At 40.8% G+C, this 144,179-nt stretch overlaps 2 protein-coding genes across 8 annotated transcripts; one reads left to right on the top strand and one right to left on the bottom strand.

Annotated features, from left to right (window-relative positions):
* The first annotated feature begins 15,670 nt into the window (after positions 1–15,670).
* LOC127654645 (Krueppel-like factor 5) lies at positions 15,671–19,855 on the top strand. 2 transcript variants are annotated; one of them, XM_052141878.1, is made up of 4 exons: positions 15,671–15,878; positions 16,609–17,392; positions 17,984–18,043; positions 18,281–19,854. In XM_052141878.1, exons 1-4 carry the CDS (start codon positions 15,753–15,755, stop codon positions 18,457–18,459), a joined length of 1,149 nt encoding a protein of 382 aa, XP_051997838.1. In that variant the 5' UTR covers positions 15,671–15,752; the 3' UTR covers positions 18,460–19,854. The 2 variants fall into 2 exon arrangements, with proteins under 2 accessions (XP_051997838.1, XP_051997839.1); XM_052141879.1 differs by having other exon boundaries at positions 15,790–15,878; positions 16,150–17,392; positions 18,281–19,855.
* A 30,269-nt stretch (positions 19,856–50,124) lies between these two features.
* Positions 50,125–100,482, bottom strand: LOC127654646 (Krueppel-like factor 12). Of its 6 annotated transcripts, XM_052141882.1 has the most exons (8): positions 100,197–100,372; positions 90,726–90,819; positions 88,167–88,242; positions 75,202–75,284; positions 69,886–70,375; positions 64,086–64,221; positions 54,198–54,355; positions 50,125–53,970 (listed from the first exon to the last, which is right to left on the bottom strand). In XM_052141882.1, the coding sequence occupies exons 4-8, from the start codon at positions 75,265–75,267 to the stop codon at positions 53,789–53,791; spliced, it is 1,032 nt and encodes a 343-aa protein (XP_051997842.1). In that variant the 5' UTR covers positions 75,268–75,284; positions 88,167–88,242; positions 90,726–90,819; positions 100,197–100,372; the 3' UTR covers positions 50,125–53,788. The 6 variants fall into 6 exon arrangements, with proteins under 6 accessions (XP_051997842.1, XP_051997843.1, XP_051997844.1 ...); XM_052141883.1 differs by lacking the exon at positions 90,726–90,819; XM_052141884.1 differs by lacking the exons at positions 88,167–88,242; positions 90,726–90,819; positions 100,197–100,372 and adding an exon at positions 100,429–100,482.
* Positions 100,483–144,179: the final 43,697 nt, after the last annotated feature.

Here is a 144,179-nt window from a genome sequence, read left to right as displayed (position 1 = left end):
TTTATGTTTGTGATATATTGCTAACACTTTTCCTTAAAGATTATTTTTGAGAAAGAAGCTTTTAAAAACACAAAAGAGCATCTATAATAAGCAGTACAACTACAGTCGATGGACATAAATAAAATGCATGATGGTAAGATGAGAATTACTAAACACTCTTACCCCTTTCTGATCACTGTAAATGGAGCTGCTTGATCATTCGCAAATTAATGAGCCATATTCATCCTCACCATCTTCATCCTACAGCGAGAACAAAGTTGTTTCTTTTCACAGCTTTCAACCAAACATATGTAAAGTTTAATGTGGATTTTATGTTGTAAAAAATGATGAACTGATAAAACGCTGTCGGTCTCACTAATGTTTGTCATTTTGCGCCTATGACAAATGAAGGGTCAGTGAAGTGAAGGGTCAATCTCTTATTCGATGGAGCAAGGGATTGTGGTCAATATTAGCCAAAAAATTGTTCACGGATCCACACTCCGAAAATCTACCAGAAACAGTAGACCATCCGGCAAAAATTGGGACTCTGATTTCAACATACTATGATTTGGGACACCCTAATTCTAATCTTTGATAACATTTAGGATGGATAGGGTGCAGAATGGGACACAGAGTGTCTTCATCAACTAAAAGTGACCTTGACACCAGCTAGTTAAATGCAGTATTGCGTGTAATTGGATTACAAAGTAATTATTTACTATAATCTAATTTCTTTTAGGCACAAAAAGTAGTATAACACATTACTTTTCTAATTCTTTTAATCAGATTACAGTTACTGACTTTCAATGAAAGTAATTACTTTTAAAGGAATAGTTGACCCAAAAATTTATTCTCAGATTTTTCACTTACTCTGATGCCATCCCAGATGTGTAGGATTGCCTTTCTTCAGCAGAACACAAATTAAGACTTTTAGAAGTGCCAACACTTTGACAGTACAAAAGTCACATTTAGACAGCATAAAAGTAATCCATGCAACTCCAGTCGAACAATGAATGTCTTCTGAAGTCCATAATTAAGCGCAACTTCTGAATTCTCGCATGAACTCACTGGCACGCTTACGTCACGCTTCGCGTCAGCTGCTGGCAGGAAGCACTTTTTAAAAGTTAATAACGTTTTAATTATCAATAAAGATTTTACACAAATGTAACGATTTGCTTCAGAAGACATTTATTGCTCGACTTGAGTCACGTGGATTACTTTTATGCTTCTTCTAAAAACCTTAATTTGTGTTCTGCTGAAGAAAGACAGTCATACACATCTGAGATGGCAGCAGAGTAAGTGAATGAAAGAATTTTCATTTTTGAGTACATCACTTGAGTTACAAAAATTATAAAAAAAATTATTTATGTGTAATACAATTAAAATGTGAATTCATGTGTACATACAATATGTATGTCTGTTTGCGTTTCTGTGACAGCTAAAGTGTATGTAACAACTATCAAGGAGAAAACAGACATTATTTTGAACTTGTTGAGCCGGGGAAAAAAAACAAGTGAGACAAGTGTTATAGAAAGTAATTTAAAATAAATTATTAATGTGATTACTTTTCATTGAATTAATCAGTAAAGTAATTTGATAATAAATTTAGAGAAGTAGTTAGTCATTGTAGTTACCCAACACTGGTAAGTTAATTGTAAGTAGGTAACTGTAATTGCAAAAATGGCCTGTAATGAAGGACCTGAGACTCTGTGGGGTTATGAATTAGGTTTGGAGCAGCATAAATTGCTAAATAAATAGCTAAATTTATGATAAGCAAAAATGCTATTTCTTGTCCTTACATGTACGTTACCAGCCACGATTAAAAAAATTATTTATTTATCAAGAAAATCCACATTTGATCATATATTTAAGTTTTTCTCTCTAGCAAGACCTTTGATATTAGGGCAAAGATATACTGCAAAACAAATATATTCTTGATGACATTTTAAAATTGACATTTAAAAAAAACTAAAAACAACAACAACAACAAAAAAAAGATCAATGTAATTTGCATAAGATATTTAGGCTTTAAATAAATGCATTTTGAATGACTGTACTTACTGTTTTTTCCACTGGTTATTAACTTGTTTATAGTCAAAACAAGTGAAAAAGAAATCTGCCAGTGCTAATGAAGTAAACCAAATTATTCAGATTGCGTTACTGACCTTGATTGATCTAATGAAATATGTTACAAATTAACATTAAATTTTACAGCATAATAATAATCATTAATATTTTTTTTTACATTTATATAGCAATTTTCTAGACACTCAAAGTGCTTTACATATTATATGAAAACAAAAATAATGACTGTGGCTTACATGTCCAAATCTTGTAATCACTAAAAACTATTTCAACACATAGCAATTGTTAAGTAGAGCACTTTTATTCGGCTGCTACTTAAAACTGGCAACTCCTTCCTCCATTCTCACAATTGAATAGAGACATAATGATTTGAGCCATCAGTGAATATTCCAGCATCAGTGTTGTTCCTTTGATTCAGCAAATGGACAGATGTTCTCTCACTTTGTGCGATTCCTGTTTGTGATCAATTAAAAGCTCATAAAAAATGCTGATTACAAAACGTCCTCTATAAGGCTTACAAATATTTGCCCATGTAGCAGCGTGAAACTTGTTAAGCTGGCATAGATAAGCTGTGTATGTTCGAGCAAAGCATTGCTGTGCAATTCCTTAATTGTTTTAAGTATACAAACCGATCAAAGGTGTGGAAACATTGTTTTGAAACAATGAGTTTCACAAATGTCGCTCAATGTTTCAACACTCAAATTAGGAATAGTGAAAGTTCTTTATTTCTTGAATTAGAATCTGTGAAGATTGATCATTATATACCAATTTAATAACTTTAACTGAACAAAAACAGATGCTTCTTTTGTGTTAACTTGACGAAGTGACAATGTGCGGCCTTCTTATTTTTTACCTATATTTTTAGTTACCACTGCTGTAAAATATCCCCTGTATGAGCCTGATCAGGAGTTTTGTAAAACAAAGTGAGCAATTATGTTTATCTATTTGATGTCAAAGAAATGTGTGAAACTTTCACAACCAGACTAGAATTTGGATATCATTTTGTTAATTCCAGTGTTCAACAAAAAAGCTGTTTCTGCTATCAGAAGAATCCTTTCAGATTCTTCTCTCCCATTCTTTCTAAAACAAGGGCAGGGTTGTCTGCCCATGAGAACACCTGTAAGACACAAAGAAGCTTACCTGAGCCAACCATCCCGACCAAGTCAATATGCAATTATTTCAACTGAAGATCCACCACTGTCCACATCAAACGCTCAACATTCTTTGGGGAGATTAGCCGAAATTATCTTTTATTATTTTGGCTTGCATGGACAAATTGTACTTTATCTGGTCCACATTGCGATGAAATTTGAGACAGCTTGAATGGCAGTGGTATGTTTGGAGTTTGGATAATACTTACCTTTTATTAAAGGGCCAACGGCGGTGGGAGATTAATAACTGAACACTGAGTGCCTTTCACTGATACTATCCCTCTGGTCTTTTGGTAAAAGTCTGTTGAGAGGTTAAATTAAATTGCTGTAATAAATGTTTGGTTTCAGAAATGCTGTATCGTTGAAAATCAAACAAACACAGACAGGCTTTTGTGTGATGAGGATCAGAGATGGAAAATGAATAGGCGGCGAGGGGCAGGGGAGCATGTAGGCAAATATTATGTACATTTGAAACTGACTTGTTTTCACTTCAACATTAATCAAATTGGAGCTAAAGGAACAATTATATTGATGAATGTTGGATTGGAGCTACTGTAATTAAATTAATCCATGTAATTAACAAATTATATTGAACTTCCCCAGAGAGCAACATTAGACACATGTTCTCTCTTAAAAATAAGGAAATATAATGTTGTGGAAATGATCACAAAGATCATAAGGAAATAAAACTGTGTCAGATAAAAGGCAAAGACAAACAGATGGAGTGTGTATTATCATATGTTAAATATGAAAAAATAATTGTTTGAAAGCCATTTAATATCTTAATGGGCTGCTCTGGAGAGGTCTGTTCCCTGATTTGCAAATTAAATTTGATAGCACTGTTACTAAGATGTTGACAACACATTTTGTCCAACAAATGTATTTATATGTTAAATTATTAAAACAACTAACATTATGCAAAAAAAAAAAAAAAAAGCAGTTCAAATTAATCTAAGGGCTGACATTTAAAAATGAAGTTCATACTTATTCAAAATAACCACTTCAGCAAATTATGTGGCAATTCTGTTTGTAATTTCAATTATCTATATTACTTTTACCATTTTATTACAAGTACATTATTAGAACTTTTGTATTATTTTGCTTGTAGAACAGTGCGATGTATATCTTGGAGCTCAGAACTGAATAAATACATTTCCATTGTTAACGAAGCAGTCAATGTGTTCACTTTGCACACCCTTAACAAAAAATACATCCCCTTCCAATTATGGAAAACAATTTGTTGCAAAACATGTATAGCTGCATCTTCCTCCTCGCCAACCTAACAGGGTTAGCATTATTGGCCACAGTGGGGGGATTGATTTATTACTAATTTATTACTAAGTCTTTTGACTCAACATAAATGTGTGTGTGTGTGTGTGTGTGTGTGTGTGTGTGTGTGTGTGTGTGTGTGTGTGTGTGTGTGTGTGTGTGTGTGTGTGTGTGTGGGCAGGTTTAAATGGTTTGCGAGGACATTTTCTTTAGGTAACAAACTGGTAATTACAAGGGTAGTATGCTATAAATGTGGTTTATGAGGGAATTTCTAGTGTCCCATACTTCAAATTGCTTAAAAAACATACTAAACTATGTTTTTTGAAAATGTAAAAATGCAGAAAGTTTTTTTGTGAGGGTTAGGTTAAAGGGATAAAATCTATATTTCTTACAGTATAAAAATCATTATGTCTATAGGGAGTCCTCATAACAATAGCTGCACCAACATGTGTGTGCGTGCGTGCGTGCGTGTGGCTACTGAGAAAACTATTTAAATACAATAATTTTAGTTTTTCACATTAGCTTCATAAACCCTATTAACAATAGGCAAGACAATGCAAGTTTATTTGTATAGCACATTTCATACACAATGTGCTTTACATAAAGGTGATTAAAATACTAATATAAAAACTATACATACTATATAATATATAATAATATATAATACAAACTATTCATGTCTCAACATCTTTACATTGTTACAGAATACAGACAGATGTAAAGACTGGACTCATTGAGCCCTTACATCCATATGTCAATGATGACTAAACAGTGCCATCTGGAGGGAAACTAGGATTTACGCACTCTGGAGATACCTGTCATCCCCATTGACATCAAATCTTCTGTTTTTCAAGTAAAGAAAAACACTGGCAGGCCAAACCCCACATGGCGTTATGTAAACCGACACTATAGGCTATCAAACGAAGATCTTACAAACGTCATAATAACAAAAGTGTCAAAGCAAACATTACAAGAAAATATAGTTCCAACAACAAAATAGTAGGCAAACTCACCACAAGTGGATCTTTCTTATTAAAGCTGAAGAATGCGTCGCTTTCGGGAGTCTTCTCAATACATTTGACTGACAACGGCTGTATGGAAGGATGCGTCCTCCGGAGGTCGCATTTGTCGGCCGCATACTTCATCGAGACCGTCTCGTTTCAGAAAAGCGAGTTGGACACCGAGAATGCAGCCTTCTTTCAAGGGAATTCTGAGGATGCATGAGTGTATCCTTACTTGGCACTCACAACCACTGATATATATATATATATATATATATATATATATATATATATATATATATATATATATATATATATATATATATATATCAGTGGTTGTGAGTGCCAAGTAAGGATACACTCATGCTATATATATATATATATATATATATATATATATATATATATATATATATATATATATATATATATATATATATCAGTGATCACAACCCACAATTCTTTGCTTCAACGGAAATGTCTAAAAAAAATGACGCCAATTTGCCCGTAAATATGATGTTCAAACGCAAGTAATGTTAATTCACATATTGAAGTACCTCAGTAGATGGGTGCAGACTATATAGTATGTATAATTAAATTAATATATAATTAAAATAAAGTATTAACTAGAAGTGCGCCTCCTAAAATGTACCTTACATTCCCTTCTAAAGGGACTTGTCTCCCTTCTCATTCAAAGCGCTCACGCTAGTTAAAGAGTGGCGTGCTGTCATAGCAACCATGTTACTTTCCGTTTCCGTTTGACCTACGAAGGCCGTCTCGTTTAAATGAGGCTTGTTTAAAGGAGGACACTCGGTAAACTGCACCCTTCAAAGGACGCGCCCTTCCCACTGATACATATAGGCCTATTCTAGCTAGCATGCAGTCTTCCAAACGAGACACAGCCACAATCTGTTTCGAACGTTTGAAAGGAAATATAACTAAAGTGTAAAAATGATGACTATACCAAAGAGTAATTGATATATTTTTATTATTATTGTAAAAAAGTAAAAAAATAAAATTTATATTAATATTCAATACCTGTTTGGGGGATATCTGAGGCTCCGCCCACACCAACGATTGCGTCAACTTCTTAAATAAAATCACGCATAATGTCACTGAAATATGAAGTGTGGCTCTACTGTAACATTTTTTTATTATTTTGAATTCCTGAGAAACATTACATTATTTTGGCCATACATTCATAGTGAAGTCTAGCTATTTGGGAGGCTTTGGGAATGAAATCTGGGTTAGGACCAGACAAAATTTAGGCTTGATACAGTGGTATAAATTTTCTTCAAAGTCCAAAGGTTTTCAGACATCCATATCATTATAGAATTCCAGATATTCTAATAAAAAGCATATGGGCTTGTGTAAACAGTTTGTCTGATTTCACCAAGGGCTGATTTTGGAAATTCCCACAAATTGCTTAATTTTCTTTTTACTTTCAAATGATCATAATTAAGTTTAAACTACTTGACAGTAGTTTTTTTTTTTTTGTTTGTTTGTTTTTTTGTTTGTTTGTTTGTTTTTTAGCCACACAATTAAGGCAGCAACACTGATACATGAATTAGGTAAAATTTACTACAGTATTTATATGTGCCTTTCCCCAATCCATGTCAGGGTTGGGAGGGTTGAAATGTATTCCACAACAGATTACAGAATACATGCTATAAATGTAATTTTTATTAGAGAGATTACTCAAGGTCAGTAATGTATTCTAAATACTTTGGATTATTTATTCAGCATTGGTAGATTTTTTTCACTTGTTTTGACTCTAAAAACTCTGCCAGTACAGTAAGACTAAATACATGTGCTAAAAATACATTCTCTGAAAAACCTTAATATCTTATGGAGTGTTGTTTCTAAAACAAGATAAATCAAATTGATCTTGTTTTAAGGATTTTTAGATATATTTACAGGAAAACAATACAAAAATTACTATCAAGAATACAATTTTTGTCCTAATATCAAAGGTCTTAGAAGAAAAAATAAATTATGATCCAATGTGAATTTTCTTAATAACAAAATATGATTGTGTTGTAACGTGCATGTAAAATGGCTAGAAATTGCATTTTAGCTTAGCATAAATCTGACAATTTACACAAGGTTCATTTCTATTTCTCGTGCTCGAAACTTACTTCTCTGTCTGCTCATATAAATGTAACACATCATAAGAAAGTGTTTCACCACTGCTCAATGATTTATGTGTATAAATGTTCTCCATCTGAAAGGACTAAATATTAAATGAAACAAATGACAATAAAATGCTAATTAATCCCTTCAGTAATCAAAATACTTTTTGAATGTAACTGTATTCTAAATACCAATGATTTAAATTTTAACTGTAGTGGAATACATTTACTTATATTTTGTTCCCATTACATGTATTTCGTTACTCCCCAATACTGTATACTGTAGGTGAAGCTTACTTCGATGCTCCTTCGATGGCAGTTTTTTGAGTTGCATGTTCTTTCTGGTCTGACATATCACCAAACAGAATGATGATGCTTGCCAGCTAACTTGTTAAAAATAAAATAGTGTTGGTTTAAATTTTCACAAATGAGAGAGTAGTATCTACTTGACAAGCAACTATGGGTGGTTGTTATTGTTTAGACTTGACAAAAGTCTCCTCATCAAAAGCATATGGTCTCAGTTAATTTACTCTTGTTAACACATAACCAACTTTTTGCGTGAAATGTAAGCGCAGCGTAGTTCTAGCGGGAAGACTAGCAGCTGGGTAATTCCCAGCCAATCACATGTAAGACATTGCTTTATAAGTCTGCTCACAATCTATCACATTGCTGTTTCAGTGTGCTAACACGGCACAGTATTTTTGTAGAGGCATTTTAAAGGGTTTAAATTTATCACAAACACAACAAATGTTCCCCTTCTGTCACTCACTCGACGTTGTGTCGAATGAAGTGACACAAGGGGTCTTCCTGGGATGCCAAACGTACCTCTGAACCTGAGAAAAGGCCAATGTCAAGTTGGCAGACAGGATTTGCATGCCCTGCCCCGGACATACGGGTATAAAGGAAGCGGGGCAGCGAGTGCCAGTCAGAATTTTTCTTTGGAGCCGAACGGTTGTGCAACAGCAAGCTGAGTTCACCACTTTTTCACACACCTCTACTGGCGATAAGCACTGCTGTTGGATCTACGGCACATTTCCAGCTGGCGTTCTCTCTCTCTGCAAGCTGAGCAGTCCACGCCCCTGGGCGCTTCGACAGTGCTTTCATTGCCTGAAAGCGTGTTTCTCCTCCTAAAAAGAGTTTATTTCCTCTAAAAGAGTTTGAGTTCCCACTCATAAAAGAGCAATACACAGCAGGCATTGAACGTCCTTTTCAGGATGCATCTTTTTAAAGATGTCTTTCCGCCTCTGGAAAGACATCTTTAAACAGTCATAAAAGCTTGCTCACGTGCCTGGGCTGTGATCACACACAGACAGCGTTTTATGAATGGTTCATGTTCTCAGTGCGAGAACATAGCCATGGCAACATTGTGGTCATGGCTTTCTTTTCTCACGAGAGAAAGCCACTTCAGCCGCCCCCCCGTGTCGTTCCTTCTTCCCACGGGATTGAGGATGACAATGCTGGCGATGAAAGCGATTTGGGGATGATGACGGGCTCGGTTTCGCTGGGTAAATACCCACGAACCAGCCGCCTCCCAGCACGCTTGCTTGCTTCTGTCCGAGCTCGGGATGAGTGCGGCTTGCCTCACGGCCAGCCGGCATTATCCCCTGAGCCCCGGAATTGGATGACGATATCGCCACTGCATCGGAGAGCCTCACAGCGGCGTCTGATGCTGATGACTCGTCTGGGCTGCCACCTTCGGGTCTGCTCGCCCAGTCTGAGGCTGAGGCGCAGATATCCGCTATGCTTTCTCAGGCCGCCATGAGCGCGAGGCTGGACTGGAAACCTCCGTCCCCCCTCATGGCTATTAGATCGGTTCCTCGGGTCAGGGTGCCGCTCATTGCCACACCCTGCCACGCGGTAGCTCCGCCTCTGGAGTGCGGAGCAAGGTAAGTGCTTTGAGTCTTTTCTCAGCATCCAAGCCTCGGGACGCTCTTCTGCCTCCCGATGCTCTATTACCTGCTCCCCCCGCCGCGAAGCCCCGCCCGGTATGTCAAAAGCGATCGTCCCGTTAGTGCCCCTCGCGCAAAGTTTGGATGCGTGGCTTTCACTTCCCAATCTGTTGCGCTTGCTGAACAGGACCATCCGACTCATCTACACGATTCAGTTCGCCCGGCTCCTGCCTCGTTGCAGCGGTGTTCACTCCACTTTCATGCATGGCGAAAAGCCAGTACCTTACGAGCAGAGATCATAACTCTGCTCCTCAACAATGTGATAGAGCCCATCCCTCCAGCCGAGATGGAGAAGGGTTTCTACAACCCTTCATCGTACCCAAAAAAAGCGGCGGGTTGTGACCAATATTTTACCTGAGAGTTCTCATCCGGGCCTTACAAAGACTCCCGTTCAAAATGCTCACACAGAAGCAGATTCTTACCTGCGTTCGACAGCTAGATTGGTTCGCTGCTGTAGACCTGAAGGATGCGTACTTAGTACATTCTGCCTCGACACTGACCCTTCATACGGTTCGTATTCGACGGCCAGGCGTATCAGTACACGAAGATCGCAGGGGCAGCTCTTGCCCCGCTAAGGGAAGTGGGCATCCGCATACTCAACTACCTCGATGACTGGCTCATCCTGGCTCACTCTCGAGAGTTACTGTGTGCTCTCAGGGACCAGGTGCTCAAGCAAGAGCAAGCTCATCCCGGTTCAGAGTATCTCTATTCTCGGCATGGAGTTAGACTCAGTCTCAATGACCGTGCGTCTCACCAACGAGCGCGCTCAGTCAGTGCTCAGGTGCCTCGCTCTCTTCGAGCCTGGCACAGCGATTCCTCTAAAACAATTCCAGAGGCTCCTGGGGCATATGGCAACCTCAGCCACGGCTGTGTCTCACGGGTTGATGCATATGATACCACTTCAGCACTGGCTACAGACTCGAGTCCTGAGATGGGCATGGCGCCACGGCAAATACTGTGTGACAATCACCCCTTCTTGCCGTCAGACTTTCAACCCTTGGACAGACCTCTGCTTTCTGCGGACCAGAGTCCCCTTGCATCAGGTGTCCAGACATGTCGTGGTGACCACAGACACCCCTTGACAGGTTTGGGTGTCGTGTGCAACGGGCACGCTGCCGCTGGCCTCTGGACAGGACCTCAACTGCCTAGAATTTTTGGCTGTATCTCTTGCCCTATGGAGGTTTTCCCACTAATACGGGGCAAGCACGTCTTGATCTGTTAAGACAGCACCGCAACGGTAGCGTACATAAATTTCCAAGGCGTCGTGCACTCTCGTCATATGTCACAACTCGCCTGCCATCTCCTCCAGAGGCCTCCACCTTGAAGGTGTTTGTAGCTGCTATCGCAGCCCACCATGACGCAGTAGATGGCAAGTCCTTTGGAGTCAGCCGCGACTCAGGTCGCTGCGTGCCACTCACATCCCTGGCAACCGCAACACGACGGCTGCGCAAGTACGCATTTCCCCCAGTGAGCCTTCTTGCACAGATGCTGTGCAAGAGCAGGGAGGAAGAGGAACAGGTCATCTTGGTGGCCCCTTACTGGCCCATCTGGGCCTGGTTCTCGAATCTTACGCTCCTTGTGACAGCACCTCCCTGGAAAATTCCCCTGAGGAAGGACATTCTTTCTCTGGCACCCGCACCCAGACCTCTGGAACCTCCACGTCTGGCCCCTAGACAGGATGCGGAAGATCTAGTGGATCTACCACCTGCAGTTGTAGACACGATCAACAAAGCCAGAGCTCCCTCCACCAGGCAACTTTACGCCCTAAAGTGGCGCTTGTTCGCAAATTGGTGTTCTTCTTGAGCCGAAGACCCACAGAGGTGCTCAGTTCCGTCAGTGCTTCCATTCCTGCAGGAGAGGCTGGAGGGGAGGCTGTCCCCTCCACCTTGAAGGTGTATGTAGCTGCTATCGCAGCCCACCATGACGCAGTAGATGGCAAGTCCCTAGGTAAGCACGACTTGATTATCAGGTTCCTGAAAGGCACCCGGAAACTGAACCCTCCCCTTCCTAGAATGTTCCCCTCCTGGGATCTCTCTGTGGTCCTCTCGGGCCTTCAGATACCCCCCCTTCGAGCTGCTTGATTCAGTTGAGCTCAAGGCCCTATCCCTGAAGGCGGCCCTCCTGATCGCGTTAGCCTCCATGAAGAGGGTTGGGGACCTGCATGTGTTCTCTATCATCGACACCTGCCTGGAGTTCGGTCCGGCACATTCTCACATTATCTTGAGGCTGCGACCGGGCTACGTGCCCATGTTTCCTACGACCCCCTTTAGGTACCAGGACGTGAGCCTGCAAGCAAGCTGCCCTGGGAGGAGGCAGACCCAGCCTTGTCATTGTTGTGTCCTGTACGTGCTTTGCATATCTATTTGGACCACACGCAGAGCTCTAGATGTTCTGAGCAGCTCTTTGTCTACTTCGGCGGACGGAGGAAAGGGAACGCCGTCACCAAACAGTGGTTAGCTCACTGGGTCGTTGATGCTATTTCCTTAGCTTATCACACAAAGGCCGGGTTTGAGCACACTCTACGAGAAGTGTGGCATCCTCGTGGACAGACATCTGCAGAGCAGCGGGCTGGGCAACACCCAATACCATTGCCAGATTTTACAATCTCAGGGTTGAGTCGGTCTTGTCCCGTGTTTTGTCAGTTCTGAGCCGGTAGAACTCTGGGTGTTTCCGCTTGCACACAGCGCCCTTCACCAAGTTGATCCAGTGCACCTTCTATCCCAGGTTAGCCACTTAGCGTCGCTCCCTGGATGTTCTCCTCCCTAGCATTCTGGCCCACTACGAGTCACAGGTGCTCTGTACTGGAGTCGGGCTCCACGGGCTTAGTTCTCTTTTCAGGCAAACTCCCCGTGATGTATTTTCTGCGGTACGGTCCCCCTGTTGGCGTTTCCCTTGGGCAGCCCCGCCGACCTGGTTGCTGTGCTTGTAGAGTCCCCCCTCATTAGACTGGACCGAGTCATTTCTCACGTACGGCTATTTGCCACATGTTACCTCCCCCTAGACTGGACAGGATGTGTCCTCCACAGGGTCTTTTCCCCCTGAAAGAATAACTACTTTGTGCTTCTACAGTTTTCCAGTATCAGAGGTCCTAAAATCTCCCAAGTGTACTAATGTCTCTTAAACCAAAAGTAATTCACATTATCTTATTTCATCTATTTTTACTCTCTCTGTTTTGTTAAAAGGCCACATAAATACACAAACTCACTTGAATAAAATAGTCTTATTCAGTGCCATCAAGCATTAAATGTCATCTTAAATAGCTCCTTTATTAAGCCTACCTGTAATCCCACAGACATTTTAAGTTTCTCACACGCCACACCCTCTAAAACTACAACTTTACGATACTGACATAACAACCTACTTTTTAAATACTGGAGAGTACAGTACATACATTGTGCAATCACTGACCAGCACAATCCTTTTGAGAAAACCGAATAAATGAGAAACATTAAATAAATGTCTTTTTATTTGGTTTTCAGGATCACACACACATATGAATTTGGCTATGCACTCTTAATAGTTTGCATAAAATATCATATTTCAATATTTATTTAAATTATTTTTTTATATTAAATTATTGAATGTAAATTAATACATATGCTTTCATAACATGAAAGACCTATTCAATGATTTTATACCGTTATGAGTATAAGTCTTAAATAGAATGCATTTGCACTAAATATGGATAATATATAGTTGTTGTTTTTTTTGCAAACTATTGTATCCTTCCATATTGTAACCTTATTTATTCATGTTCACTCGCTGTGAACTGTCTCCAAATAGATGTTTTGCATTCTCTAAAATCTGCCATGCAGTTGTTGGAAATATTCTGAGTTTTTAATGATGTGCGACATGAATTACTTGCATTCATATGATGCTGTCTATGTGCCAACATCAACAGATGCTCCATGGCTGCTATGATCCTTAAATTCTATAATGAGCAACAGAAAATGCTTGTATTTGATGCACATTCAGTGCATAACTAGATTCAGCACAGTGGGTCTTGATTTAACATTTGGCAATGATGCATGGGGTGTGACAATTTATTGATAGAACAAAATGTGTACATACATCTTTATTAATAAATAATGTCACAAAACCAATAGACCGAATGTGGATAATAAATGCAACGATTGTATGACAAATCAGTTTTATGCTTATTTGTTTATGCTACTCATAAATATCACTAAACAGTATTTTAAAGTTTAGTTCACCCAAAAAATTAAAATGATCTTTTTATTTACTCAACTCATGCCATCCCAGATATGTATGGCTTTCTTTCTTTTGCTGAACATAATTGAAGATTTTAGAAGAATATGTAGTTCCTGTAGGTCCATACAATTCAACTGAATGGTGACCAAAAATCCAAAATCTCCCAAAGGGAAACAAAGTCAGGATAAATGTAATCCAACAGATTCCACTGGTGCTATCTAGTGCTCTGCGTATGCGTAGAGACTGCAATGACAAGATGTAAAGTGTAAAATTATTTATATTTGGATCTGTTCTTAGCCAAAACCAACTGGATCACTTCAGAAGACATTCATTAAACCACTGGAGTCTGATGGATTAATTTTATGCTGACTTTATCTCTTTTTTGGAGCTTTTGGAATTCTGGTCACCATTCTCTTGCATTTTATGGACCTACAGAGATATTCTTCCTATAATCTTTGTGTATGTTCAGCAGAAGAAAGGAAGTCAATCACATCTGTAATGGCATAAAGGTGAATTTTCATTTTGGAGTGAACTATACCTTTAAATGAAAACTTATTCTGCTTGACAACTAAATCTTTAAAATGAAAGTATTTTTAGAGCAATCTTTTCTGCATGATTCTGCCAGTGTGAACCAAGAAAAAACATTGAAACTGAAAACTTGGCATATCTACGTCATCTGTGATTTCACTATGCAAAGAATAGCATTGTTTTAGTTTCAGTGGTTTGTTCGATCCCAGAACAAATCTCTAAACCTGTCTGACATGTGTCTTTGTTTTTCTGAAAATCATGAATGTCAAGCAAATATGCTTGTGTTTGGTTTTCAAAAGCTTCTGTGAATCAAAACAATACAGGCTCACAAATGAATGATGGGAACGGCCTTTATTTTGACGTCACAATAAATTTGCTATTATTTATTGTAACATCGATTTCCTTTCAGAGTAAAATTAACCTGAATTTCAGGCACATTTACACTAATCAGTTATATATCGATGGATAGAAATTCAAGGTTAACTAAGACATAGAACCATCCTGCCGTAATCAGTTAGAGATAGTCAAGCAAACAAGCCTGTTAGGCTTCCATATTTTGTAACTATATTTTTAAATTTTTACATTTTTACAGCATACCTGTTCTCATGAATCAGGTTGACACAAAGTTGTCAACAAATGTTTCATTAATTGTGAAGATCACATAGGGAGGCATTCTGCGTGATCTGGTAAGATCTGGTGCTATTTCAATCACAACATTCCTGATATTTGTCCCTGAAAGCAACTTTGCCTACTTCGACACTTCTTTTAGCATGTTGGCATTGAACATGCAATCCAAACAGGCAGCTGCAGTGCAGTCAAGCAGTTTTGCATACCAGCACATATGGCTTAAGGGAGAGAGAGAGAGAGAGAGAGAGAGAGAGAGAGAGAGAGAGAGAGAGAGAGAGAGAGAGAGAGAGAGAGAGAGAGAGAGAGAGAGAGGCCTTTGTAAATTAACCCATTCCTTGGAATTCCATACTGTATTAACAGGATTTAGGATGTCATCAGTTATTACAAGAGGACAGTTTTAGCATTGTGTCTTATGTGAACTGATTACTTTGAAGCCTTCTTGGGGAAACAGTGTTAGAATATAAAATATTAAATATGAGAAAGAATGCTATTAATAAACTAAAATTTGGACTTCATTTTTTCTTTCTTTCAAGTCATACAAATCAATTATGCTTCGTCGTAATTTATTTTATTTGTTTGCACATGCCTTTTCTTATTTTTAATTTTTTTATTTGTCTTATTGTAAAACTATTGTAGCTCCTAAAAACCTGTTTGGGTGACTTATTAAATGTATGATGATTAAGCCCCGCCCCGTTCTGAGACATTGAAACGAGGCAGTTGCGTAATTTGTCTTGTCAAAAGCTGTCTGTCGTGTCGTTCTCATTTGCGGGATTTTGAATGACGTGATCTCCCGTTTATTTTAGCTTAGGACATGCGTTTATGAGCAACGCTTTATTGAGCGGGATCCACGGCTGCAAGAATACACCTATACGAACTGAGCGCGAGGCATTGAGAAAGGACGATTACATTGGATTTAATGACACTCCATCAAAGCATCAGATTCTGGTAGAGTGACTATGAATCGCATGTTACATTTGTAGCAGTGCTGCGTGCCATGCTTTCAGAAATGCGCGTATTATTAATGCGTTTGATTTAAAACATGTTTGCTCTACAGACTACATTTAATAATAGTCTTAAAATACGTTATAAAGGCGTATAAGCTGAGGTGTGTGTATACATAGGCTATATGCTAATGGTTTTCATTTCAGTATTAGGGTTTTGTGACTATTGGTTTTAACAGATTGAATGAATTGAAATGTTTCCTTCATCCAAACAGGACATACTGGATGAACTGTGCTGAACTCTGCACTGACCTTAATCTGAAAACTCCATAACAGCAGAGCAGTTGCTGTAGGCTGTACATTCAGATGGCATATTTCTTAGTTTATGGATGGCACAGTGTGTGAGTGGAGAGCTTAATAACAAGTATGTGCGTTTAGAGATGCACACTTGTCTTGAGTTGCTTACCCTGAATATGAGAAAAATGTAAGGAAGTCTACTGCATCTATTTGAGTTGATCGCAGTTCCAGTGCTACATTTAGAAAGTGTGAAAACAGTCAGGTTTAAGTTACATTCCTGCCAACTTGTCTTGTAATTCTCAGAAATTTCTGCATCATTCCTATGCAACAATTCCAAGCACTATCTTCGGATATGGATATGGACTTGTTTACATTCAGGTAATTTATGACAGTTGTTTTTATAGTGATTGAAAAACGATTTTTGTAATATTCCTCAGATCAGACTAGACATGGATGGATACCTGCCACCTCATTTTCATACGATGACAGACAATAAGAAGTTTTGTCAAGACAATTCTCTGACGATGGACCAATGCACGCCGTACAGCATAAACATGAATGTTTTCTTACCTGACGTCACCTACTTACGGACTGGCATGTGCAGGCCCGTGAGGTCTGCAGTGCCACAGATAAAGACGGAACCTCTTCATTCGTCTTTCAATTACTCCAGTTGCCACGGTGCTGTCGCACCTGCCGTGACCCACCCAGAGTATCCAAACCTCTACAGCCCAGCTGCAGAAACGGGTAGCAACATTTATGTCAAGCACGAGATGCAATCCCTCGAATTTCCAGACATTCCATTGTTTCAGCTGTTGAATTCTGAACTTGACCCACATGTGCCTGGAGCCCACTCTTGCACAGATTCCCCCAATGCTGAATACCCTCCAATGTCAGCATATAACGGCATTCAACCACCACCCAGTCATATTGCAGAGAGATCCCTTTGTAATATGGACAGTAGCGGACATTCCCTACCTGCCCAGTATCCTCCGAAAAGGACTGCTTATCTACCACCCTCCCCTCCTAACTCGGAACCAGGTAGCCCAGACAGAAGGAAAGAACTCATACAGAACTTGTCGCCACCTCCATCCTATGCTGCCAGCATTGCCTCTAAAATGTCTGGTCTTACCCAAGGTCCAACACCAACTCCTTGTGTCCAATACAACCGCAGGAACAATCCTGACCTAGACAAAAGAAGGATACATCACTGTGATGTACCAGGTGAGCCAGATAGATTTGAAGGGCATTACAAAATTGTTGCCCTGCTTAGTGGGGTTCAGTTAAGTATGTTCTAAATCTTTAGTATTAGGTTATATACTTAATTTATATACTTAATACTTAAGAATTTAGAAGGAGTCCACAGGTTTTGCTCTGAAAGTTCAGACAGTCCATATGACTGCCTATATCATACTATTTAGATTATTTAAGATGGTTGAATAGATATTTGTGATGAGGAGGAGGAGGGCGGGGCTGGGTCGTGAGGACACACGCCTGGCTCTGAATCGGTCAAATCAGCCGGGAGAGGGATATAGACGAGCCAGAGGTGCCAGTTCGAGAGAGAGACACGCACACGGTCGTTGTGTGTATGTTTATGTTTGTTTAAGTCCATTTATGCATGAAAAGTTTATGTTGATTGTTTAGCCGGTTCCCGCCTCCTCCTTTACCTCTTACAATATTATAACATGACATGTTCTAACATGTCAAACTGACATTTACCAGTCTATAGGATGGACTTTGACTTAGAGCCTTTTGATACAAGCTTTAATGGAAAAGGTTGTGATATCTACTAACATTTATTTAATTCTTATGCAGGATGTAAGAAGGTCTATACCAAGTCCTCACATTTAAAGGCCCATTTACGAACACACACAGGTAAGACTTTTGATGCGTGTTTACTCTTAATACTCAAGGAGATTCACAGAGCAGTAAAAGTTAAAACGAATGTACCACAAAGGCCATTTAAAATGTTAAACATCTCTCTCCGCTCTGATGTGTCATACATTGATGTTTCGGTATTGCGCTTGTCTGTGGTTCTCACTTATGAGAAGCTTAATGTTTGCACAGATAGTGTCCTCACCTCATACCATACTGGCCTGTGTTTTATTGCAGGCGAAAAGCCATACAAGTGCTCATGGGAGGGGTGCGACTGGCGTTTTGCCCGTTCCGACGAGCTAACGCGCCACTTCAGGAAGCACACGGGGGCCAAACCTTTCCAGTGTGCCGTATGTAGCCGTTGCTTCTCCCGATCGGACCACCTGGCCCTCCACATGAAAAGACACCAGAATTAGAAGAGCCCAGTCTCGTTGTTCTGACGGTGCTGCGGGAGGGCTATCAGGAGCTCTGTTGATGATACTAATTAGGATTTGGGTGTGTTGGTTAATCTGAGTTTTGGCAGTTCATCAGGTACAACATGACCAAACCTGCCACCTGTATGGCTCATGTGGTCACAAAACCAGCTAATTGAAGAGTACTTAGCTCAGCTGCCAGTTGAGACATTCTTTTGACATGTTTGTTTGTTTGTTTGTTTGTTTATATACATACTTTAAGGTCATTATTTATGACATCACTACTTTTAATGTGCCTTTTTTTCCTTATACACTTGAGGTGGCATGTACAATTTTCAAGAGCTTATGGGCAATTTTACTCCTCTAAGTGACTACTACTGATTGTATCACAAGGTAATTTTTATCAAGAATGAGCTCCGTTACCTTAAGTTAAGAGTCTGTTTGGTTGTAGAACCAAACCTTCAGAACAGTCATGAGGCAGTGAGTCACAGCACTTGATAAGGAGTGCATCAAAAATATTGCAGGAGCCACCAGGTAATTGAAAATTAAATGTAGCTTCAGAACACCAAAGAAAACAGAGCTGGATTTAATCCAAATTCTGAAATGTTTCAAGGATGATTTGCTTACATTGACCAAGTGTTTGAAAGAGCACAATCTGAAGTTTGATCGAACAGCTTTGTATCGATTTCTGTATTATACCAAATGCAATAAGTAGTTCAAATACTGTATTTTCCAAGCAAGAGGACAGGACAGATATAAATGACTTCCATAATTATGTTTAGTTTTCCTTACTATGCTTTTGTTTGGGATTAATGATAGCTTTATATGTACATATTGTAATTCCTCTGGCAAGTATTTATTTATTATACAGATTTTCTTTTTCTATTTTATAAAATGTAACTCAACTCTCACATGAAATGTGCACCGGGTTACGGGGAAGTGGTTTCAGAAATCTTTCTTTGAACTAATAATGCTCTAAATGGCTGCATTATGCTGAACAGCGCAGCAGCTGATTGTTTACATTACATTGTTTGGCTTACGGTGTGTGTTACATCTTTGTGTGTGGCCTCATAAAACTACTTTTTTTTTATTACAGTGATCAAAATGTTTTCAGCCTAAGTTTCAGTTATACTGTATTTTAAATGCATAAGAGGAGAGACTCGATACAGATGACGAGCTGATGTATTTCTTGAGATGGAAGCAATATAGATTGGGGACATATGGAGATTGATTTTACCTGAGGTAATGTGATACTAAGTCCCACAATGCTGAAATTTTGAGGTATAGCTCTATTCAAGATCATCATGTACACCTATTGTGAAGTTTTTCATTTTGTGACCAAAACCAAAAATAAAATTGCTGTAATTTATTTTTCAGTTTCAGAGTTTTTAAGTTTCAGCTGTTAAGGATTATAATTACAACACACCCACTAATAGGTCTAATTTCCAGCACTTAGAGGAGTACAGTTCATGTTAAAAACACCAATTATGGTTATTAAACTTCTAAATATAAAGGGATTTACACATGCACACAGTAAGCATCAATCTGTCCGGTAAAACTTGAGTGTCCTGCTGTCCAAGCCCTGGTTGCATATGACATTATAATGTAAATCAATTTAGGTGTGGTGCATTAAATTGCTACTGGATTAATCTAATACAATCTGTCAAATTGTGTCAAATCCCTGAATTAAAAGTTAGTATTGTTCAGCGGTTACACCCAATTAAATGTATACTTAAATTACCTTGCCTGTATACACATCACTCAGTACTTCATGACAGCAGTACTTAAAGCATAGACCACAGTGAATGACCTCAATCAAAGAAATAATCTGATGTTTTCTTATCATTGATTGGGTGTATATGCATTCTTATCATCGATAGGGTGTATGTAAGTATTGAGAAACATAGCAATGCAACAACACAACATGCCATACACAGTATTCCATTCATATATGGTTTTCAGCATGTTTGTTTCTGTGTGGGAAATTTACATCTGACTGATTTTTTCCTTCTGTATGATTGTTGTTTTCTTGAATGAAACTTGTGTTAAGTTCATTAACAAACATAATTATAAATAATGTCTCATCTCTGCAGGAATATGTATGAAGATACATTCTGTAGTATGTGTACTGACCCTTCCAAGGATGGAAAGTTGCCATTTTTTAAAGTATCTATTACTTTTACAATTTTCGCTTTATTTAAAAGAAAATTTAGGACAAACTATTTTTGAGGTTTGTATCATCTATATTTCATTACTTTGTCTAGCTTAGTGTGTGTTTAATCTGTGTGGCATCATGAAATGTCTTCCATTCTGGCTGTGTCTGAAAGCTGAAAATCTTGGCCTTTTATTGTAATTATATTATACAGAGGTAGTAAGGCAACAAGGCACATCCGAATCCAATGTTTGCTTAATAGCCTGTGTACTAAGATCAGACCCGGCTTCTGCCAGCTATGCTTTGGTGGGCTGGGAGATTTCATAGGTGGGCAATTGTGAATGCTCATACAAGTTATATGTCTGTAATTGGTGTATCATGGCATAATTGTTAAGATCTTAAGACCAATTACACTTGTGTTTTACACTTATTCCCCATTTTAAAAAATAACCTATTGAGTTTATATTGTACGTAATAATAAGATTGAAGTGGGTCCTGACAACCTTATTATTGATATTACCTTTGTTATTAAGAAATAAAATACAGCAATGGACTTCCAGCCTTAAAGCAAATTAGAAAGGCCAAATCAGAGTACACATGAATGCAAGGATGGAGTGGAGAGACATAATATCAAGGAATTATATGAGGATTGAGTTGAGGTAAATGTATTAAATTGGGAGATCAATACATAAATAAGCTCTCAGTGACACCAAACGGACAACAGGGAAACAGAAGCACACGTCCTGCAAAACAGGCCATGGCACACTTTTTACAATTAAACAAATACCATGGCACACCTCTATCCCACTGTCCCACTTAACCATCATTGATAGTTTACTTTTTTAAGAACTTCCATACTTTCTGTCCATTTAAGTTGTGTGTTAAAATGTAATGTTTGAAATTCGGCTATGCAAAAAACACAAGTCACATAGGTACGGTGTATAATGAGATCACTGGTGGCAAGAGTGCTAATTGGGTAATGAATAAAACAACAAATTAGCATATTTTCTTATTGTTTTATTTGTTCTTGCAATGCCACAGCAAATAATTTATTTATCTATTTATTTACATGGCTCAAGACTAACATTTTAGAGTGGTAGCACTTGTGGTGAATTCTACAAATGGTCGTACCAGCACTTGAGTTGGTCGCACCGGTCCAAAACTGAAAGAAAATTTGTTCTCTTTCACGGTTTCTTTCTTTTATCAGGATCTTGATTATTAAAATAAAGTCATCTGAAGACAAACAAAGCCTTTTTCAACAATCAGAGGGCATTAGAAAATATTTTACACAGAAGGAAAGTTCCATTGTATCAATAATTTTAACGGTGGCATTTGCAATAAGATCATAGTAACCAAAAGTATAAGTAAAACCATGATTAGCAGTAACCATAAAACACATTATGGCATTTTTAGAAAGAAAAACACATCCATAAATTAAATTGTACTCTCACTATTACGTTGATATAAGTTCATGGTAAATATAGGATATATATATTTTTAATATCTGTGATGTGTATGTAGATTGAAACCTTACAATTTCTGTCTGTTCATTGTGCAAATTTGTCCATGGGGCAGTGGTGGCTCAGTGGTTAAGGCTCTGGGTTACTGATCAGAAGGTCAAGGGTTCAAGCCCCAACACCAACAAGACACCACTGTTGGGCTCTTGAGCAAGGCCCTTGAACCTATCTGCTCCAGGGGTGCTGTATCATGGCTGACCCTGCACTCTGACCCCAGCTTAGCTTAGCTGGGATATGTGAAAAATAAATAATTTCACCATGCAAAAAATGTATGTGTGACAATTAAATTAAATGTATTCCTTTTCAATGCCGTTTAGAATGTTGGGGCCGTTTTAATACCACTTTAAACTGGTTTAATCATCAACACATTATGGGCTTTCATAGAGGTTTTAAACAAATAATCAATGTCGAATTGGTGACCCAGCCTGTGCTTCTCGCAGCTCTAGCTCTCTATATAATGATCTGCGTGGCTGTGCGAGACCGGTCCACATGTAAATGCACGTCTCTGTGCTGATCTGTCGAGTAGCGCTGACTGATCCGGGTAAAGCTGTTTCCTTTCGTGTTTGGAATATTTGCCGTTTGATATTTCTCATACAGAACAAAAAAACAACAGCGCACAATCAGCGAGTCAGGCGACTTTGTTGTCACACCAATGCGACCTCTTGCTAAGATTAATCATAAATGGATAAATGGTTGAAAATGTTGTTTCAGTCCGGAGCCCTGATTTATTTTGTGGAATCTGATAATTTTCCACGGTACACTAGTTGGGAAACACTGCTGCAAAACACTGTATCCATCCAATGCCATTGCTGCGAAAAGTATGGAATGATATTAATCTCATTATTATTAATGAATGCACACACAATTATTCATGTACTAGATGCATTTTGTGAATGTATTTTACTAACCACAAACAAATGCCATTTGATTTGAATCTGTGGAATTCGCGATTGAATGATTGTGCAGCGATTTGTACAAATACAGACATGTTTGCAAATAAACATGGTCTGTTCTACATTAATAAATCAAAAATTGCTCATGCAAAAATGAATCCGTGCATTTGTGGATCAGAAGACACGCGTGCATTTATTGACATCTTGTTCGAATCGATCGTGTTCGGTTCATTTGGATTTTGAGACTTCCTTTTCGCAGTTTACAGCATTCCACCCACACATACACACAGACACACACACACACACACAACTAATGAACAACGTGAAACGTGAACAACGTCATTAACGTGAACACGATTCGTAAATGTGTGTCACTATACAATGAAACAAATGCTTTTCAACCGGTGTCTGTAGAATTAAGAATTACATAAATGTGCAGCAATTTGTACAAATAAAGTCATGTTTGTGAGTATAAATGTTCTGCTTTGTATTAAAGTGTGACAATTTCCGCGTGCAAAAAGGAATCCGTGTATTTGTGGATCAGGCGACACGCGTGCATTTATTGATTCCTTGTTCGAGTCGATCCTGTTCGGTTCATTTGGATTTTGAGACTGTCTTTCCGCACTTTCAGCATTGACGATCCACACGTAACTGAAAGGCAAGGCAGGCAGCTACCACTAGATGGCAGTCGCAGAGAATTATATAGTTGGCCTGCCCTGGTTTGAGAACAGGTGATAATCACTGATCAGTGGTGATAATGGACATTTTGGCATTCTCCCGAAGAACCTTTAAAACATGGATAATACCATTTTAAACCAACAAGCTAGTTGGTTAAGTAACACTAATCTTTTTTTCTTATTTTTCTTTTATTGCATACTGAAAAGAAGAAGAAGAAAAAAAAGTAACTTCCTATAGACTAGCAAGTTAAAAACAATGTACATTTGATATATTTGACATATTAATTACATTTTATAAATATTCATTTGATGAGATATTAACAAAAACATGTTGGTTCTTCATTATGTATGTTAGATTATTGTTTAGAGTGCGAGCTGATCAGGGAGGAGAGAATGTTGGCGTGGCTCGTCTGATGTTTTCTGTACGTGGAGAAACTGCAAGAAAAACAAAACTAAGGACACTTGTGACAAATGTCAAAAGGTAGTGTGTGGGAGCTGCACATGGATGGTAGAGAGTACATGTGTTGACTGTGAGTAATCGATCCACAAGCGTGATGTGCGGGGTTTGCCCCCAAAACAGCCAGATGCCTTGGTCAAGTGAGCCCACTTTTAGTTTTAAAATCATAATGATTTTACAGCATAATATTTTCATTATAGTTTTACAGCATGATATTTTTGCTCACAGTAAAACAAATATTGCTTTCTAAATCAGTTCGTTTTCCCACATTTTAGCGAATGTTCATATTCTTTATTAACCGTTTTAGCCATTTTGGGTTAGGCCTATATGTGTTTCATACATGTCTAAGGTTTTTACTATGCATTGAAATACACATTGGTGATGTTTTTATAAGCTATTGTATTGATTTGTTTTTATTTTACAAAGAAAATAATTTAATATAAATAATCAAAGTTGCATCTGTAATCAGCTACAATAGCAAGTTCTGTGATTTTCGATGAACTAATACATTTTCACATTCATTAGAATTTAAATTTCGTGTCCTGGTGTTTATTATTAATATAACAGATTCATTTATTCATGGATTTCGATTCCAGTGGTGGCTGCATAGGATTGTTTCCAATTCGTGTTGTCCAAACATTTCCAATAACTCCAGAGCGTTTTAAAGTCCAAAAGTCAACATGTTTTGAAAAAATATAGATTTAATAATTTCCCAAATTCACAACATGTTTTTATCTAACGAAATATTCCGCCTCAATCCATGTTTGTTGGCGTTTAGACTTACAAAAACATTTTCACTGTGGTGAAAAAACTTGCTGGACACAAAGCGAGGCACGCACCTTCCGGGGCAGTCTAGCAGCTAATATACATATATTTTTTGTATAGTCTAGCACTATTATATATTACAAAAAAAGATTGTATTATATTGGACTATCTGCGTTCGCTTGGCGCTCCGTGCTCCATTTAATCCATATTATTCTATTTTATTCTAATTGAGGATTTTGTTCGAGGATTTTGACATTTTTTAGGGTGATGACGTCATCAAATATGACGACAGACATTAGAAGCTTCATTCTAAAACCTCAATAGAAGTGTCGAATGTAAATATGACATGACATTTGGTACAGTCTAGTATGAACGGTCAGAATGACCGCTATGGCCATTCTAGTAGTTATAGAATTCCGGTAGTTCTAGTGTTAAATGCAAGTACAAGTCTATTGCTTGATTAGTGTCCTTTGGAAGATCAAAGCGTGTCTCAGCCATGACAGTATTACAAATGTCATAGACAGTAATGTCTTTGAAGGCCAAGTTTAAAATATATCTCTATAAATTCATGCGCATCCATGCTCTCAGTCTCTTTTTTTTTATTTTTTTTTTATTATCAACAAAGTTTGTACAAACACTTGTGTATAGGCCTGCATCATTGACATACAACATATAACAAAGACTTTCACACTAGGGGGCTATTGCTAATTTATATGAAGATATTAAAGCAATTACAAATGTTCAATGTTTTAATTGCTTTTTGCTTCATAGAAAATCGGAGTGAATCAATATGAAGCTCAATTTCTTTCTTGAATGAAGTAAAATAAGGTTTTTTACAGGAGAATTTACATTTATGAACATAAAATTTTGCCATTAAAAGAATAAAATTAATTATATAAATCTGACAATGCTTGATTCTACTGTTCTCCCAAATACCAAATAAAATATGTTTCCAAAACAACATAAATTGGTCATCAATGTTTCTTGTGATAAAATCACAGACATTTTGCCAAAATTGTCTTACAACTGGGCAATGCCAAAATAAATGATCCACAGTTTCAGGGCAACTGTCACAAAAGGTACAATTAACATCAATATCACTTTTAAATTTCATAAAGTAATGTTTTACAGGGTATATTCTATGTATCAATTTGAATGATACCTCCTTTGTTTGTAATTAAATATTGATTAGGTATAAGCCAAACCTTTTTCCACACAATATCTTCTGTAAAACGATTCCAATATGAGTAAATATAAGGCAAAGACACATAATTTCTTTGAAATAACTCTCTTATAGATCTGTTCTTCGCGTTAAGGGAAAAACAGATGGTGATGGTAGTGGGCTAAAGCACTTAACTGGTAATCAGAACTAGTAATCAGAAGGTTGTAGGTTCGATCCCCACAGCCACCACCATTGTGTCCTTGAGCAAGGCACTTAACTCCAGGTTGTTCCGGGGGGATTGTCCCTGTAATAAGTGCACTGTAAGTCGCTTTGGATAAAAGCGTCTGCCAAATGCATAAATGTAAATGTAAATATGTATATTAGCTGCTAGACTGCCCCGGAAGGTGCGTGCCTCGCTTTGTGTCCAGCAAGTTTTTTTCACCACAGTGAAAATGTTTTTGAACGTCTAAACGCCAACAAACATGGATTGAGGCGGAATATTTCGTTAGATAAAAACATGTTGTGAATTTGGGAAATTATTAAATCTATATTTTTTCAAAACATGTTGACTTTTGGACTTTACAACGCTCTGGAGTTATTGGAAATGTTTGGACAACACGAATTGGAAACAATCCTATGCAGCCACCACTGGAATCGAAATCCATGAATAAATGAATCTGTTATATTAATAATAAACACCAGGACACGAAATTTAAATTCTAATGAATGTGAAAATGTATTAGTTCATCGAAAATCACAGAACTTGCTATTGTAGCTGATTACAGATGCAACTTTGATTATTTATATTAAATTATTTTCTTTGTCAAATAAAAACAAATCAATACAATAGCTTATAAAAACATCACCAATGTGTATTTCAGTGCATAGTAAAAACCTTAGACATGTATGAAACACATATAGGCCTAACCCAAAATGGCCAAAACGGTTAATAAAGAAATGAACATTCGCTAAAATGTGGGAAAACGAACTGATTTAGAAAGCAGTATTTGTTTTACTGTGAGCAAAAATATCATGCTGTAAAACTATAATGAAAATATTATGCTGTAAAATCATTATGAACGAATTCTCCTAAAAGTGGGCTCACTTGAACAAGGCATCTGGCTGTTTTGGGGGCAAACCCCGCACATCATTCACTGACGCTTGTGGATCGATTACTCACAGTCAACACATGTACTCTCTACCATCCATGTGCAGCTCCCACACACTACCTTTTGACATTTGTCACAAGTGACGAGCCAACATTTTTTTGTTAATATCTCATCAAATGAATATTTATAAAATGTAATTAATATGTCAAATATATCAAATGTACATTGTTTTTAACTTGCTAGTCTTTAGGAAGTTACTTTTTTTTTTTTTCTTCTTTTCAGTATGCAATAAAAGAAAAAAAAGAAAAAAAAGATTAATGTTACTTACCCAACCAGCTTGTTGGTTTAAAATGGTATTATCCATGTTTTAAAGGTTCTTCGGGAGAATGCGAACATTGTCCATTATCACCACTGATCAGTGATTATCACCTGTTCTCAAACCAGGGCAGGCCAACTCTGTAATTCTCTGCGACTGCCATCTAGTGGTAGCTGCCTGCCTTGCCTTTCAGTTACGTGTGGATCGTCAATGCTGAAAGTGCGGAAAGAAAGTCTCAAAATCCAAATGAACCGAACAGGATCGACTCGAACAAAGAATCAATAAATGTACGCGTGTCGCCTGATCAACAAATACACGGATTCCTTTTTGCACGCGGAAATTGTCACACTTTAATACAAAGCAGAACATTTATACTCACAAACATGACTTTATTTGTACAAATTGCTGCACAATTATGTAATTCTTAATTCTACAGACACCGGTTGAAAAGCATTTGTTTCATTGTATAGTGACACACATTTACGAATCGTGTTCACGTTAATGAATAGCACTGGCTTGTTCGTTAGTTGTGTGTGTGTGTGTGTGTCTGTGTGTATGTGTGGGTGGAATGCTGTAAACTGCGAAAAGGAAGTCTCAAAATCCAAATGAACCGAACACGATCGATTCGAACAAGATGTCAATAAATGCACGCGTGTCTTCTGATCCACAAATGCACGGATTCATTTTTGCATGAGCAATTTTTGATTTATTAATGTAGAACAGACCATGTTTATTTGCAAACATGTCTGTATTTGTACAAATCGCTGCACAATCATTCAATCCCGAATTCCACAGATTCAAATCAAATGGCATTTGTTTGTGGTTAGTAAAATACATTCACAAAATGTATCTAGTACATTAATAATTGTGTGTGCATTCATTAATAATAATGAGATTAATATCATTCCATACTATGAATATTATATATAAAATTATAGCCACAAGATGTAAACAATATGTGTTTATGATAATTCAATTGCTTCCTAAGCTTTTCTGTGTAAAGTTATAGCCAATTTTATTTCTGTAATTGTTACTTTGATTTTAGATTTTTTTTGCTGACTGTTTTTTGTTTTGTTTTGTGGTAATCAACATTACGCCAGAAATGCTGTCGATTTAGCTTAACTTATATTGAACCTGGAAAATCCCTTTAAGTTTGCTCTAAATCATTAGAAATTACATTACAGTACAGGCTGTCTGAAATCGATGTTCTTAAGAGGTACCTTCATACACAAAATGCTGCCTGTGAAGTAATTGACAGTAAGGCAGCAAGGCAGCTGCCTTAGGTTTCAGACACAGCCTCTGTCATACAAGATGTGATTTGGTCATTAGGATGTCATCTTTGAGTGAGTTAGTTAGAGTAAAAGAACAACTGAGGTTCAGCATGTTAGCTGCATGCTAAGGCTCTGCCATCATTGTTAGCGTAGTCACATTGCATCTCAATGTGAAGACTCGCTAACCAAAAGGTGATGCTATTTCTCATTTCTAACATTTTGTTATTACTGCCTGCTAGTAACTTTAAGAATACTTGTAAAACATGACTGGAATCAACCCAACTGCTTTTGTCTCAGGAAGATTGTTATCATGAAGCCAACCAACGCCTTCATGTTTCTTTGAAATACCCTATGTCAATAGGGAACTCCTTTATTTTCTTTTATGGAAAGGAACAATAGTTTAATTCACTATTTGACCTGACATTTAGATGATCTTTGCAGATGAGAGTTTGAATCAAACAGTAGCTTTGCTGTTATCCTCTTTATTGCATACCATTTTCTGAAAACACTTATAGATTCACTGTGATGTTTTTCATATCTTTAAGCCAGGAGTTTTCCCCTCAAAATCATGTTGGTTCGAAAGCAATAACAATGGAGTTATTTTTCACATGGCACAAACATAATAATAGTAATTTCATTTATGCTTACTTTGTTCATCTGACTCAAAGTTGTATTCACATTATAGTATTTACAAAGTATTATGCAGCTGTACAGTGGATAAATTTAGATGCCAAAATGTTTTTTTTTTTCATTTTGAAGTGGTGTGGTGTATGGTTAAGTCTTAGGGGCTGGTAACTGGAAGTTTGCTGGCTCTATCCCCGAATGAGATGTGAACAGTCACCATTCCGCCCCTGAGCAAGCCACTTAACCCCAGGTTACTTATGGCAAGCCGTTTAAGCTTTTATTCATTCGCAGTATATGAATTGTTGATACAAAAAAATCATAATTTTTTATATCTATAATTGAATTTTCACTAGTAAAGTTTCACACCGATATGTCATTTAGTCTTATTTAAAACGCAATTATTAGTTGAAATTCCAATTTGACATATCAAAAATTATTTTCTTACAAGTAAAAATAGAATTTTTGATATCAAGAATGTAATTTCTACTAGTGGTCTACTATTTTTTATATAAAAATTTGAATTCCAACTAATAAAAATGCTAATTTTTGAAATCATTCATTCGGTTTTCACTAGTGAAACTTTTAATTATTGATATCTGAAATCCACTTCCAGATATCAGAAATACCAAATGTAACATATTGAAATTAAATTACTGATATCAAAAATTACCATTTTCACAGTTGTAATTCAATTGTTGATATCAAGAATAAACATTTTACTAGTTACAATGTAATTATTGACATCAGTAAAGGGAGCTCTACTAGTAACAATTATTGGCTTGATATCTAAAATAGCCTTTGCAATTCGTGAAAATAAAATTACGGATAACTTAAATGTGATTTAACTAGTAAAAATACTATAACTGATATCTAGAAATACAATTTTAACAGGTAAGAATAACTATGGTAATGAGTAATGAATATTAATGAGACCTATTTTTTCCATTAATCCACATTTGGCACCAATAGTAGCAGGTTAACAGTAGAGACATTCCATGTGGGTAAAAACTAAAAGTCTTCCAAAAATGTGTGTCCGAACCCAATGAGACACGGAAATGTATTACCCGGACCAGAACTAGACCCATCTATATTTTGAAAGCTGGGACCCAGACTCAGACAGGAGACACAGACCCGATCCACACCGATTTCACAGCTGATTGCTATTAAAAAGATAATTTACAAGTTGCGAAAACAAAACTTTGTGTCTTACCTAATGTAGCATTAGTAGCCTTCCCCCCTGTTTTGCAGGTTTTTTGTATCTTGTATAAGACAACTTTGACGGTTTGCCCTTTTGAACTATATACAATTATTATTGCTAGTTCATTACCACAGCTGCTAATTTTAGCATTGATAAGTTGCTATTGTGTGCCTTAAAGGGTTAGTTCACCCAAAAATTAAAATCATCCCATAATTTACTCACCCTCAACCATCCTAGGTGTATATGACTTTCTTCTTTCAGACAAACACAATTGGAGTTATATTAAAAAAATATCCTGGCTCTTACAAGCTTTATAATGGGAGTGAATGGTACCTTAGATTTTGAAGCCCAAAAAAGTGCATCCATCCATCATAAAAGTAATCCATACAGCTTCTGGGGGTTAATAAAGACCTTCTGAAGCGAAGCAATGCATTTTCGTAAGAAAAATATCTATATTTATAACTTTATAAACTATAATCACTGGCTTCCGGTAACAGCCATCCGCAAGTTCACAAGAGAGACGAGTTCCGGCATATGACATAGGCATAGCGTAAGCTCCGGTGTAAGTGATGAACACGGAAGCACAGAGGATAGAGGAGAGTACGGGGGACATTGTGGAGCTTGGGCAGGAAATGCAAGGTAATGCCAATAGAGGCTGAGAGTGTTTGCTGTCACGAATGGACGATTGGAAAGACTGGATAGATGGACCAACACACCCTTTTAAGACTAATACAAATCTACAGAATAGCTAAAACAACTAAATTTTTTCGCTGTTTTCCTTTGTTGTAAACAACGCGCGCTTCCGCATTTGTCACTTCTCACCGGAGCTTATGCTACGCCTACACAGACACACACAGGGGAGCTCAATCAAGTTCAGGTAGTAACATGTTTGTTAGATTTTTTCCTTGTTCCTCCTAATACTCAAACATTAATTTGGCATACAATTTTATGCAAAGCGATGGAACACGTTTTCATACATTTATCAACAGCAGACAGATACATTACACACAATAGTATCCATCTGCTGAGCCGCAGAGCCATATGTTTGATTCAAAAGTATAAATCGGCCTTAAGTCACAGCAGTTTCAGGCCCACAGTCTCCGGACTGGGTGGAGCTAATGACAGAAATATCGTCATGGTTACTGTTGTAACCTCCATTCCCTGATGGAGGGAACGAGACGTTGTGTCAAATGTAGTGACACAAGGGGTCTTTTTGAGAGCCTCGTGTAAGTCTAGCCTCACGCTCACGGCGGCCCGGGAAAGCATAGCAGACATCCAAGCGTCAGCCTCAGACTGGGCGAGCAGACCCAAAGATGGCAGCCCGGACGAGTCATAAGCACCAGACGCCGCTGTGACGCTCTCCGATGCAGCGGTGAACTCATCATCCAGTGTGAGGTCCGATGGAGACAACGGACTGGCCGTGAGGCGAGCCGGTCTTGCGTTGGACACGGATGTAAGCAAACGAGCGTGCTGGGGGGACGTGTGGTTTGTGGGGTTTGCCGGCGAAACCGAGCCTGTTGCTCTCCCCAAATCGCCTTCATCGCCAGCCGCGGCAGACATAATCCCGTAGAAGAAGGCGCAGCGTGGGGGCGGCTGTAGTAGCTTTCCCTCAGAAGGATGAAAGCCGCGATCGCAACATTGCCATGGCTAAGTTCTCACAATGAGAACATAAACCTTTCATAAATTCTGCCTCCGTGTGATCGCAACCCAGACAGGCGCCACGTAGCGTTTATGACTGTCAGAAGCAGAGAGAAAACAGCCGCATCCAGGAACTACACAGAGGCGGAAAGGCATCTTCAAAAAGACGCGTCCTGAAAAGGACTTTCAATGCCTGCTGTGTATTGCTCTTATGAATGAAAATACTCTCTTTAAGAGGGGAAAATACTTCTCTTTTTAGAGGTATACACTCTTTACAGCATTGTCGAAGCGTTCAGGGGCGTGGACTGCACAGCGTGCAGAGAGGGAGAAAGCCGCAGGAAACGCGCCGTAGATCCAACAACAATGCTCTGAGGTGAGTGAGTGGAGCAGTAGTAAAACTCAGCTTGCTGCTGCACAACCACTCGGCTCCGAAGAAAAAATCTGACTGACAGATGCACGTCCGCTTCCATTTATACCCTTATGTCCGGGGGCGGGACATGCAAATTCTGTCTGCCAATTTCTCATTGGACTTTTCTCAAATCCAGAGGTATGTGAGGCTCTCAGCAAAGACCCCTTGTGTCACTACATTTGACACAACGTTGAGTAAGTCACAGAAGGGGAACGTCTTGGGTTACTTAACTGTAACCCCTGTTCCCTGATAAAAGCGGAACGAGATGCTGCGCTGATTTAGCGCTTTGGGAACGCCTCTAGGAGTGACCAGCTGTGAATATGTGTGCAACACGTCAATGAAATTGACAAAAATGTAAAGCCTCCGCCTGTGACATCATCAGGATGTGCCGGTAAAAGGGCTATAAACAGATGCGCCACAGGTGCATCGTCAAGTATTTTGTCTGATGGGCAGTCCTGGAGCATCCTCACTGCGGCAATGAAGCGCAGCATCTCGTTCCGCTTTTATCAAGGAACAGGGGTTACAGTTAAGTAATGCAAGACGTCTGCTGTGTATTGCTCTTTATGAATGAAAATACTCTCTTTAAGAGGGGATAATACTTCTCTTTTTTAGGTATACACTCTTTACAGAAGCACTGTCGAAGCGTCCAGGGGCATGGACTACACAGCGTGCAGAGAGGGAGAAAGCCGCTGGAAATGTTTTTAGGAGTGACCAGCTGTGAATATGTGTGCAACATGTCAATTAAATTTACAAAATGTTATAGACTCTGCTGGTGACATCATTCACCTGTAGCAGGGCTATAAATAGATGCGTCACAGGTGCATAGTCAGGTATTTTGTCTGAAGAGCAGTCCTGGGGCATCCTCAGTGCAGCAATGAAGTGCAGCATCTCGTTCCACTTTTATCAGGGAAAGTAACCCAAGCCGTTCCCTATCAAAGAGCTACACTTTGATCCTGTGCTGATTTAGCACTTTGGGAATGAGAATACCCACACCGCAGCAGAGTGGATGTCCGGACCCCTTACGGTTGTGGCATGAACATCAAAACTATATGAATCTTATGAATGTATGCGGAGAGGACCAGCCCGCCACATTACAAACATGTTGCAGAGGGACACCTCTGGACAAATCTTTAGAGGAGGTGACCCCTCTGGTAGAATGAGCCCTAATACCTATTGGCGAAGCTTAACCGCGTGCCTCATAGGTCAGGACAATAGCATCCCTCACCCAATGTGACATAGTTTGCTTGGTGGCGGCCACCCCTTTGTTACGACCCCCATGACAAACAACTAGCCACTGGCTAGTTCGGTGGACATAAGTCTGAAGGGCATGGACTGGGCACAGCTAGCAGCTAGCAGACCAGCTAGCAGATGTTTAGCAGATGTTTTGACCAGCTAGCAGATGTTCTTACCGACATCTTCAACATCTCTCTGAGCAGCGCCGTTGTTCCAACGTGCTTCAAGGCCACCACCATCATCCCCATGCCAAAGAAGTCTTCAGTGTCCTGCCTCAACGACTACCGTCCCGTCGCACTTACACCCATCATCATGAAGTGCTTCGAGAGGCTCGTCATGAGGCAGATTAAGACCCAGCTGCCCCCCTCACTAGACCCACTGCAGTTTGCGTGATCGTTCAAACCGTTCAACGGACGATGCCATCACCACAACCCTCCATCTGGCCCTCACCCACCTAGACAATAAGGACTCATACGTTCGAATGCTGTTCATAGATTTCAGCTCAGCATTCAACACAATCATTCCCCAGCACCTGATTGGAAAGCTGAACCTGCTGGGCCTGGACACCTCCCTCTGCAACTGGATCCTGGACTTCCTGACTGGGAGACCTCAGTCAGTCCGGATCGGGAACAGCATCTCCACCACCACCACACTGAGCACTGGGGCCCCCCAGGGCTGTGTGCTCAGTCCACTGCTGTTCACTCTGCTGACTCACGACTGTGCAGCAATGCACAGCTCGAATCACATCATCAAGTTCGCCGATGACACGACCGTGGTGGGTCTCATCAGCAAGAACAACGAGTCAGCATACAGAGAGGAGGTGCAGCGGCTGACGAACTGGTGTAGAGCCAACAACCTGTCCCTGAATGTCGACAAAACAAAAGAGATGGTTGTTGACTTTAGGAGAGCACAAGGTGAACACACTCCGCTGAACATCGACGGCTCCTCTGTGGAGATCGTCAAGAGCACCAAATTTCTTGGTGTTCACCTGGCGGAGAACCTCACCTGGTCCCTCAACACCAGCTCTATCACCAAGAAAGCCCAGCAGCGTCTCTACTTTCTTCGAAGGCTGAGGAAAGCACATCTCCCAACCCCATCCTCACTACATTCTATAGAGGGACTATTGAGAGCATCCTGAGCAGCTGCATCACTGCCTGGTTTGGGACTTGCACCGTTTCGGACCGCAAAGCCCTGCAGAGGATAGTGAGGACAGCTGAGAAGATCATTGGGGTCTCTCTTCCCTCCATCAAAGACATTTACAAAAAACACTGTATCCGCAAAGCAACCAGCATTGTGGACTGACCCCACACACCCCTCACACAAACTCTTTACCCTCCTCCCGTCTGGCAAGAGGTACCGAAGCATTCGGGCCCTCACGGCCAGACTGTGTAACAGCTTCTTCCCCAAGCCATCAGACTTCTCAATACTCAGAGACTGGTTTGACACACATGTGTCCTGAGTTGCACTTTAATAACTGTCACTTTATAACCGTCTGCTACCTCAATAACTGCTATGTGCATAGAACATTATCTCATAGTATGTTATGTTTACATTTTTAGAAACTGTCATCTTTTTGCACTACTGAGTACTGGTCGGCGCTGCACTGTCTATTGTCCTGTTCATTGTCAGTAATTTGTTGTACTGTCCCGTACTTTTTGCACATGTTTGCACGTGCACTTTATATAGGTAGTTTATATAGGAATTTTATTTCGTTGTGTAGTCTCATGTGGTCCTATGTTGGTCCTTTGTTGTTTTTATGTAGCACCATGGTCCTGGAGGAACGTTGTCTCGTTTTGCTGTGTACTGTACTAACTGTATATGGTTGAAACGACAATAAAAACCACTTGACTTGACTTGACTTGACTTGAAGTCTTTCCTGCTCCAGCGTTATAATCGACGGGGAGCAGTAGGCTTCGAGAGTGACCGGATGTACGGTCGAGAAAGGAACCTTAGGCAGGTAGTCAGGGTGAGGGTGCAATATTGCTTTAGCCATTCCTGGGGCAAAATCTAAGCTGGCAAGACTGACAGAGCCTGCAGATCCCCAATTCTTTTTAAAGAAGTAATTGCCATAAAAACCATCTTGAGGGTCAGATGTTTATCAGATGCTGACTCTAGAGGTTCAAAGGGGGTCTCAACCAAACCCTCAAGGACTATTGCTAAGTCCCATAAAGGGATCCTGGTCCTAAAAGGAGGTCTCAAACATATGGCTCCACAAACGAAGTGAGTGAGCAAGCAAGGGATGTTTCCCCAAAGGCATCCCTTCAATCAAGGCGTGGCAAGCCGATAGAACGGCCACATAAACCCTGAGAGTGGCGAAGCATGTGCCTGCTGATAATGTTTCCTGCAGAATATCCAGAACTGAAACTATCTGAAACTAACTGAAACTGGCAGACAACTGGATCTGCATTTTGTGCACTGCACCATCTTTCAAAGACACCCCATTTATTTTCATAACTTCTTCTAGTAGAGGGAGCCCTAGCACTTAGAATGGTCTCGATAACTTCAGGTGAAACCCCAGTGTCCCTCAGTTGGTACCCTTCAGGGGCCAAACATAAAGGTTCCACAGCTCGGGCCGGGGATGAAATATTGTCCCCTTCACCTGAGACAAAAGGTCCCTCCTGTCTGGAATCGCCCAAGGCGAGCCATCGAGGAGAGACTTTATCTTCGAGAACCATACCCTGTGTAGCGGCGCTATCAGTAAGAGGCAGGACCCTTGCTGGCGAACTCTGGCCAAGACTCCCGGGAGCAGAGAAACTGGAGGAAACGCATACAGGCACATTCTGGGCCATGTATGTGCCATCGCAGCGAGAAGTAGAGGGGACATTTCGCTGTCTGTTGGGAGGCGAAGAGGTCCACTTCTGCTCCGTAAAATCTCAACCAGATTTGCTCCACTACCTTGGGGTGGAGTTTTAACTCCCCCGTCGGTATTTTCTGTCTGGACAATAAATCTGCTCCCACATTAAGGCATCCAGGGATATAAACTGCTCTGATTGGCAGGAGGTTGCTGTGATGTCCACCCGCATCGGGACATGGCAGCCTCTCAAATCCATTCATCCCCCAGATAGGTAATTTCCTGAGTGGGAGAGAGAACACTCTTTTTGACGTTGAGAAACCAGATGAGCTAAGACGATATCCCTGTACCGAAATGCCAGTTCTTGTGACTGTGCTAGTATCATCTAGTCGTCTATATAATTCAGAATGCGGATGCCCCGGAGTTGCAAAGGAGCCAGTGCTGCATCCATGCACTTCGTGAATGTGCGGGGTGATAGGGCTAGGCCGAATGGACGAACCCGAAATTGGAATGAGCTAAGACGATATCCCTGTACTGAAATGCCAGTTCTTGTGACTGTGCTAGTATCAGCTAGTCGTCTATATAATTCAGAATGCGGATGCCCCGGAGTTGCAAAGGAGCCAGTGCTGCATCCATGCACTTCGTGAATGTGCGGGGTGATAGGGCTAGGCCGAATGGACGAACCCGAAATTGGAAAGCTTCGCCCCAGAAAGCGAACCTCAGGAAGTTCCTGTGTTGTGGCAGAATTTCTATATGAAAGTATGGACGAACGCGAGATCGATCGTGACCAATCGTGATGTTGGATTTGAGACACGACCGTCTTGACGGTTAGCATCTTGAACTTGAATGACCTGACAGAGGCGGTGGGAATGGAGAGGTTTCGTGGGGGCATCAGGAAGATAGGATGTTTCACACGCCCCGACCCGAGGGGGGATACCCCCACAAGGCTGGGCGCAAAACTGTCTGGGTTTTCTCTTCTTTGAGATGACTGCCCTAAGGTCTTGCTATGGGGGCTGCTGAGGGCGACAAACCAGCCCCCAGTCTCTACGAGGGGGAGCACCATTCGCCACGCTTTGTTTTTGAGCCTCCCTTCTAGAAGGACCGGGGCGGGCCAGAAGGCAAAACCGGGGCATCGAGGAGGAAACCTTTGTCCTTGTCTCTGATGCTCAACAGGTTGAGCCATAAGTGTCTCTCTGTGCTGACAAAAGCAGCTATAGACTGGCCAATGGTCGTGCGGAGAGATAGATCTGTGGCTCGACGAAGCTCTGAGAAAGCCTCTTCGTCGACCGTGGTGCCCACACACTCAGGTCCTTCAACAGGTCAGCCTGGTACACCTTTAACACTGCCATAGTGTGCAGGGCAGCACCAGCTTGACCTGCTGCCTGATAAGCCTTCCTCACAAGTGTAAAGGTGGTCCTGCATGGCTTTGTGGGGAGAGTGGGCCTTTTAAGCGATGATGCCGAGCCAGGCGAGAGATAACCCTCAAGTGTCTCTTCTACCGGCGGCATCACTGAATACTCAGTGCCTCAGCACCAACGATAGTCAAATATGTCGACGTCGAGGTTCACGAAGACACGGAAGTATAAGGTTTCCTCCATGAATTAGAGAGCTTTTCATGGAGGTCATCAAAGAAGGGAAGTGACTGATGAGGCATTCCCTTCCCTTGACCACTAGACAGAAAGCTGTCCTCAAGTTTGGAGCGCTTGGGAGTTTTTTATTGAAGCCTGGCCACCGCACGAGTAACCACCTTGAGTAATTCCTCCGCCGCTTTATTATTGTGCGCAGAATGTAGCTTGAAGTCCGCAGATTCAGGAGATTCAAGGTCCCCCTCATGAACCGAAGAGGCGCCGGAGCGCACTTTAGGATCATAGGAAGGACCAGCTGGATCTGGGGAGAGAGCAAGCGATAGGGACGGACCCGTCTCTCGCTACTCAGCCAGATCCATACCAGAGCCCCACGATGAAAGAATGGGCGCTGACTCTCGAAAGTAAGCAAGACGTGTGCAAAGCATTTTGACTGAGAACAGATCGCAATGCTCGCACCTGCCCCAACGTAACGCAACTTCTAACAGAGGAAAGTAGAAAGTTCTGACAGTCAAGAAGCACAACACACACAGAGTGATCTGAAGACAAAGGTCTGACGATGTACCTGTAGCGCATCTATTTATAGCCCCTTTACCGGCGCATCCTGATGATGTCACTGGCAGAGGCTCTAAAATTTTGTAAATTCAATTGACATGTTGCGCACATATTCACAGCTGGTCAATCCTAAAGACGTTCCCAAAGCGCTAAATCAGCCCAACATCAAAGTGTAGCTTTTTGATAGGGAACAAGTGTTTATCTGCTAACTACTGGATTTGTATACATGTATTTCTTGTTATTCTTATTGAAGCTTAAATTGGTTGTCATAACGAATATTATTCTGGAAACAGTTCAATTGGCGATCAGGTTGTATTTTAGTTACTCAAGCCTTTGTTGTTTAAATAATTATTTTAATATAATTTATTATTATTTACATTTCTTAATAATTATCCATCCACCATCCATCTTCAACCGCTTATCCGAAGTCGGGTCGCAGGGGCAGCTGCTGCAGCAGGGGGCCCCAAACTTCCCTATCCCGAGCCACATTAACCAGCTCTGACTGGGGGACCCCGAGGCGTTCCCAGGCCAGTGTGGAGATGTAATCTCTCCACCTAGTCCTGGGTCTTCCCCGAGGCCTCCTCCCAGCTGGACGTGCCTGAAACACCTCCCTAGGGAGGCGGCCAGGGGGCATCCTTACCAGATGCCCAAACCACCTCAACTGGCTCCTTTCGACGCAAAGGAGCAGCGGCTCTACTCCGAGCTCCTCACGGATGACTGAGCTCCTCACCCTATCTCTAAGGGAGAAGCCCGCCACCCTTCTGAGGAAGCCCATTTCGGCCGCTTGTACTCGCGACCTAGTTCTTTTGGTCATGACCCAACCTTCATGACCATAGGTGAGGGTAGGAACAAAAATTGACCGGTAGATCGAGAGCTTTGCCTTTCGGCTCAGCTCTCTTTTCGTGACAACGGTGCGATAGAGCGAGTGCAATACCGCCCCCGCTGCCCGATTCTCCGGCCAACCTCCCGCTCCATTGTCCCCTCACTCGTGAACAAGACCCCGAGGTACTTGAACTCCTTCACTTGGGGCAAAACCTCATTCCCTACCTGGAGTACGCACTCCATCGGTTTCCTGCTGAGAACCATGGCCTCAGATTTAGGGAATGTAACAAGTTATTCTTAATAATTATGTCATAAATTTTTTTTATTTTGCAATGTACATGTTTTGTTAGGCTTTGTAATTGAATGTTTATTTTGAATTTGATATAATTAAATACATATGATATTAAATGGCCATTCTTTTGCTGTGTCTCATTTGGAAGGCTGCATCCTCCGTTGGTCACATTTCTCGGCCGCATACGTCAACGAGACGGTCTCGTTTCAGAAAAGCGAGTAGAACACTTCAAATGCAGCCTTTCGAATGTGACCTCCTTTCATGGGAATTCTGAGGATGTTTGAGGTGTATCCTTCTTGGGCACTCACAACCCACAATTCTTTGCTTCAACGGAAATGTCTAAAAAGGTAATGCCAATTTGCACATAAATATAATGTTCAAACACAAGTAATGTTAATTCCCAAGTTGAAGTACCTCAGTAGATGGGTGCAGAGTGTATATTATGTATTATTATATTAATATATAATTAAAATAAAGTATTAGACTAAAAGTACACCTGTAATATCTATTTTCTTTTCTCTTTACATCTTTATAACTCTCCTAATAGGTACCTCATACAATCCCTTCTAAAGGGACTTTGCTCCCTTCTCACTGAAAGCGCTCACGCTTGTTAAAGAGTGGCGTGATGTCATAGCAAACTTGTTACATTCCCGTTCAGTTTGTCCTACGAAGGCCGTCTCGTTTAAATTATATTTGTTTAAAGGAGGATGCTCTGTGCATTGCAGTCTTCAAAGGATGTGTCCTACCTAGCATGCAGCCTTCGAAACGAGACATGTTTTTTAAATGCTCTTTTTAGCTTTATGAACAGGAAGGAAATCAAATGATCATATATAATACAGTCAAATACCTTACAATAAATGTACATTTATTAACATTTGTTAATTTGAAAAACAATGAGTAATACTTTAACTGTTAACATTGGTTAAGGTTAATTTCAACATTTACTATTATATTTTTTAAATAAAACAAATAACAATGTTTTATCCATTAACATTAACAGAGATTAATAAATGCTTAATTATCGAATGTTAACACATGGAACCTTATTGAAAAGTGTGAAGAATTTACATGTTTCCATTGATCATGTCATGGAATCTAGGCCCTGAATCAAATAAAAGTGTATGTAAAACGGCACATTTTAAATCTAAAAAAGCAAACAAACGTATGAAATTATACTCCAAATGGTAAATGGCGCTAATCTTCAGTCCTGAAACCATCCACCAGAACACCTTCTAACAGTTCCAGCTACAGTGCATCACCTCCACCTGCCCCACCTCAGCAGTGGCCTGGGCACCCTCACCAATGCCCGCCTTAAAGGTACCCCCTCCACCCCCCTCAGTGATGACTCTTTCCATCCATGAGAGGGACGTCAACAAACTCTTCAGGAGACAGAACCCCCGGAAAGCTGCTGGACCGGATGCTATCTCCCCATCCAGCTTGAAGCACTGCGCTGATCAGCTGTCTCCAGTGTTCACAGACATTTTCAACACCTCACTGGAGACATGTCACGTGCCAGCCTGCTTCAAGTCCTCAACTATCATTCCTGTTCCCAAGAAGTCAAGGACCACAGGACTTAAAGACTTCAGACCCTTCGCCCTGACCTCTGTGGTTATGACGTCCTTTGAGCGCCTTGTGCTTTCACACCTCAAAGACATCACCAACCCCCTCCTGGACAACCCTGCAGTTTGCATACAGAACCAACAGGTCTGTAGACGATGCAGTCAACTAGGCCCTCCACTACATCCTCCAGCACCTGGACTCCACAGGAACCTACGCCAGGATCCTGTTTGTGGATTTCAGCTCTGCCTTTAACACCATCATCCGGCTCTGCTCCAGGAGAAGCTCTCCCAGCTAAGTGTGCCTGACCCCACCTGCAGGTGTATCACTGACTTCCTGTCTGACAGGAAGCAGCATGTGAAGCTGGGGAAACATGTCTCCGAGACCATTAGCACTGGATCCCCCCAGGGCTGCATTCTTTCTCCTCTGCCCTTCTCCCTGTACACTAACAGCTGCACCTCCAGTCACCAGTCCGTCAAGCTTCTGAAGTTTGCGGACGACACCTCCCTCATCGGACTCATCTCTGATGGTGACGAGTCTGCCTACAGGTGGGAGGTTGACCACCTGGTGACCTGGTGGAATCAAAACAACCTTGAGCTCAATGCTCTAAAGACAGTGGAGATGGTTGTGGACTCAGCCTCACCTGCACCTGCCCCAATCACCCTATGTGACTCCACAATTGACACTGTGGAGTCTTTCCACTTCCTGGGAACTATCAACACCCAGGACCTCAAGTGGGAGCTGAACAACCAGAAGGTCGCTGGTTTGATCCCCACAGCCACCACCATTGTGTCCTTGAGTAAGACACTTAACTCCAGGTTGCTCTGGGGGATTGTCCCTGTAATAAGTGCACTGTAAGTCACTTTGGATAAAAGCGTCTGCCAAATGCATAAATGTAAACGTAAAAGTAAAAATGTACTTACTCTGCTGTACTGCTCCACTGTAAGCCCGGATTTAAAATCCAATTAAACAATTTAATTACAATGTAGGGCCTACTTAAATTATTTAAGTTTGATTACATTACTATAAAATGTAAGTATATTCTACTAATATGTAGACCAATTTCAAAGTGTGAATAACTTTAAGTTAAATGGCTTAAAATTATTACGTTTTTGTCCTGACCACACCTCCAACACTTGAAAGTCATGTCATGCCTAATAATTACATTATAGTTGTGATTTTAGATCTCATAAGATACTATCTAAAAATTATGACTTATTATGTCATAATGACGTAGTATTTCATAATAATGAGAACATTTCACATAATTAAGACATCCATTCTCATAATAATGACTTATAATTATGTAGTCATTATAAGATCATAGAAAGTCATAATTAGGCTATGAGAAAATTATGTCATAATTATGAGATATGTTCTCATTATTATGACACACTATGAGACTTATTTATTTTTAATTGGTGGAAACGGGTTTCCATATGTCTATGGAAAAATTAATTTCTGAGAAATCCAATTTTTCTGTCGATTCTGTATGTCTAATGGCACCACATAGGCTACGACAGTAACTAGGAGCGCTGGATACGTTACTATGGAGACGACTCTGCTAGATCCGCAAAATATATTAAAATACATTCAGTATTATATTATATTGCTGTCGAATTTAGTGGCTACATCTTTTAACAGAATACAGCGATTGGCAGATTATTGAGGCAATGCACGTTGGGAACGGGGACGTGAACGCACACCTCGCCAGCCCATCCCCCACACTAACGTCTCTGACGCTGGTTAGCTGCTGAGGAGTCGGGCAACGCTATTCACTGTTGCCAACTTAGCGACTTTGTGGCTATTTTTAGCGACTTTTCAGACCCCTTTAGCGACATTTTTTAAAAAAAGCGACTAGCGACAAATCTAGCGACTTTTTGGACAAACCTTAGCAACTTTCCAAATTCCAAATATCGCCAGTACTGCAAGCGTGAGGTCTTACTTCCCCGCTGCGTCTGCTCTGTTCAGTGAGCGGCTGATAGCAGCAGCACATTCCGTTGACTGCACGCCAGCGGACATAGACATGAATGAGCTGCGCATGTGCACGCTGTGTTAGCAGGAACCAATCAGTGATCACATAGCAGCTGCCTTCTCCTTTGTTTTAATTCAAAACATTTAATTTGACCGTTTTTCGGCTATATACTTATATAAAAACAGAATGAGCACGGTTTAGGGGAGATAACCGTTATTATAAACTAAAGTAGGCTACAGTACCTACAAATTAGGCAGAATGCAAATACGACGCGATGACGTCATCTGGCGACATTTAGCTACTTTTCGAGCAGGATTTAGCTACTTTCCATTGAAAATTGTTGGCAACACTGACGCTATTTTCTCGTGGTTGTAAAAGTGTGTGCGAATTCGAGGAGCTGTTGGTGAGAAGTTGGAAAGTTTGTTTTAAACTGTTCGACGGGACATTTTTCACCTGTTAGCTAGCTACTTTTATCTTTCGCGTGCGGCGGACATAACCGCGCTTAAACCCCCGCCCGGTGACTTTGACAGACATTTTTCGTCTGTTAGGGAGATTTGTCATCTGTTAGCTTGTTACTTTCCTCCCTCGCGCGCTTAAACACCCGCTCGGCGACGCACGAGGTGCCGCACACCGCGTTTCCATCGGAGGAGTGAGGAGGGCGACTGGAAGAGTGCAGAACCACGGTCTACTGAATCTGGTGAGTGCATTTAAGTTAACGTTAGCGACCACATTGTATTTTGACACTGCTTTTGATTGAAATAAAAAGTTAATTAATGGTTCAAATACAAAAACTGTAGCTACTGGATTTAACTCCAGTTTTATCTTGGTTTATAGCTCTCTAACAGGCTTTTCTATAATTAACTAACTTGTTTTGTGTTGCAAGTCACAGGAAGAGATGCTTTGGAAGTGTAAGTCTATAAGAGATTGCTAATGTGACGTCATCGTGACGTATTACCAGTGGTGAACGCAAAGCATTTTGGGAATCCGCGGCACAAACAGAAGGCGCCAGACTTGATTGCATGGGGTGGAAGAATGCAGTGTTCAAGGTGCCCTCTACCTGCTGTGTTATAAACTGCAATAGTCGTTCTCACGATAGAAGTGGCATAACGCTTAAGAACGGAAAATCCTTTTATCGTTTTCCAGCGTGGAAAAATTAATAGTACAAGCCATGTTTCAGAGGTGACAAAAAGGCGACGAATGGCATGGATAGCAGCAGTAAGGACGCCCCCTTCGATAACACTCCACCACACATGATGGTGTGTTCAAAGCATTTTCACAAAGGTAAGTTACAATTACTCTCTGTAAATGTTATTTTGTGGGCAAATAACCAGCGTGTTTTGTTTGATTTAACCAGACCATTAGATTTGACGTTAAGCCAATGTTAACTGTTAACTAGCATGAAATGGCTAGAAAATGAGCTTAAGTTACCAATGTACTGAAGCGTAACGTTAATCAGTTTTAAATGTTGTTCATCTAGCCCATGTAAACTGGCCAAACATACCCAGAATTCTTTGCGTTCTGATAACGTTGCCGCCCAGTTGGTCACATGTCTTAGCAATCTCTATTGTTCTTATAACTGTGAAAAGAGAGCACAGCAACTGTACAGCAACTGTTTCTGTACATTCAAATCACTAAATGCACTGAAAGTACACTTATTACACCAAAACTCCAGATCAGCAACCAAATGAATCTGGTACCAGTTAAGTTTTGCTTTCTGTCATGTGGGTTTGCTGAGTCATGTTCTGAGGCTGATTACTTTATTCACCTGCATACTGCATATAAAGTCATAAAGTCAGGTGCCTTATAAATACTGTAACTTTAAAAGCAGTGTCTACTCTAGCCTTTGCATGTGTATCAAGGTGCACGAAAAGAGCACAGAGGCATCTTTTATTTATATATATATATATATATATATATATATATATATATATATATATATATATATATACACACGCATATCTGGGAGTGGTTAACATTGTGTGACCCAAATTATTTAGTGTTGGGAGTCATAGATGGGGTCATTTGACCATGGGGTTATACATGATTTGCTATGTTTTATGCTTCAGGTTTATTACGAGTTCAACAAAGTGGTGGGGGAAAATCTCAGACAGATCTTCTTTGATGCACTTGACTGTTTCTCTCCAAGCCTGATGGACCTCTTCAGGAAGAAGAAAGGCTTCACCGCCAAGCTTCTGTCTGAGCTTTTACATTAGACAAAGGTGGGTTGACTTGTCTATCTATATAAGTCTAGTCCATTTATTCCCTATCTCTGTTCCTCTCCTTTGCCTTTCATCTCTCTCCTTTCTACTCATCTCTTCTTTTCTCTCCTTTCCCCTCCTCTCTTGTCTCCATTCTTAAAGGGATATTTCACCCAAACATTGTCATCATTTACTCACCCTCATGTCATTCCAAACCTGTACTATCTTCTGTGAAACACAAAAGAAGATATTTTGAGAAATGTCTTGTGTTTTTTTTTGGTCCATACAATGGAAGTCAATGGGCACCAATGTTGTTTGGTTATCAACGTGCTTTAAGATATCTTCTCTGTGTTCCACAGAAGAAAGTCATACAGGTTTGAAATGATACAACGGTGAGTAAATTATGACAGAAATTACATTTTTGGGTGAACAATCCCTTTAAATCTCTTCCTTTCATCTTCTGTCTCTTTTTTCTCATTTTCATTTGTCTTCTCCACTTTGCTCTCCCCCTTTTCTTGTTTCAACTCTTCTTTCCTTTACCCTTCTGTCCTCTCCCTTTTCTCTCCTCTCTCCATTCCTTTTGTGTCATCTCCTCTTGTCCTGTCCTTTACTTTCCAGTCCTGGACAGTTGCAGTGAAGTCAAAGAATTCTGGGTATGTTTGGGAATTTAATTGATACATGTGAGTATCCTTAGCAAACTGTGTTGTACAATATGTGCACTATCTTCCAGACCACTGAGCCAACAGACATTAGCTGCCTTTGTCTTCAGAGACTGCCGGTCATTTTGGGGGATGATCCTTCTGCCTTCTTCAAGACCTGCTCCGTAAGTAATTAATTTGTTGTAAATGATGCAGATACATAGTTATTTTTATTTATTTCTTTTCATTTTAAGCCATTAGTGAAGACTGTCTGCAACAAATTTTCAGAGTAATTTAATCAGCATTCAGTGTTTCCCAGACTTTTATTTTATTGCCAAGCAAATTTTAACTAAATGCATTTTTGAATATCTGTATTATTGATACTTGACATGACAAACTGAAAAGATTTCTCTATAAATTCAGTAAAAAAAAAAAAATTCCTCTGCTGTTGCAGTACAAATGAAAGGAAAAACTTTGTTTAATGTTTTTTGAAGTTGAAGGACATTACTGCCATAATTGGATATGTACATTTAAAAGTATTGGTTGCAAAACTGTGCACTGAAAATTGTTTTTTAGCTTGGCAGCTCAGGAGAACTTACCCATTGTTACAGTTGTGATAAAAAGATTTGAAAAACTGCTCCCAGAAACTTAAGGTGTATGACTCAGTTTACATTCACCTAATTTTTATTACTTCACTGTCACCAGTTGGAAGTTACACGTATGTCTTGTAGATGAGTTTTGGGTCTGCTTGTTGTTAAATCCTGGTTATGCCATCAAGTGTACTCAAAACTCCTGTTTCAGTTTGGGATCCAAAGACATCTGCAAAACTTTCAACTGGTGACTGTAAAGCAGTTTAAGCAAATGTACTTGGAGTCACATGATTCTCAAAAATTTTGCATGGCAACATAGAGGTTTCTGGGAACTGTTTTTCCACATCTTTTGAGCATGACTGAGGCTAAAAGTGGGTAAACTCTCCATAGGCGCTAATCTACAAAAACCATATTTGGTGCACAGTTTTGCAGTCAGTACTTGTAATGTACAGATCCAAATATGGCAGTTGATGAAAGTCAATTTAAGTCTGGGATTGTCCTTTTAATAATTACTTTTCATGCAGTTCATATTGGATGGTGCTTTTCATTATACAGTCAGAGGTACATTTTGGTGGACAACATGGCATTATCTATCTGTTTCTTTCTCTGTTAGGATGTAACTGACAAGGACTTGTACAGTCAGACTGCAGTGGCAATCCTCTACGTTGATCAAGAAAGTCCTCAGCTAAACCCATCCAGAGTATGGATCATCTTGGAAGGGAGTTTGGTGATGGGTGAACTGGCCAACCTGCCTCTGGCCTTCTGTGTCCTTTTCGGACTGATTTATGCCCTGCACCTGAACTAACCCAAGTGCATGAAAAACACTTTCTCCTTTATTCTGCAGGTAATGCTCAACCTGGGAAAAGGTGAGCTGACACCCAAAATTCAGTCTTTGAAAAATCAGCTTGCAGTGTAAAATGAGCTTCCCAATTGTTATACCTGTGCTCCAAATACCTGGTGGTTAGTTTGAAAGTTTACTTACTTTTGTTTCATAGAGACAAAGGTTGAAAATCTCTGGAACTTTAAGTTGGCAAGGAAAATGTTCCTTTGACTGTATTGCTGTCTGTTGTATTTTCAAATGAAACATTCTAAATTGAAATAAAACAGGAAAAGAATGTTATTTTTTTATTTAATTATCGAGTTGAACTAATTAAAAAAAATTTATATAAACTTAATTTAACTTAAGAAACTAAGTGTAGTAGCTGGACAGAGCAATTGATATTACAAATTATTTCAAGTTAAATAAACTTAGAATTTAGTGCATTGAACTTCGATATACTAACTGAAATAACTGCAAAGTAATTTATATTACACTTTTTTTTAAGTTCAATTATCGTTCAATTTAGTGTATTGAACTTCAAATAAAAGTTTAAAGTGCTGGAATTCTTAAGTTAACTTCACTCAAGTTATAAGTACACATTACTTAAAAATTTTAAGGCAACCGGTTTCCTCAAATGTTTTAAGTACATTCAACTTATCTGGGTTTACAGTGTTTTAATATATACTGTGTGGAAATATTTATATGCTTATATTTTAATACTTGTTTCTCTTAAATTTGTTATATTTAGAGAATGTGTGACACGCGCCTACAACACCAAAACAAATTCCTTGTATGCGTAAAAAACGTACTTGGCAATAAAGATTTTTCTGATTCTGAATCTACTAACACCGCATCTGTCCTGAAACTGCGGCCTGTCGCTGTGGTCCTGAAACTGATGTGGCTCTGCAGATGGACATATCTCGATACACATAACAAAATCATACAATGTTATTAAATCAAAAATAATATACACCTTGTGGTGATGATATGAAAAATAAAAGTGTGGTTTATCAAGGACAGAGGAAACGGATCGTGGAGAAGAATTGGCAGTTCTCTTTTCCCCTTGTGTGTCTCCTGCAAGGTTCCATACCTTTCTTTGTTTTAATATTCATAAGGTATGTATGGAACTCACAAGCACTCCACATTATTATGCACATGTCCAAAAAGGAATTTGTGATATCTGAAATGACCATTTTAACAAAAAATAAATACATTTTAACATGAATTCAGTTGAAATTCCATTTTTGATATCAATAATTTATTTCCGCAATTGGGATTTCAGATATCTAATAATTTGGAGTGTAACTAATGATATCTAAAAAGTGTTTCTTACTAGTAACAATTACATTACAGGTATCAGAAATTAAAATTGAACTGAATATCTGATATCAAAAATGAGCATTTTTACTTGTTGGAATTAAATTGTTGATATCAAAAATGGCCATTTCCACTAGTAGAAATTACATTATTGATATAAAAAATTATGTTTTTAACTAGTAAGAAAATAATTGTTGATATGTCAAATTATACTTTCAACGAATTTTTGATATCAATAATTTCATTTTGAATATAAGTGAATAACATACCTGTGTGAAATGTTACTGGTGAAAATACCATTATAGATATAACAAATTTGGGATTTTACTTGTTGAAATTAAATTTTTGATATCAAGAATGTGATTTCTGTGAGTGATGTCATTTTTATATCAAGAAATCATGTTTTTACTAGGGGAAAGGTAATTACTGACATCAACAATTCATACCCTGCGAATTAATAAAAGTTAATTCGGCTTGCCATAGGTTACTCATGTCTCTCTTTGTAGTCCATGGTGTTTTTTTAAGGCAATATTGAATGAAAATTGCAGAAATATTTTTTTTAATGTTGTATTCAATTAACAGATTTAGTCTGTAAATGGGAATAAGAGGAAATATGGTTGTTTAAATTGAATTATGGCACTTTTATGCAGTTGTGCTCCATACAAAATGCAAGTTTATTAACTTCCATGCCTCCGATTATATTATCAAACAAATAAAATATGTAACCTCAATTTCAATTCACAGCTCAATCTTCTGGAAAAAAAGAAAATACAGAGAATAGCAAAATCCACAGAATATTTAAACAGCTGAAAACACTTTCAACCTTTTAAACGATTGGGATGAGACATCCTCCAAAAGGATTTAATGTGAAGGGACTCCCTTTGAAGTGTAGCAAGGAAAAAATATCACAATTTTACAGTAAATCCAAAAAAATCTCTGAATATATTTACAATACACACACACTATACATAAACACATGAAAGATAATTACAGAATATCAACAAAACAAGAAACAAAATCAATAGAGTAAATATTTTGAATCCAACTAAAGTAAAGCTAATTTAATATACATTGAAACAAAGGCAATATTTTACAGAGACTTTGGGGGGGTGCTGTTCACAGAGGAATTGCCAAAGGACTACGCTGTAACACCAGTGTCTTAACATTAAGAATATTCCCTGTTTGACTGAAGTATTACCATGATTGGAGACGACTGAAACTGCAGAGATAGTTTACTAGGTCTGGGGATTAAGCAAATTTGTCCTTCCATAGGTGAATATTACCATACAAATCTTATGCAGCTTCCATAGGAGACACAAACACTAAATTGATAATTTCACATCTTCACCTTCTGATGTCACAAAATGGGTCATAAGGCTCAGTGCATTTCAAAGGATTAGAATTGTGTTTTTCTATGTTGAGTCTGGGTGTTTAAACCAGAGAAACCTTGCAACTTGAGCTCAATTCTTTTCTAGAACACATTTTGTTTGTAATGTCTGTGCATACACTATGTATGTGATAATCTTAATAATACTAGGCACTCGTTATTATTGCATAACTTTGACCCTGTTTGCCTTTACAAAATTATGCCACATGTGAGAATGCCACAGGGGAGGGAAAGTTATACAAAATGAGTTAATAAAACAACCCAGCTCTCCCTCCCTCTGTTTTACAGAGTGGAAACCTTATTGGTGTAAGAATAATGAAAAATGTTTTATTTTTTTTGCTGAAGATGACCCTTGAATACTGAGCTGGGAGCATGTTATTTTAATTTGATTCACATTTCATAGAGTCAGTATAAAAACATTGAAAAATTACTGTCTATATATACTATAAAGAGGCATCACCACCTGAATACTGTGCTGAACATTTTATTTGATTGTTCAAATAAATTGCACGTAACTATGCGTTTGTATTTAAGATGACAGAGAGCCTTCTGCATTCTCACACATAGCACGGTTGAACACTATTATATTAGCTAAATGAACGTCTCTGAAAAATCTGCATATGTATAAAGATAATCCCTTGTATTTAAAAAAAAGACCTATTTTAATAGGTATTTACAGCCTGTAAATCGGAGCAATATCCTTTCACTTTCACATATATTACAACATTTCTAAATGTATTTTTTTGTACAGAAAATAGTCATATGCAGATGAAGTGCCCTACATTACAGACACACCTCAAAAATACAGAATATGATGATAAAATACATTGGTGATTAATGTCATTTTTATATTCAAATAATTACTTTCATTCTTCATAAAACCAAGGTGCTCGTGTTATGTTCAACCCCATTTACAGAATACACACGTGTACACAAATACATACTGTAGAACATAAAACATGGTAGATCATAATACTTCAGAACATATATTAAAAAATAAAATAAAAAAGAGGCTAGAAACAGATTGGTCATGTTATCTCTCTTATGGACAAACTGTTCCTAAGTAAAGAATCGTTCTCTTCCTTTGTTTCCTTTTACAGCATTTCACAACATTTGACATTCATTTAAATTCTGTGTGTGTGTGTGACAAAAATGACATGGATGTCCAAGCAACTGTGTGATTGACTGTAGATCTAGTCAGCATATTTGATCACCCATGCATGTACAGACAGACTGCAAAGTGTCCATTTGGAAATTTAAATTCTGGTAATATTTAATCATCTGTGAAGCAATCATGGTGGCTTTTTGTGGCCACTTGAAAGTGCATATGCATCACAAGGGCATAAGACAGCTTTTCTGACAGCTCTAGAATCCATATGAACAAAGACAGATGAAAGCCCATACCTTAGGTGGCTTTATTTAGGTACCATATGCAAAAGTGTTTTTTGTATTCACAAATAGGTTGTATTGCTTCTTTTGATCATCTTGGTTTGTGTAGTGTATTTATATAGATATTGATAAGAGAGACTATTCTTCACATGTGACAGTCAGTAGAATGCTATATAGCTCTGGATTCTTGGTAAATAGTGAGTAAAGGATAAAGCCAGTATCGCTCATTTTTGTGAAGCTGTTGTACTAATCACTGACACTTACAACTGAGCGGTTCAAAGCTTGATGGTCCACAAACAATCTCACAAAGAAAGGGAATCAAAGGATGCAATTGGATCTTAGCTGATCACCAGGATATGTTGCATTTTTTTGTCTCCACTAGGCTTCTTAGTTCACAGAGCCAACAAGACTTTCTTGTCAACCAGCTTTACTAACTAAGTTTTGCTAAGGAGAATAGCAGGCTATGTTGGTCCCCAAACTAGACCAGCACAAATCAAGTATAAACATGACTGGACCATGATGGAAATTATGCTGGTCTGAGCTAGTCTTTTGAGCAGAGATGGTGTCCACTGTCTTTCTGTTTAATACAGGTATTAAATTAAATTAATGGAAAAGCTTTTCAGTTAAAATTTGTTGACCCTCATGCCATCCCATATGTGTGACTTACTTTCTTCTGCTGAATACAAACAATGATTTTTAGAAAAAAATATTTCAGATCTATAGGTCCATACAATGCAAGTGAATGGTGGCCAGAACTTTGAAGGTCCAAAAAGCAAATAAAGGCAGCATAAAAGTAATCCATATGACTCTCCGGTGGTGTATTCCATATCTTCTGAAACTGATCAATATTTAATCATTTTTACTATAAATCTCCACTTTCACTTTCCTTTGTTTTTGGTGATTTGTATTCTTTATGCATATTGCCACCTACTGGGCAGGGAGGACAATTATAGTAAACAAGGTCTTGTTTCTCACCCACACCTATCATATTGCTTCAGAAGACATGGATTTAACCAATGAAGTCTTATGGATTACTTTTATGCTGCCTTTATGTGCTTTTTGAGCTTAAACATTTTGGTCACCATTCACTTATATTTTATGGATCTACAGTGCTGAGATATTCTTCTAAAGATCTTTGTTTGTGTTCAGCAGAAGAAAGAATGTCATACACATCTGGGATGTCATGAGAGTGAGTAAATGACAAAATAATTCAAAATCAACATTTGAGGGAACAGAAGATACAATGACCATAAATAAAATTCTGATATGTTACTTTATGTTAACTAATTCACTGGTGTGTTGATCTGTAGTAAATGACAACCTCTTTTCCTCACGCCTTGAAATCACTGGCCCAAAGTCTCCAATCGATCACCAAAAGAACAACCCTTTGATCCTTCTTGGATGTTCTTGGCTCTTGATGTTCCACAAAGGTAAATGCTAAAAATTGTGCAACAACATTATTCATGGTCAGTCTCAAATCCATCACCATGAGAAGCTGGCCAAAATCTGCCCGAGGTACAGCAGCCAAAATTAGGCCTGGACCAGAATAACAAGTACAGCCATTCCATTCTGCATTTCTTCACATTGTAGATGTTGATTGAAAAGCAGCCATATTTGAAAAGAACACGAGAAAGATTCAGAAAGGAAAACCAGAAAATAAACTATATGTCCAAGTGAAGAATGTTTTTATGTAGAGATGAGGCAGTGTTGAAATCTGAACATCCTGGTCTCCAAAATTGTAGCCTGTAGAATAGCCTCCTCCATCCCTGAATGGACCTGTTTAGCTTTGCAGATGTGTGGAAATTAACATATTCCTTTATTTCAGTTCCTTTTTTTATCCTCTCTTACTTTCTCAGAAGCAGGGATGGCCATGTCTGTGTCCAGCCCAGCTGAACACTATTTGGGGAGACCCAGCTCCCCTCTTGTGTGTGTGTGTGTGTGTGTGTGTGTGTGTGTGTGTGTGTGTGTGTGTGTGTGTGTGGACTGGACAACCCAGTTCAGACCAGCATGTGTCTGCGGCGGTGCAGGGCCAGGTGATCTGAGCGGGAGAAGCTTCGGTCGCAGTCCCCGCACTTAAAGGGCTTGACCCCTGTGTGTTTACGGTAATGGCGTGTCAACTCGTCTGAGCGGGCAAACTTCCATGTGCAGCCGTCCCAGGTGCATTTGTATGGCTTCTCACCTGGTGGACACAATGGAAGAGGACAATACATTTCATAAGCACAAGGAATGGATGTTGGCAGCAATGAGCAGCCCTCAGTGAGAAACACAGAAACACATCTCTAATATTGGAAATATCAAGGAAATAATTGTCAAATAGGAGCTCTTTTAAATCTGGATCAATCAAGACTGGTTAGCTAGGATCAAGACACAAAAATCAAATTAAATTAGTCTGAAAACATGACTAACCTGTGTGTGTCCTCCGGTGTGCTTTTAAGTGGGAGCTCTTGGTATAAACTTTATTACAGCCCGCAAAGTCACACCTGTGGATACGTCTCTTCTTGGAGTCTGGAGATTCAGGTGGCTGTGGCCGTCGAATGCTCTCAATACTGAATGGTGACATGGAACTGAGACAGAGAGGAGACGCTTTAGTCACACAGTACCTGGCATTACAATGTTGCAGAAAAAAAACACATTCCTGCCACCATGTGGTAAAATGATGTATCAGTATGTAATATCTTGATTATCTTAACAGAATACAGAAACATAATACTGCTTTTCTGACTGTGATTCTTGGTATATTGTATAATTGAATTTAAAGGAATATTCAGAGTTCAATATAAGTTAAACTCAAGCGACAGCATTTGTGCCATAATGTTGATTGCCAAAAAAAATTACTTAGACTCGTCCATCCCTTTCTTTTAAAAATTGCTCAAATCGAGATTGCAGTGAAGCTCTTACAATGGAAGTTAATGGGCCCAATTTTTGGAGGATTTAAAGGCAGAAATGTGAAGCTTTTAATTTTTTAAAAGCCTTTACCTTAATTCTTCTGCTAAACTCATGTATTATTTGAGCTGTAAAGTTATTTAAATTATAATTTTTACAGTAGTTTTTAGGGTTTGTTGAATGACAACAAAGTTGTATAAATTGGCTATAACTTTACACATAACAGGTTAGCAAGAGATTTTATCACACTAAAATCATGTTAACACCAGTGCTGTGTTTAATGGATTACAAAGTAATTCAATACGGTTATGAAATTACTTTTTCATTTAAAAAAGTAAAGTAAGGGATTACTCTTGATTTTTCAGTAATTTACAGTTACTTCTAATGTAATTCTGTTAAATACTGTATAGACTATAGAACAATTCTATATAAATTAATAGTGATTTTAAAATATAAATTTAACATCTAATGTTAAAATATATGTTTTCTAATTTAATGCAGTCCCCTTAAATTCTTTGCCCAGTTCATGAATCATTTATTTGAATTTATATGAAAGTATTAAAAGAACAATTTGATGTCTATCCTTATCATCTGGTCGAGGTTGATAAATGTTTTAAAAAGTAATTAGTACTAAGTAATGCAATTATTTTTCAGACAGAGTAAGTAGTACAGTAATCTAATTACACATTTAATTAAGATGTAATTAGTAGTTAGTAATTCATAATTTTTTAGAGTAACTTACCCAACACTGGTTAACACCCACATTGTTTACATCTTGTGGTTATACTTTTGAAACAGTGAGTATTCTAACGTTTAAGGATTGGCCCCATTCAGTTCCAATGTAAGTGCCCCACTGGAACTCTGATTTATACCTTTTTTAAAGAAAAGGAGGGTTGAGTCAAATTACATTTTTGTGTTAATCAATATTATGCCACAAATGGTGTTGATTGAGCTTAACTTGTATTGAACCGGACTATCCCTTTAAAGGTACACTCAGCAAGGTTTTGTTTTGTTTGTTTGTTTGGTCATGTGATCTCAACATAGGCCTGTAGAATAAAAACTGCTTTTTCAAGGTCCCTGATAAGAGTAGCAGTGTGGCACCAACAACTTGTGTAGTTTGTACATAATTTTAATATTATCAAAAGTACTGTTAATTACTTTTGGGTGGATTATTGAAGAAAAAAACATTATTGCGTGCACCTTTAAATGTGTCAAACATATCATGGTATGAGAAATAAAGTTTGTGGATGGGAAAACTCAACCTGGCAATCTCCAAGGAATCTGTTGCAACAAATGAATAAACTGAAACATTATATTTACTCCTCCATATTAGTATTATAAATCAGTCAATTTTAGTATTGTATATTAGTCCATATTAGTAGCCTATTGTATATCAGTACATTGCAGCAGTACAATTTTGTTAATACAATGCATTAATACATATTTTGATAATGATATTAGCAGGAGCAATTTCTAAAGCAGAGAAAGGCATTTATTTATTTATTTATTCATTCCATTGCAATGCAGATTAACTTTTTTCCCTTACATTTTTCTTCCCACACAGGAAATGTGCTACAGTACCAGATGCTCGTCATCAGTGTGCAACTTTTTATGTAGATATTATGTATGTATAAATATTTGTATGTATAAATATCATGCAACGTAGCGCGGGTAAAAGCACCGGTGCGCGAAAAATGCAGGGCGGGAAGATAAATTCAGAAAAAAAAAAAAAAAAAGATTTTGTGTCGATGAATAATTCCGTGGGTTTGTATGTGGGCGGATGCGGATGCCGTCACAAAAGCAGGCAATTTACAAAAAAAAACATTTTCCTAATCTCGAGACAGCACCTTGGAGAATTGAATACCAAAAAAATAACGCTACAAACATTTGATAAGAGGCAACCATCGCGCAGATATTTTCACGAGCTTCCTTGTGTGAAAAAAAAAAAAAAAGAAAGAAAACCATTGCAACCTGTATTTTCACTTTAAATGTGTAAGCAATTAACCTGTACCATCTTGCAATCAAAATATGTATTTATTAATTTATAAACTTGTAGAAAAAATGCACAGGACATCACAAATTCTCTGTGCATTATCCTTCACTAGATGGCGCTGTAGGCTTAATTCATTTTGAAAATACAAAGCAAATAGTCAAAGACCAAAGGCATGGGATTTTTAATATATATTTTCTTATAAAACAAGTCAGAATCTTTACAGTGCAGTGCAATTAACTTTTTTCTTTAGTTAGTTTGTTGTTTGTAAAAAGTGTCTTTACATTCTGGTACAATCAGGAAAATTCCAAATCAATATTATACAATCAGATGAACAGAACTGTACAGAATTAACATGCTGTCTGTTATGATTGCTGTGGAAAAATGAATTATTGACATTCCAGACGGTGGGCCTGTAAAGCTGTGAGATTGTAAGGCTGTCTCATTGAGAGGATTTGTACAATATATTAACCAATGAGCTTACTGAACTACTGGAAACGTGTGGAGAGCCACGTAAGTGAGAACATGCTGTGTGAGTGTTTGTGTGCATGTGTTTGAAAGTGAGAGAGAGAAAATATGTGCGTTAAAGTCATTTATTTCCATTTCCCATAGGTAGAGATAGAGAAGTGCCTAATTACATTAGATTGTCTACTCCCCTTCCCTTTAATAAGAGCTCTATATCCTCCCTCTTTGCTGATTGACATGGGCTGGGCCTGGCAGTGAAGGCCAAGGGGGCGGAGCCAGACAATCCCTTCAGTGAACTGTCTCTATCAGACACAGCCCACTTCCTGTTTCTCCTCTGCTTCTAGGATCACCTGTTGGTGTTGGCATGCTGCCAAGCGAAGTCCTAACGGAAATTAGCCAGTGTGTCAGAAATGAAGCTGAACTCTCTCATTGCCTAAAGCTAACGCACACAGAGAGTGAAAGAGGGCGAGAAAGAGACCCAGGAGGGGAGAAGTGAAATTGAGAAGAGGAGACAAAGAGAAGCTGAGAAAGAGGCAATGAGCCAAACAGGGTTTATTTTTTATTTTTTTTGTCTCAGACATTATGAAAGACTGAGAGACAGAAAGAGTGCAACAGAGAAAAAGAGAGAGTGAATGCTCTATATGAACTGGAAAGTTGGTGGTGAGATAAAAATGGGGAGGGTTAATGTTGGAAGGAGAGCTCAGATGGAGTTGGGGAGCGCAAAGGGAGTGAAAGGATTTACAGTGGAAAGACCTTCAGCAGCGAACTCTCACAGGATGTTTACAGTCTGATATATTTTGGAGGGGACGACACTGACAAAAATAACAACACAATAGTCTGACAAATATACATATGAAAGCTTTTGTACTTTTTCAAGTATGGAAGTGATGTAGATGATGAATTTGCAGATGAATGAAAAAAAAAAACAGATGCAATTGCACAAACTGAATATTAAATAGTGCAACGCTTATTATGCATTATTTCTCTGTGTAGCCTTGGTTTTATTCAAGTTGTCAAACCCCGAAAATATAAACTTGTTACTGAAAAATTGCCTATAAACAATGCATGTTGTAGCTTAGGCTAAAGTTAATAATCTATGTCCCTTGGTATCTATTTGGTAGGGATGTACCGATATGAAATTTTTTTGATGATACCGATTTTAACAATAAACTATTGACCAAAACCGATATTCTGCCACTTACCTTATTTTGTCAACAGATTAGTTTTGCTCAGGAATGTTTTTTTTTTAAATGTACAACGATGTATAAAAACTAAAAACTAAATATCATAGCATGAAAATTAACATGAATAAAAGGTTATTTTGTACTTCAAAAACATTATTGCACTTCTGTTTTTGCATCTCACATTTTACATGTTTATAATTGAACATCACAGATTCATATTATGCATATGTTGGTCAATTTCATGTAAATGTCAACCACATCATGGAAAAATAAAAAGTTTTAACCAAAGGAACTAAATGCCTTTTTAAGTTCTAACATGGTATAATGCATAATGCTGTGCAGACCATTAGAGGGTGCCGCTTGCTTACACAATGCTGACTGAATCGCTGAATGCAGTATAACGACATAGGGATGGGCGATACCACTTATTTTCTTTTTCGATCCGCTACCAATAATTTGAAATCCAATATCGTCCATACCGATACTTCTATGAATTTTTTTTTTCTTGGGATAAATTGGGTAATTTTAAATATATATATTTTTTGTCATAATTAATTTACATTTGTGAGCCTAAACAGAAAATTATTAGACTTCTGTTTTGTTTACCCTTACAAAAATTAACCATGGTTTCACCGTAACTATAGTTTAACCATGGGATTTAGTAAAACCATTGTTACCACACAACTACAAATGGTTGCTACTACAATATAAATGTAGTAATACCATGGTTTTTCTACCATTACCTCTACAAGCCACTGCTCCTTTTTTTGAACAAGCCTTGTGATGGCACAAGGGCTTGTCTGCTTGTGTCTTTCAGCTTCATGTTAAAATGAGCAGAAGAAGAAATAGTTCCTATCCTTCATAAGTATTTTCTAATATGGGCTAATCCTTTTTATTTCACTTTGAAGCTTATGATTATTGTTTATGTTCATGTTAACCAAATAACAATATCCCTTGTTTAATTTTTTTTTAGAATCAATATTTTTGTGTGAGGAACGATATTTTTGATACAACATCAGTATTGTAAGTATCGATACTTTAGGATCGATCCACCCATCCCTAATAATGAGCCTTTCAAGCTTAAATAATAGATTAATTTCATTATAATATTTTTGATGCTGTGTGTTGTTCTCCTGACACATCTGGTGTGTGACCCCCTAAAAATGACCCTCTGCTTCTGTCTTTGGACCCTCCGCCCCTTTGAACATCCCAGCCTTCACTTTTCCCAGCATGATTAGGACACTGTGCTACTTATAGTTCATACATTATTAGCACTTTTCTCTCTGCTTTTTAACATTTATTTTTAATTTGAAGCCTCTGATGAGTGCCAGAACTGAGCCATGTTTCTTCATTCACTGTGAAATGTATTATGCTAGTGCCATCACCTGTACCAGTGTAAGGTATACAGTTGAAGTCAGACATTTACGTACACCTTAGCAAATACATTTAAAATCAGTTTCTGACATTTAATCATAAAAAACGTCACTGTCTTAGATCAGTTAGGATCACTACTTTATTTTAAGAATGTGAAATGTTAGAATAATAGTAGAGAGAATTATTTATTTCAGCTTTTATTTCTTTCATCACATTCCCAGTGGGTCAGAAGTTTACATACACATATTTGATAACATTGCCTTTAAATTGTATAACATTTTGGGTAGCCTTCCAGAAGTCCTCATAATAAGTTGCTGGAATTTTGACGCATTCCTGCAGACAGAACTGCTGTAAACCGAGTCAAGATTTTAGGCCTCCTTGCTCGCACATGCTTTTTCATTTCTGCCCATACATTTTCCATCAGACTGAGGTCAGGGCTTTGAGATGGCCACTCCAATACCTTGACTTTGTTGTCCTTAAGCCATTTTACCACAACTTTGGAGGTATGCTTGGGGTCATTGTCCATTGGAAGTCCCATTTGCGACCATCTTTCTGGCTGATGTCTTGAGACTTTGCCTCAATATATCCATATAATTTTCCTTCCTCATGATGTCTTCTATTTTGTGAAGTGCACCAGTCCCTCCTGCAGCAAAGCACTCCCACAACATGATGCTGCCACCCTCATGCATCACAGCTGGGATGGTGTTCTTCAGCTTGCAAGCCTCACCCCTTTTCCTCCAAACATAACAATGGTCATTATGGCCAAACAGTTCAATTTTTGTTTCAATAAATCAGAGGACATTTCTCAAAAAAGTAAGATCTTTGTCCCCATGTGCCCTTTCAAACAGTAGTCTGGCTTTTTTATGGCGGTTTTGGAGCAGTGGCTTCTTCCTTGCTGAGCAGCCTTTCAAGTTATGTTGAAATAGGACTCGATTTACTGTGTATATAGGAACTTGTCTACCTGTTTCTTCCAGCATCTTTGCTGTTGTTCTGGGTTGATTTTCACTTTTCACACCAAAATACATTCATCTCTTGGAGACAGAATGTGTTTCCTTCCTGAGCAGTATGATGGCTGCGTGGTCTCGTGGTGTTTATACTTGTGTCCTGTTGTTTGTACATATGAATGTGATAACTTCAGGCGTTCGGAAATTGCTCCCAAGGATGAACAAGACTTGTGGAGGTCCACAATTTTTTTCTGAGGTCTTGGCTGATTTCTTTTGATTTTCCCATGATGTCATGCAAAGAGGCACTGAATTTTAAGGTACGCCATAAAATACATCCACAGGTAGGCCACCAATTCAGTACACCTCCTATCAGAAACGAATTGGCTTAAAAGTGAAACATTCTGTCATCTCCTTAGAAATAGATTAAGCAGGTTTGACACAGAGCTCCTCTTTGTCACTGTGTGTCATTAACACTGCATGTATGAACCCACAATGACAAATAACATTTGCCATTACACGATCATTAAGTTATAGTGAAACAAGAGCGCTTTGCATTCTCTAAAATCCTTGTTTATATTTTTGCGGGAGTTTGGCATATGGCGCGTACATCACAGCACTTCAGGCTTTCACATTGTTGTGTTAGAACACACTATATAGTGCAACACAATGTGGGAAGTGTGCATTACATTCTCAGTGTTGCCACAGTGTTCTTCAACATGTAAATGTTTTCTACGTCAGAATAACTACTGTCATGTCAGAGCACATTTTGATATTTTTTGAGAAAATTTGTTTATAATTAGCTACCTGAATAATAGCACATCCTTTTTAATGGCACAATATTTTAAGTGAACTGCCTTGAGTACTGAGGTTTGTTAATGCCACAAGAATGCACATTAAGTATGTACAACGGGACTGTGCACTTGCAATGTATTGGCCAAGTGTTTGCTTTTGCATACATGTATAGAATATGTTTCTGTCCTAAGAGGATTGAAAGTGTGTGGTTATGTATACAACTCCTCAAGTGTTTGACTGAATGGCCCAGGGAACTTGACCCAACCTGTCAGGTCTCTCTAATAATAGTATAGCCCAGTGGTTCCTACAGAATTCAGCTCTTGCAGCAGGGGGAAATGCCCTTTTAATAAATATATCATTCTTAAAAAATTGGTTACTATATAATATTATATTATTTATGATTATTTATATATTTATTATATTTATATTATATAATATATTAGTAACATTTTAATGTTTACTTTCATTTAATAACAAATAATGTATTGCAAATGTTTATCTGTAACTAGCTACACATTGTCATATTGAACATTAAACAACACTGATTCACTGAGTTAATTCATTCAAGGATTTATCAGACTGTGCACTTTGTGATGGGACCCATTTTTTCAAAAATAATTTTTTGCAGGAGAGAGAGATAGTGTACGGACATGTCCGTCATGTGTGTTTTTGTCTTTTGTTTAAGTTTTATATTAAACTATTATTTATATTATCAAGCCGGTTCTCGCCTCCTCCTTTCCATTGAACTACGTTACAACATATATTTTTATTTGATTAAAGTCCAGAATCAACTTCATGCTACTTTAATATCCAATATTTGGGTAAAACAAAATGGAACACCTGAAACTTTACTAATTGCATTTACCTGCATTTATATGCTTTACATATAGCCATAAGAATTACAGTACATATAGGCAAGCCTATGTAAAAAAAAAGGGTAGGCTAATGTGTAGGCTAATCTATTTCTAGCTTAATAACATAAATACTTTGCTCATTTGTATGTGTAAACTATGTAATCAGGTTGATTCGGTCATAAAAAAAAATTATATTTATGATTTGACATAATTTACCAACCCTCATGTTGTTCCAAACACAAAAGATGTTAGACAGAATTTTAGGGACTGACAGACTCGGTCATCATTCACTTTCAAAATATAGATAATTACTAGAGTAATTATTTTTTTTAAGTAATTGTACTTTTTCTTGAGTACAGTTGTTGGCTACTCTTCACACCTATGCATGCTTTTAAAATGAAATTTTTTTTTTTTATTAAAACAATACTAATTACTGTAAATAATGGCATTTTGTCTCTTGTTCAAAGTGCTGCCATATGCCAATTATACACATATTTAGCTATATGGACATGTGAATTAAGTGCAGAGCTAGTTGTCTGATGGTGAATACAGTCTTATAATGGAGTTGTTTTGGGTTGGCCATGACTAGGCTCTGACAAGTCTGTAAACGGTGTTATTTTAGTCCCATGGGGCTGTGTGGTGCCAGACAACCTCTGCGTCCACAAATTCACCCCACCAGAGTTGGGGAAAAATAGCAAGACATCATTCCTACTGTAAGACAGAGTAGACTGCACCTTTTGTTTTCACACTTTCTAAACATGGGACACATCATCTTTTTTTGTCGAGTCATTGAACATTGCACAAAACACAGACCCAATTTAATGACAATATACTTTGTCAAACACTTTGATGTGATACATGCTTATTTGTTCATCTACTGTGCTATCAGTATTATTCTGTGTGTGGCTACACTGGCCACAATGTTATCTTATTTCACATGCTAGAAAGAACACAGCTGCACACATTGCCATCTTTCTCCTTCTCTCCTCTCTCTCTCTCTCTCTCTCTCTCTCTCTCTCTCTCTCTCTCTCTCTCTCTCTCTCTCTCTCTTTCTCTCTCTCTCTCTCTGTGTAAACAGCCAAAAGCAGCTCTCCTAATAACACCATTCCTGTAAACCTGGTTAAACTGTGTTTTGGCATTCTCCTGCACTGGGGGCCAAAGTTCTAGTACTGCTCATCCAAAGCAAGCTCAGAGCAAAGGGAAACATTTACACTGTGTCAGTGCAGGAGCTCTGACATACAGAAGAATCCTGGAATACTTTCCAAACCATTTGCCTAAATAACAGTAGGACAACAGAGTGCTGGTAGGAGGCTGGTTAATGGAAAAGTCTGGGTGTTTGGGAGAAGTCTTCGGCTGTTTTAACAGCCTGCAGACTTGAGTGTTCTGAGAGACTTCTGGTTTTGATCACATCACTGTATTTAATGGGAAGACTACCCCATCTGTGTGAAGACACATGGAGTTGTGCCTCTAAGAATGGGAGATGACAGCTAGTGTTACCATAGAAGACTTTGAGCTTTAGAAGGGAGATGGTATTTCAAAGAATGCATCATAGGTTGCCGCAAAGAATTGCTTTGCAGTTTGCAAAAGGCTTGTGTTATGAGACGTTTATTTCCAACTCTTCCATCCACTGAGGTTGAAATGACAGTTGACTAAATGTCAAAAATGACAAGAAGAATCTTCAAATAACCCAATAAGATTGTTGGCTATGGTATGCATCACCTGTTTTTTTTTTCTAGCAAACTCAAGATTGTCAGTCTGCATAAACTGGAACTTGATTTTCAGTGTATGCAACAGTACAGAATACTCACTCCTGCACTGCTCGGGCTATAGACAGGGCTGTGGATCCTGTTTCATTAACACTGTCCAAGGTCACGTTTGGCAGGTCGTCATCATCGCTGTCACTTTTGATTTGTCTTGGCGACAGGCCATTGAGGTCAGTTTGTGCTGCCATAGGGGTGGAAAAACAGAAGAGTATGTTAGTTCCATGACTGTGATATGCAAACTGGCCAAGGCCATTCTCAGTCTGATTCAGAAGCTCACAATATGCCACATGACTTTTACAGAAATTCGCACAGCATTTCAATCAGTCTGACAGCAACTTAAAATTGTATAATAAAATGTATGTCCTTAACCAGGCTTGATGTAGTCTGACATAGCCATAACTTTTACTCTTCAGACAGGAAGTCATCTAACTGACACGTAAAGTGATCAATCACAGTCATTTTGACAAACCATGTGCCATTTAGGGGCTGGGTTATCTGCTCGAAAGTGAGGGCAGCGACAGGTTTGGGGAAATAGCTGTATTATCGCTCAGACAGTGAAACTGTCATGGGCCTGATTTTTTATTTTTTAAACTGACTGTGGCAATGGTTATGTATAAATTGTTCATTAAATGTATAACAGCAGTTTCGAGGTGAAATGTCCATCGAGTGGTGCTAAAAGAGTTAAACATTTTCCTAAATAAAAAATTTGGTTAATGGTCCATTAAGTTTTAAATCAACAACACTGTGGCAGGGCGGAGGGCGGGGCCAGCTCGTGATCCTACACACCCGGTCCCGTATTAGGCTAATTATGCCTCTGTAAACGATCTCTCTCTCCCGCACGATCCTCTGCAGTCGACCTTTATCCCTCACAGAGGCATAATTAGCCTAATACGGGACCGGGTGTGTAGGATCACGACCCGCCCTCGCCCTCCGCCCTCCGCCCTCCGCCCTGCCACAAACACCTACCTCTCTACCTTTAATCTTACACCTAATCCTTAGTGATGGTGTCAGAAAAAGCAAATGTGAGATGAAAAACACAATAGCTGAAGCAACTATTAATTTTAGCTACAGCACAATTTGACTACGGTTGAACAACCTTGTAAATACGGTTGGTTAGATAATGATAACTTTAAAACATATCGCCTTATATATCGACTAATAAGATAGCATTGTGAGATTAACCGTGTAAAAAGTACACCTAAGAGTTTATGAACTTATAATCAGCCCTTTTTTCTCTTAATTTGTAACAATTTAGGTGTAGTACCTGTTTCTGTGAGACCAGGTAGGCTGATTAGGACAAAAACTCAGATTAACATAGGGAAAATAGGATTTAATGTTTGATGCTTTATCTCGTTGCTACGGGTTAGGACATGATATAATGCAAAAATTAAGATTCATTTTAATAGTGTATGATCGAACTCAGGTGTGCCTGTTTTGTGCATGTGTAAGCATGTATGTGTGTACAGTCATCTTTCAGGTTTTTAATCCAGACACACCTCAGTATGTCTTGTCGAATGCCAGTGTCTTAGATTGGCAGTCACAGAACACTGGTGTTTGATTGCTGTATCTCATTCCCCAGAGAAAAAGTAATTCTCCCTGACTCCAAGCTTTGTAAGCCCTATGTGGGTTAGCCCAGACGGATTGCTATGGCTCTAACTCGCTGCTCTCTCAGCAGTCTGTCAGACCTGATCCCGGATCAGAGGTGACCATGCTGTCGCCCAATCAGCCTAAGGCAGTGTGTCCTCCAGGCATGTCACCAGCAAAGACGATTAACACACTATCACACACTTCCCCACCCGTCATCTCCTTGAAATTGGACGATGACTATGCTGACAGTTAATTAATTTCTGAATGGATGACAGGTGTATACAAACATGGATAAACCCCTATAATGTTTGGTATTACAATTCAACTCAGATACAAACGATGTTCTTATAGTTTCAACCATGAGTTGAATCAGTGGTTCCCTGTCTGTCACTCACTCTAAGTTGTGTCGATTGAAGTGACACTAGGGGCTTCTTTTGGGAGTCACGGTTACCTCTGATTTTGAGAAAAGGCCAATGAGAAATTGGCAAACAGAATTTGCTGTCCCTCCCCCAGACATACGGGTGTAACAGAAGGGAATCGTGCATCTGTTAGATAGATTCTTTCTTTGGAGCCGAGCGGTTGTATGATCAGCGAGCTGAATTCACTACTGTTCACTCACCTCTACAAGAAGTATTGCTGTTGGAGCATACGGCGCATTTCCAGCGGCGTTCTCTTCTCTGCATGCCAGTGCAGTCTACGCCCTTGGGTGCTTCGACAGCGCTTCCTAAAAGAGCATATTCCTCTAAAAGAGTTCACATTGGCATTGAACATCTTTTTAAAGACATGTCTTTATAAAGATGCCTTTCCTCTGCCTCTGACGGTCATAGACGCTGACTCGTGTGTCTGGGTTGTGATCACACCGAGGCAGCATTTGTGGATGGCTCTTGTTCTCATTGCGAGAACTTGACCATGGCATCGTTGCAGTCACGGTCTAAAAGGAAACGCCACTCCAGCCATCCCCCGCTTTGCACCTTCTTCCCACGATTAAGGTCGACCTGGCTGAAGATGGAGCCAATTTGGGGACTTCGTTGGGCGCGGTTTTGCCGGGTATATCCCCACGATCCACCCGCCCCCCAGCACACTCGATTGCTTCCGTCAGAGCCCGAGGTGAGACCGGCTCACCTAATAGCCAGTCTGAGTTCTCCTTCAGACCTCAGGTGGATGATGACGTTGCCGCTGCATTGGAGAGCGTTGCAGCATCTGATGCAAAGGACTCGACTGGGCGGATGCAGACCCATTCAAGATGTTCACGAAGAAACATATTTGAACATGCGTCTGGCATCAATATTGGTTCACAGCGGTAGACCTGAAGGACGTGTATTTCCACATCTCAATTTTGCCCTGACACAGACCCTTCTTAACGTTCGCGTTCGAGGGCCGGGCATATCAGAACAAGGTCCTCTCCTTCGGCTTGTCCCTGTCCCCTCGCGTCTTCACGAAGGTCGAGGCAGCCCTTGCCCCACTAAGGGAAGTGGGCATCCGCATACTCAACTACCTTGACGACTGTGTAATCCTAGCTCATTCTCGAGAGTTACTGTGTGCACACAGGGACCAAGTGCTCAGGCAACTTGGGCGCTTAGGGCTTCAGGTCAACTGGGAAAAGAGCAAGCTCTCCCCGGTTCAGAGGATCTCTTTTCTCAGCATGGAGTTAGACCCAGTCTCAATGACAGCCCGCCTCACAAATGAGCGCACGCAGTCAGTGCTGAACTGCCTTACCTCACTCAAACTGGGCTATACGGTCCCTCTTAACCAGTTCCAGAGGCTCATATGGCATCCTCAGCCAAGGTCGCGCCACTCGGGTTGATGCATATGAGACCGCTTCAGCACTGGCTTCAGACTTGAGTCCCGAGATGGGCATGGTTCCACGGCACATACCTTGTGTTCATCACCCCTTCCTGCCATCAGTCATTCAACCCTTGGACAGACCTCTGTTTCCTGTGGACAGGAGTCCCCCTACAGCAGGCGTTCAGACGCGTCGTAATCACTACAGGGTAGGTTTTTAAACACTTCAGAGTGCCACAAACATCTACAGAAGCGATGGTAAGGATTTCAACAAAAGATTAATTGGACACATTACAAGAGCTTGGAGCACTTCTTTCTCCTGCTCCATTCTGTCCACACAGAATAGACACAAATCAGTTTTAGCAGACACTTTGCAACCTCTGTATGAAGAGTAACCCAAAACAACACACAATATTAACTTTTATTGTCCACACAAGAACTATAGTGTTATCATAGTGTCAATGTTGAAACAGATTTAAATACTAAATATACTTTTGATTATTCACAGTATAGGAAGATATTGTAGACAGTCAGCACAAATAAAGTGGTCTGGCTCAATGTTGCCTCTGCAGATTGTTCTCCACCATAATCCATCCACTCATACATAGCTGGCCTGTACTGTATATTCCTAAAATGTCCATATAAAGGCAATGACAAACACGGACTTCAGAAAAGGTAGTGAAGCAAACCCATGATTTCTTTCTCCTGTTGTTTCCAGCCATAGCCTGTTTCCATGGTAACTCTGCCAGAGACAGAGCTGAAGAGAAGGGCACACCCCCTCCTACCTCCCCTTGGCAACCTGTACGCAAGTATACGCTCGCAAGTGAAGGCACACAGTGGCCATTGTGTTTCCAGCTGTCACTGGCCATGATGAAAGCATAAACAAATTTGTTTACATTCATTTATCTGAATGCATTTAAATATTGCCTATTGCTGCGCTATGAGCATTGACATGTGTGAAGAGTCACACCACAGTGGTAAAATGTAACAGTTCAGCATGAATCTCAAATATTGTAAGCATATCATCATCTGCTACCCTGTGGACCCCACCCAGGCCTGACCCCATTACCTCTGTGCTGCTTCAGAGCTCTCTGGGTGGAGTCTATGTTGCTATCTGCCTGACTGCTCCGACCCACCCATTATGCAAACCTTGTTTTTCCTCTCTTTCCTCCCCTCCAGCTGAGAAACACCCAGTATTTAAATCCTTCTTCTTCTTGCAGGACGCCCAGCCCTGCCCAGCCATTTGGGACAGACACAATTCCCAGATAAACAAGAGGTTAGCAACAAACAGCTCTCTTGTGCCCTCTGCTTGGGCTGAAATCCATTTTATAGTAGCACCCATAGGTTTAGTGCCAGAGCATTAAAACTTGCCTACAGGTAACAACTCTAAACAGCAGCGAACTTGAGAGTTTGGGATTAGTGCGAGGGTCCGAGACCTGTCAGAATTATCTTGGACTTGAAACCATTAGCATAGAAGTATTTCTACAATTCGGCAAGAACTCACTTTCTTCATTGTAATCAGAAATGTTGTTTACTAGAACAGCAAAAATGCAGCTTTGAGACCATTCACAACAGTGTAGGAGAGGGCCTCTATGAACTTATTGACTTTTTATCACAAGATTTGAACTTTATATATGTGAACTGAAGCGTGAAAACTGCAAAAAAAAAAACTCACTATTTTATTTTTGTCTTGTTCTCCCAGTAAAAATGACTAAATAACCTTAAGACGAGATAAATACTTACATACAAGATACAGTACATACTGGCTTGCGCATAAAACAAAACACAACTATTTGCCAAGAGGGTAAGAAAAATTTATAAATAAAAATGTATAAAATTTATTTAAAAAAAAATTCTTGCAAAGTTTGTTCTTGTTTTAAGCATAAATCTCACTTATTTTGGTTAGATTTCTCCATAAATCAGTCATTTTCCTTCTCAAGTAAATTGATCTTTTTTAAGGATGCTTATATATTTTCACAAAAATACTGTGTGAGAAAATTAAGAAGAAAAAAATAACAGTCAGAGAGCGTGCAAGGCTTAACACAGCACACAATTTCTAAAACCAGGAAGCGCAGAGCCAGCTGATGACAATCAACCCAAAATCTGCCTGTGATTATGAGTATGGTGCTGTGAAGATGTGACATAGTGATGCTGTTGTCTGGTGTCTATTGTGTCAAACTACTCTTTTCCAAAAAACATAAATGAAACAGATGCCTTTAATATGCTTTCCTTTCTACACATTCCAAATGAGTTACTTTCCCCGGCATCACAATTTCATCAGATTTCAACATTACTCTTCAGGCAAGTGCTTTCTTCTAAGAGCAGCAAGATGATTGAGCAGGTTTGTGCTCTCGGTAATTCTTGAGCTGCTAAGTTGGGCTAGCAACTCATGTCCTTAAAATACAAGGGTATAACTATGTTTAACTTAATAAATAATCAATGGGAATTCATTGGTAATACAGTAACAGGTCCTTACCTTTGCTCTGGTACTTTGCCCCGTCCAGGAGAGGTAACATGATAGTGGAGTTGAGGGTGGAAGAGGAGCGTACAGCCGTGGTGTACATGAGGGGCAGCGACTGCACCACCACAGGGATGCGGTGCACCTGGCTGGCCAGTTTAGTAGGGCTTGAAGGGGGGACAGGGTGTATAATGTGCAAAACCTGCTGACCCCTAACTCCTTGTGAAGAGCCTACCAAGGGCCCAGATGTCAGCACAGAGGGCATTCCAGAGGAGATGGAGGTGATGACAGAAGGTGAGGATGACGATGATGAAGAAGAGGATGGAGAAAAGGCTGAGGTGTTGGATAAAGGAGATGACGTCCTTGTCTTGTTGATGGACAGGTCCACTGGCTCTGTCTGGGTCTGGAACTGCTCGGAAGAGAGAAGGTCTTCTGGAGGCTCCGCCTTCACTTTGCTGAGCAGGAGGGGCACTGCCTCCATATCAGGGTAACTGTGCATTTTGGGTGACTGTAGGAAACAAATACGTAAAAACTAACTTTAAACTAACACACAATAGGCCAGCAAAGTGTTAATACTGAATAAGATTTGTGCCCGTTACCCTCTGTTTCCTTTCAGTCATACAGTGGCGTGTCTCTATTGGCTACACTCATTTCTACTGAATCTGCCCTTCACTGCTCCAAAAATACCATGTGGTCCAGATCTCCTGACTTGCTCTGGCACTGTCACATGCCTTGTATGAGGTGGGGCAGCTGGCTCAACACACAAACTTAAACAGTATATTATTTAGTGTAAAGTATTAATAAATAAGTATTTATCCTAAATCTAGAATTCATTTTCTTTATGCAAAATATTTTATTTATTTATTTTGTTCAGAAATGAGGTTAAATATGAGCAGGACTTTTCTTGACAGGATGTGTGAGAATCGCCCAAACAAAAACCCTTTTACAAATGGAAGTATGGATGAAATATAACTTTCAAATTACTGTGTGCATTTTATTATTATTGCTGTTGTTGTTGTGTAAAGGTTTTTAAAATAAAAATATGGGATGAATTCTCAGCTAATAGAACATCATCAGCTGAAATCAAGAAAACAATGCAAAGTGCTGGCAGATACTGCAGAGCGTTCTTCTCTGCAGTAGAAGCCTGCTGTGAAATGATCACTCTGGAGCAGGCGGCTAATCATGACAGAGCAGCTCATTAAACCGAGGGGAAAAGTTCTCGAATTGCGACTGCAGATGTGATAAACGGTCTGCTGGAGAATCACTACTCAACTTTGTTTATAGACTCACATTTCTTTATGTGGCTGTAATGCAGACTGAGTAGGCCTGTGGCGATTTACAGGGTTTTTTTTACTCCCAGAGCTCATACTATTTTTACTTTGGACGTGTCGAGTCACTCTGAGCGTAACTAACCCATGAATCAGCAGAACGCACTATGCAGTACAATAAAACTGCATTTGAATCCAAAAACAAACAAATGTCGGCCAATCAAATATGCTGACGTGACCTGTAAAACCCCAGTTAGGCCATTAAGGGTACAGAGGGAATTGTCACAGGTCAGGACACATGACCTCAAGGTCAGGGTAACAATACTGAATTAACTGGGAAGGGCAAAAACAGCAGTATTCTCAGAACAAAGGCACCCTTATTTGCAAAGTTTGACAGGGCTGACAACAATTGTTCAATAGTCATTTAGCCTCTTTCAGGATTTTTTGGGCTAAACAATGAAGAGTTCTATTCAATTGACTGGTGGGGCTATCATGGGGTTATAGAGTTTGCCAATATCTCAGTTTTCTCTCTTGAAGGCCAGTGGAAGTCTTAAAGGGGTATCTTAGTTTACCCAAAAATGAAAAGTCATTGTTTACTCACTCTCATGTTGCTCCAAACCCATATAACTCCATGGAACAAAAACAATTTTTAATCTTTTTTCAATAGAAGGGAAGTGAATTGTGACAGACTTTCTAATTGAAAGACCTATCTCTGCAATACATAAGAACTCCAATTTCTTCCTAGCTAAAGGGAAAACATTTTTCAGGTCAGTTCATTTAGAAAAACCATTTGAGAACAGCAGCAATGCAACATTCCCTATCTACTGAAAATGTCACTCTTCACAACAGAGAAATAAGAGGCATGGTGTTTGTCTGTAGTGAACTCTCGTTCAAGCTCTATTGAATTCTGTGATGTAACCTTCAGGATATGCTTAAAGAGGCTTTATATTGTGCATATTGTTTTTTTTTTTGTGTATGTGTAGGGCAGTGTGTGGAGCTGTGTCTGTGGCTGAGGTAGCCCCAGGCCTTTGCGGCCCCTTTGAGACAACCTCCTTCTTAAATAGGCCTTATCTCCTCTCTTTACACTGTATTCAATTTGGCCTTGCAGAACTCTGAATTTTATTTTTGTTTCACTGTTTTCCTCCTCTAAGGCAGGTTTAAGGTACTTGAAGATAAAAACAGCAAATAATCAAGAACTGCACTCATGAGGTGCTGCTCATGATTATTCCATTGGTGTTGCTGGCTGATACATTAAGCCTAATTTATACAATGGAAAAAGCCAAACTTTCTTCTCTTGAACAAACTAAAACACTCTAGGCAAATTAACCTTGCACTTATGTGCAGTATCATTTTAAAATTAGTTTGCTGAGAAGAATAAATAAAAGCCACATCCAAAAAACACCCACTATTAGTTTTAACCAATCATCAACACTCTTGTTTCTCCTAGGTCAAGAATTTCAGGGATGTCAGCGAACAGGAGAAATATCACAAAACGTAAACCTTAGTAGAACAATTTCATCATAATTTTTAGGCAAAATAAAAGAAGCCTGTTCACTGTTGTAAATTAGCCTTTAGGCAACCTACACCAATAGAATCTTCAGTTTCAGTTCTGATGAAACTAAACTGTAGCAGACTGCAACGTTAAGCTATGGTGAATGTTGCATACATGTCCTCCTTTCTTATTAAATCAAACATAATCGCACAAACAAATAAAAAGCTTTGAGGTGGGGCATGAAAATTGGAAAAAGTTGTTTGCATGCAGATCCTTCCCTTTGTTTAAATGTCTGTTTCAGTAGAAAACAGCAAAAGATTCCGAACACATTCCGAAGTACATGAAATCTGGATCAATTTTTGCAGGCCCAGCAAGGTGAGGGCATTAAATGAGGACTTGCCATGTCTTAGCAATGAGATGCACTTCAAAGAGACATTGTGTACTGTATGTTGCACACTTCCTGCTGCTTGGCAGTGCTTCGAAACATATGGATAAATACATCTATAAGCCTTTCACAGGAAGGATGGTGTTAGTACACTGTTCTGGCTTGTGAAGTTGCTAGCTCAGAGATGAAACTTTTTACAATAGTAATGCTGCGTTCAAGTCCTCTTTGGAAGTTTGTTTATAATTATGGAATGATGTGTGTTCAAGTTATTTTGGTCTGGGGGAAAAAGGATGTCATGAGCAACTTTGTATTTCTCTCTTTCTCTCTCTTTCGCATACTATTTTAGCATTCTCGGGCTATGACAGAGAATGATGGGAAAAGTAGTTTTGTCTCGCAAGCCTGTCTTTTCATAAACCAACTAAATAAGTAGTTATCTGGCAAGATTTATCGCTGTTCTCATCAAAAGTACACAGAATCCATACAAAGTAAAGTGTACAATCAACATTTATAACTTATGATCAATAATAATTTACTTGTGCAAAGATTTTTAAATTGACAAGCCCCTAACTCAGAAGGCTTAAAGAGATTTTCCCACTTGTAATTACAACTTTGTGGTGGCGCTCATGTAAGCTCAACTCATATATGATCATTCCATATATGATCAGTTAAAGGGATAGTTCACCCAAAAATGAAAATTCAGTCATTGTTTCCTCACCGCTGCATTGCTATAACCCCATATTAATTAATTTCTTTCATATTTTTATTTATTTATTTTTTTATCCCCTTTTATCACAGTTTTGAAATCCCACTACTTAGTAGGTCCTCGTGGTGGAGTTACTCACCTCGGGTGGCGGAGGACAAGTCTCAGTTTCCTCCGCTTCTGAGACAGTCAATCCGCGCATCTTATCACGTGGCTCGCTGTGCATAACAACACAGAGACTCACAGCATGTGGAGTCTCATGCTACTCTCTGTGATCAACGCACAAATTACCACACGCCCCATTAAGAGTGAGAACCCCTAATCGTGACCACGAGGAGGATATCCCATGTGATTCTACCCTCCCTAGCAACCGGGACAATTTGGTTGCTTAGGAGACCTGGCTGGAGTCATTCAGCATGCCCTGGATTCGAACCTGTGACTCCAGGAGTGGTAGTTAATAGTACTCAGGCCCCCCCTCAATTTCTTTCTTTTCTTAACACATGTGAAATTGTGAAAAAAAAATTTGCTCAGTAATGACATACAGTCGCATACAAAAATATATTAGACTTCTGAATTATATTTTTGTGTCCTTTATGAAGCTTGAAAAGGTAGTCACCATAAACTTCCATTGTATGACATGTCTCCCTTTGTGTTAAGAAAAAGAAAGTAAGTAATATGGGGATATATAGTAGCAACACAGGGGTGAGTAAACAATGACTGAATTTTCATTTTTGGGTGAACTATCCCTTTAATGTTGAGCTGTTGATTGAACACTGCATCACTCTCAATTACTGGATGCGTATAATGTGTTTGATCAATATTGCTGTGCTTTCGTGGCACAGAATCAACTTTGTATGCTAAACTACGTATTCCTTAGTCAAATGTTAAAAGTGTTAGTTCACCCAAATATGAAAATTCTGATTGACTTACTTTCTTCTGTGGAACACAAAAGGAGACATTAGGCAGAATAAAAGCTGCAGTCACCATTGATTTTCATTGTATGGAAAAAAGATTAAATGAAAGTGACTGGTGGCTGAGGCTGTCAGTTCCTGACATTCTGCCTCACATCTCCTATTGTGTTATACGGAATAAAGAAAGTCATGCGTGATTGGAACAACACAAGGGTGAGTAAATAATGACAGAATTTTCATTTTTGGGTGAACTATCCCTTATAGAAGAAAAAGTCAAAAAAAGAGGCAGTGAACAACTCTCTACAGCAGTGTCTCCGCATCTGTGCTTGAGACCTGCCAAGATGAATGCCCTGGATGCAGTGGCCCAGACTGCAGGTCCTGGGAGCATTCCTGCTCCAACTGTGGCTCTCCACAACCCTCTGCTCCATCAGGCCTGTTTCACACACACCACTCCTGCTCAATGCCTGGGAGTAATTAGGAGTATCACATTGAGTGGATGGCTGAAAGACGTAGACGGTTGTACAGGAGTGTGGATGGGATGTTAGCAAAAAATGTATCCAAAACAACTGTTCTCTTACCCCCCTCTCAGATTCCAGAGGTTCTGTTTTGACTCGGACTGCAGGCATTCCGTCTAACATTAACATCCTGTTTTTGATGGCGTCTGTGAGGCGGGAAAGAGAAAAAGAGAAAGGCATGAAAAAGCTGCTGCATGTGACTCCTCTCACCTTTTCCGTGATGGAGTCAGACCTAGCATGCTCTGAACAATAGCACAGGCTACAATAGAACAGGCAATGATGTCATTATGGTATGTAGTTAGTAAACAGTTCGGGTTTATAAAGGAGAGTAAACAAACACATCTGGCCTGCATTTTGGCTGGTATTTAACACCTCAAGGGCTGTAAAGACGGTGAATGGTGCAAAATATGGCATACAGGTAGTAAGAAAGTCATACCATGGAATCCAGTCAGCACTGACAAAATCCCAGCACAAAAACAGAGCATTCAACAAATGCTTTATATCAATTATTAAAGAAATGTTTCACCCAAAAATTTTAATTATATCATTATTAACTCTATATTGCATGTTTGGTCATGAGATGCAATGAGAACCAAAATTTACAATTGAAATTTTGTAAAGCTCATCGCACAAATTAATCGAAAGGCTTCAGATGACATGGAATGCAGTGCATGGGTCATATTGATTACTATGTAGTTTTATTTTGTTTATGCCTTTTTCAAGCTTGACACACTGAAGCCAATATTCGCTTATATTAGGACATATAAACCCTGCGAAGAATTATTACAAACAAAAAATTCACCTTTTGTGTTCCACAGAATAAAGAAAGCCATATGTGTTTGGAGTGGCATTAGGGTGATTAAATAAAGACAGCCCTTTAATTTTTGGGTGAACTATTTCTTTAAGACCTTTTTGTAAACAAACCAATAATAAAAATTTTGATTTGACCATAATATTGTACAGGTATGTTATTAAAATGAGCTTTTAGCTCAAATATATGTCCATAATTAAACTTTGCGATGAACGTGGAAATCAGTTTCTCGCCCAGTCACCTTCCAAAAATCTGCCTTATGTAACATCCTGCAAGGAAAAAAGAACATTCAGCATCACCCAAGTGACCTGCTGCATGTCTGAGGGGCAGAACACACACACACATCTACATACACAACATAATCATGGCTCTCTCTGTTATCAGAGTCCCCTGATATTTCCCATCTTGGATATCCACACAAAAGACAAGGCTTTCTAACAGAATTCACTTCTTTGTGAAAACGTCCCTCAGGCGTCTGAGTCTTGCAACAAAGGCTACAGCCTTGTTACAGCTCTCTGCTTAAGAACGAGCACCCCTCTACCAGACCAAGGTTGACCAATCGTACACTAAACAAAAATAAATCTAAATGTAAAAAAAGTTTTCGTAAACTGAAACTAAAATACATTTTCATGGTAAAAATATGTAGTTTCCGTTTTTGTTACAATAGGTTTTTAAAACTTTAAACCCGCTATCACCTTAACATGAAGATGCCTCTAGGTGGTGATAGCACTAGCAGATTGCCTATTGTCCTCATTACATTAGCAAAGCGGGAGGGAATCCCAACAGTACATCATGGAGAGAAGCAAAGCATGTAGAAAACTTAATTGACAAGAAGTCGGTCCCGGATTTATGAGGTGTCCCATCATGTTTCAAAAAAATTGTTTCAGTTGATTTTTTCAGTTGATTGTTTCAGTTGATTTCTGATTTTTTTTTTTATTAAATATCCTCCTTCTTGGGATCGTATCTGGTATCGATTGCAAGGAAGGGAAGATATTTTATTGCATTGCACGATGATTTGATGATACTTTCATTCTAGTTTTACAGCAATCCGCTCAATGACTCAAGCACTTGGCGCTCTCTGCTGCTGTCTGTAATCATCCAATGCAAATTAGAAATGCCCAAATGAAAATGCATGTTCAACAAGATGAAAGAAGCCGATCTATTTCTTTGCACAACAGGTGGAAATGGAATTTAAATATTTTGCTGTCAATGTAAATGTTCACATTCTTATTTCACAGTGTTAAATACCAGATTGCAGGTCAAATTTACACAGCTGTATTTTTTTTTTAAACAGTACAAGCACTTAAATGTGGAAATGTGTAATTGTATTTTAACTTTTAAGTTCCAATGTTGCAAATTGTGTGTAGAAATTTTCAGCTGACAAGAAATTTCAAGCACTAACAAGTCACATCATTGTTACACATGCAATGACATCATATGGATAGAATAGGCTATATGGAATCTGTCAATTTGACAAATATTGAAAATGTGGTTTAAAACCATATATAATAACATAAAATGACATTTAAGCACACTAATATATATATATATATATATATATATATATATATATATATATATATATATATATATATATATATGCATGTATCGTAAACCCCTCAGGTGTCCTAGTTTGAGATTTTCAAAATATAGATACCCTATAGAAACCGTGCTAGCCGTGTCTAGGACTTCAATTATTACATTTTTTAACCTTTATTGGAATGACTGTTCGTTGTGTTGCCAAGCATGATGTTAAAACAAAGAGAACAGAAACATTATAATTTCCAGTAATTAATTCTGACTTACTTTCTCTCTCTCTCTCTCTCTCTCTCTCTCTCTCTCTCTCTCCCACAAACACACACACACTTTTCTCTCATTCTGTCTTACACCGTCAACCAGTGATTTGTTTTACATTTCATTTGGAATTGGTATAGAGTTTTGTTTGGTGTTCAGTTTTCAGAATTGCGACAAGACTTACTTTCTCATGTCAAATGCACTAAAGTGGACTTTGTGGTTAAAGTTAAATAAAAAAATAATCATCCTTAATAGGAATTATGTGTTTTCTTCTACTGTAATAGCAGTAATGAAATTCAGTTGGTCTTATTAAAATTACGATTTTTAATATTGCAAGTATTATTTACAAAACGTACAGCTGGATTTCCAGCAATACGACCAAAGAATTGCCTGTTTTCCCCATTCTATATGTTTCACTTGATATAAAAACTAAAATAAAAACTAAATGTAATGAAAAACTAAAACTATACTATAAAATATTTAAGAACTAAACTAAAACTAACAAAGAACTAACAATCAAAATGAAAACTAAACTAAATTGGAGCGAAAAATGTAAAACAAAATATATTTTTTAATTAAATTATTTACAACTATTATAACCTTGTAGCAGACTCTCTCTTACACATGAAGAAGTGGCCACCTTCCTTAACATCCAAGGATGCACAAGGATACAGCTTTAATGAACTACTGGAATCTGATTACACATTAATATAACTCTTAGAGTGCTGCATGATGGGAAGATGAGACACTCCAGCACTCCCACTGAGCCAGTTTCTCTCCCTCGTCTACTCAATTTACAGGTGAAACTCGAAAAATTAGAATATCGTGCAAAAGTTCATTAATTTCAGTAATTCAACTTAAAAGGTGAAACTAATATATTATATAGACTCATTACAAGCAAAGTAAGATATTTCAAGCCTTTATTTGATATAATTTTGATGATTATGGCTTACAGCTTATGAAAACCCCAAATTCAGAATCTCAGAAAATTAGAATATTGTGAAAAGGTTCAGTATTGTAGGCTCAAAGTGTCACACTCTAATCAGCTAAACCCCTGCAAAGGGTTCCTGAGCCTTTAAATGGTCTCTCAGTCTGGTTCAGTTGAATTCACAATCATGGGGAAGACTGCTGACCTGACAGTTGTGCAGAAAACCATCACTGACACCCTCCACAAGGAGGGAAATCCTCAAAAGGTAATTGCAAAAGAAGTTGGATGTTCTCAAAGTGCTGTATCAAAGCACATTAATAGAAAGTTAAGTGGAAGGGAAAAGTGTGGAAGAAAAAGGTGCACAAGCAGCAGGGATGACCGTAGCCTGGAGAGGATTGTCAGGAAAAGGCCATTCAAATGTGTGGGGAGCTTCACAAGGAGTGGACTGAGGCTGGAGTTACTGCATCAAGAGCCACCACACACAGACGGGTCCTGGACATGGGCTTCAAATGTCAAATGTCTTACCGGGCTAAAGAAAAAAGAACTGGTCTGTTACTCAGTGGTCCAAAGTCCTCTTTTCTGATGAGAGCAAATTTTGCATCTCATTTGGAAACCAAGGTCCCAGAGTCTGGAGGAAGAATGGAGAGGCACACAATCCAAGATGCTTGAAGTCCAGTGTGAAGTTTCCACAGTCTGTGTTGGTTTGGGGAGCCATGTCATCGGCTGGTGTTGGTCCACTGTGCTTTATTAAGTCCAGAGTCAACGCAGCCGTCTACCGGGACATTTTAGAGCACTTCATGCTTCCTTCAGCAGACAAGCTTTATGGAGATGCTGACTTCATTTTCCAGCAGGACTTGGCACCTGCCCACACTGCCAAAAGTACCAAAACCTGGTTCAATGACCATGGTATTACTGTGCTTGATTGGCCAGCAAACTCGCCTGACCTGAACCCCATAGAGAATCTATGGGGCATTGCCAAGAGAAAGATGAGAGACATGAGACCAAACAATGCAGAAGAGCTGAAGGCCGCTATTGAACCATCTTGGTCTTCCATAACACCTCAGCAGTGCCACACAGGCTGATAGCATCCATGCCATGCCACATTGAGGCAGTAATTAATGCAAAAGGGGCCCAAACCAAGTACTGAGTACATATGCATGATTATACTTTTCAGAGGGCCGACATTTCTGTATTTAAAATCCTTTTTTTTTATTGATTTCATGTAATATTCTAATTTTCTGAGATTCTGAATTTGGGGTTTTCATAAGCTGTAAGCCATAATCATCAAAATTATATCAAATAAAGACTTGAAATATCTTACTTTGCTTGTAATGAGTCTATATAATATATTAGTTTCACCTTTTAAGTTGAATTACTGAAATTAATGAACTTTTGCACGATATTCTAATTTTTCGAGTTTCACCTGTATGTTTAACACCGTAAAGACAATGTAATAGACACATAAGATTCATGAGAAATGCTATATTTATGTTTTCTCATGTTTGTTTGGGTTTTTCCTGTCTAAAGGGAAAAGCTAGAAGCAAACAATCAGCAAAAATGACAATTCTGTCACCATTTAGTAAGATTTCTTTTTCTTTTTTTTTGTGGAACACAAAATAAAACGTTTGGAAGAACGTTCAGATTCAGTCACCTTTCACTTTCATTTTATAGACTAAAAAGATGCCATGAAAGTTAATGGTGGTTTAGGCTTTCAGTCTCTGACATAGTGCCTAACATCTCCATTAGTGTTCTACAGAAGAAAGAAAGCCATACAGCTTTGGAAAAACATGAGGAGAGGAAATTATGACAGAATTTTCTTTTTTATGTGAACTATCCCTTTAAGTGAAGAAAATTGTGAAACGAAAGGGAGGGAATACAAGCAAACCTGTCAAAATCACTTTCACCAATGTTTGTGGATTATAGTAGCATCTGTCCCAAGTATCGTGAAGCTCTAACACAGTGTGTCTTTCGGAGTTGTTATGCCTCTTATAGAAGGGAACCTCACAAAATATCCAATCACAACAATGTGATTCTGCCTCAGAGGGAGGTGTCCTGAAGTAACCCATGTACTTATTATTTTAGCAGCAGCTCACCAAGGAATGCAAGCAAAGCAGATACACTTTAAACATCTCTATTACACTTCACTCCTGGCATGGGAAGCAGGAAATGAGGCCCAGATCTCGACTCAGCACTTGGGCTGAACCCATTCTGTTGGAGATTAGACAACACTACCCACTGGATTAACCCCTTAGAATCAACTTGGTCTTGCTTACATAGCATTCAATGCATGAAATAATGTAGAATAATGTTGATTATTGTTTTGACCAAATGACCAATGTTCTGACTAAATCTATACCCTTGGGTGTCAGCGTGTTAGCCATTAGCAGTTCCACAGTTTAACTTAAAGGGACAGTTCACCTAAAATGTATAGTTCCAACCCCATATGACTTTCTTCCGTGGATCAAAAAAGGAGATAATAGGCAGAACGTAAGCCTCAGTTTCAATGCACTTTCTTTGCTCATCTCCTTTTATGTTTAACAAAAGAAAAATGTTATACCACTTTGGAACAACATGAGTAAATGATGACAGAATTTAAATTTTTGGGTGAACTATCCCTTGAAGAATTTTTTTACAATCTTTCTTGCTATTCTCTGCTGAGCCATGTGGAGTGAAAGGTTCCTATTAAGAATAATATGATTTCTCAGTAAATTGTAATCCTAGTCTCCTGTCATTGACGGCGCATGCTTCCAAGCTAATCTGTGTGCATTGGATTGATATTGTGATCAGGATGTCCAATAGCTCCAGGTAGTGGTGGGCTGAGATAATGTTGCCATGGCAACTCAAGATGAAGCTTAGAGGGTTATTTTCCTTCTGGATTGACAAACTAGGCTTCACAGATGACCAGGGCATTCAGCCTCCGATTTTTTGTGTCTAAGATCCAGCCAGGGAGCTGTCATCATACGCTTGTGTATTGTGTACGCATTTCACTCTAAGACATTGATCATTAGATCAGATAAATGAGCTAACCTCTTGCCTAACTAACCTTGTCCCTTTAGAGAGCTCCAAATGGAAGATCAATACTGAGAGCAAGGTTTCAGTTTTTTAATTAACCATCAAATAAACAGATTATTAGCATAATTGAGTACAGCACCATGAGGTTAACATTTAGGCACAATTTGTCTATCTTAGCCTCCAATTGATTAACACTTAATCAAGAGGTTGTGATAGAGGACGGTGTATCGTCAACTGTATTTAACAGCACCAAGGTGATACGAGAGGCAAGATTAATGATGACTATTCTCAATCCATCTTCTTACCCCTTCTCCAAAAAGGGTAAATGCTCCAAGAAGATTGCTGTTGTTTATATAAATAAGTATACAGTCAATGGAGTCAACCCTGTAGATTCCAGCAAAATAATTTTCACCTTGAAGGAATCACTCCAAAATGGAAATTATGTCATTATTTACTCACCTTCATGTTGTTCCAAACCATACAACTTTCTTTCTTCTGAGGAAAACATAAGGTAGTATGTTAGTCCCAGTCACCATTCACTTTTATAGTATCTTTTTTTTCATACAATGAAAGTGAATGTTGACTGAGACTGAACATTCTGCCTAACATCTCCTTTTGTGTTCCATGGAATAAAGAAATTCATGAGTGTAATGATATTTTAAATAGATAAATAGCCATCTTTCTTTTAGAGACTAGCTGTATAAAGAATTAAAACTTTGTTTTAATACAAAAACGGACTAATTAGCAGCCAGAGGTTGTGTGCTGTTTGCTTTCTTTTTGATCAAGCACACATAGCAAGAAAAATGGTTGAAATAAAGCCATTAACTTAGGCATTCCAATTGAGCTTGGGAGCTAGTATATATGTTAAAGACATGGGGAGATGGAGAGCGATTGAAAGAGAGATTAAGATTACCTTTCCATTTCACTAGAACTCTGAAATGAAATGGTGATCCCAGGTGTGAGTGTTATGAGCATGTGTGTATTGGATGTGCAGGAGCCAAGTGCAAGGCATCTCATTGCTTTGCACAGCTGGATCCGATCCCCAAGAGGCTCACTGAGATGAATGAAGTCAATTCAACTAGAAACGTGGCAATAGGGAGGGGGTTCGTCTGAGATTTGATTCAGGCCAAGGATGGGGAAGCCAAGGGAGGGGATTGGCTGGCACTCCCATGCCCAGACACAGCTCCAAATCTCCCTGATGGTCTTGTGTGTGGAAGGAGGCACAGTACTGGGGGCAGAACAGCCAGTCCGATCCCAACGAATGACGAGCGGATCAATATGAGGTGACAGGCTTTGGGTGGAAAAGCCTGACCTTCCTGGACCCCACGCCGAACTTACCACACAATGATTCAAAGACAATTCAGCTTGAAAGAACCCCCCCAAACTGGGTGCATGCCACATTATGCAACTTTCTGCCTCTTAAAAACAGGTGTGGTATTGATATGAGGGGCATTACAGTGCATGGAAGGAACCTCGATTTCCTCGAACCTCGGTTTGTATAGAATCATCCAAGTCATACACGTTTGTCATTTAGAGTTTGACGTGGGGCTGAGAGGTATAAAATACTAAATAATTTTAAAGCAAAATAACATTCTCTCACTGAGAAATTTTGTCTTTATTTCTCGTGAAAACATCTAAAGGTCCTAAAAGAAAATACATTTACTTAAGAAGCAAAATGACATAAGATATTTAGTCTTGTTTAGATATTTTGAATATAAAAACTCTGCCAGTACAAGACAAAATGTTAAAAATACATTCCCTGAAAAACTTAAATATCTTATGCAGTGTTGTTTCTCAAACAAGATAAATCAAATTGGTCTTGTTTTAAGGATTTTTTGATATTTTTACAGGAAAACAATACAAAAATTATTATCAAGAATATGATTTTTGCCCTAATATCAAATATCTTACAAAAAAAAGAAATTATTATCCAACATTTATTTTCTTGATAAAAAAAAATATGATCGTGCCTGGTAACATGTGCATGTAAAATGGATTTGTTAGTGGAATACAGTTACTTATTTTTTGTGTTTTGAATACGTAATCCCGTAACATGTATTCCGTTACTCCCCAACCATGCCTACTTGTTTCATTTTGTGTAGAAATACATTAAAATAACATTTAATTTAAACATTTACTCTCCAAATCCAGTCCTTGCGAAGCATGCTGGCAACTGGAAATCCCTTGCCTGGGTTCAGCAATACATTGATGCAACAAAAATACTATTCACATAGTCCCAACACAATTGGATTAACTGAACATAGATGGATTGTACACAATTACATTTTGACCAAACCAACTGCTAAAGAATTTTGTTGCATTAGCTCATTTTAAATAAGTTAAATAAGCAAGCAGTAAAAATCACTTTTAGTGAACACCATCTGTTAGAAGTCTCTTATCCCTTATCACTAAAACATCACTAAATACATTTAGAAACTCATTCCAATATTTATTATGCAATACAAATGTCTGATTTACAGTATAACCCTTACCTTTCCTTTCCAAACCAGATGTTTTCTTTCTTCCATGGTACACAAAATGTATTTCCCTTTTATGGGAAAGTTTAGGGTTTGTTAAAGGGGTTAAACTTTATGGTTAGGTTTGGTGTTTGGGTTAAACTTGGTAAAAACATAATAGCATTATTCATTGGCTTGTTTATTTATCTCTATGGGAGAAAAAGTTTTTTACGTGTCAACACGTAGAATTTCTTACATTTGTACCATCACATAATAATTATTATGACTTGTCATGATACCGTGTTGGAAATTTGTTTTTAATTTGTTAAATTACAAAATAACAAGGCTAAATTGCTTGGAACACTAGCAGAAAAGAATGGGGAGCAGAATGATCATGCAACTGCTTTTAACTGTTTCTTATGAGATTTTAGATTTTCGCACTGGAAGAGAAGCGCCCAAACAGATGGTTTCCCTTGGTCCTGCCAGTGCTTTGTTCCAATGTCGAGAGCCCTGAGCAACTGTGGGCATCTGTGGCACAGAGGCTGGTCCTGCTGCCACGGGCTGAAGAGGGAAGTGCAGATAGGGATGAGTGGAGGTGGTTTTGAGGAGCGAAGTAGGGATTTAAGCAATGGATCCCAGCAAAGAGCTAGAGAAGCACACTGAACTCCAGCATACCAGCAAAAAAAAAACAATGCTTTACATAACATCAGACTCCGCCGAGGAGAAGAGCTATTGAGAGCTGCTCCCTGCTGAGCTCTTGTGAATGCATTATCTTGCCTTTTGAGTTGCAGGAATCTAGCACTTTGAAAATATTAATATATTTTTTTACCCTTCTTTATGAAATTTAAGTGTCTTTCTGATTTGTTGAGGACCTTCCTGACAAAAATCCCACTAGAGCAAAAAATCATAGTTAGGTACAAAAGTTCACGACACAGCGAGAATAAGGCTTCCTCTGGCCTCTTGTGTTCAGCTCAAGATCAAGTTTTCTTTGAAAACATGTCTTAATTTCTTATTTAATTTTTCTTATCAGGTAAATGTATCTTGTTTTAAGGATGTTTAAATGTTTTTACTTGGAACATACTTTTTGTTTAACTTGTAACAGTTAAATATTGTATTTACATATTTTTTATTTGGAAAACAAGCCAAGAACACAGTGTGAGAAAATTACTTTTTGCAGTGTGTAGACTCATATTGTGAAAAGCACTTGCAAAACATTTTATTGAATAAGACAGTACCAATGGTATTGACACCATCAATGTAACATGTTGCTGACACAGCACTTTTAAGGCCGTAGTACACAGTAATTTAGGGCTTCTTAAAGTATCTTGTATTAAAAATTATCCAAACAATACAAACAAACTTACCCACATCCACACACTTACAAAATTGGTCTTTGTCCACTCTGCCCTACGGATATTGTGGAGTCTTACCCCAACAGTCCTCATACTTCGGCGTGGGCTCTATTTCTTTGGTTAATCTTTTCTGGCATGCTATGAATGACTTCAGACTTTCCATTTCATGAGGCTCATTTTCATTGGCAGCAAAGACTACCCTAAGAATTTGGCTGCTTTGGGGTAATTTTTTTATTTGAGCTCAAGAGAGATGTGCTGCTTCAATACCAGCTGAGTTTATGGGTAAGAGTTATGTGAGTGTGTGTATTCCCATCTCTGCATATCCAGACAGAAGCGCTTCACTTGTGGGAGCCCACTTTGCAATTTTCCTCTGGCTAAAAACAGCCACACAACAATGCCTATCATTCAGTCAGGCCCCCAACCAAGTGAATTTGCTGTCTTGTAGCTCTCTTTATTTTTCTGTTTGTGACAAATGTACTCTGACTGATAAGTGTAAATGTAAATGTAAGTGAACAGCGTAATAAGTGAAAGACATGACCATATAATCTCTTCTGAACATGAGATCACAATGGAACATTCTAGAATATAGTAGTCTTGATAGAGAACAAAAATAAATTTGAGTGCCATGTCAATTCAATCAAAGCCCTAAAATCCAATTCAAGCCATAAAAACCCATCAGCATTTCTCTCTTTCCTGAGAGGTAAATACTGGGTCACATCCAAGATGGCAGCTGCAAAAAGACTCTGTACTGTACACCAAATTTACCCTACTGTCCCCGCCACTAGGCCTCACACACCTGATAGGAAGTGAGAGTTCATTAATAGAACTCTGAGGCTCTTGCAAACATTAGGCCGACACTCCAAAACAGAGGCTGACGGAAACACTCGTAGTCCAGCAGATTGCCCTTGGGCACTGGCTATTTCTGCACAGGGGGATCCTGTGTCAGTGATCTAATGAGGATGAGACAACTCAACCTAAGAGATACAGCCTTAGTCCTCACCACTCACATACACAATACGGGACAAATTGCTCAGTCAAAACTCATTACTGCTTAAAGATGATGACAAAGTAGTGCCAAAATCAGTAACTGATATAAAATAACTGATCCATTTCCTTTACAATTTAGAACATGGATTTTCTAAGAAAGCTGACATAAATACACATGGAAACTATAATTGTTAAATCTTTTCCCTGATTACATTAAATTAAAATATAAATGATCAGACCGGCTTATTTGCTGATTGGTCAATCCTATGGTAGTGAGAGGAGTTGTGGAGCTGTGAGGAGTTGTGACTAGAGTACAGAAGAAGGGACAGAGTTCACCCTCACTCATGCGCAAGACTGCTTCTTTTTGACAAACAATATCCACAATGAATGTTCTATGGAACCTACAGGATGGGTTACTAAGGGTGTGTTCACACTTGTATTTCGGTTCTCTTGGTACGGACCAAAAAAGAAAATGATACATGTAGTACTGGTTCGCTTAGCGTTTTATGACGTTTATTTTGCCGAACTTGCCGAACATCCAAAACAATGCTGGTTGCTGGGCTAAATGCGCTCATTGGATCTATGTATATATGGTGGTATTTCTACCAGCTGAGCACAAACAAAGAGCTAATATGTGTGAAGGAGTCAAAACAGCAGCAGGAATTCCTCCGTTGCACACATAAACGAAGAACTGCTGCAAGGGGACGGCGTTTCCGATGCCTGTACCGAACTGTAATGGGCAACGTAGCTCCTATGATGAGAAGAACCAGGTATGCTTGAGGTCAGTATTAAAGACAAATTACTTCTATCAGGAAGACTCGCAGGCTTGAGTGAAATTTAAGATTACATTTATTTGATAAATATAAAACAGAAAAGTAATGTATCTTTTTGGCTTATCCCTGACTGGCGGTCCAAAGAAGTTGTACTAAGAAAACCGTCATATCCTGCCGGAGATAGGAGGCAGGGGCGAGGAGCCCACCCCCTGCAGGACGGGACTCAACTGGTGGTGGTGGGGTGCTGGAGGTTGCCGTGTTAGCACACTGAAACAGCAATGTGATAGATTGTGAGCAGACTTATAAAGCAATGGCTTACATATGATTGGCTAGGAATTACCCAGCTAATGGTGCGATGATGTACAGCTGCTAGATTTCCCACTAGAAATACGCTGAGCTTACATTTCCTGTTATTGGTCCGTTCAGACGTCTTTGGTCCATGCTGCGTTCATATATCAGATGAACCACACCAGAGTTCTTTTGGAAGCGGACCAAGACCCACTATTCTGACGTCTCGGTCCGCTTGTTTGGTGGACACCAAGGTTTGGATGGCAGCATTCACATTGTTCAAATGAACAGCACTAAAAGAGCGATCGCACCAGAGTTTGTTTTAATCAAACCAGACCTGCCAAGTGTGAACACACCCTAAGGGAAAACTAAAAACTAATATTAAGAAAATGCATCAGCTACTCAGTTGAGCAATTACTGCATCCTTTCCCTTGTCCCGCGTTTTCAGCTGAGATCTCAATGTCAAGAGTTTATGAAAATGGAATGAAAGGGTTTAGTATCGCAAAATACATCCACAACACATTTAGTCAGAGCTTAGTCATTTTTTTTGAAGTTTAGGATGTAGAGTGAACCCTTTTAAATGACCAAAGTGGCGCCATTACAAAACAAGAGAACTGTGGGTTTTACCATTCACATGGTTTTGCAGCTTCTCGTAATCCTGTCTGACTTCCTCAGCTTCCTCTGGCAAATCAGTCTCTCACCTCTGAAACACACACATACATACATACAGTACATTTGTATATATACATACATATACTGTATTGGGGGCTAACAATGAATAATTAAATACATTCTGAACACATAGTGTAGTTATTAATTCTGAATATATAATTGTAAATCAGAATATTTAGTTATATTAACTATTTTATAATATATATATATATATATATATATATATATATATATATACATATATACACACACACACACACACTCACCTAAAGGATTATTAGGAACACCATACTAATACTGTGTTTGACCCCCTTTCGCCTTCAGAACTGCCTTAATTCTATGTGGCATTGATTCAACAAGGTGCTGAAAGCATTCTTTAGAAATGTTGGCCCATATTGGTAGGATAGTATCTTGCAGTTGATGGAGATTTGTGGGATGCACATCCAGGGCACGAAGCTCCCGTTCCACCACATCCCAAAGATGCTCTATTGGGTTGAGATCTGGTGACTGTGGGGGCCATTTTAGTACAGTGAACTCATTGTAATGTTCAAGAAACCAATTTGAAATGATTCGAGCTTTGTGACATGGTGCATTATCCTGCTGGAAGTAGCCATCAGAGGATGGGTACATGGTGGCCATAAAGGGATGGACATGGTCAGAAACAATGCTCAGGTAGGCCGTGGCATTTAAACGATGCCCAATTGGCACTAAGGGGCCTAAAGTGTGCCAAGAAAACATCCCCCACACCATTACACCACCACCACCAGCCTGCACAGTGGTAACAAGGCATGATGGATCCATGTTCTCATTCTGTTTACGCCAAATTCTGACTTTACCATCTGAATGTCTCCACAGAAATCGAGACTCATCAGACCAGGCAACATTTTTCCAGTCTTCAACTGTCCAATTTTGGTGAGCTCTTGCAAATTGTAGCCTCTTTTTCCTATTTGTAGTGGAGATGAGTGGTACCCAGTGGGGTCTTCTGCTGTTGTAGCCCATCCGCCTCAAGGTTGTGCATGTTGTGGCTTCACAAATGCTTTGCTGCATACCTCGGTTGTAACAAGTGGTTATTTCAGGCAAAGTTGCTCTTCTATCAGCTTGAATCAGTCAGCCCATTCTCCTCTGACCTCTAGCATCAACAAGGCATTTTCGCCCACAGGACTGCCGCATACTGGATGTTTTTCCCTTTTCACACCATTCTTTGTAAACCCTAGAAATGTTTGTGCGTGAAAATCCCAGTAACTGAGCAGATTGTGAAATACTCAGACCGGCCCGTCTGGCACCAACAACCATGCCAAGCTCAAAATTGCTTAAATCACCTTTCTTTCCCATTCTGACATTCAGTTTGGAGTTCAGAAGATTGTCTTGACCAGGACACACCCCTAAATGCATTGAACCAACTGCCATGTGATTGGTTGATTAGATAATTGCATTAATGAGAAATTGAACAGGTATTCCTAATAATACTTTAGGTGAGTGTGTATATAATATAACTAAATATTCAGATTTACAATTATATATTCAGAATGAATAACTACTCTATGTGTTCAGAATGTATTTAAGTATTCATTGTTAACCCCACCCCCACCCAAATACAGTATATGTATGCATATATACAAATGTACTGTATATATGTATGTGTGTGTTTCAGAGGTGAGAGACTGATTTGCCAGAGGAAGCTCAGGAAGTCAGAAGTCATATATATATTAAATATTAAATATATATATATATATATATATATATATATATATATAACTCAATATTCTGATTTACAATTACATATTCAGAATTAGTACATATATGCACATGTATGTATATATATATATATATATATATATATATATATATATATATATATATATATATATATATAGTTATACTGAACAGTATTGAAGGAGTTCCCAATTATAGAATTGTAGTTTTATAATTAAATTAATATGGTGGCACAATTATATTTTTGTCTACAAAACTAATCAACTACAGATCAAAAATGTTTTAAGATCATGAGAAACATATTATATGACTGCACTTGAATGAATTTGTACGACTTTCACTACAGCCAATGATGTCGCTGGACTTCGTTTCCATCTAATACGCAACAATTACTTGCTTCTGTCACACACAACAGCTTCCTATCATGTTTACACACTCTACTGATTGGTTCTGTTTAGATAAGGGATCTGGGAAAGGGCATAATATTATTAAGCATATCCTTAACGTCTCATGCTTCCACATTAGACATAACGGGCATTTGCACATGATGAAATCGAATACATTTATATGAACGAACTCGTACGAAATCATACGAAATAGAGACTGGGTTGTTATTTAAATATGTACATGTTAAATGTTCATACATTATGGTTATAAATCTTTGATACAAGTGTATGTTTACTTGCCATAAAATCATTGGGCATGTAAATGGAGTTTCATAACATAGTTCAGGAGGAGCTTGCTAATTTATTCCGACCAATCGCATCACCAGCGTAAGCATATATAAAAACAGCTGCTTACCTCCATGGTGGCGACGATACTTCCAGCATTTGGCCCCAGCCATTGCCCAAGAACAGATCCATGCAAGTGACTCAGATCATCGGATGCATCTTCGCTGCAAAGCATTCGCCCTCATCAGATCAGTTCTTCCATCTAAATCATCTAATTTTTCAACAGAAGCTGCCTCAGCAGCTCATTTGTTTTTACAGCACCGACTGCTACCACTTAAGTGCTACTTTTTACTTTGTCTTTCCTCCTAATCTCTATTCAACGAAGTAGAGCATTACATGAAGCTGCTTCCACAACTGGCTGCTTCAGTGCTGTATACATGTGAAATAGCTCCCTATGATTCTTCATATGTCGCGTGAACTGCATCCGCGAATGGGTGCTGCTCCGGCTTCATGCCATTTGAACTCTGTTACAGTTTAATTTAAACGTGAGAAAAATAAAGATTAACTATTTAATTCAAATCATCATTCCAAGGATACCCAGCATTTCAATCTGGTTCTCCCGCACAGCTGATTCCTGTCAGCCTTATTACCTCGCCGCGCAGCTCATTTAGGGCCTGATCCATTTAGCGATTCCGTTTCTTCCTGACTATCACGATTGTTCTCCATTCAAAGCATTGATTTATTCCATTTGGAACTCTTTCCAAATGACAGCTATTTATTTACAACATCTTTTCAAATCAGTGCAGACATATTAGCGCAAACATGCTGCTGCACAGCAACTGCTCTGACCATTCTACAGCCCACTACAGTTATACACAGCCTCTATCCGAACAAACACGAGCCGAATTCAGCTCCTCAATAGTCGGATCGCGTGCCACGTCCAACTCATTCATAATCATTCTGCAAACGTGTCTCAACTCCTCACTCGAGCTCGACTTGCAGCCCTGATAACCCTGAAGCAAGCACTTCTTCAAACTTCTACTCATCTCTAGACCATAACATTACTTTTTCTCCTGCCGCCCAGGACAAATGCCAAGCGCCACAACCGTGGCACGTCTTTCAGGCCATGTGTCCATGGCTCTGTAACCCATATCATACTAACAAACCATCACCAACCTAGTGATTCACAACAATTGGGCCACTTTAAAATATGGATACAGCATTAATTGTGTAAAAAAACTGTCAATTATCAATCGCAGAATTTAACGAGTTAAATTTCTTAGCCCTAATATACTAATATATATATATATATATATATATATATTAGGGCAATCTGCTGTTAAACACAAAATCACACTGCTTATCATCTTGAAATGGTGGGTTGCCCAAGAGAGGCCCTAGCCACTGCTAGCACACCTCTTCCATTCCCCCTTTTAGTGCAGTGGTCTTAGTGACCCATGCTTCAAAATAGATCTGACACAAAAGCCTTGATTGCCCCAAGAGGTATGGCAGGGGTATACTGGTCACCACAAAGGAACTTTGCTCGAGAGAGGTGGATGTTAAAGCTGATGATCTGCGCTGGATCAATAAGGCTTGTGCATTTGCTGATATGTTTCTTCAACTCCATATTTCCTCCTGTCAAGCCCTCAGTGCACACAGGAACTGCAAGTTCAACCTCATTTCTAATTCAGCAAAGAAAACAAATAAAATGCCTCTGACCAGCAACGTTTCAGAGCTCTCTCTCACTTCCTTTTCTTTATCAGCATTTTTCGTTATGTCTCATGTCTTTGGTTTGAGCACTGTCTTTGTTACAATATTGTAACAACAAGCCTCAAACCTCTATTTTCCATGCGACAGGTCATTGTGACTAATGAACAGGTCTGTAATGTGGCATTGAGTCACATGTCATTAATCCACTTTTAATGAACCCAGCCCATTGTAATTGGGCTTGTCACTGACATGTGACAGTCCTGACTCTCAGCAATGTCACTGCAGTAAAAAACCTTTAGAGTCTCAGAAGGCACACAGCATGACTCTAATAGTACATCAACGTTGCCCTTGGGCAGGGTAAACCAACAGATGATTCCCTGCATGGCCATGACTTTAAAATGAAGCTCTTCCAATTAGTAACGCACATCCTGTTTGTCATCCAACAACAATTGCTCATAATGTGATTGACAGTTAAGAAGAATGCCCCATGTCTTAAAGACTATGCCTGCTAAGAATGCACTCACAGCTGCCCCCAGCATTCAAGTAAATCCATTTAAATGTGGCCAATGCTAACTTTTAAGGGCCATCTGTTTTAGTACCAGCTGTGGCGGCAGGGTAGTTCTGTTTGCTGAAAAGGTAGGAGTTCCAACCAAAGAAAACATCATGCACAGATGAACAAACAACAATACTGTTTCACACTCGAGCTGTGCACCCTCAGATGTTTTGGGTAAATTGCTTCACAAATACTTAACACAAAAAAATTTGAATAGATCAAGTAAATATTTTAATTCGGTCATATTTACTCACCCACTCCAATTATTTGTCATGCAGAACACAAAATTAACATTCTGGTCCATCTTCTTAATATAATTGCAGTTGAAAGGTTAAAGATGTGTAGCCCATGTGACTCGTGCGTCATATTGCAAAGCCTCTGAAGGTATATGAAAATAGATAGTGTCATTTATTTTTTGGCAAAAATGTTGATGTCTGTTACACGTTTATGAGAACTATGAGATAAGCTTTTTCACAGTGGCTTGAGTGCTCATATGAGAACTTATTTTTAGTGGTAATGTTTGATTCGATAATTAGTGGTGCTTGCTAATACTTAAGGTTAGGGGGTTGTTCTAAAACCAGAAAGGAAACACCTAGAAATCACATCATAATTCGCTAAAAAGAACTGAAAATACCATAGCAACTGCATAGCAACACATTGGCAACACCTTGGCAACACCTTTGCTTTATAATGGCAAGATTTGCATGGGCAAGCACCAATTATTTCAGATTTATTTCAAGTGGTTTCATATTTGAAACAGTAATAAACATTTAAAAAAAATAGCAATTCAAAGACTCACTGGAATGACACTTGCAGTTGCACTGCTGCAATCAATGCAATTTAAAGAGATATTTTGGGCCTTTCATTCATTTCATGCATGCTCTATCTTTCAACATACTTTTTATGGAAATAAGAGCAGTTGTACTATGTATAGCAGTGAAGGTTAAACAATGTAGTGAGCCTGTGTGTTTGCAGAGGTGGATGGGAGGAGGTGGTGGAGTGTATTATCATCAGTACAATAACCCACTCCTCTCCTCCTGTCTCGGGAGGCTGGCTGCATCCTCTAGACTTAATAGTGGAGAGGTTCTTTAAGACACTTCCTTGCAGCCTTTCAATGCATTGCACAGTAGCCCCTTCCCCCAACACACACTTAAATACACATGTTTGGTATATACAGGACCAGGTACAAACAAATACTTCATATTTTCATGAGGAATGCAGATTGTATCAACATACATGCCCACACTCAGATTGATTTTCAAGAAATGGTTCAACCAAAAATGAAAATTATGTCATCATTTACTCATCTTAATGTTGTTCCAAACCCAAATTACATTTTTTTTCTTCTTCAGTGGAACACAAAAATAGATGTTTGGCAGTATGTTGGAATCAGTCATTTAATGAACATTAATTTAATTCCATATTTTTTCCATACAATTAAAGTGAATGGTGACTGAAACCTAAAATCTCATTTTGTTTTTTAAAGGAAGAAAGCAAGTCATGTAGCTTTGGAACAACATGATAGTGAGTAAGTTACAGCTATTTCAACTATCCATTTTACAGTAAATGTGAATGGTATGGAACTTCCAAAAAAATCTCCCCTTTGAAACACAAAAACCTAGATTCACATTTCCAGAAACATATGTATGTACACGGCTAACATCGTCTTGTAGATCCACCTACACATAGTCTCTGATTGAGCAATGGCATTTATGCCAAACAAGAACATACACTATCGCAACACAAACTAAGTGGGGCACAGTCATCTCACACACTGTTTTTCTTTGAAAATCTATAACTGCCCTTCTTGTCACATTTAGTAAAATAACAACTACATAGCAAAAATTCAGAGTTCAACTCAATTAAATGTTAAGTTATACAGAATGTCCTCACAATGGTATTTTTAAACTGAAATCTGACTCATTCCGGCACCCATATCGTTCCATAATAGAATAAGAACCTTTTTTTTTTAGTCATGCTGCATATGCAGTAGCAGCCTGCTTTTGAAATTACCTTTGTATGTTTTATCCAGAATTATATGCCAGGTACGAGTCTCAGCTAGCTGATGGAGTAAAGTTGGAATGCCTTGAGGGACTTTATTTAATATATTTTACTAATACAAGATCCAAAAAGTAATCTCAGGTTAAAGGACAGCAGCTAGGTGTGCTAACGTGTTGTCATGACGTCAGGCAGAGGACAGCACGTAGATATTGTAAAGCATTAGTCTAGTCATCTTTGATTTCTCGAAATGCCAGTCAAAGCTGTTCCATGTCTACTTATAAAAAAAAAACACTTCAGTGTCTCTTCAAAACAATCACCTGTACATATCCTGCTAAAGGTGCATTCTAAACATTTTACATGACAGATAAACAGTGTGAAATGTGCATACATGAAATGTGTTACATAATTTGTGTTGAAGAGTGCTGGTACATCTTAAAACAGATGTAGAATTCCATGTTTTGCTTACTGTGTCAGAGTGTTCAACAAACTCCATCACACACAGATTCAGTAAACAAACTAGGGCTGGACATGAGGGTCAAGGGTTGACTACCCCAGAGGACACGTACCAGAACATTTTGTCAGCTTAGCAATATGTTGAAACCTCAGACGCACAGTTACCCACATTCAGACATTGAGTTTGTTTACATGCACTTTAAAAGTTTGATTTAATCTGACACTTTTTTTTTTTTATTTTTTTTTTTTACTTTTTTTACATTTCATGTAAACACTTTAGAAGGTACTGTACTAAAATAGTATCACAAAGAAGTTATAGTGGTCATGTGTCAAACGTGTTTGTATTTGCTCATGGTCAGAAGAGTATACTCACTAAGGCAACGCGGTCGACTAGCCACAAACCGATCTGGAACACGCAAAAACTAAGTATCCACCTTTTACCTTTAGTGAGAAAGGGATTTACGTTAAGTAAATACAGACTGTTCACTCATTTTTAATTGTTGTTAGTGATATTTCAGTTCTTGTTGATTGGGAACAAGCTGCGAAGCGGAAGTCTGTAGCATCCAGATTGGAAGAATATGCTAAGCATAATCAGTAGTTTCACTGCCTGTGAAAAAAGGTGGATAACTGGGCCTTAACCCCAAACCTACCCATACCTCAAACCTCATTTGCAGCAAATATGAATCTTGTGAGAATTTTGCAGAACAACATTAGAAAATGCAATATGATCTAACACAAGCAAACAATCAACAATAGTATTTTGATAAATTATCATTAACCAATCGTGGCGAGCAGGGCGGGGCCGAGCGGCGTCTGGTCAGAGTGAGGCAGGGAAGATAAGTGGTGAATGAGGTCCACCTGAGTAACACACCAGTCTCGCGTTCCAGTGAGGGGCGGCATTAAGGAAAGGAGACAGCGGCAGACGAAAGAGAGAGACGCACAAAGCTGATTGTGTGTAGTGTTGAGCTGAAAAGCCAACAGAGTTTATGTGTATTGAAGCTGAAAAGCATAATGTAGTGTGAAGCAGTGTGTTACTGTGTGCAACTAAAAAGTGCAACAATAAATGTCTATATGTTTTGTCCTTCTTTCCTCAACTGTTAAACTGGTGCGATACCCGGGAGGAGGAAGAATGCGCTGTCAAGGAGTCCTCGCCACTGACTGAGGATCACGACACAGAGGGAATCTGAGCTGGAGCTCTGCACAACCGGCAACCGTAAGGGATAGCTTAGGGGTCCAGTGCCATTGTCTGGCATCGAGGGCGTCCGGAGCCAGTGAGCTTCAATTAAGTTTATCATTAGAATGACATGCTCTCCATGTTGAACAGGATCAGTGACATACCCAACATTAACTCAACATGTCCATGTACTGAATTATCTGTGCCAATGAAGGGTGATTGAGGGCAATGGTAAACATCTGATCATTTGGAGCCAAAAGTTCATAGAAACAGGGGCATTTCTGAGTCCCCCGGTCCGAGCCCGGAACAAATGGGTCTGGTTTGGGTGCTCGATCCCAGCCCATTGTCTGGCCTGGAGCTCAAGGGTGTCTTTCAAGGATTTCCCAGATAATCCTTTCAGTAAGGTGTCCAGTCTCAGGCAAGTTCCATTAATAATTTACTATACCTAGTCCACCTGTGTAAAGCTCCTCCAAGCAGAAGGGTGCTAACCTTTAATTCCTAAACCACATGGTCAGCAGGGCCCTTTCATGATGTGTTTTAATGGAATCCTCCATTGCATTGGAAAGCAGTGGTGATAAACTGATATGCTGTCCTGTGATTATTGGATCCCATTATTGAGTGCTGTATCTGGCTGATTACTATCTCGGAGCCAGGATAAAATCCTCCAAATCTCTTCTGAAAGGGACCACAGTGGCAATCAAATATACTCCAAAGTCAATGAAACAAATGAAGTTTGATTTTATCCGTGCATGTCCAACATGTTTTGAACGTATACTGTATAGTTTAGGGGTACATAATAGGTGGACTCCAGTCCGAATCCGGACCGAAGGACAATTCAGTCTGGACCGACCGAGATCTAAATCTTTATGCTAGTTATCTGACACCTCGACAAGTGATTGTGTAACCATACGTCTATACACGTGTGGAGTGGGAATTAAGTGTGTCCAGCGCTTATTCCTGCTCTTGGCGGGTTGCCTCTTTCCCCACTAAAAGAGGTGCTGCATAATGCCTAATTCACTGTACATAGTTGCGGAGACACAGCTACAGATACTGGCATCTTTCGCTTAAACACACTGCAGAAAACAAAAATGAAGCAAAGTGAAACTATCTCCATCTGTCTGATGTGTGATTCAGACAGTTCAGCTAAGCCAGGTTTCTTTCAGGACAAGTGTAGACTACAATTTTTTTTCTGTCTAAATTTAGCTTAATTAATTAGCATGTTCAGAGCATTTCATAATAAACAAACAGAATTGTCTGAAAATTAATCAGAGATGTATTCTTCATCAATGCTTTATTATTTACATTTAATTTAGTATTTTAATGCTGTTGTTATATAAATTGTTTGTTGTTAGTAGATACTCACTTTAAGGAAAATAATAAAATGGTCCATTCGGACTTTTACATTTTTATAAATGTTCTCTCAGGGGATATCCTCGAACCCCCATACAGTATTTTTATCCTTCAAAAGGCCTCCTCTGTCCCACAGGCCACAGGATATAATTAAATGTAAAATATCTAATTGAATAGATATTAAATTAATGTTTTGAATGTCTGTAGTAAATATCAGTGGGTACATTTTTATTTGAATATCAAGATTGGATTTAAACAACTGTTCTATTTGATGTAAAGAGGAAAATCTGAGTGGTCCAAGTCCATGCAAAACTCACTAGGTTGTGCTGGTTGGTTGCCAGGGCTTTTGTTGCGGTTGCTAAGGATGTTCTGAGTGGTTTGTAACACATTGCTATGCGGTTGCCAAGGTGTTCTGGGGGGTCGCTATGCCATTACTAGGTGGCTGCTTATTGGCCCTCGTCAAAAGAGCCCACCCCCATTACTAGTACCATGATATGGCTCAGGTCACTCCTTCAATATATTTTTCCATCAGTTTATTGTCTGCCAGGCAAGACTGTGAGTCTGATTGCTTAGAAAAGTAATAGCACACCTCTCCTCAATAAGCCACACAATTTGAGGTAACAATATTGAGGTCCATTGCACAAATATTACGTGAAATGTTACACATTCAAATGTAATACAAGGGTAAGGAGTATAGAAGCAGGTGTCTCCTCTGTCTTAACCGCAGTGAGAGTGAACATTAAATAACCTAATCTCTCTGGCTGAATAGCCTTGAGCAGCAGTGGCTGCTTCAGTTTAAGGATGAGTGACCAACATTAGGACTGCATAGAGTCACACAGATCAGGACACAGTTACACTACAAGTACATCCACACATACAAACATATGTTTTTCTATCATGGAGGGACTCACAGTACATTGACTTCTATTGTTTGACTTCTATTGATATCCATCTCATTAACCTACCCATAAACCTAACCCTCACATAAACCTTCCTGCATTTTTATATTTTTAATAAGACATTATTAGTATGTTTACTTAGCTATTTCCCGCAAAGGGACTGTTGGCTGGTTCCCACAATAAAGGCAATATCTAACCCACACAAATTTTTGTTTTTCTGTCATGCTGTGGACTTATCATGGACATCTATTATTTTTTTTATAATGAACTAATTATATTTTTTGTCCCCTAACCTAACCCAACCCCTAAACCTAATCATCCCCAAACCTTTCTGCATGTTTACATTTGAAATAAGCTGTTTTCTTTTCTGAGACCATATCCTGGTCCACACAATATATATAAAACATGTCCCACATGCATTAAAAACAGGGATCCTACCTACACCCAATCCCAAAAACACAATTACACACAAATGCACATAGACCTCCACAGCACTCTCCACAAGCAAATGCCTTCGCTGTCAGTTGCAGCCAGGTCTGCCGTAATTTAAAAGAACATCCACAGTCCAGCCCACAGCCACACCAACCCCGAAGCCCCTTCGCTGACAGCCAGTCAGCCATCAATACTGATGACTGTTCCTTGAGGAGCAGATGACATCCACCACACCACCCATGCAACACCCCGCCGCACACATACAAACGCGCACTTCCCGCCCCCTCGCTGTCCTTCCTCCACCACTTCAGTCTCTCATACCTACCCTCATCTGTCACCACGGTAACTCTACTCACCAGGAAGCCTGTCATCGTTTTAGAGATACACGTGCCATCAACAAGCGTACACACACACTTACATTCATACATGCATGCCTCTAACAGGGGATCAAACTTTTTTAGTTTGGAACAGTGGCCACTCTGAGATCACTCTACCCCTCTTCTGTCTCTCTCTTTTTCTCTCTCTCTCTCTCACACACACACACCTCTGACAGTGTGTCAATATTTAACCCAGAAACCACTTTGCCTCCCTAAAAAGTAGAACAAATATCACCAAAATACCTCAATATGCTTAAGAAAATCATAGGAACGCTCTGTCAACCAGAGTGATGTAACAACAATTAAACTTCACAGAAACTGCTAAGACAGTTCAGACCACTTTTTAGTGTATTTATATAGTAAATATGACTTATATATATATATATATATATATATATATATATATATATATATATATATATTTGAAACTGAGAGAACACCACGTTTAAGTGTACAGAAATAAATGACATCATTCTTTTTTGTAATGTCTTTGGCCACCTGCATTGTACGGTTGTTATAGAAGACTGGACATCATAAGACATGTCATTTGGCACTACAGTGACAGATGAACAAAATGCACAGAGCAGAGACAAGCAAGCAAGAACAAAAAAAAAAGAACAACAAGAATAAACAAAAGAGAATATAGACAGACCTGATCAGGAGCTGCAGAGCGACAGAAACTGTCTTCCTTATAAAGTCCTCTTGCTTGCTTGCTCTCTCTCTCTCTCTCTCTCTCTCTCTCTCTCTCTCTCTCTCTCTCTCTCTCTCTCTCTCTCTCTCTCTCTCTCTCTCTCTCCCCTCTCCGCTCCTCTCAGCTGCTCAGGGCAGTTCTCAGGAAATGAATGGGAGCTCACAGAGAACTGTTGTACTTGCAAATGACTTACCAGGGTCACATGATCCGCTAAATGTAGGGTGGGCCGGTGGGTGGAGGCTTCATAAGCAAGAGAAGACAATATACTCTAAGCTTTAACAGCATGCATCGAATTACAAGGGGCCCCTCGTGGGAGGTTTCCGACATGAGTCTGAGCCCAGGCAGTGGAGAAACGGTAGAGTACCTCCCCGTTTCAAGGGGCAGAGAGAGAGAGAGGTAGAAAGAAAAGTAAAAGAGAGTGCATTGGTTAACATAAACAGAATTTGACAATAATTATAAGAAGAAATAATTTATAAATATGCTCATTTTAAAATTAATATTAACAAATTAAGTTTACATTTTTTTTTTTTTTACATCCACGCTGTCATGCTGTATTACAGTCTTAAATGCATATTTGACATGCTCAGTTGTAATTTTCTGGCCAGTATGTGCAAACGTAACATATTTTTCATTATTTGTGTGACTATTAATTGCCTGTGATGACCCTTAACACATAAGTAGACATGTGTGATTTAATACATTATCTGTATTACAGAACAAGTTGTTTTGGGTGAGAAAGCATCTGCTGATAAGGTAAACATAAGTGTCATTCACATGTCATTAACTGACTCAATTTCTATTAGTTACTCAACATTCTTCTCATTTAGATTAGAACAGATCTCTTTACTACAATTCAACAAAAGCCATTTATTGCTAAGTTCCAGGGAGCCTGCATAAGGGACCACTCGAAGTCTCAGCAATGGTCTATTTAAGAGGCTGCTATAGTTTTTAAGATGCAGATTTGCTCTTCTGGGAATCCTAATTAATGTATAGGAATAAGAGCTAATTTGCATATCTGATAGACTTTATGTTGCATGCAACATATGTAATCCTTTACATTCGCATTCGAAATATTCATACAATAGTAATGTCAGGATATTCAGCATGTATGCAGCAGTACACCGCAATCTCTTGATGGGTTATGCGTGTTGTAATTCACTAATGTCTATTTTTAAAGCAAGCCAAGAAGTCCATGTTTGAAATGGATCGATAATTTTATTTGATGGAGACAGAGAGTTGAGACTCGATCAGTGACAATTAAAAGCTTAGGATAGGCAGCACAAGTATTCCATATCATAAAGAGATTGATTCAAAATACTAGAGGTCTAACGGGATGAATACATTTGTACTTGATATTTGCACAGGAATTTAATATTTTTGACAGAACAGACCAAATTATGTAATATTGATTCCACAAATGAGAATGGCCCATATCTATTGTAAGAACTGCTAGATAATTACAAGATGTTTCAATGCAAGATGAATTACAGAGGAAAAACAAAGACTCGTATCCTTGTGTCTAACAAAATGGCCATTGAAAGACTGCTTCACTGCTGATGAGCCCTGATACTTCTTTATAAAATGCTTTGCCACCCAGCTGCAGCCTCTGACAAGAGTGACAATTTCCCCTCAATAATGACATTTCGAGGAAGCAGCCCTGCTCTGCCTGCACACCCAGCCCAGCCTGGCACACAAAGGGTCCTGGCATGTCTTGTAAAGGGCTGAACTGGAATCAGGCGTTCCAGTGGGAGGGTGAGCCATGTATGGAACTCTGCCAGGGAACATGGTCCCTTCTCAGCTCCCCAGCAAAGAGGAGGGAGAGAAAGAAAGATACAAAAAGAGTGAACACCCCTGATTACAGCTATGGCACAGTGAGGACCCAAGGCGATTAGGTGGGCTCCAATATCCGTGTTAACCACACAGCAGGCAAACAGTTGTTGTAAGGTGATAAGATTAACCAAGCCCATGTAGGACAATATATACAGAAATGCACTTTTACACATTAACATAAAATTTCATAGTTGCACAAATGTAGGTTCTACCATCATTGTCTGAAGTATAAACAGGATTAATCTATTGAATAATCTATTTCAACATTGAATAAAAAAAGACTTTCACAATTGTTTAAACATTTATTTTTAAGGTTTAGTGTATATAGCTGTGCCTGAGAAAATATTCCATGAGGAGAACTTTTCCACAAAGAGCCTGGTTTTATAAGAAAAGCATGCCCAACAAAACAAATCAAAATAACTCCAAAGCACTTATGAGAAGAACTAGCTTTTGACGAGGGCAATGATGTGCCATCAATAAACAAAGTACTTAGAGATAGAGTATGAGTGTTATGTATACCTTGTCTTGTCTCACTGTTGCCCTTTGTTTGTCATTTTTGTCACTTTTGTAGTTCCTTAGTTTTCACATTTGTCACCCTTGTAGCTCCATAGTCGTCTTGTTAGCCCTCGTGTTCGCTGTTCATTGTTTTCACCTGCCCTCGTTAGTTTCCCATTGGTTTCTGTTTATCACCTTGTCATCTTGTTTGAGTTCTGTTTGTTCATTGGCTCCCGTTTTCCCATGTCCATGTATTTTAACCCGGTTGTTTTCACTCCCCTCTGTCAATCGTTGAATGTTGTCATGCCTGGTATGTGTTCCCTGCCCGAGTTCTCAGTTTTATTTCATTGTGTTTAGTTTCCTGTTTTCCCATTGTGGTTGTTTCTTTTGTGTTTATTCGTTTGTTTATTTAATAAAGTCAGTTGCTTTTAGATCCACTCTCCTCGTCTGCCTCCATTCGTAACAATGAGAGCTGGGAAATGCGTTGATAGCGCATAACCCACACAAATTTCCTGGTAGTATGAGAAGCCCAGTTGCTTCACAATAAATGCATCTCTTGCTGGGTAACTTACCGTTGCCTATGAGCCTGCTTTGAACATTCTACCCAGAGCACAAGAAAAGCAATTCACAAGAATTAATAATTTCACACCATTTTACCGTCACATTTGATTGGAATGCAAATATCAAGATATTATGTGCATGTCCTTTTCAGCTTTAATTTGTTACAATGTTAATATATTTAGTCACATTTAGATTTTTGTTTTTGGATTGGAAGTGTTTTGACTTCAATTCCAAAGTTAAATATGATTATACACTAGACTAGGTTGGTTCAACAGTAAAAAAAACTTGTTAGTTTTATTGTTTTAATATTATTATTTGTATTATTTATAATAAAATATTATTGATTATATATAATTATAATTATATTTCAGATAATAATTACATTTAATATAATAACATTATTAATGTTTGAATAAAATCACACTCCAGTGTAATGACAAAAGACTCAGCTTTCCCACAGCTTTAGCCTGATTCCCCTTTCAAAAAAAGTACCATGGTGTCACCATGTCTTTTGGACTTTCACCCTTTCCCCGATGTAAGGAATGAGACGTTGTGTTGATTGTAGTAACACAAGGGGTTATGTGTTACCTCTGAATTTGAGAAAAGGCCAATGTCAAGTTGCCATAAACTACCCGTGTTACGTGACTGCCGAGCCAAGTGCAAGCAGGGTGCTGCGTGCTAGAAGCAACTGATTCGGCTGCACGTAACTCTCCCCAATGCCCCCACTAAAAGGTGTCATATACCGCTCTTAGGTTCCCAGTACCCATTCGGGAACAGGCGACATGACTTGTATGGGAGCCAGCTGGCCAGCCTTCTCTCTCTCTATGTTTCTCATCATAGAGTTAATCATATCTTAACACTATAGATGCGTTCGGGGAAGGCGTCCTTTCCCGTTCCTATTCTTTCAGGGGGAAAAGGCCCTGCGGAGACCACAACCTGCATGGGGGTTTTCAAGCCACCCGTGTACATGGTGCGGTCTTAGATCCTGCCTGACAAGGGAGGAGTTGCTACAGACACGGCGACCGGGGGGCAGCGGGGCCTGCCCAAGGGAGACGCGGGGCAGTACTGCAGAAAATACATCACAGGGAGTTGCCTGAAGCGGGAAATATGCCTGTGGAGCCCAAGCCCAATACAGATCACGGTCTGGCGGCGAATTCCTCCGCTGAACACGGGACAAGACCGACTCAACCCAGAGGTTGTAGAACCTAGCAAAGGTGTTGGATGTTGCCCAGGATGCCACACTTCTCGTAGAGTGTGCTCGAACCCACAAGGGGGGGCACAGCAGCCAGATGGCTAGGGAAGAAGAGCATCCAGGAAACCTGGGAGAGAAGGCGCACTGGATCAGCTTGGTGAAGGGTGCAAGCTGAAAGGGGAACACCCAGTCAGCTGTTCCGTATTACAGAGTTCTACCGGCTCAGACCTGACAAAACACAGGACGAGACCGACTCAACCCAGAGGTTGTAGAACCTAGCAAAGGTGTTGGATGTTGCCCAGCCGTGGGCCAGTGCCCACGAGGATGCCACACTTCTCGTAGAGTGTGCTCGAACCCGGGGGGGGGGCACAGCCTGGGTGTGATAGGCTAGGGAAATAGCATCAACAACCCAATGAGCTAACCTTTGTTTGGAGACGGCATTCCCTTTCCGCCGTCCGCCAAAGCAGACAAAGAGCTCCTCAGAGCATCTAAAGCCCTGCGTGCGGTCCATGTAGATACGCAAAGCACGTACCGGACAAAGCAACGAAGAGACTGGGTCTGCCTCCTCCCGGGACAGCGCTTGTAGGTTCACGACCTGGTCCCTGAAGGGGGTCGTAGGAACCTTGGGCACATAGCCCGGTCGCGGTCTTAGGATGACGTGAGCATCTGTCAGACCAAACTCCAGGCAAGTGTTGCTGACAGAGAACGCTTGCAGGTCCCCAACCCTCTTGATGGAAGCGAGCGCGAGAGGGTTTTGAGCTCAACTGAATCAAGCGGCTCAAAGTGGGGTCTCTGAAGGCCTGAGAGGACCACTGAGAGATCCCAGGAGGGGAAGGGTTCAACCTCCGGGCACCTCTAAGGATCCTGATAATCAAGTCATGCTTACCAAGGGACTTGCCATCTACTGCGTAGTGGTGGGCTGCAATAGCAGCGACATACACCTTCAAGGTGGAGGGGGACAGCATCTCTGCGGGACTTCAGATCAGGAAGAACACCAATTTGCGAAAAAATGCCACTTGAGGGCGTAAAGCTGCCTGGTAGAGGGAGCTCTGGCTTGGTTGATCGTGTCCAGGGGCCAGACGTGGAGATTCCAGATGTCTGGGCGCAGGAGCCAGAGGGTCCCCCTTCCCTGACAAAGAAGGTCCTTTCTCAGGGGAATTTGCCAGGGAGGCGCTGTCGCGAGGAGCGTGAGATCCAAGAACCAGGTCCGGGTGGGCCAATAAGGAAAAATACCTTTTCCTCATCCTCCCTGACCTTGCACAGCACTAGTGCAAGAAGGCTCACTGGGGGAAATGCGTACTTGCGCAGCCCCCGAGGCCAGCTGTGTGCCACCGCATCTGTGCCAAGAGGGGCCTCCGATAGGCAGTGGGAGTTGTCTTGGGAGGCAAAGAGATCTATCTGTTCCCTGCCGAAGCGGCCCCAAATCAGCTGGACCACCTGGGGGTGGAGCCTACACTCTCCGCTGAGCCTTCGTGTTGCGGTCATCTGGGATATGAGTGGCGAGCAGCGACCTGAGTCTTGGCTGACTCCAAAGGAGGCGATGGCGTGAGAGTTGTGACATGTGATGGGAGTGTACGGTGCCTTGACGATTTATGTACACTACTGTGGCGGTGCTGTCTAAATGGATCAAGACGTGCTTGCCCCGAATTCAGCGGGAGAAACCTCTGCAGGGCAAGGAGTACAGCCAACCACTCAAGGCAGTTGATTTGCCACAGGTGGGGCCCTGTCCAGGAGCCAGCGGCTGCATGCCCGTAGCACACAGCGGCCCAACCCAGTTGAGAGGTGTTTGTGGTGACCACAACACGTCTGGAGACCTGCAGTAGGGGGACTCCTGTCCGCAGAAAACAGAGGTCTGTCCAATGGTTGAAAGTCTGACGGCAGGAAGGGGTGATAAACACATGGTATGTGCCGTGGCGCCATGCCCATCTCGGGACTCGAGTCTGAAGCCAGTGCTGGAGCGGTCTCATATGCATCAACCCGGGGCTCCGGAGCAAATGTCTGGGTTCCTGGGTGCACCGTCTCAGATGCATTTAGGGGTCTTACAGGCTCTAGAAGAGGTCATTGAGAGCGAGGTCGGTGGCAGAGCGCAGTTCCTGCAGCACGTCGGGATCGGGACTACCCTGGTGCAGTTCTTTGAGTGCCCTGACTTGGTGTACCTGCAGGAGGCCCATGGCATGCAAGGCAGAGATGGCCTGTCCAGTGGCGCTGTAGGCTTTCGCAGTCAGTGATGACGTTGTCCTACAGGCCTTGGAGGGGAGTACCGGGTGGTCCTGCCAAGTGTCTGTGTTCTCGGGACACAGGTGGATTGCAACTGCCCTGTCCACCTGAGGGACCTCCGTGTACCCGTGGACTAACCCCAGGGCCGCTATGATCATCGGATCTGGAGAGATACCAGCCACATACAGGAACTATACAGCGGCAGAAGGGCATCTTTAAGAAGACACGTCCTGAAAAGGACTATTTTAGAGGAGAATAAACTCTTTCAGGAGAAAAGCGCTGTCGAAGTGTCCAGGGGCAGAGTCTGCACAGCGTGCAGAGAGGAGAAAGCCACTGGAATACACCGTCAGATCCAACAGAAAGCTCTCTTGCAGAGGTGGGTGAAGCAGTCGTGACACACAGCTCGCTGATCAAACAACCGTTCGGCTCCGAAGAAAAAAATCTGTCTGACAGTCGCTCGCCCGCTCCCCTTTATACCCATATGTCCAGGGGCGGGGCAATTCTGTCTGCCAACTTGACATTGACCTTTTCTCAAGTTCAGAGGTATGCGAGGATCTCAGAAGAGACCCCTTGTGTCACTACAATCGACACAACGTCGAGTGAATGACAGAAGGGGAAACCATGTTACTCTTTGAAGTATCTTGGAGTACCACATAAATTACATGCTTCTGTATGATTTTTGGCACTGAATATGAAAATAATGCAATCCCATGAGGTATCTAACTGGGTCATGGTTGGTCCATTTGATACCTCCACCATACCATGGTACAACCACAGTATCATTTTCTTTAAAAGAAAGAAATTGCAAAATAATATTTTTTAGGTAAAGTCTGTCATCAATCATCTGTTCCATGTAAGACATAAGCTGTGATTTATTTAGAATAAGCAGTCTTTGGTTTAATATGATTTAATTAATCTGACTTACTTCATTATTAAAACAATATGATAATTTTTTTGTGGATGATGTCATCCTCAGAGGCCCACAGCTCAGATCATGTGTTAAGCCAACAGAACTGAGAGAGCAGTCTGTTGTGATAGGGTGTTCCTGGTCATTTCAATTGTATGGGCTCTGATCTTTTATGTGTGATGAAGAGCGTGCTACAGTTCATTCTGGCAGAATCTCATGTTCTGTCACCAGTCAAACTATTTAAATGAAAAGTGAATATTTCCAAGGAGCATTCAAGAGATATAGATCTTAAGCTAATATCCAGAATGCTTTTATAAGTTTAGTCTATTATATTTTAATGTTTCTCTTTTGAGAATTCATGTAACAAATACATGTACTGTACATAAATAAATCACAAGGTGTAAATAGCACACGTCACACAACACTTTTAAACACATAAATCATTGTAGTGGTGTAGTGGATAATGATGGTGTGATTGCACTTATTTTCATGCGGATGACCTGGGTTATAATCCACTATTTGTCACACTTTTTCCCAGTCATGTTTCCTGTGTAATATTTCCTTTAATACTACTTATAATAATAAATAAAAATGAATATAAAAGGTTGATTTCCTCACAGTGATTTGGTTAACTGTGAATGTCGGGGAGTTGAGAAAAATGTTTAATCGAAAAATTTATTGATATTTGCACTTAGTTCAAATAGCCTCTGCCTAAATAAATATACATGCTTAAAATACATTTTAATCAATTGTGGTGCCTTAATCGTAAGGCAAACATCACAATTATTACTCGTATTTGGGGTTAGTTCTAACCTAAGATGTGTAACTAGTACATACCATTTGTGCTATGGATGACACCTCAAATCATTATTTGCTATGACTTTTCTAAGTGTTCAGAATACATTTCTGCCTGGCCGACAATAAAGGTCAGTTTTAGGTCAGTAAGCAACCACCTGGCAACCACTCCATCCAAAAAAAAAGTAAAGCAATGCACTAAATACCACAAAAAACAAACCTCAGCAACTGCATAGCAACACCCTGGCAGCCATCTACAATAACCAAATATTGTGGTGGCGAGTTTTGCATGGGCAAGCACCACACACTTTTTCTTTTAAAAAATATGGGGAAAGTAAAAATGTAGTTCTGCTAATTGTTATTGAAGGTTTGCTGTAACATTTTCAGCATATATCCTTTATATTTCACATCACATTTAATATTTTTGATTGCAGAATTAAGTAATAGGATCAGGGACTACAGTATGTGTCTGTATAGTATGTGGATATAAAATAAAATAAACAGTCTTTATGTTAAGCGTGGTAGTTTTTGTGCCAAAGAATCAAGTTGTTGTTTTTTCTGTCCAATGTGTGTATTATTCTTGTGAATGTTCATTCAGTGAGGAGTTCAGAGGAACATAACATGTGCTTGCTCGGGGGCCAGGGCTCTTCAGGAGCCAGCATGTCTGTGTATGTGTGTGTTTCCACCTGCACAGGCCCTGGTTGCACAGAGAGGTCTCTGGCTGGTGTGGCTGCAGGGTTTGCATCTATGTGCTGTGGCCAAGGTCAGCACATCACCACAGGGCAGAAGCAGGGGCAGGAGTGGGGGCGGCAGCCTCAACATCACCACCTCTTATGTGTCCAATAGCAACTGCAATTACAGCAGGAAGAAATGTGCATACTATGGGCAACTGCAAACCCAGGTACACACACAGATGCAAACAAACACTGGAGTGATGCTGAGAGTGCATTTACACACACACACACACACACACACACACACACACACACACACACACACACACACATGTTGTGTTTCCATGTTTTATGGGGACTTTCCATAGACATAATGGTTTTTATACTGTACAAACTTTATATTCTATCCCCTAAACCTAAACCTACCCCTAAACCTAACCCTCACAGAAAACATTCTGCATTTTTACATTTTCAAAAAACATAATTTAGTATGATTTATAAGCTGTTTTCCTCATGGGGACCGACAAAAAGTCCCCACAAGGTCAAAAAGTTCGGGTTTTACTATCCTTATGGGGACATTTGGTCCCCACAAAGTGATAGATACACGCTCACACACACACGCACGCACACACAAAAGGGGAGAAATGCACAAACACAGAGTCAGGGTGTATACATACACACATATTATGTTGGTTATTAAATCCACTCAAAAATGCACATATACAGGGTCCAAAATGGACACCCACTACACAACTTATATGACAAGAAATTGGCTTTGGTGACTATATTAAACAGAGTTACTTGCCATTGGCCAGTAATACAGTACTTGGTTTAATTTTAAGTTGCATTGAAAGAATGATAACATACCCTTGCTAATGTAAACTCAAGTAAGCTAATGTAAGCTAGTGGATTATCTCATATATGATACTGGTGTTTACACACACACACACACACACACATATATATATATATATATATATATATATGACACAAATATATTTTCAAATAAAAAAATAATTCAAAACAATTTTATGGCCAGTAATGAATTATTAAAAAAAATAAAAATAATAATTATTATTATTATTATTTTGATCCCTGCATTTTAACACCCTTTCCTAATAATATAGATTTAGGCATAATGGAATAGAAAATGTGGGAATAAACAGATGAAGTATATGCTACAGAAATTCCCTCTGCTTTGTAAAGGACAGTTGTGAAAGTGTCAGTAAGAGCGATGTGTTCTCAGACTGCAAGCTAGGTATTAAGTGATCTCCACTCAGATCCATTACCTGGATCATTTTCCTTCACAGGGTTTGACTTCGCAAAGGCAGGGCTGACATTTTACCCCCCACAAACTGCAACCAAAGTCATCTGAGCATTTCAATGGATTTCAATGGACTGTAAACCAAAAACAAAAATAAAAAAAAATTAAATAAATAATATTATTTTATATTAGACTTTGTTTGGAAAATGTGTATTCTAAATGTTATTATTACGGATAAATAGGGATATTACTCTGGTGGATAATGCAGCAGCAAAATGAACAGTAATTCAAGTGAAAATCTTCAGTGAACATGAAGCCCATTCCATTGGCAAATATTTCCCCACATATTGTGTAGACATGGACTGTCGAATGAATTCTTTAGTGGATCTCTTTTGTGTTCATTTTAGTTGTGAAAGCATATCACATTACTCAATCAATTTAAATATTATTGTAATTTAATAATAATAATAAAGTTATGGTTATATCATACCATAATCAAATTTTTCAACTTCTCTGGCTTTTATTTTGGCAGAATATTCACATGCAGAACATAAACGCTTTGTGATTAACAAAACTATTATATGGCTTCCAAAGTGTTCAAAAATAATGATGTTATATGGACTACATTAATTGTGTTTTTATGCGTCTTTAATATCATATTGGAGCTTGACAGTTATGACTTTGATATATAAGACTGGAGCACAGTAATCAAGAAAGCGTTAATTTTCCTTCTGGGGATGTGGACTTCAATGTGAAACATAAACAAAAATCTTTCTCCATTTGAGTGTTTCTGTTACCAGATTGTGAAGTAACTGTTTCTCTTCAAATTTTCGACCAAGATTTTAAGCCTTTTTTTTTCTTTCTTTTTGGACCTGAAACAGAAAATAGCAGTTTTTGCCATTTTCATCCAAAAAATGTAGGCAACCAAAATTTCGGTACATCTCTAGTAGATACTACTTCCCAAGTCCATTAATAAATAATATACTTCAGTCATTTTCTTTTTCTTTTGGGAAATTTCACAGGCTGTGTTTAATTTACAGCTACTCAGGGTTGAGATATAAGCTTTGTTCGAAAACCTAGTTTGCTGCCTCTATAGACAGCTACGTATCTTCAAAGGTAGCATCCTTAATGTCATGGAACCTTATAATTGACTGATCTGGAATCTGGAATGGATAAGTACACATTCGTGTACCTTTGTCTTTTAGTCCAATTTTCAAATGCTTTTTGCTTCAAATAAACATTTGGAATGTTTTGATTCACCTCAGAGCTGGTTGGTGTGGTTCATAGCTTAGAAGTCTTTTATAAAGGATTTTATAAAAAGGCAAGGGAAAAAATAAATGGAAAAACACTTTGTGATAATGTTGAGTTCTTGGCAATGGAGTAGCCAGGAGACAACGAAACAGTTCACATGTAATTCTCTTCAATTTGTTGCTTTTTTTGGTAGACACTCAATGGACGGTAACCGTCCGTAATATAAATGTAATTTCACTCTGTGATGAAAGCACTCTCCAACACTAGACAGTCTCTCTGCCCGTGTCATACTTCCAAGTCGCACTCTCTCCCACACTGATGCTCTGGCATGCATTTTCAGGTCTCCCTCCACCATCACTATAATTAGAGACAGGTGTTATAGTACTCACAACCCAGGTGTCGAGCCTTACTGCTCTCCCTCTTCCACCGATCGACACATGTCCCCCCCCCCACCCCACCCCCCCGCCTCACACTTTCAGAACCCAGATGGCTGAAAAGGTGGGTGAGCACTGTTATGCTCTACAGAGCTTGATGTTGCTAAGCTAATACCACAGTACTCTAAAAAGTATAAAATGCAAACATGCACAAATATTTTACACTGAATTGCACTGAACCATGGTTACATTGATCCAAACATGGCAATAACTAGTCATCCATGGTTTTTCTGTGTTTTTACGACAAATACTACAGTTGGCTTTGGTATATTAATTATACTATGACTACACATTAACTATAGTTACTATGTAAGAACTATGTTAATGTAAATTTCAGCAAAGATTAATCTAAATTCAGCTCTTATATCCACATCAGCCTGTCATACAGACTGATAACAGCCCCTGGCATCAGCTGAGTGCTCAAATACACGGTGCGTCCATCACTTAGCCACATGGACACAAGGGAGAGCATTGGATTTGTGCTGAACCTTTTGTTGCTCTTTCCTCAGTCAGCAGCCTTGGTTTAGTAGGAGAGAGAAACCTCCCCTTGTTTCCAAGCAGCTCCACTCCTCCCACCCAGGCTCAGGGTTGGGAACAGCCAGTGCTGTTCATTGTGGGGGCTTTCGGTACATGGAGGAGGCTGCCAGCAGGTAGCCATGGCAACAACATTGCTTTCACTCTCTACTTTTTTGTGCTTTAAAAGGGGACTGTAGAGAATTGGAGGGGCCCTCATCACAGGCCAAATTAAAGAGGTCACAGTCATTTGCTGGCACCAGTTGAAATAATCATAGAGACGGATGTGTTGCAAAGCAACGGTGAAATAGAAGGGGAAAAATTAGAATATAAAGAAGACAGCTCACTCAATTGCACTATGATTAATGTGGGAAATTAGACGAGAAATCACAAGAAATTAATTTGTCATGAGAGTTATTTGGATAAGGTAATTATGGACATAAGCATCTGCAGGAGGGAATGAAGGAACAGTTTTTATTTCTGTCTAGACACACATACAAAAAAAGCTATGGCTTTCATTTATAGTAGTATCCAGATACCTAACATAAGCTTTGACATTGAGTGAACTCCCACAATCAATGGCCATGAGTGTTATGTACTCGATCACTGCATAGTTACATGAGGGATTGACTACTCTGTTTGCATGCTTACAGTGTTCTTTGCTCATTTCAATTTTCATCAGGAATTTAATGCAATTTTTGCATACTATGTGAGCCAAACCCTATAATCCAGATCTTGTATATTTACATTTTGGCAAATGTTAGAATTCCACAAGCAACAAAACCCTCGACTCTGACTGTGCCTATTTCCTGTATTTTCATCAGCTTTGTGTTTTTAACTCAGCATGGGTGTAAAACAGGAACAACTATATCACTGTAAAACACAAGGATGTCTCATATTGGTGAAGGCTGTTTCGACTTTATGACACTGACCGGGGAAAGGCACTCAAAGCTGCTTATTCTTTTTTGTATTTTCCTGAAAGTTGGTCAGACTTAATCAGGAGAAAGATTTGATTTAGCACCAGTGTAAAACTGCACATTAAGTTTCCAACTCATGCAAGAACAATTATTTTATGAGGAAATTGTTATATTTAGCATTACACATAAATTTTACAAAGGACAAAAGTGTTTAGATAAATGCATAGTTCTTCCAAAAATGAAAATTATTTAACCTTCACTTTCATTGCATTCTTTTTCATACATTGAAAGCGAATGAGGAACTTGGCTGTCATTCTGCCAAACAACATCTTCTGTGTTCCACTGAACAGAAAGTCATAGGAATTTGGTACAGCTACCTGGTGAGCAAATAATGAGTAATTTTCCATTTCGGGCTGAACAATCCTTTCAAGCTAACATAATAATTTTAGTTAATTTTAAACTTTCATGATATTTAATTGCTGGACCTTAACATAACTGGAATAGCCATAGCAACACCCAAAAACAATTTGTGATGGTCCACTGAAGCCTGGAGACTTAATGTTAGACTATTAGCAATAACTTTTCAATAAAACATGAATTAAATGTTTTACTCTACTGTCAAACATTATAATTTGTGTCTCTTTTAAAAAGGTGATAAATTCGTACTACGAAAATGAAAGAGAAAGCTCAAGCAACATGTTTCATCAAGTTACATATGACTTTGGCTGAAAATGGCCAAAACACACTGGATCATTTGCAAGCCGTCACATCATTCCAGTCTGTTTTGCCCAACTCTAAGTTTAATTATCTTTCAGCACGTTTTTTTTATGTTTATACCTCAATTATTAACACCATTCTGAAAGGCCCATGAACATTTGCTCTTAATTGCCAATCTGTATTTTTGTCAGATCTCAGCACAATGTCTAGACTTTCTTTCGTGTATATTGGTGGGAGGGGCTACAATTAATCTATTGACATGTGTGTGCACCTTACTAACAAACTCCTTTACTCTTCTGTGTCACTATCCTCCAAAAAGCCACTCCTTTTTTCTGTGCGATAAGCTAACAGGAGACATTGCCCAACCTTGTGCTTGACTTCCCCCACATTTGCAGCAGATGGCCCTCACCATCAAGTCTGATAGAGGAATTCATCTGGCAGGGCTTCCTGACCAGAGCTGCCCCTCCTCTACAACACTGACCTATTTGTATTCTCTGCACAGCAGATGAGGCACCCATCCCTCTTCGCTCTGGGCATCTGGGGACTGGCTGTGGGAACCAGAGCCAGCCTTTCCTGGCAGAAGCTCGTTGTAACCCTCTGAAGATTGTCTACAAACTTACGCACACACATGCACACATGCCTCAATTCCTTGCCATCACACGTGTACTGTATGTGGAACTGAGACAATACCCGCGTCCGAATGTGCGTACTTCCCTACTATGTAGTATGCAAACAGCAGTATGTCAACTGAGTAGTATGTCCGAATCCTCATTATTCACAAAATAGTAGGCAAGAAATATCCGGATGACCTACGGTATTCACTGGGCACTTTACTATCCCATAATCCCAAGGGAGCTGAGAAGACATCAGATTCAAAACACTGATTTAAAAAAAAAAAACAGGATGAAGAACCAAGAGTCAGGAACTAAGCAACTGTAAGTGTTACAGTATATAGCCTATACCAAGAAAGTTGTTCCTTGTGGTTCAATTGTACTTGTTTAATAAAACCATTGTAAATTATTTTTGCAGTTGTTACTACATCATAGATTCGGGTCATGGGACAATGCCCACGTTTCCAATATATGTGGGAATGTATTCCTATACTCACCTGGATACCTAAAGAGCAAACTTTTGTACTTTCTTCATCTAAAGCATTACATACTTGGACAGTACATTAACTGATATTTTCAGCTCTCTGAAATTAAAGGATCAGTGGTTCACACATAGGAATAAAAATCACAAATTAGATCCATTTAACAACGTTTGTTCTCCTAATCAGCAATCAGAGCAGTGCAGATCAAATAGAGACTTAAAGGAATATACTTGTATATTCCAATACAAGTTAAGCTCAATCGACAGCATTTGTGGCATAATACTGATTACCACAAAACAAAAACAAAAAATTTGACCATCTTTTTCTTTAAAAAAAAAGCAAGAAAGTTACAGTGAAGGAATTACAATGGGCCAATTTTTTGAGGGTTTAAAGGCTTTTATGTGAAGCTAACATTTTTTTTAAAGCACTTACTTTAATTCTTCTGTAAAAAAATCTGTATTTTTCTGTATTATTTGAGATGTAAAGTTTTTTAAATTGTCATTTTTACAGTAATTTAAGGTTTAAGGGTTTGTTGACATTACACCATCATGGCAACAAAGTTCTAAAATTGGCTATAACTTTACACAGAAAAAGTTTATACTAAAATCATGTTAACTTGCATATTATTTACGTCTTGTGGATATATTTGTGAAAACGTTAGTATTTTAACATTTACGGATAGGCCCCCATTTACTTCCATTTTAAGTGCCTCACTGGAACTCAGATTTTTGCTTTTTTATTTTTTGTATTTTTGTATTTTCTATTTCTATTTTTGTATCTCTAGATTGAGCTTAACTTGAATTGAGCCCAACATAATCCTTTAAGACTCCTACTCTTCTGAGTTTTCTCCTGTGAAAAAAACACAACAGTTTTTACATGTCTCTTCTAGAGTTCCTCAAGAAAACTGTAATCAAACATAAGAGATATTTATTTGAACTCAAAAATCAAATCAAATCCTACAAATACCAAATTATCTAGTCCATGTTATCAGCATTCCTTTCATAGCACAATACTATAACAGCATGGCCTTTGACACATTTGTTTCTATTTTTAATTTTCTGAAGGAGTTTCAGGAGAAATATCTGAGAAAGTCGATATTTAAATAAAAAATAACTACCTTATATCTCCTGAGCCCCGAAAGAACAACCTCTAAACAATAAATTTTTCCTCTGGGTTACTAAAATGTGACACTGTTAATCTAGAATGACATTACTGTTATGATCCCTGGTTGTCTGCCCCGTGTTTTTCGTGTCACCGTCACCCTGGTTCCCGTCCTTCATCACTATGTCATTGTTTGCACCTGATTGTCGTTTGTTATCATCATGTCTCTGTGTATTTAAACCCCGCTGTTCCTCCATTCCCTTGTCGTTCGTTTTCCCACTGTTTTGATGTTTTGGAAGGTCCTGATATATGTAGATGTTTGTATGCCCTTCGTGGATGTTTCTCCGTTCCCTGTCAAAGCCGTGTGCATCCTGCCGTGTGTTTATCCAGCCCATGTTCCTTCGATGTTTCCATGTTTTAGTTTCAGTTTTCCCCCTGTGGATGTTTCATTTGTTCCAGTTTTGTCTTGTTTACACTTTTGTTTAATAAACCCGCATCTAGATCCCAACTCCCCGTCTGCCTCCGCCTTCTTTCCATAACAGAACGAATGACCCACAATGGATCTAGTGGTTCTACAAGCAAACTGCCGACTGCTAAGCCTCATGCAAGAGGACCGTCCGGTGGAAGACCACATCCGTGATTTCCTCGAGCTGGCGAGTATCACGGACTTCCCAGACTCCTCCCTGGTGGGGTTTATCCGGGCCAACCTGAACAGTGCGTTCAAGGAGCAGTTGCCACCGGCGACGCGCGGCTGGACGCTCTGCGATTACATCGAGGAGACTCTGCTGGCCTGCGCCTCGCCGTTCACTGTGGGCGTCGTCGAGGAGAACCCTGCCTCTCCTCCCACAGTAGTAACCCTCCAGTTGTCCATGGCTCGTCCTTTCACGCCTGCCCCGCCTGCCAGCAAGCCAACCCCCACGCCTGCCTTGGTCAAAGAGCCAGCGCTGCCAACTTCGTCCACCTGGAGGAGGAGGAGAAGAAAGGCTTCCGCTCCCCAGCTCACGCCTGCCACGGTCAGCGACCCAGAGTCAACGCCAGCCACGGTCAGCGAGCCAGAGCCCACGCCAGCCACGGTCAGCGATCCAGCGTTGCCAGTCTTGTCCGCCCGGAGGAGGAGGAGAAAAGGAAAGGCCTCTGCTCTCCAGCCTCCGCCTACCACGGCCAACCAGCCAATGCCTGCAGCCCCGAACGTTGGTGAGCCAGCGCCTGTAGCCACGACCGTCCCAGAGCCAGCACCTGTAGCATCGACCGTCCCAGAGCCAGCGCCTGTAGCCTGGACCGTCCCAGAGCCAGCGCCTGTAGCCTCGACCGTCCTAGAGCCAGCGCCTGTAGCCTCGACCATCCCAGAGCCAGCGCCTGTAGCCTTGACCGTCCCAGAGCCAGTGCCTGTAGCCATGACCATCCAAGAGCCAGCGCATCGTCCAAGAGCCAGCCTCCCAGGGCTCCACCTCTCGAGTCCTCCAGGGCTCCGCCTCTCGAGCCTCCCAGGGCTCCGCCTCCCGAGTCTACCAGGGCTCCGCCTCTCGAGCCTCCCAGGGCTCCGCCTCTCCAGCCTTCCAGGGCTCCGCCTCCTGAGCCTTCCACGGCTCCGCTTCTAGAGCCTCCTACGGCGCCACCTCCCTCGGCTCCGCCTCCAGAGCCTTACAGCGCTCTGCCTCTAGAGCCTCCTACGGCGCCACCTCCCTCGGCTCTGCCTCCAAAGCCTTCCAGGGTGCCGCCTCAAGAGCCTCCTACGGCGCCACCTCCCTCGGCTCCGCTTCCAGAGCCTCCCAGGGCTCCGCATCTCGAGCCTCCCAGGGCTCCGCCTCCTGAGCCTTCCACGGGTCTGCTTCTAGAGCCTCCTACGGCGCCACCTCCCTCGGCTCGGCCTCCAGAGCCTTCCAGGGTGCCACCTCTAGAGCCTCCTACGGCACCACCTCCCTCAGCTCCGCCTCCTGAGCCTTCGATGGTTCCGCCTACCACGGCTCCATCTCCTGAGCCTCCCTCGGCTCCGCCTCCAAAGACCTCCATGGCTCCGCCCACCTCGGCTCCGCCCTCGGAGTTCCCCATGGCGGTGGTTCTGAGGCCGACTCCCAGACCTCCCAAACCTGTCCTGTGGCCGACTCCCAGGCTTCCTGAACCGGTCCCTGTCTGGTGGCCGCCTCCCAGGCCTCCTGAACCGGTCCCTGTCCGGTGGCCGCCTCCCAGGCCTCCTGAACTGGTTCCTGTCCGGTGGCCGCCTCCCAGGCCTCCTGAACCGGTCCCTGTCCTGTGGCCAGCTCCCAGGCCACCTGACCCAGTCCCCGTCTTGTGCTCCCCTTGGACTGCCCTGTTGCCCTCTGTGCCCCCTTGGACTTCCTGTCTGCCTGCCCCTGATCCCTGGTTGTCTGCCCCATGTTTTCTGTGTCGCCGTCACCCTGATTCCCGTCCTTCATCACTATGTCATTGTTCGCACCTGATTGTCGTTTGTTATCATCATGTCTGTGTGTATTCAAACCCCGCTGTTCCTCCATTCCCTTGTCGTTCGTTGTTCCCACTGTTTTGATGTTTTGGAAGGTCCTGATATATGTAGATGTTTGTATGCCCTTCATGGCTGTTTCTCCGTTCCTTGTCAAAGCCGTGTGCATCCTGCCGTGTGTTTATCCAGCCCATGTTCCTTCGATGTTTCCATGTTTTAGTTTCAGTTTTCCCCATGTGGATGTTTCATTTGTTCCAGTTTTGTCTTGTTAACACTTTTGTTTAATAAACCCGCATCTAGATCCCAACTCCCCGTCTACCTCCGCCTTCTTTCCATAACAACTACAAAGAAAAACATGTCAAGAAGGGAAAATAAAAATAAACTGAAATAAAGTTTCTATGTTGACATTTCAGGCTCAGTATTTTAAAAATCTTTGACACCAATGGTCCTATTCTGTTGAACCTAAATGATAAGTGGAACCAGGATAATTATTGAGTGGGGAAAGGCAGGAATATTACAGATTGATGAAGTGGTAGCAGACTGCTGCCGGCCCCTCTGTCAATCTGATCTGCTGAATGTGGCCAGGCGCTCAGGTGGTTAGGAGGTTCATTTGAAACCAGTCAGGCATAAGAGCTTCATTTCATTCTGTCCATGTCTCTCTTTCTCCCTCCCCCTCTTCCTTGACTCTCTCTATCTATCTCATCCCCTCCTGTGTCCTCCCTACTTCCCTTCTCTAACACACACGCACAGTAAGGCAGGGTCTACTTCACTGTGGTGGGACAGAGGAATGCAGACCAGGGTAATCACAACATCATCGGTTCAGTTCACGGATGTGGCTGACTCAATAATGCACCTCTAATTAAATAACTTATCTTACACATATCTCCCAGGGGACATCCCAGTCGGAGCACAAAGTGAGAGGCAGATGGCAGAGGCAGAGCGGTTGCTCATTCATACACTCTCAAATCTCAACCACCAAATTTTATTTCCTCTCTGCTAAAGAAGGGCAGTTTTTATTCAGTTTATTTCTAGGTAGAAGGTACTTTGCACTCAAAGAATCTGACACGAAAGGAGAGATAGAAGATAAACCCTAGTGACCCTTGGCACCACGGTGGGTGGATGAATGTATTTTTCCCTCTTCAGAGCTGTGTCCACCCTCTCCATCTAACTGGCAGAGATACAAATCACAATTCATTCTAAAACCTGGTGCAGAGTTTAAAAAAAAAGCTTTTTAAGAGAAAAAATAATGAATGTCAGGATAAATTATAAGAAGTTTGTAAGAAGGCATCTAGGTATGAACATTGACGGTTTACGAAAAAATGTAAGAACATTATTAAGAAGTCTTTTCGGGGGGCCTGGGTAGCTCAGCAAGTAAAGACGCTGACTATCACCCCTGGAATCACAAGTTGAAATCCAGGGCATGCTGAGTGACTCCATTCAGACATCCTAATCAACCAAAAGGCCAGGTTGCTAGGGTGGGTAGAGTCACGTTGGGTTAACCTCTTGTGGTTGCTATAATGTGGTTCTCACTCTCAGTGGGGGGCAAGGTGTGTTGTGTGTAGATGCCGCGGAGAATAGCGTGAAGCCTCCACATGCGCAAGATCTCTCCGGTAACGCGCTCATCAAGCCATGTAATTAGATTGGCAGATTGACGTCTCAGGTGCGGAGGCAAATGAGATTCATCCTCTGTCACCCGGATTGAGGTGAGTCACTACGCCACCACAAGGACCTAGAGCACATTGGGAATTGGGGAGAAAAAGGGGAGAAAATCCACAAATAAAAAGGCTTTTTGGCAATGCAAAATGATTCTTAACTTTTTCCTAATATAGAAGTTAAGAAGAATTAGAAAGTTTTATGAATCCGGACCCTGGTGAGCAACAGGGATGGAAACTCAAGCCTCTTAACACTAAATAAATTGACTTGAGGCTCAACGTAGACTTCAAATTAGAGACCTGTGAACAACAAAACATAATCTAGTGCATAGAAATCTATTGCCAAAAGGTATTTGAGAATTGTGTCATGCACAGTGAGCCACATGATAAGCTGCGCAGACTGACAGTATCAGAGACAACTGAGACTTGTCCCCCACCACTCAGATTGAGGTAAGTAACCGCACCACCATAAGGACCTACTAAGTAGTGGGAATTGGACATTCCAAATTGGGTTAAAAAATATTAACAACAGGGCCCAAACCATTTGTAATGCCTGATCAAAAACTGGCTTTGAAACAATGTGTATTATAAAAAGCACAATACATATGAAATAACTCAACTGGCTTCACATAAATAATGAACATATTCATTTTAAACATTCATGCATTAAAGACATGTTTTATGAAAGTAGTTGTATAATGTACACATATTTTGGGGGAAAATAAATATTTATATTTAGACTGCACAGAAATGTCATTGAAATCTGTTCCATCAGAAAGGGGGAAAATGTGATCACATGATTGTTGGTGCCAGGTGGCGTGGTTTGAGTAATTCTGTAACTGTTGATCTCCTGGGATTTTCATGCACAAGTTTACTCATAATGGTGCCAAAATCAAGAAATATCCAGTGATCAGCAGTTCTGCGGACGGAAACACCTTGTTGTTGAGAGAGGTCAACCAAGAATGGCCAGCTGACAGATTGGCTATGATAACTCAGATAACCACTCTGTACAATTGTAGTGAGCAGAATAGCATCTCAGAATACACAACAAGTTGAACCTTGAGGCGGATGGGCTACAAAAGAACAAGACAAAGATGGGCACTTTGTTAGAACTATAGTGTTCCTAAGAATGAGAACACTGAACTACATTGAAACCAGGGCTGGATTGGTAATCCAATTTCCCGGTGTGCCGACGCACTTTTGGGCCGATCAGGGGTGGACTAGCCATCGGGAGAAACGGGCCGGCCACGAAACGGGCCGAATGTGCCGCCATAAGCTGAAAGGAGCCGCCGTATTATGCAGAACGGGCCACAAAATGCCATGATAGGCCAAAGGAGGCTACGATATGCATAAAAGGACAGCGACACCAATTCCGGGCCGATTTCTCTTCCCAGTCCACCCTGATTAAAACCAATTGGTTTGTAGTAACAAAGGTTCTGTGTGAGTAATTGTACAGTGTGTGTAGTTAAATTAGCATATGCTGGATAGAAGTGGATGAGAGAATGGTCTAGATGTTGAGTTACACTAGACTCAAAGCCATGGTCTACTGTGTCTAGAAATACTGCTTTAACCTCTTAAAAACCAGTGTGCTCTTTGGCTGTGATTCATTCCCATTAAAGGTTTTTTTTAAGAGCTATGTTAATTTAATATCCAGCAACACTCATACATGCCTAAAAATTTAACATCTGACTGCTCCCAGTGTTAAGGTTGTTCTAAATGCACACACAAACGTTGATATACAAAACAAATATTTTTCAGAGCAAATAATGGATCCATTTACATGCTAATGCTAGCATGAATGGGAGGGCTGGTACTGTATTGCTACATGCATTAATGTAAGCTTAAAGATCCTCAGTGCTCTCTGTTGTCCTTGGAGTGGAACGCCTAATGTCCTCTGTTGTAAAATACCATCAGCCCTTTCCACACAGAGGGGGCGCAACGTATATGCAATATATGGGCGCAACAGATGACGGTATCAACCATGAACACATTTTTCATCATACCCATCTTGAAGAGATAGTTCTAACAACAGTCTTTGATAAAGATAGTCTTCAGTGTATCCTTCAAATATCAGAAGGTTTAAATAGTTAATGTTATTGATTTCATGCTTTTTTGAACATTTTTAAATAAAAGTGGGGAATGGCCTAATAACCGTTTTGCATGTTTGACCATGTCTAGAATATCAGTCTATAGGCTGTATTAGATCAATGTTTCATGTTTGCATGCTCTTTACAATATGTCTCTGATTGTTAGCTTTGACTCCTCTCAAACAAATGTTTATATCGTGCTACTTCCACAATGTTTAAATCATACAGCAGAACTGTTATTCCAGTTATTACACAAAACGGAACCTGGAGCTTTCAAGCTTAAAGAAGTATGCAAAAGCACCATGAACGCATCATAAGAAGTCCAAATGACACACACATGTGTTGTTATTCACTAAAAGCCTTGACATCAGCCTTAAGGCATCTACGATGTCGACTCCACATAGTGGCCATATGAGGAGGTTTGCATTTATAGTTGCGTGGTGATGTGTTAGGGTCATTTTGAGTACACAGACAAAAATGAGAAAATGCCTTATTTTCTGAAATAACTGTACATTTCATAAATTAACAAAGGCAAAGCAATTTGTGGGTTCAAAAGTATTCATTGAATTATTGAAACATTACAAATTAATCAAAGTGTGTAGTATTTAGGTGCATAATATTTATTATACATGTTACCTGCAATGCAGAAAGAAAATAAACCAGACATTTACTATATGCTTGCTTTTGAGTCACTTAAATAATAATAAATAAATATTGTGGCATACTTTGACACTTTATTTAATTTATCAAATTAATAAATAACTGCTTGCTTGACCAACACACAATCTTTACAATGCATTTAGTCAAAATAACCAACTCGTAACAGGTGCTTTTTCAATCTGCTGACAAATTAGAAGTGTTCCAACTCATGAAATATTATTATTTACTGTACTGCACCATGCTGTAAAACATACGGTCAAAACATCATACAGACTGGAAAGTTCTTGAGTAGAATACATCAAGTATTGTTTCACTCACATATTCAGATAAAAGACCAGAGAAAAATGCACTGAATTTACAAGTTGTAAATAGATGTGTCTTTTGTTGCAGTGTTGGGTAAGTTACTCTAAAAAAAGTAATTAATTACTAACTACTAGTTACATCTTCTACTGTGAAATTAGATTACTGTACTAATTACTCAGTCTGAAAATTAATTGCATTACTTAAATTATTACTAATTGCTTTCTAAAACCCTTATCAACCTCGACCAGATGAAAAATACAAGGATAGACATGAGACTGTTCTTTTAATTCTTTCAAATAAATCAAATAAACTCAAATAAATTAATCATGAACTGGTCAAAGAATTTAAGGGGGCAGCATTAAATTAGAAAAAACATATATTTTAACATAAGACGTTATATTTCTATTTTAAATCCACTATTGATTTAAATAGAAGTGTTCTATAGTCTATACAGTATTTAACACAATTACATCAGAAGTAACTGTAATTCAATTATTGAAAAATTAAGAGTAATCCCTTCCTTTACTTTTTTTAATGAAAAAGTAATTTAATTACTTAGTAATGCATTAAACCTAACACTGACTGTAGGTTTGATGCAGATATATAGCTCTCATTGACACGTTCATGAGAGAAGTGACAATGTGCAATTCATGTTTTTTTTTTCAGATCTTTACAATGAATCAGTTGATCCAGTTCAGAAAATCTGCCTGAATGATTCATTAACAAATAGGGCTGACTCTGTTCTCAAGTTCATCTCAATGACTTAATGAACTGATCGCAGTTGTTAACAGCTCCTTGGAAAGTTTGATAATCAGTGAATAACAATTTATGCGTGGGATAAGGTTTGAACCTGTTTGCCAAATATTACCAAAGTTATCCCCTCTTTTCCCTTTTCTTCCACTCAGCTTTTAACCCTCAGAAAAGAAAAAACTTTCCTTTCTCTCACTGGAAACCCATAACTGAGCAGACCCAGTAAGATTGTATTTAACTGGATTCAATCCCAGCAAACAAAAGCTGCCCTGTCCACTCCATTGCCAGATGTTTCATATTGATCTCCATGTGGTTTTGGCCGGGTAGAACGGCTGGAATTGTTGCTCCTCTTTGTTCTTGCAGACAGAATTAGAAAATGAAGGATAAGCAAAAGTTTGTGGGTGTGTTTGGCTCTGCAGTGCATGTCTGCTGGGTGCAGTGTCACATTTCAGGCAGAAGTGAGGCTGGTCCTGCTCACTTTATTATCTCACTCACTCTCTTTCTCTTACCCTATCCCTCTCTACACTCCCTGATTAATAATGAAGCGTGTGTCTTTATCTAATGTTCTGCTGTTGGTAAGTGCTGCTGGATGGCCAGGTGAGGAGTGTACCTGTTTGTCTATGAGGCTCAGAGACTTTGGTGGCTGGCCTAATAGCTCCTCCTATGAGAAGGTTGAGGAATGGACAATAGAAAATTATGGCATAACTTTGTACATGGACACTAATCTAGATGGTAAATAGCTGCCCAAAATAAATGTTTATTGCTCAGAGGTAATTACATGTTTCATGTAGAGACTCTCCTATAATTCTTTAGGATAAATAAAAACAGAAACAAATGAGACAATTGTTGACATACAACTATAGAGCTGTAAAATTAATGTTGATAGCATGGTCTTGAATAAAGTTCAGATCTCTTTGAAATGCTGAAGGGGACATAAAGTATGTGAGGTTACTGGGGTATTTTTCCAACCTGGTCTCATTGAATCATGTTTACTATACCTACATTTTTACCAAGATTTTTTTTTTTACATGGCTTGTTGTATATATTGTGGCAGTTTCCTGTGAAATGAATACTAGAGGCTCTACCACAACAATTACTTCTATTTCCTTTTACACAAATCGATGATCAGTTCATAAACACTTTTCCCTCTTTTACTCACAAAGTGCTATCTTCTGACATCAAAACATTTTTACTATAGAGCATGACTTATAAGGAAATACATTTGAATGTTCGCACTACATAATCAACTATATAATCAACAACATTTACAAGCTAATGAGTCCTGAAGAGTATGCAGGTCAAAACCTGCATAGGCTTAGATTTAGGCAGGGATGGTACGACATGTCCCTACCAATTTCTTGAAAATCAGAAATGTCCTCACCAACATATGGGCAATTTTACCACACTTCAAATTTAAATTTTAAACTGTACAGTATATATACACTCACTGAAAACTTTATTAGGAACACTATGGTCCTAATAAAGTTCTCGACATGGTCTTCTGCTGTTGTAGCTTATCCACCTCAAGGTTTGATGTGTTGTGCATTCTGAGATGCTATTCTGCTCACTACAATTGTACAGAGTGGTTATCTGAGTTCCCATAGACTTTCTGCCAGCTCGAACCATTCTGGCCATTCTCCGCTGACCTCTCCTATTAACAAGGTGTTTCCATCCACAAAACTGCTGCTCACTTGATGTTTTTTGTTTTGGGCACTATTCTTAGCAAACTCCAGTACATTTTAAATTTATTTATGCATTTGGCAGATGCTTTTATCCAAAGTTACTTACAGAGCCCTTATTACAGAAACAATCCCCCTGGAGCAACCTGGAGTTAAGTGCCTTGCTCAAGGACACAATAGTGGTGGCTGTGGGGATCAAACCGACAACCTTCTGCTTAACAGTTTAGTGCTTTAGCCCACTACGCCACCGCCATGCCATTATGCGTGAAAATCACTGGAAGTCAGCTGTTACAGAAATACTCAAACCAGCCCATCTGGTACCAGCAATCATACCACAGTCAAAATCACTGAGATCACATTTTTCCCCATTCTGATGGTTGATGTGAATAATAACTGAAGCGCCTGACCCATATCTGCATGATTTTATGCACTGCACTGCTACCACATGATTGGCTGATTAGATAATCATATGAATAAGTAGGTGTACAGGTGTGCCTAATAAAGTGCTCTGTGAGTGGTGTATTTGTTTTTATTTTTATTTTAATGACTCTTAAAGTCCCTCAATAGTAAAATTATAATTTTTTTAAATATCAATAATTTTCTCACCCACATCTATCCTATTGTTTCTGAAGATTGCTTATGGATTACTTTTATGCTGGCTTTATGTGCTTTTTGGACCTTCAAAGTTCTGGCCACCATTCACTTTGTATTGTATAGACCTACAGAGCTAAGATTTTCTTCTAAAAATCTTTGTTTGTGTTCAGTACAAGACAGAAAGACATACACATCTGGGATGGCATGAGGGTGTGTAAATAATCAAAAAAATCTATTTTTGTGGGAACTATCTCTTTAAAATTTCTTATTTGTGATTTGTCTTTCCTGTGGGTGTGCAGAAGGAGTACTTGGTCAGTGACAAAAGGCACTCTGGATGGTTATAAACAGACTGGAACATCACTGTGGAATGCTAATGGAAACTGTCTTGCACAGGGTGTGTTGTGAAGCAAGCACACACAAATTGTATCATACCATATAAGTTAATAAGTCCCTTTCCCTCTGCAGAAATGGCAGAGAACCACTAAAAAAAAAAAACAGCTCAAGTGAAACAGCATGGAACTGTGGTAAATGAACCAGTGGCAGAATGCAGATTTACGGCTGTATATTTAAGACTTAAGATTCACACCCGCACCAACATCATGTTTCCATAACCCTTCATGGCAGCATTTTATAAATGGCTCTCGGCTTAACGAACAATCCACACGGACATAAAATAGCTGTGAAAATGCACATGCTAAAAAAAAAAAAAAAAACATAAAATCTGTGATAGATATTGCTGGAACGATCACAACTATTCAGCGTGCTTACTGAATATGACTCTTAGACTAATTTTGCCCAGCGCTAATATTCAGAGCTAAGTCACTAGGAGATGCTCGTCATTTCTCCCTCTCTGCATCAATATGATTTTCTTTATCTGTCAGAGTGCAGCTTGCACATGGAATCTGCCCTCAGTACACAGCTGCTCTAGTGTGGGTGGAGAGTGGGCGAAGGTGTGTGGCATCTGCCACAGTCCACCGCCCAAGGAGAAATAGCAACACTTCACATTCAAAGTCACTTCCACAGCAGCCTTTACATTGTTAGACACTGGATAGATTGAAAGTCCATGTGGGTCCAATGTACCATGTTTCAATTAATCATTTTCTTTGGCCAGGCTTTGCTCTTCACATTCAACATTTCCTTACAGCACACATTCACCACGGTGGAGTGGAAGTGGATAATGGATCATAATATCTTCTACAGCATTTAGTTCAGATGGAATATTTTTTTGATTTGTTTATTTATTATTATTAATTATTGCACTTACTACCAAACCTCTTCAGACATTAAGTGAAATAGCTATTTCATCATTAACTACAATTACATATTGTGGCAGGGCGGAGGGCGGGGCCGGGTCGTGATCATACACACCTGGTCCCGTATTAGGCTAATTATGCCTCTGAGGTTTAAACGTCGACTGCAGAGGATCGTGCGGGAGAGAGAGATCGTTAGCGGACATATCCGTCATGTGTGTTTGTGTTTTTGTTTTAAGTTTCTCATTAAAACTATAATTTATATTATCAAGCTGGTTCTCGCCTCCTCCTTTTCATTGATCCCTTTACACTGGTGCCGAAACCCGGGAAGGAGGAGGGATACGCCGTAGTAGAGTTCTCACCACTACCGTCCACCCCAATGGAGCAGCCGCGGCCATCTGCCGGGGGACGAGGAGCCCCGCCGCCTGAACGAGGACGATGGCTGCCGACCGCGAGGGGAGAAGGGGCTCCTAGCCGACCGCCTGGAGTGGTCAGGGCCGCTGCCAGGGGCGCAGGAGTCGACTACCGGCCGCTGAAATGCGTCGGAGTTTAAGACCGCCAACCGCGAGCGGGGAGGGGCTCACTGCCGACCGCCTGGAGCGAGAGAACCGCTGCCAGGGGCGGGGGAGACCCCTTCTGTTCCCCAAGAATGCGGCAGGGTGTTCCGTCCGCCAGGGGCTGGAGGACTGCCTCGGATCCGCCCGTAGAGGCGCGGTTGTCATCCAATAGAGGGTGGAGGAGTGGCCGAGGAACAAGCTGCGGCGTATCGGAGAACTGGCGAGTAAGAGTTTTTTTTTTCCATCTCTCTCTCCTCTCTCTCTCTCTAACTGTTGCTCTGCGTTGGCCTTTTTCCTGTTTTAAATTTTACAGTTTTTTGGGGGGTACTACACTGTTACAGGAAGTACCCCCCATTTTAATTATTTCTGTTTTCCTCCCCTTGTCCCCTCCCTCGTCCAGGTAGATGGGGATGACCTGCTGGCAGACAGCGCAGAAGGCGCGCCCTCCCCCAGGGAAAGAGGGGGGGGATGTACGTCAGGCTGAGAGAACGAGGGAGGAATGTGGCAGGGCGGAGGGCGGGGCCGGGTCGTGATCATACAAACCCGGTCCCGTATTAGGCTAATTATGCATCTGAGGTTTAAACGTCGACAGCAGAGGATCGTGCGGGAGAGAGAGAGATCGTTAGCGGACATGTCCGTCATGTATGTTTGTGTCTTTGTTTAAGTTTCTCATTAAAACTATCATTTATATTATAAAGCTGGTTCTCACCTCCTCCTTTCCATTGATCCCTTTACACATATTATAAAGAAATATATAGAAATCATAGTTAAAATAAAAAAGCAGAAAAAAATATTTTGCTGTACAATATTTGCTATGCCTCAGTGAAATGCTTGCAAAAATATTTGGGTGATAAAGTGACTGTAAGGCTTCTCACAGGAAGGAGGACAGGAAACAGGTCTTCAGTACAAGGTAAGCTTTTTAATTCCCTTTGTTTTTACAACACACAATATAATACAAGCGCACTGAGTTGGCTTGTCGTCTCTCTCGGACTGGAGGCTCTGTGTCTGCTTTTATGCCGCTCTCCTCGTGCTCACTGGAATTAGAGACAGGTGTTAGGCATAATTTAGCTCAGGTGTAAGCGCCCTTACCGCTTTCCTCTCCCGGACGGGCGCTTGACCACGCCCCCGCTGCCACATACCCCCACCGCCCGACTCAGGCCGGGGCACCATCCAGCCTGTCTACCACTCCCCCCCATTTCTGGAGAGAAAGTCAGCGACAGCCATCTGCACCCCCGGTCTGTGGACCACCTTGAATTTAAAGGGCTGGAGAGCCAGGTACCAACGGGTGATCCGGGCGTTAGTATCTTTCATGCGGTGGAGCCACTGGAGTGAGGCGTGATCCGAGCAGAGGGCGAAGGCCCGCCCCAGCAGGTAATACCGGAGGGTGAGGATCGCCCACTTGATGGCCAAACACTCCTTCTCCACGGTGCTGTACTTAGTCTCCCTCAAAGAGAGCTTCCGGCTAATGTACAGCACTGGGCGCTCCTCCCCCTCCACCACCTGCGAGAGTACGGCCCCCAGCCCTCTGTCTGAAGCGTCCGTCTGCAAAATAAAAGGGAGAGAGAAGTCAGGTGCATGAAGAAGCGGCCCCCCACAAAGTGCGGCTTTAATCTGCATAAACGCCTGTTGACACTGCTCCGACCATTGAACCGGATCTGGAGCCCCCTTTTTAGTGAGGTCAGTCAGCGGGCTGGTGACGTCCGAATAATTAGGCACAAACCTTCTATAATAGCCAGCCAGCCCCAGGAACTGCCTCACCCCCTTTTTGGTCTTAGGTCTAGGGCAAGTCGCAATCGCCGCGGTCTTATCAATTTGGGGACGCACCTGGCCATGACCCAAGTGGAACCCCAGATACCGTACCTCCACACGCCCAATCACACACTTCTTAGGGTTTGCTGTGTGCCCCGCCCGCCGCAGCGATCTCAGGACGGCCCTCAGATGTTGCATGTGCCGCTGCCAATCATTGATATAAATGATAATATCATCTAAATAGGCAACGGCGTACGCGGTGTGAGGTCTGAGGATCCGATCCATGAGTCGCTGAAACGTGGCCGGAGCCCCAAACAAACCGAAAGGAAGCGTCACAAATTGGTGTAATCCAAACAGCGTCGTGAAGGCTGTTTTCTCACGGGACATTGGTGTCAAGGGGATCTGCCAATAACCCTTTGTTAAATCCAAGGTCGAATAAATTTCATTTTTGCTATTAGAAGGTCCCTCCTCCCAAGCTTCGCGGATGACGTCAAGGACACCGCGGGGGCGTCGCCCGTACAGCAGCTCAAACGGGGAGAACCCTGTGGAGGCTTGTGGGACCTCTCGTACTGCAAACAACATGGGGTCTAGCCACTTATCCCAATTTCTAGCGTCATCGTGTACGAATTTACGAATCATGTTCTTGAGCGTTTTATTAAATCGTTCCACTAGGCCATCAGTCTGCGGATGGTAAACGCTAGTGCGAATCGATTTAATGCCCAAGAGCTCGTAAAGTTTGCGAAGTGTGCGTGACATAAAACTCGTACCTTGATCGGTGAGGATTTCTTTCGGAATCCCCACCCGGGAGATTATCTTGAAGAGTGCCCCTGCAACACTACGTGCAGAGATGTTGCTCAGAGGCACTGCTTCCGGATATCGCGTCGCGTAATCCACTAGGACTAACACGAAGCGATGTCCGCGTGCCGACCGTTCTAATGGCCCGATGAGGTCCATCCCAATTCTTTCGAAGGGGACCTCGATCAATGGTAGAGGGCGCAATGGCGCTTTTGGGGTGGCCGGTGGGTTTACCAGCTGACATTCACGGCACGCCGCACATCACCTGCGGACGTCACCGCCAATGCCCGGCCAATAGAAACGGGCTATTAGACGGAGAAGTGTTTTCCGTTCCCCTAGGTGACCGGCCATAGGATTATAGTGAGCCGCCTGGAAAACCATTTCATGGCGGCTCTGTGGAATCAATAATTGTGTTACTTCCTCCTTTGTTTGAGCATCCTGCGTCACTCTATATAACCGATCTCTAATCATGGCAAAATATGGGTATGCAATGGCGATGCCCGGCCGGAGCTGTTGACCATCAATTACTCTCACTTGGTCAAGAGCATGTTTAAGGGTTTCGTCCCGTGACTGCTCTAGAGGGAAGTCCCCCTCAGGGAATTCCCTGAGAGGAGGGGAGGCCACCTCGCCCCTTCCCTCGTCATTCCGAGCGGCCGAGGACGGCCCCGGCTCCGCCTCCCCTGCCAAAGCATCGCACACCGCACACCTCTTTATGCAGGACCCCTCCACACAAATACCCTCTAAAATATCTTTAAAATTTGGCCAATCAGTACCCAAGATTAGCGGATGGGTGAGGCGGGAACTAACCGCTGCCTCCACACTATGGTTTTTTTCCCCTGAATTTAATCGCCAAAGTCACCATGGGATACTTGTGAACATCCCCATGCACACACCTCACCCTCACCAGTTTAGCTAAACCCAAAGCCCCGGGTTGAACCAAGCGTTGGTGGATGGTGGTCTGATTGCAGCCGGTATCCAGCAAAGCTTGGTAAATACCCCCCCTGATCCTTACCGGAATCCGGTATGCTCCAGCCCGATAGGGGGCAGCCTGCGGGACGTCGGAGACCCGCACCACCGTCCCCACCTCCATCAGCGGACAATGATCCCGGAAGTGGTCCGGGTCTCCGCACCTCCAACAGGCCGGCCCAGGCGTTGCGGCCGCACTTGTGCTGGCGGGCGCCCCCACCTGAGGAGGAGAGTGGCTGAATGACGGGGAATGGGAGGGTACATTCTCCCAAGGCCGGGAAGCTGGTCTCTGGAACCCTCCACGCCTGCGCGGGGCAGGAACGGGCCCTGGGGAGAAAACAGAAGGAGAGAACATAGGGGATGGGGCGAGGGCAGGGGCAGACACAAGGGAAGGGGAAAGAGAGAGAGACGAAGAAGAAGAGGGCTCGTCCGCCCTCGGGATCGCCGCCAAGTGGTCCTCCGCCAGCCGAACAGCTTCCTCCAGCGACGCCGGGCGATGGCACTGGACCCACCCCGCCGTCTTCCGAGGCAGCCGTTGAACGAACTGTTCCAGTACCACCTGGTCGATTACTCCCTCGACGTCACGGTCCCCCGTGAGCAGCCACCTCCGACAGGCGTCCCGGAGCCGTTGAGCAAACGCGAACGGGCGATCGGACATCCCTAGTTTCATGCCCCGGAAGAGCTGGCGATTCTCTTCCGGGCTCCGACCGACCTACTGCAGAATAGACCTCTTCAGATCGGTGTAGGCCAGGAGGTTCGACGCCGGCAGCTGCTGTGCCGCAAGTTGAGCTTCCCCGGACAGGAGGGGAATCAGGCGGGCTGCCCACTGTTCGCGGGGCCAGCCCCAGATTTCTGCTGAGCGCTCGAACAAATCGAGGAAGGCCTCAGGATCATCTGCTGTCCCCATCTTCTGTAGCATGGGGGGGGCAGCGTAGCGCGGGTGTCCGGGGGCGCGGTTGTGGGCGACGCCTCCTCCTGGCTGAGGAGGCTCCGGATGGCGAGCCGGTCCTCTGCCTGAGCCCGCATGATTTCAAAAACCCGGCGATCCTGGTCCTGCCGGAGCTCAAGCAGGGATTGCTGGTGGCCTTGATGCAGTGTCGCGAGGTACTGGAGGACTTCTACCAGCTGGGAGGACTCTATGGGGCGACCACTTTCCATGCTTCCTTTAAAGTCCCGGGTTTCGGCACCAGTGTAAGGCTTCTCACAGGAAGGAGGACAGGAAACAGGTCTTCAGTACAAGGTAAGCTTTTTAATTCCCTTTGTTTTTACAACACACAATATAATACAAGCGCACTGAGTTGGCTTGTCGTCTCTCTCGGACTGGAGGCTCTGTGTCTGCTTTTATGCCGCTCTCCTCATGCTCACTGGAATTAGAGACAGGTGTTAGGCATAATTTAGCTCAGGTGTAAGCGCCCTTACCGCTTTCCTCTCCCGGACGGGCGCTTGACCACGCCCCCGCTGCCACAGTGACCAATATCAAATGCTGCACCTATCTATAGTATCTATGGTATTTGTCATGACAACTCTTGGAATGAAGTTTTTAAAATGTTTATTATGGAAATTACAGTTAGTAGTTTTGGTCTTGTCAGACTAGATCTGCTTACACTGCTGCTGCTGCAAAGCAAGTATGAAGACTTGCTACTGCTAGACATACATAGACGTGCTACAATGAGCATGCAAATACATGCTGCTTTGGCTGAAACAAGACATGAGCGGATCCCCGGAAGCAGATCTAGGAGGAGGAGAAGGGTAAATGTGAACAAAACTCAAAAAAATCAATAATCATTTTCATGAATTCATCTATTATGCTTGAGAATAAATATTTTTTCTAAATGTGCACATTTTTGGACTAAAAATTCCAATGGATTTTGTTTACCTTCAATTAATTTAAATGCTTTTAAGTACATTATAGGGTTATGCTTATTTCTAATATATAATTTATGTAGAACGCATGAATTATGACCCCGTAATAAATCATTGTGAAGGAGAAATGTGAAGTGCTGAGTGTGTGACTTGTGTGTATCAATGAACAAGGAAGAAATATAGACTGTGCTGGATAGTAATGGATTACATGTACACTACCGTTCAAATGTTTGGGGTCACTTGCCTGAAATGCTTCTCATTAACCTAAAAACTTTTGATCTTAAGGCATATGCTTAAATGTTTGAAATTAGTTTTGTAGACAAAATATAATTGTGCTAAAATATTCATTTATTTACTTACAAAACGAAAATTTTATTTAAAAAAAAATTAGTTTTGAAATGGATGACTTGGATCAAACGATGAAGAAAGCAGCCACTAAGTGCCCAGCATATAGATGGGAACTCCTTCAATACAGTTTAAAAAGCATCCCAGGGTGATACCTCAAGACCCTGGAGAAAATGTCAAGAGCACTGTGACAGGGCGGAGGGCGGGGCCAGGTCGTGTTCTACACACCCGGTCCCTTATCAGGCTAATCAAGCCTCAGAGAGGGATAAAGTCTGCAGAGGATTGTGCGAAAGAGAGAGAGAGAGAGAGACATTGTTTACGGACATGTCCGTCATGTGTGTGTGTTTGTCTTTTGTTTAGTTGCTCATTAAAATATTATTTATATTGCCAAGCTGATTCTCGCCTCCTCCTTTCCATTGAACTGATTACAAGCACATTTCTGCAAAATCTAGGCAAAGTGTGGCCACTTTGAAGATGCTAAAATATAACAGTTTTGATTTATTTTAGATTATTTTTTTTTTGTCACAACATAATTCCCATATCTCCATTTCTATAATTCTAATAATTTTGAGCATGTCCTCCTTTTATGTTACAACAGTAAGATATGCACCTCAGCAAAGTAATAGGTAATGGACTAATACTAAGTAGTAAGGGTTAAAAGTAATTGTAACAGGTTTGAGGAATGAGGAAGCGGGAGTTGGTGAATCCAGCTCAAATGTAAAATACTAATAACACAAAACATGTTCGCTTAACAGTATAATGGTAAACACTCAAAAGCTTTGGGAATGCAGCAGAACACAACTTGTCCACTGGATTCTCTCGCTCACCCTGAGGTCTGGCCCCTTTTACTTTCCCCCCACTCTCACTGCGAACAAAGAAACCAATTACCAGCAATTCATCTCAAGTGAAAACCCTTACCACTTTCTCTCTCCCCAGATGAACGCTCGACCATGCCCTCACATCCACATACCACCACTGCCTGACTCAGGCTGGGGTAAATGTCTGTTTTTGGTCTTGGGTCTCGGGCAGGTCGCAATCACTGTGGTTTTATCAATTTGGGGCTGCTCCTGACCATGGCCCAAGTGGAACCCCAGATAATGTATGGACCATGTCCATAAGACGGTGAAACGTAGCCGGGACATACTGGACTGCTTTGTCAGTGGTGGCACTGGACCCACTTGGCCATCCCACCATGTCCATCTTCTGCCGCTACTGACCGGGGAAGCCCAGATCATGGCACAAAAGCTTCCAGTCGCCAACCTCCTGGACTACTCTTTTCTGAAGAAGTCCATCCTGCAATGGGTTGGCCGCAGCCCAGAAGAACACCGCCAGCATATCCGCTCATTAACGATGAGCGAGGTTGGCCACCTGTTTGCCTTTGCCCACCAGGAGGACAACCTGGTGGTGCTGGAACAGTTTGTCTCCTGGTTGCGCTCCTGGGACCCACTGTCTGTTGTGCCACGATCTGGGCTTCCCCGGTCAGTAGCGGCAGAAGATGGACCACCCACTGGCTCCCGCCGGCCATTTCAGAGCTTCAGTGGTGTGCTCAAAGAGCTCAAGGTAGGTCTCCGGATCATCTCTAGGCCCAATCTTGATGAGCAACACGCGGAGGTGCACTGCTGACGGGGTGGCCGCCCCCTTCTGGAATACTAAGCTCTGCAGCACCTGCCAGTCCTCCTCCTGGGCCTGAAGGAATACCTCAAATGCTGTTGCTGCTCTCTTTGGAGCTCTGTGAGGGCCTGGTGTTGGCCCTGATGGATGCTGGCAAGGGACAGGAAGACTTCCTACAGCAGCAACGACTTTATGACAGCATATCCTTCTTCCTCCAATCCCAGGTTTCGGCACCAGTGTAACAGGTTCGATGAATGAGGAAGCCGGGAGACGGAGAATCCAACTCAAATGTACATTTATTAAAAACAGAAAACACATTTGCTTAACAGTGTAAAGTAAAGCTCCACACATAAACATTCAAACACTCTGGGAATAGAAGCAGAACACACCCACTACTTGTCAGCTGGGTTATCTCTCTCATTCTGAGGTCTGGCCCCTTTTTATTTCCCCCATCTCTCACTGCGAACATAGAAACAGCAATTACCAGCAATTCATCTCAGGGGAAAACCCTAACCGCTTCCTCTCTCCCCAGTCGAAAGCTCGATCACATCATTGCCTACACAGTAAGTGGGTCAAAGTTAAGAGCTATTAGCTTTGACCAAGCAACATCATTTCTGTTGATTTCAGGTCCATTACTGTTTTTTCATGTTATGTTTTATGCACTAAAAACGAACAAGATATGTTTAAAAAAGAATACATATATTATGTCTTACAACCTCACCAATGGTATGCAGCTTACAAATTGAACTTAATTGGTCCAATGGAGCTAGTAGATGTCATCACTAAGGGTCCTGCCTGCTGGGTTCTCAGTAGTTCAGCTGCAAAATGTGAAACAACATGGAAAAAAAGAGTCCACTTGACATTATACTTGACACAATTGTTCCCTTTACAAAAAGCTTCACTATGATGCTGCTCTTTTGCTAAGCGCTTTTGGGAACAATCCTGCATTGAGACCAGCTGTGAATATGTGTGTAACACGTCAATGAACATTGACCGGAATTTATAGCCTCGGATGGTGATGATCATTAGATGCACCTGTGGCCAGGCTATAAAATAGAGGTGTCACCAGCGTGTCATCAGATATTTTTCATTCAGAGCATTCTGTGCTGTGTGTCTCACAAACCTGCTAAAAACTTTCTTCCCTTTGTTAGGAGTTAGAGATTGTTAGGCAGTGCGCAGAACTTTCTTTCCTTTCTCTCTCTGCTCTGAAAAAGATTATATATATATATATATATATATATATATATATATATATATATATAAAGAGAGAGAATTGTGGAGAAACAGAGCAAACGTGTTACATGACTGACAAGGACACGCATGAGTTTGTTTTGTTTTTTTGGGGAAAAGCATGCTGCTCTCATGTTGGGGCAGGGCGGGTGCGCGCATTGTGACCTTCTTTCAGTCAGAATGCTTCACGCTAGCCTTGCTTACTTCATTCTTGGGGCTCTCGTATGGATCTGGCTGAGGAGCGAGAGACGGGTCTGTCCCTTTCGCTCGCTCTCTCCCCAGATCCGGCTGGTCCTTCGCGTGATCTTGAAGCATGCACCGGCGCCTCTTCAGTTCACGAGGAGGACCTCGATTCTCTTGGATCTGCAGATTTCGAGTTACCCACATCCGAGCACTCAAAGCATGGCTCAAAATCCTCTGAAGAGTTACTCGATGTGGTTACTCGTGCAGTGGCCAGACTTCAATTAGACTGGCCACGTGACCAAGAAACCCCCAAACGCTCCAAGTTAGAGGACAGATTTCTGTCTGGTGGCCAAGGGAAGGGAACGCCTCATCAGTCCCTTCCCTTCTTTGATGACCTCCACGATGAGCTTGCTCGTTCGTGGAGGAAACCTTATACCTCGCGCGTTCACGTGCCCTCGACGCCGTTTTATTCGACTATCGTGGGTGCTGAGGCGTAAGGGTATTCAATGATGCTGCCGGTCGAAGAGATACTTGCGGGTTATCTCTCGCCGGGTCTCTATCTATCATCTTTGAAAAAACCTGCTAGTGGGGAGGGCTTATCAAGCTGCAGGTCAGGCTGGTGCTGCGCTCCACACCATGGCTGTGTTACAGGTATACCAGGCTGACCTGCTAAAAGACCTGAGTGCGGGTGAAACTCTCGACGCAGAAGCTTTTTCAGAACTTCGTCGAGCTACAGATTTGTCTCTCTGTGCGACCAAGCAGTTAGCCCGTGCCATTGGCCGGTCTATGTCCGCTTTAGTCAGTACGGAGAGGCATTTATGGCTTAACCTTTCAGGCATCAGTGATAAAGACAGAGTTTTCTTACTCGATGCCCCGGTTTCACCTTCTGATCTCTTCGGAGACGCCATGAATATGGTTATCTCCAGATTCCAGGAGGCGAAAAGCCACGAGGAAGCCTTTGGGCAGTTTCTTCTTCACCGCACTCAGGGGGCGGGGCTGTTGGCCACCCAGTCTCACCCCGATTCTGCTAGGAGGGAGGCTCAAAAACAGAGCGTGGTGAGTCGTGCTCCCCCTCGTAGGGACTGGGGACAGGCTCGTCGCCCTCAGCAGCCGCCCAAGCAAGACCTCAGGGCTGTGAATTCTGAAAGAAAGAAACCCTGACGGTCTTGTACCCAACCTTTTGAGGGTAGTTTCCTTCGGGACGGGGCGCGTGTATCATCCACTTCGGCCCTCCCGATACCCTCACGAAACCTCTTCACTCCCACCACCTTTGGTGTTTCAGGTGATAGAGGCTTCCAACAAAGAGTTGGGTGTACCGTTGCTTCCTGCCTTAACCCAGGACACGGAACACTCAACACCACCTCAACAGGAATTATTGAAATTAGTACCCATCTCAAAGAACCTGGCAGTGTGGAAACTTCAGAGCAGGAAAGACTTCACGGTCTCTGCCCAGTCTGTGCCCTTCAGACTTATGTCGACCGCACTACGCCAGTGGCATAAGTCAGGGCAATTATTTGTTTGCTATGGGGGCCGCAACGGGGGGTGGGGGGGGTGCTACCAAGCAGACTATATCACATTGGGTGAGGAATGCTATTGCCCTGGCCTATGAGGCGCGTGGTCAAGCTTCGCCAGTAGGTGTCAGGGCTCACTCCACCAGAGGGGTCGCCTCCTCTAAAGCCTTGTCTAGAGGGGTCCCTCTGCAACAGGTTTGTGATGTGGCAGGCTGGTCCTCTCTGCACACATTCATCAGATTTTATAGTTTGGATGTTCATGCTACTCCGGGCTCTTACGTCCTTGAGTCGACATGTCAAGCTCATGCCTGAACAAGTTTGTGACGCGGCAGACTGGTCCTCTCCACACACATTCATCAGATTTTATAGTTTGGATGTTCATGCTACTCCGGGCTCTTACGTCCTTGAGTCGACATATCAAGCTCATGCCTGAACAAGTTTGTGATGTGGCAGGCTGGTCCTCTCTGCACACGTTCATCGAACTTTATGGGTTAGATATTTCTGCTACTCCGGACTCTTACGTCCTTGAGTCGACATCTCAAGCTCATGTCTGAACAAGTTCGTGATGCGGCAGGCTGGTCCTCTCCGCACACATTCGTCAAATTTTATGGTTTAGATGTTTATGCTACTCCGGGCTCTTACGTCCTTGAGTTGACATCTCAAGCTCATGTCTGAGACCTCTCACGTTTTTGTGAGCACACATCACAACCGTAGGGGTCCGGACAGCCCCAGTGCGGCGGCGTGGGTATTACGTTCCCAAAAGCACTTAGCAAAAGCGCAGCATCATAGTGAAGCTTTTTTTGTAAAGGGAACGTCTTGGGTTACATGTAACCCTTGTTCCCTGAAAAAAGCAGAATGACATGCTGCGCTTCTTTGCCGCACTGGGACGGCCCAGGACTGCTCTTCAGAAAAAGATATCTGATGACACGCTGGTGACACCTCTATTTTATAGCCTGGCCACAGGTGCATCTAATGATCATCCGAGGCTATAAATTCCGGTCAATGTTCATTGACGTGTTACACACATATTCACAACTGGTCTCAATGCAGGATTGTTCCCAAAAGCGCTTAGCAAAAGCACAGCATCTCGTTCCGCTTTTATCAGGGAACAAGGGTTACACATTTAACCCGAGACATTTCTTGTGTGACTCGGTGGAACTATGCTGTTTAAAATATGCTGCCATTTTACAATTGCCTTGCTGCTAAAAGATAATATCTTGCACCTCATCTTTGGAATAGGCGATGGACTATCAATAAGCAGTTAGAAGTAGTTAGAAGTTAAAAGTGTTTCATTGTTTTTAGATGAATGCTTTGACCTAGGTGATGTTGTTGTTGTTGATTTTATGGTCATTAATGTTCATAAAGCTTTTATTGTTTTATGCACTTAAAATGACATAGACGTCTGAGTGTTTTAAATTATAAACTTTGGCCATGCATTGTCATTGCTGTTAATGTATATTTCCTTCATATAATGTTTAATGCACTTTTTTTTAAATGTCATAAAGAGTGTTTTTGAAGCTGCAGACACCAATCTTGATGAGCTCACAGATACTGTGTAATCATATAGTAGTTTCTGAGAGGATAAGTGGATTCCTACTAGGACTTATGTAATGTTCATGTTCAGCAGAAATCTAGCAGCTTTGTCATGTCAAAGAGGATGCTTACAGAAGTGGGGATAAAATCAGGCCAGAAACACACTGACAAAAGGGATTAGAGTGGCTAAAAGAAGCTACTCTGAGAAGCTGACATTTTTTTTAAGCAAATGACCCTGCATCAGTGTGGAGAGGCCTGAAAGACAATACCAACTACAAGGAACTATCCCCCAACACCCGCTCTGACTTTCACTTCACACAAACTTCAACCACCCTCCTCCCTCTCCTGCTACTCAACCTGCACTTAAGATCTGTGAAGAGGATGTGTGCTGGGTATTCCGGAAACAAAAGACAAGGAAACCACAGGGCCCAGACACCGTTTCACCCACTTGTCTAAAATTCTTTGCTCGTCTTCAAAATCCGTCTTCACACAGATCTTCAACAGATCACTGGAGCAGTGTGATGTTCCCTGCTGCTTCAAAATCTCCACCATCATCCCTGTCCTAAATAAACCCAAAATCACAGGACTCAATGACTACAGACCTATCGCTCTGATGTCTGTGGTCAAGTAAGTTGAGAGACTGGTGTTGGCCCACCTGAAGGACATCACTGAATCCTTTCTGGATCCCCTTCAATTTGCTTATCGAGCAAACTGGTCTGTGGATGATGCAGTCAATATAGGATCGCATCATATCCTGCAACATCTGGACAGACAAGGGACATATGCAAGGATCCATTTTGTGAACTTCATTTTGGCTTTCAACACCCTCATCCCAGCTATTTTTCTGTCTAAATTAAACCAACTCTCTGTTCCCACCTCTGTCTGTCAGTGGATCACTATATTTCTGTCAGATAGGCAGCAGTTAGTGATACTGGGAAAAATTCATTCCAGTACCTGTACCACCCAGGGATGTGTGCTCTCCCCTCTACAATTCTCCCTGTACACGATCGACTGCACTGCCAAGGACCCCTCTGTCAAGCTCCTGATGTTTGCAGATGACTACTGTCATCGGCCTCATCCAGGATGACGATGAGTCTAAATACAGAAGGGTGGTTGAAAACCTGTCTGGTGCAGTCAAAACAGCCTGGAGCTGAATACGCTCAAAACAGTAGAGATGATAGTGGACTTTAGGAGGAACACCCCACAACATTGAACCTGCTTACCATTCTCAACAGCACTGTGGCAGCAGTGGATTCATTCAGGTTCCTGGGCTCTACCTTATCACAGGACCTGAAGTGGGAGACCCACATTGACTCCACAGTGAAAAAGGCCCAGCAGAGGTTGTACCTCCTTCACCAGTTGAGGAAGTTCAACCTGCCACAGTTTTACGCATCTGTCTGGTTTGGTTCAGCTATGAAATCAGACATCAGAAGACTACAAAGGAGAGTTCGGATTGTTGAGTGGATTATTGGTTGCCCCCTGCCCTCCCTTTAAAAACTGTACAATTCCAGAGTGAGGAAAAGGGCTGGAAAAATCACTCTGGACCCCACTCACCCAGCCCATTACCTTTTTGAACTGTTGCCTTCTGGCCGACACGACAGAACACTGAGAAGAACCGTCAGGCAAAAGAACAGATTTCCCTCAGGCTACATATCTCATGAACAGTTAAAACTGCCCCATTGAGCAATAATTATGTGCAATGCACAGCTTAGTCTATTTATATTCATCCAACATATCCTGCCTCTTCTGCCATTACATTCCTTTGCACTATCTAGACAGATAGACAGATAGACAGACAGACAGATAGACAGATAGACAGATAGACAGATAGATAGATAGATGCCAGAGTCAGCTCCAGACCATGTCACAGCCATGCCAGAGTCAGCTCCAGGCCATGTCCCGCCAGAGTCAGCTCCAGACCTTGTCACGGCAGAGTCAGCTCCAGGCAATGTCACGCCAGAGTCAGCTCCATGCCATGTCACCGCCATGCCTGTGTCTGCTCCACGCCATATCACGCATCAGCCTGCTTCACGCCATGGCACAGCAATGCCTCAGCCTTCTCCATGTCAGAGCCAAGCCCCACACTGCTCCATGCCATGTCCTGGACTGCTCCACTGTCCAGGCCCACCTCTGCTCCACGGTCCAGGCCCATCTCTGCTCCACGGCTCTGCTTGAGCCTCTCTTGGCTACACCCCCCCACGGACTCCACCCTGATCCCATGCTCGATGCCCCGTCATGCCAAACCACACCCCACGCCTCTACATTAAATCAAATAGAATTAGGTTGAAAGTAATCCAAAAATTATCAGATTAGATTTTCCAAAAATGTAATCTATGAGATTACGTTACTGATTGCATTTTTTTGTCATGTAATTTGTAATCAGTACCTGATTACAATTTACAAGTAATCTGCGCAAAACTGAAAATAGACATTATTTAGATTTTTTAGAGTGGAAAAGTGATTTAGAAAGTAACTTAAAAGTAATTAGTCATGTGATTACTTTTTCAATTAAGTAATCAGTAAATTGATTACAATTTAAGACTACTATTTTTAACTAACCTAACACTGTGAATAATAAATGTCAAGACTTGATGTTGTTGCATGTTTTGTTGCTCACTTCTGACTAAATGTAATATTGATGTTGTTGCATGTTTTGTTGCTCACTTCTGACTAAATGTAATATTGCTAATGTAAATGTAAATGAAAATAGCATTGCTATGTTTTTTAAGCATGAAACAGTATTTATGAAATCTTGAACTTTCGTGGTGTTACGAATGCAGACAGCAAAGGCAGACGAGGAGAGCGGATCTAAGTGCAGCTTACTTTATTATTACAAATACAAAAACACAAAGGAAAAACCTCAATGGGGAAAATAAACACAACACCGAAAACACAGGCAGGGAACACACACCGGGCTAACAACATTCAACGAAAGACAAGGACTGAACCAAAAACCAGGATATAAATACACAAGGACAGGATGATTACAAATGATAAACAGGTGTGAACAAAGACACAAAATGGCAGTGATGATGACAGGTGGATACTGGGAAGTGTAGTTCTTTAAACAATAGACTAGTGAGACAGTGGAGCTAAACAAGGGACAAAAGTGAACCTATGGAAAACAAAAGGGACAAAAATGGAAACCAAAGGGGCAACGGTAAAACAAGACAAGGTAACCCTAACATACCCCCTCTAAGGATCGGATCCCAGACGATCCTAAAAGAAAAAACACCAAAAGACAAAAAGGAACCCACAGAAAACCAAATGATGGCACCGGGGGCACAGAGGGCAGGCAGGAAGTCCAATGGGGCACAGAGGGCAGGCAGGAAGTCGAATGGGGCACAGAGGGCAGGCAGGAAGTCCAAGGGGGCACAGAGGGCAGGCAGGAAGTCCAATGAGGCACAGAGGGCAGGCAGTAAGTCCTAGGGGGCACAGAGGGCAGGCAGAAAGTCCTAGGGGGCACAGAGGACAGGCAGAAAGTCCAAGGGGCACAGAGGGCAAGCAGGAAGTCCTGGGGGGCACAAAGGGGCAGACAGGCAGTCCAGGGGGCAACGAGGGGCAGACAGACAGTCCGGGGGGCAACGAGGGGCAGACAGGCAGTCCGGGGGGCACAGAGGGCAGGCAGGAAGTCCAATGGGGCACAGAGGGCAGGCAGGAAGTCCGAGGGGCACAGAGGGCAAGCAGGAAGTCCTGGGGGGCACAAAGGACAAGGACAGGTTCAGGTGGTCTGGGAGCTGGCCACCGGGCAAGGATAGGTTCAGGAGGCCTGGGAGCTGGCCACCGGGCAAGGATGGGTTCAGGAGGTCGGGGAGCTGGCCACAGGGCAAGGATGGGTTCGGGGGACCGGGGAGGAGGCCACTGGACAGGAACAGGGTCAGGGGGCCTGGGAAGAGGCCACAGGACAGGGGCCGGGTCAGGAGGCCTGGGAGGAGGCCACAGGACGGGAACTGGGTCAGGGGGCCTGGGAGGAGGCCACAGGATAGGGGCCGGGTCAGGTGGCCTGGGAGGAGGCCACAGGTCAGGAACAGGGTCAGGGGCCCTGGGAGGAGGCCACAGGACAGGGGCCGGGTCAGGAGGCCTAGGAGGAGGCCACAGGACAGGGGCCGGGTCAGGAGGCCTGGGAGGAGGCCACAGGACGGGAACTGGGTCAGGGGGCCTGGGAGGAGGCCACAGGATAGGGGCCGGGTCAGGAGGCCTGGGAGGAGGCCACAGGTCAGGAACAGGG

This window comes from Xyrauchen texanus, chromosome 14 (assembly GCF_025860055.1).
Source record: "Xyrauchen texanus isolate HMW12.3.18 chromosome 14, RBS_HiC_50CHRs, whole genome shotgun sequence".
Lineage (NCBI taxonomy): Eukaryota > Metazoa > Chordata > Actinopteri > Cypriniformes > Catostomidae > Xyrauchen > Xyrauchen texanus.
This window is presented reverse-complemented; position numbering and strand designations above follow the sequence as displayed.

Excerpts from the sequence above, each read along its gene's own strand:
- LOC127654645 (XM_052141878.1), top strand. The coding sequence starts at position 15,753 with ATGAGCAACGCTTTATTGAGCGGGATCCACGGCTGCAAGAATACACCT. Across the intron at positions 15,879-16,608 it reads CATCAAAGCATCAGATTCTG|ATCAGACTAGACATGGATGG; the intron begins GTAGAGTGACTA and ends AATATTCCTCAG. Across the intron at positions 17,393-17,983 it reads ACATCACTGTGATGTACCAG|GATGTAAGAAGGTCTATACC; the intron begins GTGAGCCAGATA and ends ATTCTTATGCAG.
- LOC127654646 (XM_052141880.1), bottom strand. The coding sequence starts at position 90,768 with ATGGCTGGGGCCAAATGCTGGAAGTATCGTCGCCACCATGGAG. Across the intron at positions 64,222-69,885 it reads GGCAAAGTACCAGAGCAAAG|CACAAACTGACCTCAATGGC; the intron begins GTAAGGACCTGT and ends CCCCTATGGCAG. Across the intron at positions 54,356-64,085 it reads ATAGCCCGAGCAGTGCAGGA|TTCCATGTCACCATTCAGTA; the intron begins GTGAGTATTCTG and ends TCTCTGTCTCAG.